The sequence below is a fragment of the Budorcas taxicolor genome, chromosome 15, assembly GCF_023091745.1.
Source record: "Budorcas taxicolor isolate Tak-1 chromosome 15, Takin1.1, whole genome shotgun sequence".
Lineage (NCBI taxonomy): Eukaryota > Metazoa > Chordata > Mammalia > Artiodactyla > Bovidae > Budorcas > Budorcas taxicolor.
Window position 1 is genome coordinate 78,094,956 of NC_068924.1, and position 144,179 is coordinate 78,239,134.

Here is a 144,179-nt window from a genome sequence, read left to right on the forward strand (position 1 = left end):
GAGAAAGCCTGACATCATACTTAAAGGACTAGAGAAAGAACAAGCAAAACTCAGAGGAAAACCTGCAGCGATACAGTCTCACCTCAGGAAGGAAGGAAGATCACAGACCTGGGAAAACCTGACATTATACTTAAAGGACTAGAGAAAGAACAAGCAAAACTCAAAGTAGCAGAAGGGAAGAAACCAAAAAGATCAGGACAAAAATAAATGAAATAGAAAGGAAGAAAATGATAGAAAAAAAACTCTGTGAACTAGAAGTGGTTCTTTCAGAAGATAAACAAAGTTGATAAACCTCTAGCCAGACTCATCAAGAAAAAAAGGAAGGGGGCCCAAACTGATGAAGAGATAAATGAAAAAGAAGTTATGAAAGACACCCTAGAAATAAAAAGAATCATAAGAGACTATTGCAAGCAACTACAAACAACATGCCAATAAAATGGACAACCTAGAATAACTGGACGAGTTCTTAGAAATGAACAATCTCCCAAGACTGAAGCACGATGAAACAGAAAATATAAACAGACTAATCACAAGTGCTGGCATTGAGACTATGATCATAAACCTCCCCGTATGCCACATTCTCATCTATTCATCTCCCTATGGATGGGCATATAGGGTGCTTCCATAGCTTGGCAACTATAAACAATGCTGCAGTGACCATTCCGGTGCACATATCGTTTTGGAATTCGCGGTTTTGTTTTCCTTGGGTATATACCCAGGAGTAAAATTAATGGTTAATGTGGTAGTTCTACTTTTACTTGTTTTTTTGTTTGTTTGTTTTGTTTTGTTTTGTTTCCCATAGGTGTCACAATTGAAGAAAGATTCCTTTCTGAAATATCTAATGGCTCTGCTCAAACTCAGGGGGAAAGTTGGAGGGTCATTAGGATGCAGGTTGACAATAAACTGCTATGTAATGGGGCGGTCCTAAGATGGCAGAGGAATAGGACGGGAAGACCACTTTCTCCCTCACAAATTCCTCAAAAGAACATTTCAACACTGAGCAAACTCCACAAAACAACTTCTGTCGGCTAGCAGAGGACATTAGGCAACCAGAAAAGCAGACCATTGTCTTCAAAAACAGGTAGGAAAAAATATAAAAGATGAAAAAAGAGACAAAGGAGGTGGGGAGGGAGCTCCATCCCGGGAAGGGAAGCCCGTCCCGGGAAGGGAATTTTAAGAAGAGAGGTTTCCAAACACCAGGAAACATTCTCCCTGCCGAGTCTGTGGCGAGCCTTGGAAACACAGAGGGCAACATAACAGGAAGGAAAAATAAATAAATAATTAAAACCAACAGATTACAAGCCCAACAGTAACTCCCCCAGTGGAAAAGCAGCACAGATGCCTGCATCCACCACTAGCAAGTGGGGGCAGGGCAGGGAAGCACGGGAGGTGGGGGCTGCAGTGCTTTGTAAGAATCAGGCAGGAACTCCCCACGGGTAACCAGAACGATCTAACTGGGGCTAGCAAACCAGACTGTGGGATAGCTACCATGCGAAAAGCTCGAACATAAGACACTGCCAGGACCGAGCACAGAACAAAGGATGGAACGGAAAAAGCCGTCTGCAGACCATCCCCTGCCGGGGACAAGCAGCCAGAGCCGTAAGGGCTGGAAAGGGGCAATTGCAGCCCCTGAGAGACTTTACCTACCAAACTGCAAGCAGGCTTCTTTGCTAAGACTTCTGGGGGTGCTAGACAGTCACCATCTGCCTCACAAGGGGCGCCAGCGGTCCACCCAGAAAACTGAGCGGCAGAGACAGAAAAGGCGACAAGTCGCAGTGATCGCGCTTGCCAAACTCCTGAGCTACTCTGACCTGGGAAGGGCACAAAATGCAGTCCCAACCGAATCTGAGCCTCTGAGGGCTACCTGAGTGCCAAACCTGAGTGGCTTAGACCAGGGAGGTGCACGCAGCCTAGGGCCAGCCTCAGACGGTTCCTGGCTGAGCATCGTAGAGCCGGAGCGGTTTGTGCGCCACGAAAGGGACAGGTCCAGTGGGGCTGAGACACTGTGTGCACACGACAGTGCTATTTGTTTGGAGCATCCCCTGCCTCCCCACAGCACAACTGAACTAGTGAGCCTAAAAAACCAGCAAACAGAAGAAGTTAAACAGAGGAAACTGCCTTGAAAGTGACCCCACACTGCCCACAACATCAGAGAAGGGCCAGATATATCTGTACTATTTTTACAATCATTCCTTTTTTTTTCTTTCTTTTTTTTTCCTTTTTTTTCTAACTTTTTTTTAAAATTGTTAAGTCTTCTATTTCTCCTCTAATTTTTATTTCTATAACCTACTATTACTTTTCAAAAGAAAGACTCTATTTTTTTAAGGCAAACACCATATATAGTCTTTGTGTGGTTGTTGTTGGTATTTTTTAATAATTCTTGTGGCTTTTTTTTTCTTTTTTCTTTTTTCTTTTTTCTTTTTCTTTTTTTTCTTTTCTCTTTTTTCCTTCTGCTTCTTTTCTTTAATATTGTATTTTTGAATATCCAACCTCTACTCTAGATTCTTAATCTTTGCTCTTTGGTTTTTGTTGTCAATTTTGTACATTTAAAAACCCAAACTTCACTACCCAATTTTACCTGAGAGCGAGATTACTGGCTTGACCACTCTCTCCTCCTTTGGACTCTCCTTTTTCCACCAGGTGGCCTCTGCCTCTTTCCTCCCCCATCTCTTCTCTATCCAACTCTGTGAATCTCTGTGTGTTTCAGATGGTGGAGAACACCTAAGGAACTGGTTACTGGCAGGATCTGTCTCTCTCCTTTTCATTCCTCTCTCTTATCCTCCTGGCCACCTCTGTCTACTTCCTCCCTCTCGTCTTCCCTGTATAAATCCGTAAATACCTCTGAGCGGTCCAGACTGTGGAGTGCACATAAGGAAGTGAATACTAGCTAGCTTGCTCTCTCCTCTTTTGATCTCACCGCATCTCATTCCAGTTACCTCTAACTAACCCCTCCATCTTCTCTTCTCCTTGTAACTCAGTGAACCTTTCTGGGTGTCCCTCAATGTGGAGAAACCTTTCATCTTTAACCTAGATGTTTTATCATCAGTGCTGTATAGATGGAGAAGTCTAGAGGCTACTGTAAAAATAAAACTGAAAACCAGAAGCAGGAGGCTTAAGTCCAAAGCCTGAAAACATCAGAGAACTCCTGAATTCAGGGAACATTAAGCAATAGGAGCTCATCAAATGCCTTCATACCTACACTGAAACCAAGCACCACCCAAGGGCCAACAAGTTCCAGAGCAAGACATACCACGCAAATTCTCCAGCAACACAGGAACACACCCCTGAGCTTCAATATACAGGCAGCTCAAAGTTACTCCAAAACCTTTGATGACATCTCATAACCCATTACTGGTCACTCCACTGCGCTTCGGAGAGAAGAAACCCAGCTCCACCCACCAGAACTCCAACACAAGCCTCCCTAACCAGGAAACCTAGACAAGCCACTGATACAACCCCATCCACAGTGAGGAAACTCCATAATAAAGAGAACTCCACAAATTACCAGAATATAAAGAGGCCACCCCAAACGCAGCAATATAACCAAGATGAACAAACAGAGGAATACTCAGCAGGTAAAGGAACAGGAGAGTTGCCCACCAAACCAAACAAAAGAGGAAGAGATAGGGAATCTACCTGAGAAAGAATTCCGAATATTGATAGTGAAAATGATCCAAAATCTTGAAATCAAAATGGAATCACAGATAAATAGCCTGGAGACAAGGATTGAGAAGATGCAAGAAAGGTTTAACAAGGACCTAGAAGAAATAAAAAAGAGTCAAAATATAATGAATATCACAATAAATGAGATCAGAAACACTCTGGAGGCAACAAATAGTAGAATAACAGAGGCAGAAGATAGGATTAGTGAAATAGAAGATAGAATGGTAGAAATAAATGAATCAGAGAGGAAACAAGAAAAATGAATTAAAAGAAATGAGGACAATCTCAGAGACCTCCAGGACGATATGAAATGCTCCAACATTCGAATTATAGGAGTCCCAGAAGAAGAAGACAAAAAGAAAGACCATGAGAAAATCCTTGAGGAGATAATAGTTGAAAACTTCCCTAAAATGGGGAAGGAAATAATCACCCAAGTCCAAGAAACCCAGAGAGTTCCAAATAGGATAAACCCAAGGTGAAACACCCCAAGACACATATTAATCAAATTAACAAAGATCAAACACAAAGAACAAATATTAAAAGCAGCAAGGGAAAAACAACAAATAACATACAAGGGGATTCCCATAAGGATAACAGCTGATCTTTCAATAGAAACTCTTCAGGCCAGGAGGGAATGGCAAGACATGCTTAAAGTGATGAAAGACAATAACCTACATCCCAGATTACTGTACCCAGCAAGGATCTCATTCAAATACGAAGGAGAAATCAAAAGCTTTACAGACAAGCAAAAGCTGAGAGAATTCAGCACCACCAAACCAGCTCTCCAACAAATTCTAAAGGATATTCTCTAGACAGGAAACACAAAAAGGGTGTATAAACCCTAACCCAAAACAATAAAGTAAATGGTAACGGGATCATAATTATCAATAATTACCTTAAACGTAATTGGGTTGAACGCCCCAAACAAAAGGCAAAGACTGGCCGAATGGATACAAAGACAAGACCCCTCTATATGCTGCTTACAAGAGACCCACCTCAAAACAAGGGACACATACAGACTGAAAGTGAAGGGCTGGAAAAAGATATTCCACACAAATAGAGACCAAAAGAAAGCAGGAGTGACAATACTCATATCCAATAAAATAGACTTTAAAACAAAGGCTGTGAAAAGAGACAAAGAAGGCCACTACATAATGATCAAAGGATCAATCCAAGATATAACAATTATAAATATATATGCACCCAACATAGGAGCACCACAATATGTAAGACAAATGCTAACAAGAATGAAAGGGGAAATTAACAATAACACAATAATAGTGGGAGACTTTAATACCCCACTCACACCTATGGACAGATCAACTAAACAGAAAATTAACAAAGAAACGCAAACTTTAAATGATATATTAGATCAGTTAGACCTAATTGATATCTATAGGACATTTCACCCCGAAACAATGAATTTCACCTTTTTCTCAAGTGCTCATGGAACCTTCTCCAGGGTAGATCACATTCTGGGCCATAAATCTAACCTTGATAAATTCAAAAAAATCGAAATCATTCCAAGCATCTTTTCTGACCATAATGCACTAAGATTAGATCTCAATTACAGGAGAAAAACTATTAAAAATCCCAACATATGGAGGTTGAACAACACACTTCTGAATAACCAACAAATCACAGAAGAAATCAAAACATGCATAGAAACTAATGAAAATGAAAACACAACAATCCAAAACCTGTGGGACACTATAAAAGCAGTGCTAAGAGGAAAATTCATAGCAATACAGGCATACCTCAAGAAACAAGAAAAAAGTCAAATAAATAACCTGACTCTACACCTAAAGCAACTAGAAAAGGAAGAAATGGAGAACCCCAGAGTAAGTAGAAGGAAAGAAATCTTAAAAATTAGGGCAGAAATAAATGCAAAAGAAACAAAAGAGACCATAGCAAAAATCAACAAAGCCAAAAGCTGGTTCTTTGAAAGGATAAATAAAATTGACAAACCATTAGCTAGACTCATCAAGAAGCAAAGAGAGAAAAATCAAATCAATAAAATTAGAAATGAAAATGGAGAGATCACAACAGACAACACAGAAATACAAAGGATTAAAAAGACTACTATCAGCAATTATATGCCAATAAAATGGACAACGTGGAAGAAATGGACAAATTCTCAGAAAAGTACAACTTTGCAAAACTGAACCAGGAAGAAATAGAAAACCTTAACAGACCCATCACAAGCACAGAAATTGAAACTGTAATCAGAAATCTTCCAGCAAATAAAAGCCCAGGTCCAGACGGCTTCACAGCTGAATTCTACCAAAAATTTCGACAAGAGCTAACACCTATCCTACTCAAACTCTTCCAGAAAATTACAGAGGAAGGTAAACTTCCAAACTCATTCTATGAGGCCACCATCACCCTAATACCAAAACCTGACAAAGGTGCCACACTAAAAGAAAACTATAGGCCAATATCACTGATGAACATAGATGCAAAAATCCTCAACAAAATTCTAGCAATCAGAATCCAACAACACATTAAAAAGATCATACACCATGACCAAGTGGACTTTATCCCAGCGGTGCAAGGATTCTTCAATATCCGCAAATCAATCAATGTAATTCACCACATTAACAAATTGAAAAATAAAAGCCATATGATTATCTCAATAGATGCAGAGAAGGCCTTTGACAAAATTCAACATCCATTTATGATAAAAACTCTCCAGAAACTAGGAATAGAAGGAACATACCTGAACATAATAAAAGGTATATATGACAAACTCACAGCAAACATTATCCTCAATGGTGAAAAATGGAAAGCATTTCCCCTAAAGTCAGGAACAAGACAAGGGTGCCCACTTTCACCGCTACTATTCAACATAGTTCTGGAAGTTTTGACCACAGCAATCAGAGCAGAAAAAGAAATAAAAGGAATCCAAATTGGAAAAGAAGAAGTAAAACTCTCAGTGTTTGCAGATGATATGATCCTCTACATAGAAAACTCTAAAGACTCCACCAGAAAACTACTAGAGCTAATCAATGAATATAGTAAAGTTACAGGATATAAAATCAACACTCAGAAATCCCTTGCATTCCTATACACTAATAATGAGAAAGTAGAAAAAGAAATTAAGGAAACAATTCCATTCACCATTGCAACGAAAAGAATAAAATACTTAGGAATATATCTACCTAAAGAAACTAAAGACATATATACAGAAAACTATAAAATACTGATGAAAGAAATCAAAGAGGACACTAATAGATGGAGAAATATACCATGTTCATGGATTGGAAGAATCAATATAGTGAAAATGAGTATACTACCCAAAGCAATCTACAGATTCAATGCAATCCCTATCAAGCTACCAGTAGTATTTTTCACAGAGCTAGAACAAATAATTTCAAGATTTGTATGGAAATACAAAAAACCTTGAATAGCCAAAGCAACCTTGAGAAAGAAGAATGGAACTGGAGCAATCAACCTGCCTGACTTCAGGCTCTACTACAAAGCCACAGTCATCAAGACAGTATGGTACTGGCACAAAGACAGAAATATAGATCAATGGAACAAAATAGAAAGCCCAGAGATAAATCCCCACACCTATGGACACCTTATCTTCGACAAAGGAGGCAATAACATACAATGGAGTAAAGACAATCTCTATAACAAGTGGTGCTGGGAAAACTCATCAACCATTGTAAAAGAATGAAACTAGATCACTTTCTAACACTGCACACGAAAATAAACTCAAAATGGATTAAAGATCTAAATGCAAGACCAGAAACTATAAAACTCCTAGAGGAGAACGTAGGCAAAACACTCTCCGACGTAAATCACAGCAGGATCCTCTATGACCCACCTCCCAGAATTCTGGAAATAAAAGCAAAAATAAACAAATGGGATCTAATTAAAATTAAAAGCTTCTGCACAACAAAGGAAAATATAAGTAAGGTGAAAAGACAGCCTTCTGAATGGGAGAAAATAATAGCAAATGAAGAAACTGACAAACAACTCATCTCAAAAATATACAAGCAACTTATGCAACTCCATTCCAGAAAAATAAACGACCCAATCAAAAAATGGGCCAAAGAACTAAATAGACATTTCTCCAAAGAAGACATACGGATGGCTAACAAACACATGAAAGATGCTCAACATCACTCATTATTAGAGAAATGCAAATCAAAATCACAATGAGCTACCACTTTACACCATTCAGAATGTCTGCGATCCAAAAATCTGCAAGCAATAAATGCTGGAGAGGGTGTGGAGAAAAGGGAACCCTCCTACACTGTTGGTGGGAATGCAAACTAGTACAGCCACTATGGAGAACAATCTGGAGATTCCTTTAAAAATTGCAAATAGAACTACCTTATGACCCAGCAATCCCACTGCTGGGCATACACACCAAGGGAACCAGAATTGAAAGAGTCACATGTACCCCAATGTTCATTGCAGCACTGTTTATAATAGCCAGGACATGGAAACAACCTAGATGTCCATCAGCAGATAAATGGATAAGAAAGCTGTGGTACATATACACAATGGAGTATTACTCAGCCATTAAAAAGAATACACTTAAATCAGTTCTGATGACATGGATGAAACTGGAACCCATTATACAGAGTGAAGTAAGCCAGAAAGAAAAACACCATACAGTATACTAACACATATATATGGAATTTAGAAAGATGGCAATGATGACCCTGTATGCAAGACAGCAAAAAAGACACAGATGTGTATAGCAGATTTTTGGACTCAGAGGGAGAGGGAGAGGGTGGGATGATATGGGAGAATGGCATTGAAACATGTATACTATCATGTAAGAAAAGAATCTCCAGTCTATGTCTGATGCAGGATACAGCATGCTTGGGGCTGGTGCACGGGGATGACCCGGAGAGATGTTATGGGGAGAGATGTGGGAGGGGGGTTCATGTTTGGGAACGCATGTACACCTGTGGTGGATTCATGTCAATGTATGGCAAAACCAATACAGTATTGTAAAGTAAAATAAAGTAAAAATTAAAATTAAAAAAGAAAGAAAGAAAAGATAAAACCTCAAATTGTAAATAGAAACAAGAACAAACTAACATATACACAAAAGAAACGAAAACAGACCAAAACGAAAACTAAACACAAGAGAACTAAAGAAACCAAAAAGGAAATCAAACAATTTTTTAAAAAGCTAAAATAAATAAATAAATAAAACCAAAGCAGAGTGCCAACTGAAGAATAAAGCAAAGAAAACAAAACAGACAAAAATTATTAGAAATCATTAAAAGATAATTAAAATGATTGAAAGATGAAATCTTCACACTTTTGGAAATAAGGATGGGCTTCCCTGGTGGCTCAGATGGCAAAACATCTGCCCACAACTCAGGGGAGACCCAGGTTCAGTCCCTGGATTGGGAAGATCCCGTGGAGAAGGAGACGGCAACCCACTCCAGTATTCTTGCCTGGAAAATCCCATGGACAGAGGACCCTGGTAGGCTACAGTCCATGGGGTTGCAAAGACTTGGGCACCACTGAGCAACTTCACCTTCTTGAGAATAATATACTAAGTGAAAAAAATCAAGCAGAGAAAGACAGCTACCATATGACTTCACTCCTTTCTGGATACAAACGTGAAATGTTAAAAACAAACATACAGTGCAGTGGCTTCTCGAGTGGGAGTGCTGGGAGGATGGTAGAATGGGTAAAGAAGGTCAACTGCATGGAGACTGATGGAAAATAAAACTTTTGGTGGTGAGCATGCTGTACTGCTTCAGAAGTTGAATTATAATTTCCCACACCTGAAATTTATATAATGTTGTAAACCAATGTAACCTTAATAGGGTGTTACAAACATTTTAAAGTCAAAAATGCTTTTTTCAGAAATTTAAAACCCTTAGGGAGAAACAACAGCTGTCAAAAAAACAATTTGCTGTATGACTGAGGGAATTCAAACAGGGGTTCTATGACAGTCTGAAAGGGTGGGATGGTGAGGGAGACGCAAAGGATATGGTCGTACCTGTGGCTGATTCTTGTTGATGTATGACAGAAAGCCACAAAATTCTGTAAAGCAATTATCCTTCAGTTCAGATTTTTTTTAAAAAAAATTTTTAAGTAATCTGAGAAAAGAAGAATAAAAGGAAAATTTCCAATCTTAACAACAACAAAGAAAGAACAGTTCCCAATTCCAGGAGGCGTTCATAGCCTCCTAGAGGTTTTGCAAGCTTCTGCTCATGTGTTGAATTAAAACAACTCTTCCTTTCAATGGGGGAGAGCTAATGAGCCTGACCCAGCATGATGCCAGTGCAGACAGTCAGCAAAGAAGGAGCCAGCCCCTCCTCCCAGGGGTCAGGCCACACCATCCTCTGGGCTGTGATTGGCTCCAGCTCTTGACTAAGGGACACTTAATGATGGATAAGAACTCTGCTAAAAGATCAGCCAGCAGAGAGATACAAGAGAGAAAGGTAGACCAACATTCTGGAGTGCGGGGAAAGTCTTCATCAGGACAAAAAAGACACAGGACAGAGAAGTGAGAGGCTGGGAAGGAGCTCACCATCAGGTTTGCCAAGAGTCAAGTAGGCTAAACAGTTTTCTGTGTAGGCTTACTTCACAGGAGAGGGAAAAGGTCATTCTGTAGTTCAGTCAGGTGAGAATTAGAAATTCCAGGTGTCAAGCCAGAAATTCTAAAAGTACAAAGACAGTGACATTTGAAGAAAAGCCTGAGGGCAATGGGAGCTTCATAGATGAGAACCAGCTGGACCTAGGTGCGAAGCATCAGCCAAATGGGAAACCAGGAGCAAGTGGGAAAGCCAAGCTCTCTGCAAGGCAGGAGGCAAATGCAAAGTGCGACTTGCCCAGAAAAAGCCTCAACACGTACCCCTGGCAGGAGATCCAGAGACACAATCAGAAGACTGATCAGTGGCTGGTGATCAGTCGCAAGGTCTACGATGTTACTGGCTGGGCAGACAGGCATCCCGGTGGGCGGAAGGTCCTCAACTACTATGCTGGGGAAGATGCCATGGTAAGGTGCTCAAAGCCTGCCCTCTATCTTTCTGTTCCAGCTGCTGGGTGGCTGGGACCTTGGCTGTCTTTCCAAAACCATTTCAAGTGTTCAAGCTCCATGATCACTCATCTTCTCCCAAACCAATTTTCTAGGATTCCTATCCAGCAAAAACTTGAAAGCTAATTAAGCCTCAAGGTCTAGCTATTATTTGCACTGGGTTTGGGGTGGGCTCAGATGCTGACAGTAGATACTATGTGTATTGCAGGTTTTGGTTTTTGTTCTTGGCATTATGTTTTTTGTTTTATTTGTTTGGTTTTGAAATGTAGTTATTGTCTTATAAGAAGAAAATTACAAATAGGTGAGCAAAATCTGGAGAAAATGTCTACACCCAAGTAGAAATTTCTCAGACTCCTACAACTGGAGTGCGTGAAGTAGACAGCAGTCCATCTGGCGAGCATCAGAATGTTGAGTGGTGTTTGAAGCGTACAGTGACACAGGCTTTTAGACTTTGTAGAGCTCTTTTTATTCGTCCAGTTCATTCAGTGGGATACAGGTGATACAGCCCACTTTTATGGAAGAAGTAACTGAAATCAGAGTGGTTAAGTGACTGACTCAAGTTCACCAAGCCAGCAGATCTCAGATTCAAAACACTTATCTTTCTTAACTTTCAGTCTTAACCACTTTCCTTCACTGGTTTTCCTCATAACTCTCCTCCACCAAAATAGCTGAAAAAAAATAGACTTTCAGTGGATGCCTAACATACCATGCATCATGCATGTTAAGTAGCCTTCAGTTCAGTTCAGCCGCTCAGTCATGTCTGACTCTTTGCGACCCCATGAATTGCAGCATGCCAGGCCTCCTTGTCCATCACCAACTCCCGGAGTTCACTCAAACTCATGTCCATCGAGTCAGTGATGCCATCCAGCCATCCCATCCTCTGTCGTCCCCTTCTCCTCCTGACCCCAATCCCTCCCAGCATCAGAGTCTTTTCCAATGAGTCAACTCTTCTCATGAGGTGCCCAAAGTATTGGAGTTTTAGCTTTAGCATCAGTCCTTCCAAAGAACACCCAGGACTGATCTCCTTTAGAATGGACTGGTTGGATCTCCTTGCAGTCCAAGGGACTCTCAAGAGTCTTCTCCAGCACCACAGTTCAAAAGCATCAATTCTTTGGCCCTCAGCTTTCTTCACAGTCCAACTCTCACATCCATACAGCCACATTCAACTCTTTGCGACCCTATGGACCATATCCTGCCTGGCACCTCTGTCCTTGGGATTCTCCAGGCATGAATACTGAAGTGCGTTGCCATGTTCTTTTCCAGGGGATCTTCCTGACCCAGGGATCAAACCTGTATCTCTTACCTCTCCAGCAATGGAAGGAGTGTTCTTTACCATCAGCACCACTTGGGAAGCCCTAAGATACCATAGACACATTCAAAGGCATGACCTCACTTAAACCTCACCATAAGGAAAGTGAATGGCATTCCCATATTAAAGATGAAAAAACTGATGCTAACAGATGAAAATAATGTATCTCACAGTCCACAAATAACAGCGACAAATTTTAAAATCAGATAGGTTTTTTACCATAAAGCCCTTTATAGCTGATCTTAAAAATAAAATTTCCATTTAATATTGAAGAAGGAGGTTTCTCAATCCTTAAATATATTTAGGAATCCCTTCTAAAATATTCTATAAGAAAGTTGGTTTTAGCCCAATTAGGAACTTTTTCTCCATATTATACACATGAAGAAATGGGGAATAAAAGGTGTTAAATAAACTAATTCAAGATCAGAAAATTAGCATATTATCAAGTAGAAATTTAAACAGATTATTTTTACGTTACCCTTATTGTTTTCATGTTAGTATATAATTTTTCCAACTGGTTTCAAAGCATTGGACTAAAAATATTGATTCATGAAGCTCTGCTCTGTGAATGTTACCTGACTGATAAAAACAGAATACACAAACATACGGCAAGTTTGCAAAGTAAGAAAGATTTTGGGTTTTGACACTAGCAACATCTTCTTTCCCCAATTCTCATTTTCTCCAAATTTCTCAACTTCTCTGTCTAATCAGGGTCTTCTACCATCTTCTTGTCTTGATTCTGTAGTCAGAGGAATGCCTTTATGAACACACCCTTCCACATCTCCACCACTCCAATCTGATCTGATATTTTTAAAGCAAAGCTCAACCTTTTCCTGGGAAAGTGTGCATGAGCTTGTAGTTCATGATGGGAGTTTTACATCTGTCAGGAAGGCCCTAGGAAGCCAGAGAGCTGAGGATAGAAGAAGCCAAGTGACAGGCATTTGTGTAAGAATTGAGAGAAAAATTAACAAAAATAAAGGGAAAAAATACTTGTTGATGAATAACAGAAAACCAAAAAATTCTGTAAAGCAATTCTACTTCAATTTAAAAAAATTAAGTGGCAAAAATAGAGGGAAAAATTACCACAGATCTCATCTCCACAACACAAAGAAAATATGGACGATGCTTTTCTAACACAAGTCACAGAATCAGCTCAGAGGATGTGTTAGAAAAATATGTACCTTCAACCACCTTGAATATAACTGGTAGATGTAGCTTGCAGAAAGCAGGTCAGCTGATGAATTTGCAATTTGCTGGTGAGTTTTTTAATCTCCCAGAAGTTAGAGAAAGACCACGATTCTGCATCCAATTCTAGTCAACAAGGAAGAATTGATTAATAAAATAGAAACAATCAGAACCTGTGGGAAAATACCCATGACACCTCAGGATTAGTGCCTTAAGGATGAACACCCTGAGCATGGTCAGTCATGTACCCTAGACTTTTAGAAGGCAGATCCAGAATGTTCAGAGGAAAGTCCCCAGTGGATGATGGCTAGAGAAGATGGAAGGGTGCCAGGAGAATTCTGACAACTGTGGTATTCCATGGCCACTCAGAGTCCATGGAGCCTGAGGTGTGGTATACTAGTTAGATAAGCCTGGGAAAGTCTCTGAAATGCTCTGGAACTCAGCTTCATCATCTGCATAATGGGAATGACCTTACCCATCTAATTAGAAAATGAGACTAAAGCTTGTAAAATGTTTAGCATAATGCCAGACACACTTTTCATTAAACCATAGATATTGTTATTTGTATCACACGTCCATAGACTCAGAGGTATGCTTAACATTTCCTGTTTACCACCTGCTTAGAAATCCTGATTGTTTGCTGCCAACTCTTTGGGAACAGAGGAGTATGTGGTGGAGAAATGGCGAGACTAGGGAAGGAGGGAAGAACATGAAGTCAGAGAACCTGAGGTCAGATGCTGTCTCTCTACAGCCTAAAAAGTGTTTGCAGGTGGTGCCCTGAAAGGCAAATGTGCACCAAATATGATCTCTGTGCACAAGCCCTGGACCATAGCTGCACCTGCCCAGAGCGGGGCATCTTTCCTTATTTGCATAGAAACTCTTCTCCAAGCGTCCATCCTTCTCATGAAAAGTACATAATGATACCAAGGTAGCTTGTTTCATACCAAGGGTCACTCATTCATTCATTCACTCATTCATTCATGTGGTCAGTCATTCTAAAACTTTTTGAGGTGTCCAGTCTAATGATTAAGAGTACAAATTTGAAAATGAAACAGCTGTGGTTTGCATCTGGGCTCCACCACTTACTAGGAATGTCCTGAGGGGCTTGCTGAAGCACTTGGAGCCTCAGCTCCTTTATCTAGAAAGTGGGATAATGATAACTCTATCTTAGTATGGTTGTCAAAGTCAGCAGAGATAAAATAAACGTTTCCTTATACCTGGCACAGATTAAATATTCAAAAAATGGTGTTTAGTATTACTTAGATAAGTAATTACTGAGTTAAGTTGTCATTTTGTCCAAGGAATTTTACTAATAAAAATGTCTATTATACAAAACACAGGCACATCAATTCCTGTTATTGCACATATTATTTATCTGATTTTTTCAAATTATATGGTTTAAAACTAATGCACAAATGCTAATAACTAAAGTCGAGGCTCAGATCTTCTCACCTAGAAAAGCTTACCTAGGAAAAGCCAGAAACAATCTATAAGCCCAGCAAGAATCACATAGATTACAACATGTCCGTATGAAGCATCCTGCATGCTAAGTTGGACTAAGTTACTTCAGTCATCTCTGACTCTGGGCAACCCTATGGACTATAGCCCACTAGGCTCCTCTGTCCTTGGGGATCCTCCAGGCAAGAATACTGGAGTGGGTTGTCCTGCTCTCCTCCAGGGGAATCTTCCCTACCCAGGGCCTGAACCTGCATCTCTTATGTCTCCTGCATTGGCAGGTGGATTCTTTACAACTAGCACCACCTGGGAAGTCCCAAGTTTCATATAAGTAAGTCAACAATATTTCCAGGCTCCACAAAAGAAGTAAACACAATCTTGTGAGGTGTGCACAAGAGCAACATGTTCAGAACAAAGAAGTCAGGGTTATAATCCAATTGCATAGTCAGCCACCTCCTTGTGTCTGAACATCAGGGTCTGAGAGGGACACTCAGAAACTCAAGCTCTTCATCAGAGTAAAAATCCAATATGACAGGAAAAAGATGACAAAAGCCTAGAGGAAATATAGCAAAATTTGTTTCAACTGCTTGGAAGACTGCAAGGCAGAAGAGGATAGAGCTGTGTGCAGGTCCAAAAGACTCATGTGGAATCAGCAGAGGCAAGGCTGGGGTGGGGCAAGAGAGGAGGTGTACAGAGGTGGCATACAGATCAGGTTCACATCACGAGGAAGCACCAGCAGAATAGGTCTCCCGGCTTGGCCACATCCTTTGCTCAGCACAATCCTGGTCGATGTGATGGCTTGAGGATGAGAAGAGGGGAAGGAGGAAGAGAGGATGAAGGGTGTGCGAGGTAAAGAAAGAGACAAGAGAAGGAGGAGGGGGAGAAAGGGTCTTGAGTTCTGAGCGAAGGACTCTGGATTTTACCATCGCTGTATGTCTTCCTCTCCTCCCACTGCAGGTAATGACACTTCTCTAGCCCAGCATCCTTCCCTACACCCAATCCTACAAGGAAACCAACCAGGATTCTAGCTGTTTGTAAAAGGAAAGTTGTCATCAGTCATAACTGCATCTTTTGTGGGCTGTCAGCTTTTTTTACTTTAAAATTAAATTTTAATTTGATTTTCATTTGAATGATGGTTCAAGTTGAAAACAAGGTACAAGAGTAAAGAGACAAGTGCAGTTAAAGGGCTAATGGGTGGCAAAGGCCATAAACAGGGACTTTTTTTCAAACGTCAGCCTGGTGGTTAAGTAAAGGCTGAAGATCAAGAAGAGTTAGTCAAGGCAGAATGGATACAGGCATCTGTATGGCTGAGTCCCTTTGCTGTCCGCCTGGAGCTATCACAACATTGTTAATAGGCTACGGCCCCATATACATTTTTTTTAAAAGAATCAAAACGAAGGAAGGAGTCCAGGGAACATGCTGAAGTCCTGAGAAAGGCACTGACAACAGAAATGAGGAAGAGGGGTGGATAACCAGGAGACATAATTTATAATAGGGGATAAGTGGCTGGGTAAGTAAGCAGGGGTAAGGAGTCTAAACTGTCTGATGGATGCCTTATGTATGTAGGTGGGTGGCAGTTGCCATTACGAGATAATGAAGCCAGAAAGATGAACAGCTTTGGTGGGGGCAGTGGAGATAGAGAGAGAGTCTGGCCTGGAGCTTAGTTAAGTATATCACAGGAAAAAATCTCAAATAATGAAAATTCTCAAATAATAGAGTGAGTTATGGCAAAAATAAATAGATAAATAAATACCACTCTGTTTATCCGTGTGGGTGGAGAGGAATCTTGGTGACTTCATGCAAACATTCTCCACTCCAAAGTGGCTCTTTTCCCAAATGAAGGCAAAGACTATACTCTCCAGATAAATCAGCCTACTCAAAACTTGTGATCTCCCAGAAATATGAGGGACCTTGATTTAGCATTTGCCTTGAAACAGGTGAGATCTGAGAAGGAACCAGAAGAGGAACCACCCAAAGGTGTAGGAATGGGTGTCCGCAGTTGGGTATTGAATATTCTGGTGAGGTGTTTTTTGGTTTTTGTTTTTGGTTTTTTTTTTTTTCGGCTGTGCTGAAAGGCGTGTGGGACCTTAGTTGCCCAACAGGGATGGAACCCACACCCTCCATTGGAAGCATGGAGTCTTAACCACCAGACCTACAGGGAAGTCCCCTGTGAGCTTTTTGAGATAAGTAAATCAAAATCTATGTTCTAGTTATATTGTTTTGTGACTATATACATAAATTCACCATGGGTGGGTGTTTTGTGTTTTTTTTTTTCTGAATTTTGGGAAATTTCAACCCACTTCAGAGGAACCAAATAATAATAATATAAAAATATCATCAATTAATAGCATCTGATTCCAAAGCTTAAGCTCTTTTATGCTTGGCTAAGTCTTCAGCAAGGTTTTGTAATGACAGAATAAATGAATGAAGGAATAAATGAATGCAGGGATAAATGAATGAAGGGATAAATGAGCCCATGGAGCAGACTAAGTAGTATCCACAGTTAGAAAACAAATCGAAGCCTCAGAGATTAAGCAAATTTCCCGACATAAACAACATACTGCTCTTCACCCTGTACTGTATTTTGGTGTAAGTTTAATAGGCACACACTGATTGATTGCAGAACAAGATTTGGCAAATGGAGTGTGTCCTGAATTTTAACCCACACATGCTCTCTAGGCCAAGTGCCTTGATGCGGGGCACAGCCTGTATACAGTAGTTAAGCTGTAAGGACATGATCCTTCTCAGGCCTTCTCACTTTACATACTTGTCTCTCCCACTAGGGATCATACTGCTTTTCCAATAAAGGACATCTTTCCAGCCCCCATTTAATAACAGCAAAAAATCAGCAGGATTTCCAAAGTCATTTGTGAAAACACAGATATCACATCTTTCCTCTGTGTTGATACTGTTTGGGAAATAATCAGTGTTAAGAAGAGCTACAGTATAAATTTATGAATAGGTTAGGAAATAGAGATGATGGTTGAGAAGTGAATCAAAAGATAGCAGATGAAAATGAGAGATGATAAAGTAGTTAAAAGGTCAGAAAATTGAGATGCTGAGAGTAGGGAAGAGACAGCAATGCTTAAGACCCATATGCTTTGAACTCAATACTTCTCAACTTTCTCCTTTTTAGAGAAGTCATATACTGCTCTATTCATTCACCCTTCCCCTTATTCATCCACCGTCTCTTGATCACATGTCATATTCCAGGCACAGCGAAAAATATCAGGTATAATTTAATCAATAATGCATTGTCTCAGTCTTCAAAAAAGTCAAAAGCCACTAGAGAAGGCCTTTGTGAATACACAGGTTCACTGCAACATCATTTGAAAAGCTTTAGGAACAAAGTGTCATGGGAGCCCAGAAGAGATCGTAAATAACTTTCCTGACTGTGTTAGGAAGGCATATTTCATCTGGATGTTCAAGACTGAGAAGGAACTTTTAAGTAGGAAAAAAAAAAAATGGAGGAAAGCAGTCAAGGCAGAGGGAGCAGCATGTATTAAAAGCTTCAGAACTATACAGGGTCCTGGAGTGTTTACCGAATAGGGAGAGTTCCACTGGACAGGATGAGGCATGAAGCGTATGGTGAGAGGTCAACCTGGAGAAGTAGGTTGGGGCCACAGAGTGATGTACATCATTAAAACCTAAGGTGGGGAAATACTTTACTAACTGCCTAGCATGCATATACTGATCTTAACATCCTCCCCAAACAATCTTGTGTCACCCTTCTTTCAGGAAAAGAACTGTACATGTTAAGGCTGGAATGGACCTTTATGGCTTCCTGGCTTTAAAGCCACATAGCCTTGAGTTCAAATCCCGGCTCTCCCACTTACTGTGGCAATGTTCTGAGATTTGGAGTCTTTATACGTATAACAAAGATGATGGAACCTCACAGAAGTAAGTTGATGATGATGAGCTGGCCCACAGAGCGCCTTGTACACAGGATACACTAAGAACATGGTGTTACTCCCTCTCCCCTTCATTTACCCCTGGACTTTCTCCAGGAGGAGCATACTTGTCAAATAAAGTTAATTAAAAAAAACAACAACTCATTTTTGAGAAATCTTTTGAGAAGATTTCACAACTTACTCAGTATCTAGACTCTAATAGTGAATTCCTTCAAACTGAATATTCTAAGACTGCCTGAGCCATATTTGTACTGCCCATTAATGCAATGAAAAGAGTTCCACACAGCAGGGCAATTCTTACTCTTCTGGAAAACTCTGTAGGTCTTCAGGCTCTGTTGTCACAGTATTGACCTGTGAATCTTGCTGAAGATCAGAAGAAACAGTGAACCCAGAGGAATATTAGCTTCAGCACACTGTTCCAGGGCTCTGGGCGACTTCTCAGAGTAAGATGTAAGTCCAGGGCCTCACCCCTGCTCTACACCCTGACCTTGATCCCTCAGAGCGTTTCTCACTCTCCTCTGTTCCTTAACAGCAGGCAGAACATGATTTTTCAGTATGGGCCACCCTGAAATGTTTTAGTCACATTGCTAATCACCGAATGACTCTCATCCTGGTTAGGTAAACTAACTTTAGGGTCGTTGAATGTGACAACGAAAACACATTTTTGAAAGCAGCATTTCCCAAGGGGGTCAGAGCAAGTGTACAAAGGCAGAAGGAGCAGCAGGTCCTGGACTGGTTCTCACAGATACAAATCCCTTCTTACATCACTGAATCTAGAAAAGTGAGTCTAAAGAGTTGATATTGCACCCTTCTGAATAACCTCATTCATGTTATATATATACATACAAGCCTATGCATATGAAAATGCTCTATGTGTAGGTTTGTATGTAGTTCTAGATGTATCTAAAGTTGCTTTAGATTTTGAAGATGGAGGGTTCATTGTCTTCACTAAAACAATTCAGAGCTCACTCCGAGTGGAGTATGGAAAGAAACTCTCTGAACTGTTATATTTTACTGAAGAGAAGAAAGGCAGGTAGCCCTTATCCGGGTGCGTCTTAGTCACTCAGTCGTGTACAACTCTGTGCAATGCCATGGACTGTAGCCCACTAGACTCCTCTGTCCATGGAATTCTGCAGGCAAGAATACTGGAGTGGGTGCCATTCCCTTCTCCAGGGGATCTTCCCAACCCAGGGATCTAACCGGGGTCTCCCGCATTGCAGGCGGATTCTTTACCATCTGAGCCCCCAGGGAAGCCCAGAGGCACACGTATAGGAAAGAGAGCTAATATGTTTGAGAATTTACTATAAACCACTCAGATTCTAATCAGCTCACTTAATTTTTATAATAACTTTATAAATTGAGTAGCTATTACCATCACTCCTGTGTTAGGGAAGAGAAAACAGGAGCATGGACTGGTCAAGAGACTTGTCCACAATTACACAGCAAGCATAGACCTACATGTAGGAAGGCTGCTCGGGGATCCGGTTTCTTAATCAGCACTCTGCAACACCACCACTCCAGGCTATTGTGTGTGGATTCCACATATTCAAATTAATAAACCTTGGTTATTTTTCTTCATATTGACCATTCCTATTCTCAAAACCATAATAGCATGAAGTCCAGTGTCTTACTCTTGGAGAAACCTCCTTCCCCCAAAGCAGTTTAAATCCCTCGAGAAAAAAAAAAAGTCTATCTCTTATTTCCAAACTTAAGCAGGACATGGGAACCAACACTGCTTCTCATAGCCACTTGGAGTTACTACTGAACATGGGAATGGAGTTGGAAAAATATAGTGGGTCAGCTCTGTTTTGTGCCTGTCTCCAGCCCCTACAGAGAATGCTGTGGTGTTTTTTGTTCTTGTTGTTGTTGTTGTTTTAGAAAGAGTGCTAAGGCTTCTTCAGTGATAAACTTAGCCAAGAAAGTGCCACTTTAGACAATTAAGGGTTCAAGGGCTTTGCTCCCATGCTCTTTTAGACATTTGTTATCATCAACTTTAACTTGTCTTTCCTTGGAAATAACTCAATGCAAGAGCCTCTGTCCCCTGGTCCTTGACCAAGAACTAAAAGGGAAACTGATAGATGTGGTTTGCATAGGCAGTCTTGGTTGCTGCACGCTCCAAACAGTGTGGGCAACTTCCACACCAAGCCTGAGGTTTGTCTCTAAAGATTCACCGTGGCCCACAGTCTCAAAGCCAACTACTTCTTCTCGTGCTCAATAAAATAAACAACGATCTCTTCCAATGCTTGGGGATCAACTTTCCACCCAGGACTTGCCTAGTAAGCCATGCACTCAGTGGGTGGGTCTCCAGTGTGAGGCTCTCATAGAAGAATTTCAAGGGTAACTCTGATCAATGAACTTGAAGTGTCAACCTAGAGTTAGAAGTAAATGCTCTATAACATAGTCTGTGCTGATTCCTAAGGTCGGTGCAGAATGAGGTAAGAAAGGGGAGATATCTGTGTGTAAGCATGTCATTTTTAAGCCTCTAACAGTTCTCTCTGATTCACAGGACGTCTTCAGAGCCATGCATCCGGACCCTGACATTGTGCGGTTGTACCTTAAACCACTGCTCATCGGAGAGCTTGCTCCAGAAGAGCCCAATCAGGAGAGAAACAAAAACGTGAGTGAGGTCTCGGGACTCAGGAGTATGTGGAGGGATGGGGACAAGGTATATTTCAGGGCCAACTTATCATTTTCTGTGGGAAACCAGCCATCCTGCCTGGGAGGACCTGCAATAGCATACATGAGAGGATTCAAAGTATTTCAAAGCAATGTCATCCTCCTGAGATCCTCAGAATTCTTAAACCTCTGAGAAACAAAGGAATGGGAGGCTTGGCCCTGTGCCAAACAGTAATTCCATGTTTCTAACTACCTACTTCTTGCCACGCAACTTACACATAACTTTTCTTTTTCCATGACTGCTTACAATTGTTTGATGTTCCCTGTTAAAGCAGTTTCCATGAGAGCAGAGACTATGTCCATTTTGCTCATCCCTGAGTTCTCAGTACCTACTGGCACAAGATTGGACCTGCAGTAGGAATTCCATAAATAGCTGTTAAATCAATGATGTGGCTATATCCTAACTATAGTTCTTTTTACAGTTGGAGAAATTACAGTTCCAGGAGAATAAACTACCTTCTGAAAAGCAAAGAACAGAAACTCCAGTTCACTCTTCCTGGCTCCAAACCTTTGGGTATTCCCCACGAAAAGCACCACTTTTCTTTCACCAAGACTTTGGTTGACTGAAAAACTATCTTCAGAAGACAGGGCCTCCATAAGACTAGACTTCACTAGAATGATTGCACATAAAGCTTAAAGGGATTTTAGCTAATATTAAGTACTGCGATTTTTGGTGTGTGTGTGTGTGGTTTGTTTTTGTTTTTGTTTTTGTTTTTGTTTTTTCACTTCATATTTTAAAACAGCTTACAATTGTACCATTCTTTTGAAATACTTTGTACAAAGTGGTGATCCAGATATCACTGTGAAGCAGAAAGAATAAGAATTACATTTCCACTTAAAGAAATGAAGAAACAAACTCACAAGGGGATAGGAGGAATCTGAGGAAAGAGGACTGGTTATGTGCAGGCCCAAGACGAATACTTAGGCTCACTCCTGAGGCCCATGTGCACCCCTCAAGCCTGTGTGTCAGGAAGCAATGCACTGTACTGAGATGAGTGGGCCATCAGGCAGACAGCCTGGACACAGCCTGGTTCCTATGACAAGGTGTAGGAGCTGAGATGCCGTTGTTAGGTCAGTAAGTCATGTCTGACTCTTTGTGACCCCATGAACTGCAGCACACCAGGCTTCCATGTTCCTTCACTATCTCCCAGTTTGCTCGAACTCATGTCCATTGAGTCCATGATGCCATCCAACAATCTCATCCTCTGTCGCCCTCTGCTCTGCCCACCCTCAACCTTTCCAGGCACCAGGGTCTTTTCCAATGAATTGGTTCTTCCCATCAGGTGGCCAATGTATTGGAGCTTCAGCTTAATCATCAGTCATTTCAATGAATATTCAGGGTTGATCAAACTGACAGGTTTGATCTCCATGCTGTCCAAGGGACTCTTAAGAGTTTTCTCCAACACCACAGTTCAAAAGCAACAATTCTTGGTGCACAACCTTCTTTCTGGTCCAACTCTCATATCCACACATGACTTCTGAAAAACCCATAACTTGGACTATATGGACCTTTGTTGGCAAAGTAACATCTCTGCTTTTTAATATGCTGTCTAGGTTTGTCACTGCTTTTCTTCCAAGGAGCAAGCATCTTTCAATTTCATGGCTGCAGTCACCAGCTGCAATGATTTTTGGAGCCCAAGAAAATAAACTCTATCACTGTTTCTATTTTTTCGCCATCTATTTGCCATGAAGTGATTGGACTGAATGCCATGATCTTCATTTTTTGAATGTTGAGCTTGAAGCCAGCTTTTTTACCCTCCTCTTTCACCTTCATCAACAGACTCTTTAGTTCCTCTTCACTTTCTGCCATTAGAGTAGTATGCTCTTCTTATCTGAAGTTGTTCATATTTCTCCCAGCAATTTTGATTCCAGCTTCTGCTTCATCCAGCACAGCATTTCACATGAAGTACTCTGCATATAAATTAAATAAGCAGGGTGACAATATACGGCCTTGACGTACTCCTTTCCCAATTTGGAACCAGTCCATTGTTCCAAGTCCGGTTCCAACTGTTGCTTCTTGACCTGCATGCCAGTTGCTCAGGAGGCAGGTCTAGTACTCCCATCTCGTTAAGAATTTTCCACAGCTTGTTGTGATCCACAAAGGGTCAGAAGAAACAGTAAACCCAGAGGGATATTAGAGTAGTCAGTGAAGAAGTTTTTTTTGTTTTGTTTTGTTTTAGAACTCTCTTGCTTGTTCCATGATCCAACAGATGTTGGCAATTTGATTTTTGGTTCCTTTGCCTTTTCTAAATCCAACTTGCATATCTAGAAGTTCTCAGTTCATGTACTGTTGAAGCCTAGTTTGAAAGGATTTTGAGCATTACCTTGCTAGCATGTGACATGAGAGCAATTATGTGGTACTTTGAATGTTCTTTGGCATTGCCTTTCTTTGGGAATAAAAATTGATTTTTCAAGTCCTGTGGCCACTGCTGAGTTTTCCAAATTTGCATATCGAGTGTAGCACTATAATAGCATTATCTTTTGGGGATTTGAAATAGCTCAGCTGGAATTTCATCACCTCTATTAGCATTAAATCACCTCCATTAGCATTGTTCATATCAATGCTTTCTAAGGCCCACTTGACTTCACACTCCAAAATGTCTCGCTCTTGGTGAGTGATCATAACATCCTGGTTATCTGGGTCATTAGAGCTTTTTTGTATAATTCTGTTTACTCTTGCCACGTCTTCTTAATTTCTTCTTTTCTGTGAGGTCTCTACCATTTCTGTCCTTTATTGTGCCCATCTTTGCATGAAATGTTCCCTTGACATCTCCAATTTTCTTGAAGAGATCTCTAGTTTTTTCCGTCCTATCATTTTCCTCTACTTCTTGCTTTGTTCGCATAAGATGCTTTCTTATCTCTACTTGCTATTCTCTGGAACTCTGCATTCAGTTGGGTGTATCTTTCCTTCTCTCCTTTGCCTTTCACTTCTTTTCTTTTCTCAGCTATTTGTAAGGCCTCCTCAGACATCATTTTGCCTTTTTGCATTTCTTTTCCTTGAGGATGTTTTGGATCACCACCTCCAGTACAATGTTACTGCAATTTGTCATGAAATCATGAGACCAGATGCAATGATCTTCATTTTTTGAATGTTGAATTTTAAACCAGCTTTTTCACTCTCTTCTTTCACCTTCAACAAGAGGCTGTTTAGGTTCTCTTCACTTTCTGCCATAAGGGTGGTGTCATCTGCATATCTGAGGTTATTGAGATTTCTCCCAGAAATCCTGACTCCAGCTTCTGCTTCATCCAGCCTGACATTTCACATTATATACTCTGCATAGAAGTTAAATAAGCAGGGTGACAACATGCAGCCTTGATGTACTCCTTTCCTAATTTGGAACCACTCCATTGTTCCATGTCTAGTTCTAACTGTAGCTTCTTGACCTGCATACAGGTTGCTCAGGAGGCAGGTAAGGCAGTCTGGTATTCCCACCTATTGAAGAATTTTCCACAGTTTGTTTTGATCCACATGGTCAAAGGCTTTAGCATAGTCAGTGAAGCAGATGTCTTTTGGAATTCCCTTGCTTTCTCTATGATCCAACAGATGTTAGCAATTTGATTGCTGGTTCCTCTGTCTTTTCTAAATCGAGCTTGAACATCTGGAAGTTCTCAGTTCACGTACTATTGAAGCCTAGCTTGGAGAATTTTAAGCATTACTTTTTTAGTGTGTGAAATGAGTGCAACTGTATAGAAGTCTGAACATCATTTGGCATTGCATTTCTTTGGGATTGGAATGAGAACTGATTTTTCAAGTCCTGTGGCCATTGCTGTTTCCCAAATTTGATGGTATATTGAGTGCAGCACTTTCACAGCATCATCTTTTAGGATTTGAAATATCTCAGCTGGAATTCCATCACCTCCACTAGCCTTGTTGGTAGTGATGCTTTCTAAGGCCCACTTGACTTCACAGTCCAGCATGTCTGGCTCTAGGTGAGTGATCACAACACCATTGTGATTATCTGGGTCATTAAGATCTTTTTTGTACAGTTCTTCTGTGTATTCTGGCCACCTCTTCCTAATATCTTCTGCTTCTGTTAGGTCCATATGGTCTCTATCCTTTATTGTGCCAATCTTTGTATGAAATTTTCCCTTGGTATCTCTACTTTTCATGAAGAGATCTCTAGTCTTTCCCATTCTATTGTTTTCCTCTATTTATTTGCATTGATCACTGAAGAAGGCTTTCTTATCTCTCCTTGCTATTCTTTGGAACTCTGCATTCAGAGAGGTATATCTTTCCTTTTCTCCTTTCCCGTTCACTTCTCTTCTCTTCTCAGCTATTTGTAAGGGCTCCTCTGACAGCACTTTGCCATTTTACATTTCTTTTCCTTGGGGATGGTTTTGATCACCACCTCCAGTACAATGTCATGAACCTCCGTCCATAGTTCTTCAGGCACTCTGTCTCTCAGATCTTATCCCTTGAATCTAGTTCTCACTTCCACTGTATAACTTCAAGGGATTTACTTCAGGTAATACCTGAATGGCCTAGTGGTTTTACCTACTTTCTTCAATTTAAGTCTGAATTTTGCAATAAGGAATTCGTGATCTGAACCACAATCAGCTCCTGGTCTTGTTTTTGCTGCCTGTATAGAGCTTCTCCATCTTTGGCTGCAAAGAATATAATCAATCTGATTTTGGTATTGACCATCTGGTGATGTCCATGTGTAGAGTCATCTATTATGTTGTTCAAAGAGGGTGTTTGTTATGACCAGTGTGTTCTCTTTGCAAAACTCTGTTAGCCTCTGCCCAGCTTCCTTTTGTACTCCAAGGCAAAGCTTGCCTACTACTCCAGCTTTGTCTTAACTTCCTACTTTTGCATTCCAATCCCCTATGATGAAAGAAAGCTAAAGCGCTGAAAAATTGATGCTTTTGAGCTGTGGTATTGGAGAAGATTCTTGAGAGTCCCTTGGACTGCAAGGAGATCCAGCCAGTCAATCCTAAAGGAGCTCAGTCCTGGGTGTTCACTGGAAGGACCGATGCTGAAAGTACAATACTTTGGCCACCTGATGCAAAGAACTGACTCATTTGAAAAGTTCCTGATGCTGGGATAAATTGAAAGCAGGAGGAGAAGGGGACAACAGAGAATGAGATGGTTGGATGGCATCATTGACTAAATGAACATGAGTTTGAGTAAGCTCCAGGAGTTGGTAATGGATAGGGAAGCAGCGTGCAGCAGTCCATTGGGTCTCAAAGAATCTGAGTGACTGAACTGAACTGATGATGAAAAGGACATCTTTTTTGGTAATAGTTCTAGAAGGCCTTGTAGGTCTTCAGAGAACCATCCAACTTCAGCTTCTTCAGCATTAGTGGTCAGGGCACAGACTTGGATTACTCTGATATTGAATGGTTTCCCTTGGAAATGAACAGAGATCATCTTTCTTTTTTGATTTTGCACCCAAGAAGTGTATTTCAGACTCTTTTGTTGACTAGCACACTTGTGTGATCTATTAAAGTTATCTATGACCACCAGAATTCTGATGTTCATGAGGCCTTTTGAGATGAGCCCATCCAGACTTTCCCCAAGCATTGGATCATTTAAAAGAATCAGTGAATTTTGAAATGAATTTTCTTGCTTCTAGGATTACGTTCGTAGCTCTTTCATTATTATTTCAAAATTCTCTTCTCTTTTACATCTGAACAATCCAGTTTTCACTCTCATACCCTGGTGACTTTCTCAACAGTCTGAGTTTCAAATCCATTATAGTCATTAAGCTAAGGAGGAGATTTCTTCCCAGGCCTTTCACTGACTCTTGAGTATGATGTGCAATTTTGTAAATTGGTGCTAGCAGTTGACCTACATACATGAGCACAGTACATGCACACAGAATCAGGACCCCTCCAACCAATGGAAAGTGAAAGTGAAGTTGCTCAGTCCTGTCTGACTCTTTGTAACCCCATGGGCTGCAGCCCACCAGGTTCCTCTTTCCATGGGATTCTCCAGGCAAGAATACTGGGGTGAGTTACCATTTCCTCCTCCAGGGGATATTCCCGACCCAGGGATGGAACCTGGGTCTCCCACATTGCAGGCAGATGCTTAACCCTCTGAGCCACCAGGGAAGACACACACACTAATACCACAGAAGACCCCGTCTTATTCCTGTTGAGCTTCTGAGCATCTCACAAGAAAGTCATCCTTTGAGCTAATCTAAGTGAACACTATCTTTCATAAAGGAGTCTTTTGCACACGCTAAAGACTGGCATATTGATATGCCAGTCATATAAAGCCACTGCCTGGGCTTAGGATATCTACTTACCTGAGCAACTGTGAGAAGAAAAGGAATGAATATTGTGATAAGCCAGCCATTTATCTATGTTATCAGCTGATAACATAGAAAGTAACACAGATCCATGTAGATAGCAAAGTTCCCCAAAGTATAATCAGAGAGCAAATAACACATTAATTTAAAAAGGCAACTAATATTAATAGATACACACTTCTACATATAAAACAAACAAACGACAAGGACCTACTGTTTGGCAAGGATCTATATTCAATATCTCATAATGATCTACAATGGAATAGAATCTTTATACAATATTATATAAACAATATGTATATATATGTATATTTGCTGTACACCTGAAACCAATACAACATTGTTAATCAACTAAACTTCAATACAATTTTTTGTTTTGAAAAGTAGAATATTAATTTTGGGGATTTTCCCTGGCAGCCTAGTCATTAAGACTTCTCTTTTCAATGCAGCGGGTGCTGGTTTGATCCCTCATCAGGGAGCCAAGATCTCATATGCTTCACAGCCAAAAAAAATAAAATAAAATAAAATAAATATTGTCACAAATCAATAAAGATTTCAAAAGAAATGATCTGCATCAAAAAATTTTTTAATTAATCACTTTTAAAAAGAGAATTGTTAGAGATATGTATCTCTTCATTGAACCCTCCACCCCCCAAAAGAGAAGTAAATTATAAGTCCCATAACAATTTGAGGACAGTTTACAAATCACTGCTCATCTGTCTCTTCACCAGAAAAATAAATTTTCATAACTTGTTTTAAGCATTTTGCTTTTATGTTAATTTTTTAAGATTTGGGTTTCTTGTTTAAATTATGCCTGATAGATAGAGTGCCTGATGAACTATGGAATGAGGTTCATGACATTGTACAGAAGACAGGGATCAAGACCATCCCCGTGGAAAAGAAATGCCAAAAGGCAAAATGTCTGTCTGAGGAGGCCTTACAAATAGCTGTGAAAAGAAGAGAGGTGAAAAGCAAAGGAGAAAAGGAAAGATATAAGCATCTGAATGCAGAGTTCCAGAGAATAGCAAGAAGAGATAAGAAAGCCTTCTTCAGTGATCAATGCAAAGAAATAGAGGAAAACAACAGAATGGGAAAGACGAGAGATCTCTTCAAGAAAATTAGAGATACCAAGGGAACATTTCATGCAAAGATGGGCTTGATGAAGGACAGAAATGGTCTGGACCTAACAGAAGCAGAAGATATTAAGAAGAGGTGACAAGAATACATGGAAGAACTGTACAAAAAAGATCTTCATGACCCAGATAATCATGATGATGTGATCACTAATCTCGAGCCAGACAACTTAGAATGTGAAGTCAAGTGGGCCTTAGAAAGCATCACTACAAACAAAGCTAGTGGAGGTGATGGAATTCCAGTTGAGCTGTTTCAAATCCTGAAAGATGATGCTGTGAAAGTGCTGCACTCAATATGCCAGCAAGTTTGGAAAACTCAGCAGTGGCCACAGGACTAGAAGAGGTCAGTTTTCATTCCAATCCCAAAGAAAGGCAATGCCAAAGAATGCTCAAACTACCACACAATTGCACTCATCTCACATGCTAGTAAACTAATGCTCAAAATTCTCCAAGCCAGGCTTCAGCAATATGTGAACCGTGAATTCCCTGATGTTCAAGCTGGTTTTAGAAAAGGGAGAGGAACCAGAGATCAAATTGCCAACATCCGCTGGATCATGGAAAAAGCAAGAGAGTTGCAGAAAAACATCTATTTCTGCTTGATTGACTATGCCAAAGCCTTTGACTGTGTGGATCACAACAAACTGGAAAATTCTGAAAGAGATGGGAATACCAGACCACCTGACCTGCCTCTTGAGAAATCTGTATGCAGGTCAGGAACAACAGTTAGAACTGGACATGGAACAACAGAGTGGTTCAAATAGGAAAAGGAGTGCATCAAGGCTGTATATTGTCATCCTGCTTATTTAACTTATATGCAGAGTACATGATAAGAAACGCTGGACTGGAAGAAACACAAGCTGGAATCAAGATTGCCAGGAGAAATATCAATAACCTCAGATATGCAGAGGACACCACCCTTATGGCAGAAAGTGAAGAGGAGCTAAAAAGCCTCTTGAAAGTGAAAGAGGAGAGCGAAAAAGTTGGCTTAAAGCTCAACATTCAGAAAATGAAGATCATGGCATCCGGTCCCATCACTTCATGGGAAATAGATGGGGAAACAGTGGAAACAGTGTCAGTCTTTATTTTTTGGGGCTCCAAAATCACTGCAGATGGTGACTGCAGCCATGAAATTAAAAGAAGCTTACTCCTTGGAAGAAAAGTTATGACCTGGGATTTCTTTGGAAAGAATGATGCTAAAGCTGAAACTCCAGTACTTTGGCCACCTCATGCAAAGAGTTGACTCATTGGAAAAGACTCTGATGCTGGGAGGGATTGGGGGCAGGAGGAGAAGGGGATGACCGAGGATGAGATGACTGGATGGCATCACGGACTCGATGGACGTGAGTCTGAGTGAACTCTGGGAGATGGTGATGGACAAGGAGGCCTGGCGTGCTGCAATTCATGGGGTCACAAAGGACCAGACACGACTGAGTGACTGAACTGAACTGAACTGATACTTAATAAATAAATGTCTATTCATAAAATTAATGTATCATAGATTAAATTATTAAATTATTAAAATAGATTAATAATTATGTTGATCTGTACTCCCTCTCAACTGAAGGAACTAATTCTTTTCTTGCATATTCATCTCACAGACCCAGTTGGTAGAAGATTTCCAAGAACTGTGGAGGACATTAGAGACCATGAATATGTTCAATGCCAACCTGGGGTTCTTCTTCCTTCACCTCGCCCAGATCTTGATTTTGGAGGCCCTGGCTTTGGTAATAGTGTGGCATTTTGGCAGTGGCTGGCTTATCACAATATTCATTTCTTTTCTTCTCACGGTTGCTCAGGTAAGTAGGTATCTTAAGCCCAGGCAGTGGCTCTATGGGAAGCCTCAGAATTTTTCTTCTCTCTTTACACTGGTATCAGTGGCTGCCTGGCACTTCCTGTCAAGCTAAGTTATCAAAACCCACAGGGCCCCAGTTCTCTTATCTGTAACATGGGGTAACAATTTTTTATGGAAATATTCTGAGGAGAACTAAGCAAGTTACTCTGTAGAGTACTTAGCACAGAGACTGGCATGTGGTAAATATCCTTGACAGTTGCTGCTATTTGCCCGACGTTATCCGCACAATGTCAGTAACTGCAGTTCCATTCTAGGCCACATAACCTTCACCTTTGTCTTTCGTTCATTAACCAACCAACATTTCTCATGGTTGTTCGATGATTTTGTTAAGACTATAGGCGCACACGTGAGCTTATTTTGTTCTCTTTTTAATCTCTCAGTTGTTTCCAACCTTTTTGAACCCATGGACTGTAACTGGCTCCTCTGTCCATGGATTTCCTCAGGCAAGAATACTGGAGTAGGTTGCCATTCCCTTTACCAGGGAATCTTCCTGACCCAGGGATCAAATCCGAGTCTCCCACATTGCAGGCAGATTCTTTACTGTCTTAGCCACCATGAAGAAAGGAAGCCCCACATTAATTTATACCTATATGTGTGTGTGTGTGTGTGTGTGTATCACTATTTATACATGCTGTTTCATAATAAAAGATTCTACTAAAAATATTATATATCTGTATTTTTTTAATTCCCTGAGACCCTAGCCAAAAGCCTCATTTCACCAATACTTATCAACACATCAGTCTATGAAGAGAGTCTATTTATTATTATATGATAATAGGATCATGTATTCTGCCAGAAATAGCAATCAGCAACTGGCATGTAGCAGGGCAATTGATAAATCCTTTGAATGAATCACAGATCTCTGAAGGTGGCATTCTATGACCACAACACTGTATTGTGGACACAAAGGGAAACACACCTGACCCTGCACTTGGGAAATGGTCTTCCAGGGGAGGAGCTGGTCGTTGAAATGTCTAGACATGATACAAGGCAGAAGGAAAAGAAACAAGCATGTGCTGTGGGAGCAGAAAGAGGCATTTAATTCTAATGAGGGAATTGGGGATGATTTCATGGAGAATTAACATCAGTGTTAATTACCAAATTTTATCTGCTCATTTTTTTCTTGAAAAGTCAACTTGCTTTATTCTTTGAAGCAACTTTTAGAATTAAGAAAGGAAACAATATCTGTTTGACTGCTTAGCATTATCAGGAATTTTCCATGTATTTTGGCTGCACGACAGCTGAATGAGCAAGGTATATTATAATGCCTGCTTCTCAAACAAAGAACTGAGTTCAGAGCTACAGACTAGCTTGCCAAGAGTTGCAAAACTTTTAAAGTGGTGAAGGACAGTTTAGAGCCCTAGTCAGCCTGACTCCAAAGGCATCCTCCTTCCATTCCACACTGGAAGACTTTGACAGTGGAGAGAAGAGCATTCTAGGCTGAGAGAACCACCTGTGCAAAGACACAGAGATGGGAAAGAACTCAGCAAGTGTGACAGATACACACTTGGCTTGAAGTCAGACAAGATCTCCCACTGTTCTCATGGGTTCCTGAACCTACCAGCGGGCTCACTTACTACTTTCTTCTTACCTTGTCAACTTCTCTGACAGTAACCCTGTCTCTTCTAGGCTCAGGGTTCATTTCTGCAACATGACATGGGACACCTTTCCATATTTAAGAAGTCCAAGTGGAACCACTGGATGCAAATATTTCTGATCGGTCATCTCAAGGTACAGAATGTTCCAGGAGTATGATGGGATTCTGAAAGTCATTTCACTAAGCAGTGGTTTCTTCATACACTTATCAGCAAAAAATGTTACTACACACCCCACAAGTAAATGTAAATATACCAACAATGTAGTGACTATATATATATATATATACATATATACACACACATAACATTATAACATATATGCTAAGACTAGAATTTTAAATATTTAGGAGAAAGGGTTTATTTTTATTAAGAAGTTCTGTTTTTTTCTTAGCCAGAAGCTAATTATCCCAATCCCTGGTACACCATTAAAGAACCACATCTCAGGAGATATACTCTATAAAGTCATGAGTAGGGATATTCTTAGAAGGGATCTGGACATGCACTTCTGGGAAGTTAGGGGAATCCAGCAAACTATTTAATCCTGGGAGGACTATGTATTAATAAAAGAAAAGATGCAAAACAGATAAAGGTTTAACAAAAGAGAGAACCAAGGAAAGATAGATTGCTCTGTTTAAGAGTAGAGGGTTGCAAAACGCAGACTGCTGGAAAAAGCAGGGGCAGTTGGTCTTATCCCCCTCAGATATGCTCCAGAAAGACAGGAACACTATCCTATGCACCCCTGAAATGCAGTGCCTAACAGAGTGCCTAACACACAGTAGGCCTTCAATAAGCATTTGTTGAATGCATGAAGGAATGGATAGATGGATGGAATGATGGATGGATAGATGGACAGATGCTAGATAACAGGACATGGATTGATGAAAGTAGGTTTTAGCCCTGGCTCTGATAATGCTCACTGGACCCTGAACAAGTCAGATTCTATCTCTGGCTCTCAGTGTTCTCATCTCGAAAACCAGGACTTCAACTGGATATCAGCTTTTCTATGATGTTCTAGGATTTGGTGAGAAACCAAATGACAGAATGATCTCTGTTCGTTTCCAAGGCAAACCATTTAGAATCACAGTAATCCAAGTCGAGCTAACTCTGCTAGCCTTTGCCCTGCTTCATTTTGTACTCCTTTTCAGTATTCTTGCCTTGATAACCCCATGAACAGGATGAAGTGGCAAAAAGATATGACATTGAAAGATGAAGTCCCAGGTCGGTAGGTACCCAATGTGCTACTGGAGAAGAGCGGGGAGATAACTCCAGCAAGAATGAAGAGATGGAGCCAACGTGAAAACAGTGGTGAGCTGTGGATGTGACTGGTGGTGGAAGTAAAGTCCAGCGCTGTAAAGAGCGATATTGCATAGGAACCTGGAATGTTAGGCCCAAGAATCAAGGCAGATTGGAAGTGGTCAAACAGAAGATGGCAAGAGTGAGCATCGACATTTTAGGAATCAGTGAACTAAAATGGACCCGAATGGGCGAATGTAATTCAGATGAACATTATATCTACTACTGTGGGCAAAAATTCCTTAGAAGAAATGGAGTAACCCTCATAATCAACAAGAGTCCTAAATGCAGTACTTGGATGCAGTCTCAAAAATTAAAGAATGATCTCTGTTCATTTCCAAGGCAAACCATTCAATATTACAGTAATCGAAGTCTATGCCCCGAACACTAATGCCGAAGAAGCTGAGGTTAATGGTTCTATGAAGACTTACAAGACCTTCTAGAACCAACACCAAAAAAAAGATGTCCTTTTCATTATAGGGTACTGGAATGCCAAAGTAGGAAGTCAAGAGATACTTGGAGTAATAGGCAAGTTTGGCCTTGGAGTACAGAATGAAGCAGGGCAAAGGCCAACAGAATCTTGCCAAGAGAACACACTGGTCACAGCAAACACCCTCTTCCAACTTTATTACTCCTGTATATATTCCAAACATTTTCATTTTACCATGAAAGAAATATAAAAATTCTTTTTTCATTCTGAGGCTTTGAATCTAGTATGTATTATATCCTTACACAGACCGCCTCAATTTGACTGGTCACTTATTAAGTGCTCAGCGGCCACACATAGATAAGGGCTACTCTATTGAGCACTGCAGATCTAAAATACACATTAATCAGTTTTTGAGAGATGTCATATATTCAGTAAAAACTATGACTATTGCTTATTCTTCTATAAATAATTAACATAATAGGGGAAGGGAAGAGAAATTTAATATCTCAATATGCCAGTATTCTACATACAGCAATTCATGTCTCCTTAAACAACCCATGCAGGTAAATGTCATTGTATTATACTATATTTACTGAAGATGAAATTGAACATCAAAGGGTAGATAATTTTCCCAAACCACACAGATGCATTTATACATCCAGCGGATGCAAGTAAGTTGATGTGCTTCCAAATCCTTTTCTCTGTTAAAACATTCAGATTTTCATTGAAAGAGAGAAAATCCCAAACAAATTAATCAGAGATGACATGAGCCCAGCATCAACTAAAATACTTTTATTCTCATTTATATTTAATGAGATCATTGAAGCTTGAACATGTGATGATCAGAGGCAAGCCCCCATAGGAGATGACTTCAGATCCATGACTGTAAAATATTCATTGAAGTAGAAAGCTTGGGGCCATTTTCCCCCCCAGAACTAATTAGTTTTAGAGCTGAAGTTTCTTTATTTATAAAATAAGAAGTGTTCTATCTGCTCTATCTATTTCATATTTCTTTTTAAAATGAGGACAATAGAAAGAAAGACGGAAAAACATTTCATTTCAATGGTTTTTATTCTTCTTCATTATCAGGAGTTGTTTTAGCCTGGAATTTATATTCCTGGATAAGATAATTATTTGCTGGTAGGCTTTTAGAGCCTCTAGCCAATGAATCATTCTGTGACCCAGGAATGGGGGGCAGCATGTTCCAGGAATCCATATCCTAATTAAACTTTGGAGATGTAGGCAGAAAACTCTGATTGTTACTATTCAAGTGCTGCTGCTGCTGCTGCTAATTTGCTTCAGTCATGTCCAACTCTGTACGACCCCATAGACGGCAGCCCACCAGGCTCCCCCATCCCTGGGATTCTCCAGGCAAGAACACTGGAGTGGGTTGCCATTTCCTTCTCCAATGCATGAAAGTGAAAAGTGAAAGTGAAGTCGCTCAGTCGTGTCCGACTCTTAGTGACCCCATGGACTGCAGCCCACCAGGCTCCTCCGTCCATGGGCTTTTCCAGGCAAGAGTACTGGAGTGGGTTGCCATTGCCTTCTCTAACTCAAGCGCTAGTCATGTCCAACTCATTGTGACCCCATGAACACAGCACACCAGGCTTCCCTGTCCTTCACCAGTTCATAAAGTTTGCTCAGACTCATGTCCATTGAATCAGTGATACCATCCAACCATCTCATCCTCTGTCATCCCCTTTCCCTCCTGCCCTCCATCTTTCCCAGCATGACGGTCTTTTCCAGTGAGCTGGCTCTTCACATCAGGTGGTCAGGATTGGACATTCAGCTTCAGCATCAGTCCTTCCAATGAATATTCAGGGTTGATTTTGTTTAGTTTTGGAAAACTCTAATAACGAAAGATATTTCAGGAGAGAAATCTTGCAGCTAATGAATGTTCTCTTCTCCTCAGGGCTTACTGCAAAATGGTGGAATAACTGGCACTCCCAACACCATGTAAAAACAAACATCTACCCCAAAGACCCAGATATTAAAGTAGGCCCATTTTTTGTTATTGGAGATTTACAACCTGTCAAGGTATGTTTACAAATTCTAAGCACTAGAGAAATGTTTCAGGAAGTGGTTTCTTGGAAAGGCCTACTACACCTTTGTCTTGAGGAGATCAGGCTGGAGAGTGTGCCTTCAAGCATGTTTTCAGAGCATCTCTTCTTTTAACTCCATGATAAAAATTTTAAACAAGTGAATCTGGTGTTGTAAGAAAAGAAGAAAATGTGGAATGAATAACTCTGTGATCTTAAAAGTCATTCAGGCTAAATCATTCATAGAAGGCATGGCAGTACATTCAACAAGTGCTAAATCATGAACCATCTACATATCTAGTTATGTCAACTAATTTTAGCTGTTGGAAGAAACAAAGCTGTATTTTTAATTTAGGTCCATTTTGGCTCATTTATACATGAAACTCAGCTCAAATGCCTCATAATACACTTAGGACCTCACCTCTAGTTGAGACTTCTTAAGGAAAAGAAAAAGGAAGGCAAACTCCAGGATGTCTCAGCTGTTGACTTTCTTAAACCTCAGCTTAAAAACCAGCATGTAAAGATTATTACCAAGATTTTTAGAGTCTGCTTTCAAGATAGAAGGAATAAGGATAACCACAGAAAGGTATCTTTCCTGGAGAATAAATGATGGATCCTGAGAATTAAGTGCTTAGGAAGAGGCTCCATCTCCTTCTGGAAGAATTTAGAAGCTTTCTAAAAACAAAGGAGTATAACTTGGTCAGTTGCTGCAGGGACTTTGTGGTAACCAGAATTGTGAAACTTTCTCAAAATAGGTTTTCCCAGTTTGGGAAGACAGCCTTCTTCGAATTAGGAGAAAAAATCTCCTGCCTATATTTAAAGAAAAAGAAAGAAAGAAACCTTGACTGTATTCTTCAGTCAGTTGTTCTTCACAATGACTCCACAAACAAGTCAGAGCTCTCTGAAGTTGGCCAACTCCTAAAGTGAAGTCTCTCAGTGGTGCCTGACTCATTGCAACCCTATGGACTGTATCCCCCCAGGCTCCTCCACCCATGGGATTTTCCAGGCAAGAATACAGGAGTGGGTTATCATTTTCTTCTCCAGGGATCGAACCTGGGTCTCCCACATTGCAGGCAGACTCTTTACAGGCTGAAGCCACCAGGGAATCCCTGTGAACTCCTTGGCTGATCACTAAACTTATGACACTTTGACTTCTCTCCTCAGTCCCTGACAGCAATGGAGATCTGTCTCACTGGAGTTCATGAGGCAGCCTGGCCCCTCCAGAAGTCCCTCCTGTAGAACTGTATCCAGTTCACATGCTGCCTCTTCACAGAGGATGGAGACATCATCACTCCTCCATCATTCGAGAGGCATATCCCTCGAGCAATTGGTTTCTGTTTACGATAATTTCAAAGACAATGCTCAACACATTACATAAAATCATTTAATCTCTAAATTCACTTGTTTTGCAACAAAACAAATTCTGATAAGCCCTAAATTGTTTCTGTTCTTCCCATTTTACTGTCAGTCTTTCTACCACTTTCTTAAAACATCCATTCCTTTCAGTTCAATTCAGTTCAGTTCAGTTCATTTCAGTCGCTCAGTCATGTCCGACTCTTTGCGACCCCATGAATTGCACCACGCCAGGTCTCCCTGTCCATCACCAACTCCTGGAGTTCACTCAGACTCACGTCCAACGAGTCAGTGATGCCATCCAGCCATCTCATCCTCTGTCGTCCCCTTCTCCTCCTGCCCCCAATTCCTCCCAGCATCACAGTCTTTTCCAATGAGTCAACTCTTCACATGAGGTGGCCAAAGTACTGGAGTTTCAGCTTTAGCATCATTCCTTCCAAGGAAATCCCAGGGCTGAACTCCTTCAGAATGGACTGGTTGGATCTCCTTGCAGTCCAAGGCACTCTCAAGAGTCTTCTCCAACACCACAGTTCAAAAGCATCAATTCTTCGGTGCTCAGCCTTCTTCACAGTCCAAGTCTCACATCCATACATGACCACTGGAAAAAACATAGCCTTGACTAGACGGACCTTAGTCAGCAAAGTAATGTCTCTGCTTTTGAATATGCTATCTAGGTAGGTCATAACTTTTCTTCCAAGGAGTAAGCGTCTTTTAATTTCATGGCTGCAGTCACCATCTGCAGTGATTTTGGAGCCCAGAAAAATAAAGTCTGACACTGTTTCCACTGTTTCCCCATCTATTTCCCATGAAGTGATGGGACCGGATGTCATGGTCTTTTTTTTCTGAATGTTGAGCTTTAGGCCAACTTTTTCGCTCTCCTCTTTCACTTTCATCAAGAGGCTTTTTAGCTCCTCTTCACTTTCTGCCATAAGGGTGGTGTCATCTGCATATCTGAGGTTATTGATATTTCTCCCAGCAATCTTGATTCCAGCTTGTGTTTCTTCCAGTCCAGCGTTTCTCATGATGTACTCTGAATATAAGTTAAATAAGCAGGGTGACAATATACAGCCTTGACGCACTCCTTTTCCTATTTGGAACCAGTTTTGTTTTTCCATGTCCAGTTCTAACTGTTGCTTCCTGACCTGCATACACATTTCTGAAGAGGCAGGTCAGGTGGTCTGGTATTCCCATCTCTTTCAGAATTTTCCACAGTTTATTGTGATCCACACAGTCAAAGGGTTTGGAATCGTCAATAAAGCAGAAATAGATGTTTTTCTGGAACTCTCTTGCTTTTTCGATGATCCAGCAAATGTTGACAATTTGATCTCTGGTTCCTCTGCCTTTTCTAAAACCAGCTTGAACATCAGGAAGTTCACAGTTCATGTATTGCTGAAGCCTGGCTTGGAGAATTTTGAGCATTACTCTACGAGCATGTGAGATGAGTGCAATTGTGCAGTAGTCATTCCTTTAACAAGTATTAATTTAATCCTCTAGGGCCAGGTCCTATGTTCATACTCTGGAAAAGTTAGTCTTCTCCTTTGGAGCAATACTCAAAAATCAGTCCTTCACCTACATTTGCCAACTCTCCAAAATTCTCCACCAACTCCCTCTTTCAAGTTTCCTACCACTTAAATGTCCAGAAGCTTGGGAGTAACGCAAATAACTATCCTTACTTTATCACCATGACATTTATTTTTATTTATGATAATAAGAGAAACAAGGGTCAAGTTTAATATCCAAATAACAGAAGAAATAAGTAGAAGGGAAGGTATCAAAAGAATGGGAAAAGCAAAAATCAAGCATGGCTCACAGTGTTTTAACTGACTGAACATAAGGTAAAATTATACAGGAGATCTGCATTATCATTCATTCATTAATTCCTTCAACTAAACATTTATTAAATGTCTCTTAGGAAATAGAGATAAACCATTACTTCTTTGCCCCCTGTCAATATATTTGCTGCCTTTGTACATTTGGGCTCTGATTAAATTAACTAAGAAGACCCCTAGAAAATGACTCAAATTCCCAGTGGTAAGATTATATGTTCAGTTCAGTTGCTCAGTCGTGTCTGACTCTTTGCAACGCCATGAACTGCAGTACACCAGGCCTCCCTATCTATTACCAACTCCTGGAGTCCATCCAAACCCATGTCGATCGAGTCGATGATGCCATCCAATCATCTCATCCTCTGTCATCCCCTTCTCCTCCTGCCCCCAATCTTTCCTAGCATCAGAGTCTTTTCCAGTGAGTCACCACTTTGCATCAGGTGGCCAGAGTATTGGAGTTTTAGCTTCAACATCAGTCCTTCCAATGAACACCCAGGACTGATCTCCTTTAGGATGGACTGGTTGGATCTCTTTGCAGTCCAAGGGACTCTCAAGAGTCTTCTCCAACACCACAGTTCAAAAGCATCAATTCTTTGGTGCTCAGCTTTCTTCACAGTCCAAGTCTTACACCCATACATGACCACTGGAAAAACCATAGCCTTGACTAGACAGACTTTTGTTGGCAAAGCAATGTCACTGCTTTTTAATATGCTGTCTAGGTTGGTCATAACTTTCCTTCCAAGGAGTAAGCGTCTTTTAACTTCATGGCTGCAATCACCATCTGCAGTGATTTTGGAGCCCAGAAAAATAAAGTCAGCCACTGTATCCACTGTTTCCCCGTCTATCTGCCATGAAGTGATGGGACTGGATGCCATGATCTTCGTTTTCTGAATGTTGAGCTTTAAGCCAGCTTTTTCACTCTCCTCTTTCACTTTCATCAAAAGGCTCTTTAGTTCTTCTTCACTTTCTGCCATAAGGGTGGTGTCATCTGCATATCTGAGGTTTGGATATTTCTCCCAGCAATCTTGATTCCAGCTTATTTTCCTCCAGCCCAGAGTTTCTCATGATGTACTCTGCATATAAGTTAAATAAGCAGGGTGACAATATATAGCCTTGATGTACTCCTTTTCCTTTTTGGAACCAGTCTGTTGTTCCATGTCCAATTCTAACTGTTGCTTCCTGACCTGCATGCAGGTTTCTCAAGAGGCAGGTTAGGTGGTCTGGTGTTCCCATCTCTTTCAGAATTTTCCACAGTTTATTGTGATTCACACAAAGGCTTTGGCATAGTCAATAAAGCAGAAATAGATGTTTTTCTGGAACTCTCTTGCTTTTTCAATGATCCAGCAGATGTTGACAATTTGATCTCTGGTTCCTCTGCCTTTTCTAAAACCAGCTTGAACATCAGGAATTTCACAGTTCATGTATTGCTGAAGCCTGGCTTGGAGAATTTTGAGCATTACTTTACTAGCATGTGAGATGAGTGCAATTAATGTTATCATGCCTTAAAATGAGTAAACCACAGCATGAGATCCACTGATGGAAATAAAGGAGGAAAGATGAAGTAGATACTAGAGGTTATGACTATGTGTTTTATAATGTAACCATTCAACAAATATCTGTTAAATGGATGAATGGATACAAGCAGACTGAGCTTCAAGCAGAATTCTAAGCACATAGGTTGAAGAAGGCCTTGAAAACTTATCAGAAATATTTCTCCTCCATCGCTATTCCATTTACACCAGGACAAAAATTTTAAAATGGCTCCCATGGGAATAATAATAAACAATCACAATCCCTGAATTCAAATGGAATAAACCATCCCTGCAAGAATTGCCCACATTTAAATAAAGAAAAAGGCACCACAATATTTCCTTCCCCTTCAGTTCTGGTTCCTCAGTGCCTTCAGTTTGACAGTAAATGAACTCTGACCAGATGGCTCTTTCCATAGAGATTCTACACACACACACACACACATGCACACACACACACACATGCACATGCACACAGTCACACACACACACAGACGCACACACGCACACAGACACAGACACACACAGAGACACACACACATACGCATATCCACACGTGCACGTGCACACACACACACACAACCTTGAGTATAACAGAAGTCTAGATTGTTCTTACTTTCGTTCTATCCTTTCGCCATTCAGTATGGCAAGAACAAAATCAAATTCATCGACTACGAGAAGCAGCACCTGATCTTCTGCCTGGGTGAGTCACCAGAGAGCCACAATCCTTATCACCCCGTTTCCTTGAAGCAAACAGCTGTCGAGCCAGAAGGCGTGACTGAAATGCTTCCACAGAGAGACGATCCCAGGCCTTGTTGTGCCTCGAAAAAGCAGCCTGCTTTATTTCAGACTTACTGGGGTGGAATCTGAAGAGGAAAACAGAAGAGTGATTAAGCATTCTTAATGGGCATCTCATCACTCTGGCTACTGTACAGGGAAGGTGATAGTCCAAGAAGGATGGGAGGCAGGATGCCAATCAAGGGGTCTGGTGTCTGCGACTCTCGTCCTGGATAAACTAAAGGCAACACTTACCAAGGAGAAAAGGACAGTGGTATATGGATAGGGAGGAAAAACAGGAAAAGAACGCTCAAGCACTGACAGTAGGTGCCAGGAAAAGCAGAGTCTCATGAATAAAAGTCACCTGTAGAGCTTCTGTGTGGAAGACAGTTCTACATACAGCTGTAGAAGGTATTCGAGTGGACAGATACACACACACACACACACGAAGCAAAAATATTTGCTCTTAACCAAGTCAAACTCATGATAGCCCACAAAAAAAAGTTTAAGACCCCAAAATATGCTCTACAAAACATGCTTACTCATTTGGAAAAGAAGCCCAAATCAGGGAAGACTGCAAACATTTCCTGTAGATCAGTGGTTCTCACCTAAGAGCACTGTGGCCCCCAGTGGGACATTTGACACCATATAGATACTTTTTTGATTATCACAACAAAGAGGGAGAAATGGTTTTGACACCCATGGGGCAGAAGCCAGGGATATTAAGAAATGTCTTATAGTACACAGAACAGCCCTGAACAATAAAGAATTATCTGACCCTAAAATGCCAACAGTGTTAAGATTCAGAAACTGTTACAGATGATCTCGCTTGCCCAAACATTGGCCACCAAGGGTCATCTGTCTCGTGCCTGACCGGGATAGCCTGTAAGTCCATTTTCTGAGACACGAGGCTCAACCACCACTGCAGCCTCTTCCAGGGCTAGAATTCTGAGGATTTCTCCTAATGCAGTTATTCCCTTTCATGACCAAAAAGGGTGTGGAGGACATTGGTGCCCCAGTTTGAAAGGGAACTCTTCCAGCCCAGACAGATGTATATTCACATAAGAAAAAACTGTTGGAGTCTCTTGTCTGAACTCTCCTCCTGTGTGTAGTAAAACAATACAGCCTTAGCTTATGAGGAATGGATGAATACTGTAGCTTCACTGCAGAATGCCCAGCTTACAAACCACATCATCCTCAGGAGCTGTTTCATTTTGTCATTTTCTTTCAAATGTCTTCAACGTAGTATGACAGGTACAAATGAGTCATACGCAACCTGTCAGAGAGAGATGAGGCTTGACATTTCATAAAGGTGGCGAGACAGCTTTCATGCAGATTCCTGTAGTAGGAAAAGGCTGAGCTCAACTCTCCAGAAATGAAAGGTGGGAGACTTTTAAAACACAGGGACATGCTAAAGGAAATTAGTGAAAGAGGATAAAGGGAGGGGAAGCTGGTCATGTGGTAAGCCACATGTGTCTTCTCACTGGTGCTTAACAAAGTCAAACTGCTTACCCTCCCAGAGGCTGCAGGACAGAGCCCGATCCTCAAGGATTGTACTTCAAAGAGATGACTTCCCAAGTAGTTGAGAAAGAAACTCTGGATCAGGGACAATCCATCCCAGAGGGACACAGTAAGAATTTTATAATTGTAAGTTTTCTAACAAATGATTGAAAAAAGGAGGTCAGAAGCCTACTGAACAAGCAGTAAGTTCTTTGGACAGTCTTGAACTTTCTCAAGAATTTTAAGGGAGCTGGAGTCATCCCAGGAGCACAACCTTGAACTGTTCTTAGAAACTATTTCTAGCATTTTTGCGAGTCTCTTAGTGTGTAGGGTGGCCAAAATCCTTTATGCTGACAGTTCGCAGACTTTGAAAGTTTACAGGTCAAGTTTGAAGCCTCATCAGGAAGGGGGCTCCAGAACATCTGACTCAAGTTTGATCAAGAAGAGAGTTGTCAAAATCTGAAGGGTCTCCATGAGACTCCTACCTGCTCCAGGCAACTTCACTGGTCCTGGGGGAGACGCAGGTAAATAACTATCTGGCCAGACTCAGTATGCCTGCTCTGTATCTGCCACCTCAACATATTGTGATAGGGCCCAACGCAAGGGATCGTGAAGGATTGTAGCATTCCAGGGACCTTGAGAAAACTTGAAAGCTCACAGCAGAAGCCCTTCCAGGATGCCTTCATCAGGAATGACTCAGATCTTCAAAGCTTCCCTAGTCTCCTTAAGGGAGCTTGAACCGAAGGCCCAGTTCACCCTCAGAGACTCTGAAAGCCCAGCAGCATCCAGGATGTGGTTGTGGATCTCCACCCTGCATCCTTCTCAGGGGCAATAGTCCAGGGGCAGCATGCTAGGAGATCACCTCCCACTAGCTTCCACAGGAATCATATCTGCTCATTTGTTCACCATCTTATTGGTTTTTTTTCAGCTGGGGCCACCCTTCTCATGCCAGTATATTTCAACATGGATTCTATTCAAGTAATGTACCGCAGAAGGCACTGGGAGGTGAGCAACTCGATTGTCTCTCTAGAGCTAGATCAGGCTGGTATAAAAGGGGAAAGGTAAATGCTTGGTCCTTTCCAGATGCAGCTTCCTTGAGTATCAGGATATAAGATTTAGCCAGTTTTATTTCCACTAGCTTAACTTTCAAGCACTTCTTTCCACAGGACTTTGCCTGGGTCAGCAGCTTTTATATCTGCTATTTCATCACATTTGGCCCTTTCTATGGAATCTTTGGAACCCTGATGCTCATCTACTTAGTCAAGTAAGAAAACAATAATATCTCCTACTCTTATTACCTGGATGTTCCTCTTACCTTTCTTACTTGATCTATTTATGATTGGCAATGATTAGCATATTATGATACCAGACTGCATCCTTATAGCTGAGACATTTCCAGGAAAATGTGGGATAAAATAGCTGAAATAGTTGAATGAGTTTCTTGGAAACTGCATTTGCCCAATTTTGCCTTTTTTCCCACGTGATTAATTCCCAATTACATAGTAGTAGTCCCTTAGCGTCTGAGGAGGATTAGTCCCTGGACCCACCTCAGTTACCAAAATCCAAAGATATTCAAGCCCCATAGTCATCTATCCATATATGTGGTTCCACAACTGTGGATTCAAGCAACGACTAATCTTGTAGTACTGTGTGTTTACTTAAAAATATCCACATTTAAGTGGACCTGCGTGTTTCTCAAAGGTCAACTGTATTCTGCCTGGTCACCAATCCAGCTGGACATCATAATTCTTACCAAAGATAATAGGAGGCCAGTTTTTTTAAAAAGTTATTTTATGACTAGAGATTTTCCCCAAATCAAAATGGCTTTAAACTGAATAACCCTCTTCAACTTCCCAATTTATTCCTTCCTCATTCATTTGCATTACTATTCATAACAATAACGGTAGCTACTATGCATCAGGCAATTTGCTAAAGGCTTTACATGCGTTGTCTTATTTGATGTAATAAAAAATGCACAACCAGGTAACGTAGATAGTATCAATTTCATTTTTCTGATAAGAGAACTAAAGTTCAGAGAAATTAAATCACTTACTCAAGAGCAAATAAGGGCCAGTGGCAGTGCCAAATCAGAGCTTGTACTCAGTTCTATCTGATGACAACAGCCAAGCTGTTAATCACTTTGTGTATATCCTTAATTTGTTGTTGCTTTAGTCGCTAAATCATGTCTGACTCTTTTGTGACCCCATGGATTGTAGCCTGCCAGGCTCCTCTGCTCTGGGGATTTCACAGGCAAGAATACTGGAGTTGGTTGCCATTTCTTTGTCCAGGGGATCTTCCCAACCCAGGAATCAAACCTGGATCTCCTGCACTGGCAGATGGAATCTTGACCACTGAGCCACCAGGGGAGCCTGACCTTCAGTTATCTAGGTATCTTCTGAGCCTGGCACCAATGCCGACAGAAAATACTGGGGACACTGCTCTGGTCCAGTAGGCTGCAAGACAGGTAGTGTGACTGAATACCTAGTGTGCCATCTTTAGATATGAAAGGTCTGCAAAGATGAAGAACAAACAACCACCACATGATGGAACCTCTGAGTCACTGCCATTTCCTCTACTGCTCAGCCAGATCTGCCAGTGGTTACGCAAGCCCAGTGACTGGAACTTAGACTCCCCAAGGAGTGATCATATCTTCTTATTCTCTTAAAGGTTTTTGGAAAGTGTCTGGGCTGCGTATGTTACCCAGATGAGCCACACATCAATGAAAATCAGCAAAGAGGAGAACCAGGACTGGTTCAGCTCTCAGGTAATAATGCTGTTCCTGGGAGAGCATCCACCAAAGCACTCTGATTACTGTCTGCTTACCTCAAATAATGTTTATTGGAGGCTCACCAGGGGCCAGGCACTCTCAACTGTTTTGCATGTAGCTACATGAGATGTAGTTACATGTACCTACATACTCGGAATATTGCCACTTTGCAAATGATAACATTGAGGTATGATGAAGCTGCACAGCTTGTGCAAGATCACACAGCTAAGTGGCAGAAGCAGGTTTTGTTTATTTATTTGGCCACACTGTATGGCAGGCAGGGTCTTAGTTCTCCTACCAGGGATCAAACCTGTGTTGAGCACACAGTCTTAACCAGTGGACCAGTGGAAGTTCCCCAGAAGCAGGTTTTAAACCTGCTTTTTAAACCTTGGCAGTTTGATTTCAGAAGCTTTGCTCTTAACTAAGGCTTAATAAACTACAGTCCAGGGGCCAGTCTAGCCCAGTCTGTGTTTTTGTAGTTTTATTGAAACACAGCCACACTCATACATTACGTATTCTCTATGATAGCTTTCATTCTAAAACAGCAGAACTGCGTAGCTGTGATGCAGTATTGAAACATTTACTGTGCGGCACTTTACAGGCAAGGTTTACTAAACCTACCTCAATATGGTACAGTCTTTCAACGAATCTCACAGTACTAGAATAACAGAAGGGAGAACCCTGGAATCCCCCTCATTTCATTGTACAGATAGTGGGGCCCAGAGAGGAGACTCAGTATTCTCAGCAAACCTGCTGTTAACGATTAAAAGATTCATGACCCATGCAGAATACCACTGCCTCCTAAGCCTGACACTGGCTATGCCGTGATTAACTGGAGAATCCAGTCATCATACTGCTTCCTTCTCCGTGCTCATTTGCAAATTCAGTGAACATTCCACACAGTAGTGATTCTCAATCTTTTTGGTCAAGAAACCACTCTTAAAACTTATTGAGAACATCAAAGAGCTTTCGTTTGTGGTGGTTATATCCACTGATACTTACTGTATTTGAAATTGAAACTGAGAGTTTTAAAATATCTATTAATTAATTTTAAAATAATAAGATAAAGCCAATAAAGGTTAACAACAGAGTGATGACATCATCCCATGCTTAATAGCCCCTGGAAAAACCCATGCTATAAGCATGCATGAATGAGAATGAAAAAGACGAATACTGTCTCAGAAGTATTATGGGAATCATTTTGACCTTGAAGATCCCCTGAAAGTGTCCTAGGGAACCCCAAGGTGCTCTAAAGCACACTTCGAGGAACCCTAACATAGAGCAACTGCAAAAATACCATTCAAAATGGCAACAACCCTAACAAGAATTAAATCTTAGAAAGGCACTGAATAAAAGTCACATTCATAAGCATTCTAAGTAATCTGGAGAATCCTATGAACTTCTTCTCAGTCTGTCTTTGTACAAAATAAAATATATTAGATTAAAAAGGAAGCTACTTGTATATATTAATAAATGTATTTCTATGCACAAAACCCTTGATTAAAGCCTTTGCATGCTTTATTCCCCATTTAGAAGTCCTTTACGTCTATTCTGTGGTAATAATATTCAAACTCCTATAATTTCTACCAGAGTCCTACAATCCCGCTTCCATCTGCCAAAGTCCTTACTCATGACACCTTAGTCTTCTGATTTTGAGGGCTGATAGTGACTTAGTCCTCTCAAATCCTATTTACTTCTTCATATCTATTGCCTTATCTATACTTCTTAGCAAAATGCCTTATTTACTTCATAATTGTAAGGTCCTTAAGACCTGGGACTTATTTTTATCCCTCATGGTTTGTTACACAAAATATGTACTCAATCAGCACTTGTTGAATGCTGGATAAATAAAAGAGTAACAATCTCTTGTTTAACATGGGTTGATTTACATCTAATGTAAGCTTTTTCTCTGCAGGTCTTGGCCACCTGTAATGTTGAACAGTCCTTTTTCGATGAATGGTTCACTGGGCACTTGAACTTCCAAATTGAGCACCAGTGAGTAAGAGAAATAGTTCATGATAAAGGGCAAGGACTATCACTAACAACTGTCCTCCATATAGTCCAGAGCACTAGACTTGTGATCTTAAGGGGAAAAAAATGAACCAGGATTCTCTAAAAGATGCTATTTTTCAATTAACAACAATGATAAAGAGAGGAAGAAAGAAATGAAGGAAGTGTCACAATTGCAAGTTCAGTTCAGTTCAGTCGCTCAGTCGTGTCCGACTCTGTGACCCCATGAATTGCAGCACGCCAGGCCTCCCTGTCCATTACCAACTCCTGGAGTTCACTCAAACTCATGTCCATCGAGTTGGTGATGCCATCCAGCCATCTCATCCTCTGTCATCCCCTTTTCCTCCTGCCCCCAATCCCTCCCAGCATCAGAGTCTTTTCCAATGACTCAACTCTTCGCATGAGGTGGCCAAAGTACCGGAGTTTCAGCTTTAGCATCATTCCTTCCAAAGAACATCCAAGACCAATCTCCTTTAGAATGGACTGGTTGGATCTCTTTGCAGTCCAAGGGACTCTCAAGAGTCTTCTCCAACACCACAGTTCAAATGCATCAATTCTTCGGCGCTCAGCTTTCTTCACAGTCCAACTCTCACATCCATACATGACCACTGAAAAACCATAGCCTTGACTAGACAGACCTTTATTGGCAAAGTAATGTCTCTGTTTTTGAATATGCTGTCTAGGTTGGTCATAACTCCCCCTCCAAGAAGTAAGCATCTTCTAATTTCATGGCTGCAATCACCATCTGCAGTGATTTTGGAGCCCAAATACATAAAGTCTCAAGTAAATGGAGTGAAATCTTGGAAAAGTATCAGTGACTCAGTTTCCAGATTTCTATGGGCTTAGGAATTGATGATTTCCTTGCATTTGCTTTGTTGGCAAAACCTAAGAAAAATCAAGACACTAGAGTAACCAATTTGTGTTCAAACTTAACAACGCTATAATTCAAATATTTACTTATCTGTGTCTTTAGAGCCAAGTTTACAAAATAACTAATGAAGTGGAGTCCCTGCTGCAATTTATACATGGTATCTGGAAATACTTTGCCAATGGGTCAGTTACAGAGAGGAAATGGGTTGTTCACACCTTGATGCAAGTTAAAACATTGAGAGTCAATTTCTCCAAAGTGTCAGGGGAAAGGCTTTCCACATTCTCTTTGTCTAAGCCATCTGAGTCTATGATAGTCAAAGAAGGAACAATACCTTTATTTGTTCAAGGAATTTTTTTCATTCTATTTATCATATTAGGGCTTGAAAACTTCAGCAAAAAAAAAGGATTATTACTCATAGTTTCATTAAAGGAGAGGTTTACACCCAAGACAGTCATCTGGCTGACTAATGAAAACTTGGGATTAAAAATCCATCTCTCCTCACTTCTTATTCCTTTCCTAGGACTTTTAGCTATTTACCATTACTTAATATACATTCATCTATTCTTGCTAGGAAGGTAGAAAGAGAGACTAAGACAGAGATTAGCAGGGGCAGGGTGGGCGGTTCAGTATCTCTAGTTCTCTGGGTAGTTCTAAAGAGTGGGTAGTTCTAAATGGTAGAAAGTTCTAAATGATTTACTTTCATTGGATCAGGCCAAAAATAAACAGTTGATGGAGCTAAAACATGTTCTCTTAGTTCTTCCTAAACATCTGCCACCTACAAGGCTTGCGGAGGGTTAAGGGATGAGATGAATCTGCCAGCAAGTTTTTTAACTTCCCAAAACAAAAGTATTGTGGAAGGTCAAGGCTGGGTCTGCGTGGCTGATACCATTTTATTTTGTAAAAAGGGAAAGGTAACTTTGGGTTTCTCCTTAGGTCTGAGAAGTTTTATATCTCCTTTCTCTGTTTCCCTAGTCTATTTCCCACGATGCCACGCCATAATTATCACAAGGTGGCAGCTCTGGTGAAGTCACTGTGTGCCAAGCATGGACTACCATATGTGAAAAAGCCCATCTTGAAGGCATTTGGAGATATTCTCAGGTAATAACAGTCCCTCAACCCACAGCTCTCATTTCCCTTCACTCTTGGTCCCCAGACTCTTCACTGCTTTATGAATCATTCAGCCAATAGCTATTTATTAAGGAGCATCCACGTGCCCAGAATGGACATGAGGCTCTGTACGGAACAACACTAACACAGAAATGATAACAGTCATTCCTACCATTTACCTGCTGCCTTCTGGGTACTTCTTAGCGAAAATACCTTGATGCCCTACTAAATTTCAAGCTTCTTATAAACTAGGGTTCTGTGTTATTTGTCTGTATCACCCACAGAGCCTTGACATGCTTTAGAACTTAACCAATGGGAGGGACTCTCAAATCATCTGGTCCAGGGTTGCAAACTAACATGCTTGCAGGGTCTGGTGGGACAGGCAGGCGTGACTCTTCCTATAGGAACTGAGAATCTGTACTCATCCTGAAGCATTCACAGTTCCCTGGAGGATCCTTTGCTCATCAAATTAACAGCCAAAACCTTGGTTGTATAATTTATCTTAAAATTAGGAAAAAGAAAAGCAAGAGTATCTTTTTAATATGAATAAACAAACCAGCAAGCCTAGAGCTGGTCAGATCTGATCCCTGAACAGTGACCCATCTTCACTCTCTATCACTGCCTTCCTTCTTTCCTACCCTCCCGATATCTGGCCTCCCTTCGGCCACTACGTAACTCCCTGCCCCTTGCCATGACACATCCTTGGTCATCTTTTCTCCTACCTAGAATAATCTCCCAACTTGCCGCCCTCCTCCTGACACCTTCTCAAGTTCTGTTCACTCTCCAAAGCTCACCTGAAAGGTCTTTTCTTCATCTTGGTCCTCCCTTGCCTCCAAGACTAAACCTGTCATGTGCCCTCACAGCACCTGTTTCTCTTCATTTCTGATCCTCATTACAATCATGATTTAATAGCATATTGGGTAATAAATTATGTAAAATGTGCCTCCCAATGTAGACCACAGCTCCAGGTGGAAAGACTCTCACCACTCCTACTCATAGCTATATCACCAGAACCTAGAAAAGTCTTTAACTTTATAAAGTAGGAGAGGTAGGTAGATACAGGTTAGGTTGGTATAGGTATATGGTTTATCTTGTAGAGATTCAGCAGAGATTTTTCTTTTAATATGGAGAAAAGAATAACTGATGCTTTGGAGTAGAGAAGAAAATAATTGAAAGAAAAACTCAGTCTCTTCCATATAGAAATGCTGATGGACTGTGGACTGCCAGGCTCCTCTGTCCATGGGATTTCCTAGGCAAGAATATTGGACCCTGAATTAAGTAAAACAGCAAATGTTCCATGAAGTAGCTCCTTTGACCTGAGTCTTGCCTACTCACAATTTTGTCTGCTCCTCTCGCAGGGCCCTGAAGAAGTCCGCAGCCCTCTGGATGGATGCTTACTACAGCCATCCAGAAACATAATGTGGATGTGCATGAGTCTGTGTTAAAAGAGAAAGCCACAGGCCCGAAAGTGTCTCTTGTGCTAAAGCTCGTGATACCAAACCTCCTTAATGCCTGACCTACTTGCAGTTTCAACCTTCCCCAAAGTGTAATTTTAATCAACTGTCTGTTATTTTCTGATCAACTATCTGTAATTTTTTTGGATCAGCCATCTAGGAGGTAATCTGTTGTTCTCCATCCCTGCCCCCAGCCCAGAGGAAGAAAAGGATAAAACCCTTGTCATCCCTTCCCCATCACCAAAAAAGATGTCTGCCCTAAATATACTTTGCTGAGAGCTTCCTTGCCCCTCTCTTCTTCTGATAAAAGCCTTCCATTTGCCCAACCCTTCAGAGCCCCATTTGATTAACTTTGTTCATAAATCACTGAATAAAGCCAATTAAATCACCAAATATACTCAGTTGAATTTTTGTTTTCTAACAGCTTGTTCAATAATCTTCCCAGAGGAGAAGACGCAAGGCCTGCTAATTTCACAACTCCCCAGATCACTGAGCACTGGGTTAGAATTCAGATGATCCATCCTGCAGATCATTTCTGCCCTCTGCTCTTTGGCCACAGGAATAAAGATGGCTTGATTGGCCAGACCTCTGTAACCAAGCAGGACCCAATGGGGCCTCCTGGCAACAGCTCCCCACAAAAGGCAATCTTGGCACATCCTCTGCTTTATTTCCTCTCTGAGGCACCAGAAAATAGTACTTGATGCAAATTTCCTGAACTGTTTTGCATATAGGAACCCATCCCCCCACCACCACCAAAAGGAAGAACTACTTTTTGACCATGAACACATAGCCCAACGCCACCTAGAGTCTAAGAAATGAAGATGGGAACCCCTGTGCCTCACCATCAGCCAGTCAGAGAACTGTACACAAGCTGATCCCAAACCCCGGGACCTCCCCCTCACATGCCCTTACAAACTGCTTTGCCAAAACCCTTCTGGGAGTCTAGATTTTTCAGAGCATGAGCCACCTCCTCTCCTTGCACAGCCCTGCAATAATCTTTCTCTGCCCCAAACTCCATTTGAGTTTCTTTGGCCTCACTAGGCATCAGGTACAGGAACTTGTGTTAACATCCCTGTACACTAAGCGGCTCATGAAAGTTATGTTACAGCCCTACCGGCAGCTCTTCAATGGACTCCCATGGCTACTCTTGGAATGAAGATGAAACCTGGTTACTGCCAACAGACTATACATGTCGGTTCTCCCCCACGGACCCTGCCCCACCTTAGACTATTTGCCTCTTCTTCAGCCCAGGTGGTTTCCTTCCAGGCTCACACACTCTTCTGCTAAAGGGTCTTGGCTTCTGAATCCAGTGTCTGAACTGCTCTGTTACCATCCCTGCCCTTACTCCTCACCTGGTTAGTTGCAACTTCCCTGCAATCCTGGAACCACAGAACCACCCCTAACTGGTTCTGTTTCCAACGAGTTACTGAGACTTTTTCAAAGACAAGAGAACCAAATGCAAGCCAAGCAGCCAAGGTGAGCGCAGAGGAGAGAATTGTTGACCTCAAATAATACCCAGAACCAAAGGACCCACCACAACCCCCAGGAAACCAAAGGATCAGGGCATGGCTGGAACTTGAATGCCAGAATCTTTTTAGAAGTGAAGGGCCCATGGTCCTTGAGGATCCCATGTTGAAGCCTGAACCATATTTTACCATAGATGACCATGTTCCAAAGCTCACTAATGGCAACCTGCCCCACCAACATTTGTGCAGACCAACCCAGGTACCATTAATTCATAAAAGTTTAACCAGACCCCAGATCAAAGACACAGATTTGAGCCCTGCCCCCATCTCCTTGCCAGTGAGCCTCAAAATAAAACTTCTGAAAAGCTGGTACCAAAATGGCAACCCACTCCAGTACTCTTGCTTGGAAAATCCCATGGACAGAGAAGCCTGGTGGGCTACAGTCCATGGGATCACAAAGAGTTGGACATGACTGAACAACTGAGTATATATAGTATTGTCTTTTATGCACATCAAGCAGTGAGCCCTTTGCTTGGTAACAATTTCAGGGAAGCTTCCCTATTAAGTCAAGGCCTCCTGTGATATACTCTGTAGCTCTGTAGTAATTACTAGAGATATAATCTTACATCCATCTGTGTAATTACTTAAATAATTTGTCTTCTACGGTAGCCTGCAGCAGCCATGAGAGTAGGGACTGCCTCACATGATAGAGACGCTCAGTAAAGATGTGAATAAGGAAAGAAGGAAGGAAGGGGGTGGGTGAGGATACGAAGGAGGGGAAAAATGAAGTGTCAACTTCTGGCACTTGCCTGCTACCTCTACAAGGAACAAATCATGAGCCATTGCAGCCGCTGACCTTCAACACCCCCTGAAATGAGTTCAGGGAGGAGATAAGGAATGAGGCACTGTGTTCTGGGGAAAATTGGCAGAAGAGTTACTCAGATAGTTAGATATTTCCAGAATATTTTATGAGCCCAAATCTTGCATCTCCTCACATCTGAGAAAAACACTAAGATCGTTAATGATGACATCTGCTCCCTGGACTAGCAGCAAGCTTCTGCCAAAATGTGTGCTTGACTGCATGTACCCTTCTTTACTCAAATCACGTACATACTGACTCCCCTGCTATCTCTTTGGCGCAGTTTCTCAGAGCTACCTGAAATCCTGTTTCCAGGGCAACAGTCCTCATTTTGCCCCCAGTAAAACTTAACTCTCAGCTCTCATGTTGTGCCTTTTTTTCAGTCTACAGGACAGAAGGAAAGAGGGAAGTCCTGGGAGGAGAAGAGAAGGAGGGAGGGAGGGAAGAAATGAAGGACAGAAGAGAGAGAGAAGGGGGAGGGAGAAAGGGAGGGAAGGAAGGAGGAAGAAAAAGCTGTGCGTAAATGTTATTCCTTCTAATTAGGCAGTAAGATTTCTTTCTCCAGGGGATTTTCCCCACCAGAGATTGAACCGGTATCTCCTGCATTAGCAGGAGGGTTCTTTACCAATAAGCCACTGGAGAAGCGCAGATAGTAAGATGAATTTTATCAAGTATATGAAGAGTACTTTTATAATTTAACTCTGAATTATTAAAATTCTTACCAATACTTATGAGCATCTACCAAGGAGGAAGTACTGAGTTGCACCCTTCATGTGTGGAATGGGTGTTATTCCATTTAACCCTCACAACAGCTCCACAGGGCAAGTCCTATAATTAATCTCATTTTATAGATTAAAACAAGCAACTTGCCTGATGGCACAGGTAGGAAAGGGTGAGTAGAGTTTCAGACCCAGGGATGTCTGATTCCATAGTCAATACTCATTAATATTCATACCAAGAAACCAAAAATAAAGGGGAATTAAGTGGTATTACAAGTCTTTTGGGTTCCAAAATCACTGCAGATGGTGACTGCAGCCATGAAATTAAAAGATGCTTACTCCTTGGAAGAAAAGTTATGACCAACCTAGACAGCATATTCAAAAGCAGAGATATTACTTTGTCGACTAAGGTCTGTCTAGTCAAGGCTATGGTTTTTCCTGTGGTCATGTATGGATGTGAGAGTTGGACTGTGAAGAAGGCTGAGTGCCGAAGAATCGATGCTTTTGAACTGTGGTGTTGGAAAAGACTCTTGAGAGTCCCTTGGACTGCAAGGAGATCCAACCAGTCCATTCTGAAGGAGATCAACCCTGGGATTTCTTTGGAAGGTATGATGCTAAAGCTGAAACTCCAGTCCTTTGGCCATCTCATGCGAAGAGTTGACTCATTGGAAAAGACTCTGATGCTGGGAGGGATTGGGAGTAGGAGGAGAAGGGGACGACAGAGGATGAGATGGCTGGATGGCATCACGGACTCAATGGATGTGAGTCTGAGTGAACTCCGGGAGTTGGTGATGGACAGGGAGGCCTGGCATGCTGCGATTCATGGGGTCGCGAGTCAGACACGACTGAGCGACTGAACTGAACTGAACTGAACAAGTCGTGAGCAGTGGACACACTTGGACTCTAATAGCTTCCTGGGAGCTACTGGAATAAGCACAAAGGTAGTTATCTTTCCACCTCGGCAAGAACAGGCACGTGGGGAGCGGGAGACTGGAGTAGCATGCGACAAGCATAGAAACAGTCCCCATCGACTGACTACTCCTCATCCTAAAAGAGTAGTAACCAGCTCAGAGAAATTCACTGCGGGAGAATCAAGCAGAGATTTAACTTTTCAAGGGAGAGACGCTGCATTAAACTTGGAAGAATGGGATGGAGAAATGGATCGGAGCTTTGGTGGTGACATGGCATGAATTCAACCTGGGGAGAGTTCACCTTACCTGTGGTACCTTCACATGGCTTTTCCCTGATATCCTATTTCCTCCAAAGCTTCACTCTTTTCCAAATGTGAAACATTCTGGCAGTGAGAAATTGTATTTTCAGTTGGGCATGAAGTAAGAATGACTGATCGGATTACAAGGCGGGAACCTCAGTCCTAATTTCAGCTCCTCAATGCCCTACCGTGAAATTGGCCATGTCTCTCACACATTGCCTCGATCTGTAAAATAGGTGGGGTGCATAATATTACCTGGCCTATTTGCATCATAGCTTTGTTGGGACAACTGAATAAGCAAATAGAAATACTTTAATAAGCCAGTAACACCCATTCAGATGATGGTTGTTTTGATTAATGTAACGGGTTTCTTCCATCCTGGCCCCATCAACAGCAAGAGCAGCTACAAAGTCAAATAGACTTAAGGGACAGAAAGATACTGAACCACTTTAATGATGACAAGGGCACATTTCCTTAGATGAGAGGACTGTGAGTCACAAGTGAGAAAATTATTTCTCCTGTTACAACAGATAACACCTGGGCATCAGCTTCCACTTCTGACTTTACTCAGTCCCCTGGAACCAGCAGCCAGACCTCAGGCTGGAAGAATAGTAGAGAGCCATGGGCTCTAGTTTTCCAAACTTCCAGTCAATCATGTAAGCACATAATTCTCTACTGGAAATCATACCAAATAGAAGTATATCACTTGTTACTTAATCAGTATATTGTAAAGGATTTTCTTGACTATTTCCCTGCTAATCATCTACCCTAAAGATACAGAAAGTACTAAATTAAATATAAAAAATTTAATGTACTTTATTAACATCAATAAAGATTAAACATAAATTCTGTTGGGAGGAGGAACACTCAGATACCCTTTCTTTCTAAACTTCATTTATGAAAATGTGCAGTATTGAAAGGGTTTTACAATGAACATCTGTCTGACCATAATCGAAATTTTGAAGTTACATTTTTAGTGAACTTGTTTTATTTTATATCCATCTACCTCTCTATCCATTACTCGATCCTTTTTATGTGCTTCAAAGTAAATTTCCAGAGGCTTTTTAAAACTAAACCGCTGCTGCTGCTGCTAAGTCGCTTCAGTCGTGTCCGACTCTGTGCGACCCCATAGACGGCAGCCCACCAGGCTCTTCCGTCCCTGGGATTCTCCAGGCAAGAACACTGGAGTGGGGTGCCATTGCCTTCCCCAATGCATGAAAGTGAAAGGTGAAAGTGAAGTCGCTCAGTCGTGTCTGATAACGACCCCATGAACTGCAGCCCACCAGGCTCCTCGGTCCATGGGATTTTCCAGGCAAGAGTACTGGAGTGGGGTGCCACTGCCTTCTCCGAATCCTCAGATTATGCAAACAACAAAGTTCATTTCTCATCTTCAATAAAGAATTGTGTAACAGTTTCATCTTTGAGGGAGTTTGATGGGAATTTTGCTATGTGAAGGGAATATAACAAGGTTAACATTGTGCAAAAGAAATTATTAACTCAAAACAGAATAAACCTTCTTATGCATGCATTTATCCTTCTCTATTTTTTGATTATTGATATATATGTAACTCCTTCATTCTGTCTCACTTGGCAGTATATATTGATCACTTTCCATGTGTCAGACTCAGGCCAGGTGATATCAACAAGAGTTGCAGCGGCCTGGGCTCTTGGAGCATACAATCTAGTGGAGGGTAAATGTCATTAAGAAAACTGGAACAAAAACCAAGATCATCACAAATGAAGAAAACAAAAGGCTGTGTGAGAGAGTGATAAGCAGGGACTAGTTTCAATAAGGGGCTTATGAAAAGGGGACTGTGAGAATGTGAAGAAGACTGCCACGAGGTCTTGATGAGCAGCATCATTAGAGGCAAGTGCAAAGGCCCTGAGATGGTAACAAACTTCTGTTCAAAGAACACAGCTGCCTGTATGACTATGAAATAGTGTCCCAGGTTGTTCCCTCACTGTCACTTCAACTTCATTTCTTCAGTGTATTTTGCCTTGGCTCTTCAGAGGCACTTACACTTTTCACTTTCATGCATTCAAAAACAATTTTCCAGATAAAGGACAAAGAAACTGCATAGCACGTGAAATCATAGCCATTATCTTGTAATAACTTTTAATGGAGTATAAACTGTAAAAGAGCTTCCCTGGTGATTCAGCAGTAAAGAATCCGCCTCCCAGTGAAGGAGTTGCAGATTTGATCCATGGGTTGGGAAGATCCCCTGGAGAATGAAATGTCAGCCCACTCAAGTATTCTTGCCAGAGAAATATCATGGACAAAGGAGCCTGGCAAGCTAAGACCCGTGGGGTCACAAAGAGCCAGATACACTTAACAACTAAACAACAGCAACAACAACAACAAAAAAAACTATAAAAATTCTTAAGCACTGTGATGTTCACCTGAAACTAACAGAATATTATGAATAAACTATACCTCAATAAAAAATAATAAAAGTAAATTTCTATTACTTTATTAATATAAGCATAGATTGCTCTTTGGAAATCCTCCCAGATTTAACTGACCAGGTTAAATTTCCTTTTACAAGCCCTTGTTTCCTGTGCACCTGACTAACACAACTTGTTTTCTGCCTATGTGTTCACTGAACACTGAAAACTCCATGAGGGCAGTCGCCACCCTGTATGCTCCACTCACCGGTTTATCACCAGCCCCTGTCCAATGTTTAGCACTGACCAGGTATTCAATAAATGTTTTAATGATGATTAATCTATCTTCTCATGACAAGCATTCCAAAAATTGCTTGTAATTGCTCCCTAGACTCCAGCTGTCATTCTGATGCTTTCTGTTCCATATGGCGTCTAACCCTAACAAAAAAATAATAAAAATAAAAAACATGCCTTGTTTCTGTTGGTCGCTCAGTTCAGTTCAGTTCAGTCACTCAGTCGTGTCCGACTCTTTGTGACCCCATGAATCGCAGCACGCCAGGCCTCCCTGTCCATCACCAGCTCCCGGAGTTCACGCAGACTCATGTCCATCGAGTCAGTGATGCCATCCAGCCATCTCATCCTCTGTCATCCCCTTCTCCTCCTGCCCCCAATCTCTCCCAGCATCAGAGTCTTTTCCAATGAGTCAACTCTTCGCATGAGATGGCCAAAGGACTGGAGTTTCAGCTTTAGCATCATTCCTTCCAAAGAAATCCCAGGGCTGATCTCCTTCAGAATGGACTGGTTGGATCTCCTTGCAGACCAAGGGACTCTCAAGAGTCTTCTCCAACACCACACTTCAAAAGCATCAATTCTTTGGCACTCAGCCTTCTTTATGGTCCAACTCTTACATCCATACATGACTACTCAATAAACCATACCTTTGACTATGTGGACCTTTGTTGGCGAAGTGATGTCTGCTTTTTAATATGCTATCTAGGTTTGTCATAGCTTTTTGCCCAAGGAGCAAGTGTCTTTTCATTTCATGGTTGCAGTCACCACCCTCAGTGATTTTGGAGCCCAAGAAAACAAAGTCTGTCACCGTTTCTATTTTTTCCCCATCTATTTGCCATAAAGTGATATACTGGATGCCATGATCTTAGTTTTTAGAATGTTGAGTTTTAAGCCTGTAATTAGGAACCCTCTGCTCAGTCAACTGAAAAAGGCTACAAAGAGTGACTTAGGTCTACTTCTCACTGGTACAAATATTGGCTTACACTAAAAGAATTTGCATTCTGCCAGATGATTTGCTGGAGAAGGACTAGGCAGAGCTGAAGAGATGAGAGAGTACGGCTGCCCTAAACCACAATGTGAAGTTTCCAGCCCTAGACTTGGGCTCTCTTTATAGTTACACATCTATTTCTCACTTTCTCTCTGATTATGAGCTTGCGCCTTCCTTTCTAGAGAGTACCTCCTTTGTTCATAGGTAATCTAATGAAATACAAGGAATTATTTGGGGTTATAAAGAGTCAATATGTTAGAGTGTCAGTACCTTGCCTACCCTGATCAGCTTTCATAGACTACTGCATCAGCTTCCTAACTGTTCTCATTATTTACCCTCTTCTTCCATCATCAGCACATTTGAACTCAGTATCCTAGCTACCTGGGATCTCCCAGATATCTGCATGAGGGGTATCTACTTATTCCCATGGTCACCTTCCATCCAATCCAATTTATGCACAGAATCCCTGTTCCTCCCTCACCAGGAGAACCTATCATTCCCTAAGCACTAATCCGTTTTTGGTTCCTTCACAGTTTTCAACACCATCCGAAATTATTTATGTTATCTTATTTCATTGGAATATAAGCTTTAACATAGAAATCTGGTAAGTGAATGAATGTAAACATATCCTTGTCATTTATAAAGTGTAAAGAGTGGGAAAATATTTGTTATACCTCCAGCACCAAACCTGCCCTGAGTGCCTGTTCAATAATTACCTGTTCTTCAAGGACTGCTGTTTTTCTACTCAAGTACTGAACACATCTCAGAGTAGTCCTGCAGAGGATACAAGGTCCAGACCTGCTGGAATTTCTGTGGTAAAAAGCTACCAGCCCTATCCCACGGAGTAGAATTTGGAGGATTTCAGACAATCCAACATGCAACCATGGAAAACCTTGTATTGTGCTTAAGGTGCACTGCAGGCACATGGAATATGAACCCGCTAGTGTTTCACTCTCAAAGAGCTGACAGTTTTATTAAGAAGACTAATAATTAAGAAGACATATTAAGAAGACTAAGAATAATATACATTTAAGGGGAAAACAGAAACTATAATTAGCCTCCAATTAAAATAAATAAATTTTTTTAAAAGAACAAAAAAAAAAAAGAAGAAATTAAGATGGCTAGGGCCATGTCCAACACAGAAAGAGCAGTAGGAGGCATGAGCGGGAGAGAGGAGCGGTTGTGGGAGGGAAGGGGGCTGCTGGGAGCCTGCACCAGCTGCCAGCATCCACAGCTGCAGGTCCAGTGCTCCAACAGCAGGATACGTGGGGCAACAAGAAGCTCCCTGAGGAGCCACAGGCCGGGCCAGGCCTGAGGCCAGGCTATGAAGCCAGGGTAAGAGGCCTGCTTGGGTCCTACTAGTCCTGGAGAAGCTACTGGAGAACCAGCACCCTCCTCCCCTGCCACTACCACCGCCGTGAGGCACGCCCCAATAAAGATGAGTGGAAGGAAAAACTGGAGGAACAATGAGCTGAGACAGCCAGCACTGGGCCATCTCAGTCTCCCTAATGTGGCGTGCCTGTGACCAGACCTCGCCAGGTGACCGCGAGATATTTTACCTGCAGTATGTGGCCCCGGACGGGCTCCTGCTGGAGAAGGGCCTCTCCCAGGCCCCAGCCACCTCGCTGAGAACCTGCCACTGCCAGTGGCCGAGTGGGCGTCCCTGCTGCTCCTCCATCACCCTCTTCAGCCCTCAGAAACCTGTCCAGCGGAGGTTGGTGCTGGGTCCTTGAGCAGGACCACCTCCTGTTACCAAATTGCAAGTCCATGTGCCCAATGCACAGTGAGGTCAAACAATACTAAAACTTTGGAGTTTGGAACAGAGCAAGACTGATTCCAGTTTTATGTAAGGAGGTGAGTGGTTTATGCCCAAGAACCCCATAGTCACTGAGAGCTTTCAGCACTGTCCTTTGATAGGAAAGGTGAGGGAGGGGCGTGGCTAGTTGTTGCAAACTTCTTGGTGTCAAATCCTTGTTCCTGAAGTCAGTTTACGGTCAGGCAATGATGTCATTGTAAATCTCTACGACATGAATGCTATTCTCTCTTCTGACAAGGAAGGGCCCAACTTGCACCCTCCAATGCCCTGGTCCTGCGAAGAGGAGGCAGATCTCAGCTGACAGTTCCTTCAGGGCCAGGTTCCCAGACCCCACCCAGCTGTCATCGCTGAGGGACCCGGGGGCCCAACCAGACTGGCCCTCTGGCTCCTCAGGCCGCCCACAGCAGGGGAGGTGGGCTCGCGCAGACCGTGACACAGGCAGGATGCCTTGCTATTAGGTCACAGAGACAGGGCTGGAGGAGAGGGTTCACCGCTTCCTCAGCCCTGGGACTGGCTAGTGAGTGGCCTGGGTGAGGGCTCTGGAGCCACACTGTAACAGAGGGCAGGGAGCGCAGCCCTCAGCAAGGCAGCCATCGCAGTGGTCATTACCTTCAGCCTGTTCCTAAGCAGCGGGTCTTGCTCGGCCACTGACAGCGCAGCGGAGGGCCCCTCCCACAACCAGCCTACAGTTTGGAAAGGACAGTGAAGGGACTGAGACGACGGTGGAGTGGAAGTAGCCAGGAGGGCAGTGAGCGGAGGGATGGAGCCTGGCTTTCTCCCCAGAGAGGCTGTGAGTGAGGTGAGGGGTGGAGCCTGGAGTTTTCCCCCAGCAAGCCGGGCAGTGAGTGGAGGGGCGGGGCCTGGCGTTCTACCCCAGTGAGGCTGTGAGTGAGGTGGGGGGCGGAGCCCGGCGGTCCCCCCAGCGAGGCGGGCAGTGGGGTGAGGGGCAGGGCCTGGCATTCTGCCCAAGGCCCTCCAGCTCAAACGGTCCTGGGCCCGCCGGACCAGAGGACAGGGCGGGAGCTGTGTTCTGTAGGGTGTCAGAGGCCTCACCAAGGCCACTGGCCAGCCTTGAACCAGGCCTCAAGGAAGCGGTGAACCTCTCCCCTGTCATGGCCGTGGCTAGCTGATTAGCAGTGGCAGTCTGCCTAGGTCCCGTCTGTGTCCTCTCCTCTGTGGTAGCCTGAGGAACCTGAGGACCAGTTGGGTTGGGCACCTGGCTCCCTCAGCAATGACAGCTGGGCAGACTCCGGAGACCTGGCCCTGAGGGAACTGCCAACAGAGATCTGCCTCCTCTCCTCCTGGACCAGGACATTGGAGGGTGAATTATGCCTTGGGATCTTACCCTTTCTGGGCAGGACAAAGCATAACATTCATTTGGTAGAGATTTATAGAAACATCATTTCTTGATCATGACCTGCCTTTGAGAACAAAGGATCTGACACCAACAAGTTTGCAACAACTAACGGCAACCCTTCCTCCCCTCTTGCTTCAAAAAGGGTTTGCTGAAAGCTTTAGTAACTTTGGGGGTCTTAGGGCATGAGCCACCCAACTCTTTGCATGGTCCTGTAATCAATCTTTGTCTGTTCCAAATGCCAGTGGTTTAGCGTTTGACCTCACTGTGCATCAGGCACATGAACTTGTGTTTTCAGTAACTATTTATGGCGACTGCAGTAGATCACTTGCGCCTGTGGCAGGCTGACCCTGGCTGGAGGCCACCCTTTCCCAACTGCCCAGCAGCTGCTGGAGTGCATTTTGCTCTCCGGAACTGGGAAGGACTCTCCAGGACAGGTGCCAGCTCTCCCAAAGCATGAGGCTGTTTGGAGCAGACGAATGCCCAGAACTATAGTCCACATCTGATGTCACCTGGGGTTTAAGTCACTCCAGCTAGTGCAGGCCGGGGACCTTCTCCACTCCATCTGGGCTCCTTCCATTGCAGGAAGTGAGCCCCTTTGCGTCTGTTCTCCTTTCAGAGCTGACCCACTATGTTAGAGACCTCCATCTGGGAGCGGAAGTGGAATTTTAGACTACAGAGTTCTGATTTTCTGTCTGTGCAACTGTAGCTTATTTGTTGTTTGTGTGTGTGTGTGTGTGTGTGTGTGTTTCCGTTGAGCCACTCACTTTGTCCTTTTGTCTGTGGGACCATGCTTGTTATGTGTATGCTGCATGAGTGTGAATCAGTACTGGCATTGGCTAGTTGAGACATCTCTGAATAATAGAGCTTGCGTGTGACAACACCAGATATTGATAGCTTATGGTGAACGATCTTGGATATGTGATCTCTGCAGAAGATTTACCTTTAGGACCAGAGACCAGTCTTGTTCACTCAGAGCTTTTGTGTGGCAGAAGTTTTATTAAAGTGAAAAAGGGACAGAGAAAGCTTCTGACATAGACATCAGAAGGGGGAACAGAGAGTGCCCTCCTCACTAGTCTTTAGCAAGGGAATTCTATACTTTTTAATTGGCTATTACAATAAATCAAAAGAATGTCTCAACTTTGTGAAAATTTTTCCAGACCCACTCCCACAATTTACATTTTAAGATAACATGATTAGAACTTAACAATAGAAAGATCCTACCAGACCCACTCCCATAATTTACATTCTAAATATCAGGATTAATCACAAGGTTTTCAGGAAGGAGAAACTGTCCTCAAGCAGGATACATTGTGGTTATACAATCCGTCAGTTCAGTACATTCCCTCAGTCGTGTCCGACTCTGTAACCCCCTGAATCACAGCACACCAGGCCTCCCTGTCCATCACCAACACCCAGAGTTCATTCAGACTCATGTCCATAGAGTCAGTGATGCCATCCAGCCATCTCATCCTCTGTCGTCCCCTTCTCCTCCTGCCCCCAATCCCTCCCAGCATCAGAGTCTTTTCCAATGAGTCAGCTCTTCGCATAAGGTGGCCAAAGTACTGGAGTTTCAGCTTTAGCATCACTCCTTCCAAAGAACACCCAGGACTGATCTCCTTTAGGATGGACTGGTTGGATCTCCTTGCAGTCCAAGGGACTCTCAAGAGTCTTCTCCAACACCACGGTTCAAAAGCATCAATTTTTTGGTGCTTAGCCTTCTTCACAGTCCAACTCTCAGATTCATACATGACCACAGGAAAAACCATGGCCTTGACTAGACGGACCTTTGTTGGCAAAGTAATGTCTCTGCTTTTGAATATACTATCTAGGTTGGTCATAACTTTTCTTCCAAGGAGTAAGCGTCTTTTAATTTCATGGCTGCAGTCACTATCTACAGTGATTTTGGAGCCCCCAAAATAAAGTCTGACACTGTTTCCAGTGTTTCCCCATCTATTTCCCATGAAGTGATGGGACCAGATGCCATGATCTTCGTTTTCTGAATGTTGAGCTTTAAGCCAACTTTCTCACTCTCCTCCTTCACTTTCATGAAGAGACTCTTTAGTTCTTCTTCACTTTCTGCCATAAGGGTGGTGTCATCTGCATATGTGAGGTTATTGATATTTCTCCTGGCGATCTTGATTCCAGCTTGTATTTCTTCCAGTCCAGCGTTTCTCATGATGTACTCTGCATAGAAGTTAAATAAGCAGGGGGACAATATACAGCCTTGACGCACTCCTTTTCCTGTTTGGAACCAGTCTGTTGTTCCATGTCCAGTTCTAACTGTTGCTTCCTGACCTGCATACAGGTTTCTCAAGAGGCAGGTCATGTGGTCTGGTATTCCCATCTCTTTCAGAATTTTCCACAGTTGATTGTGATCCACACAGTCAAAGGCCTTGGCATAGTCAATAAACCAGAAATAGATGTTTTTCTCGAACTCTCTTGCTTTTTCCATGATCCAGCAGATGTTGGCAATTTGATCTCTGGTTCCTCTGCCTTTTCTAAAGCCAGCTTGAACATCAGGAAGTTCCCGGTTCACGTATTGTTGAAGCCTGGCTTGGAGAATTTTCAGCTTACATTACTAGCATGTGAGATGAGTGCAATTGTGTGGTAGTTTGAGCATTCTTTGGCATTGCCTTTCTTTGGAATTGGAATGAAAACTGACCATTTCCAGTCCTGTGGCCACTGCTGAGTTTTCCAAATTTGCCGGCATATTGAGTGCAGCACTTTCACAGCATCATCCCTCAGGACTTGAAACAGCTCTACTGGAATTCCATCACCTCCACTAGCTTTGTTCATAGTGATGCTTTCTAAGGCCCACTTGACTTCACATTCCAGGATGTCTGGCTCTAGATGAGTGATCACACCATCGTTATTATCTGGGTCGTGAAGATCTTTTTTGTACAGTTCTTATGTGTATTCTTTCCACCTCTTCTTAATATCTTCTGCTTCTGTTAGGTCCATACCATTTCTGTCCTTTATCAAGCCCATCTTTGCATGAAATATTCCCTTGGTATCCCTAATTTTCTTGAAGAGATCTCTGGTCTTTCCCATTCTGTTCTTTTCCTCTATTTCTTTGCATTGATCGCTGAAGAAGGCTTTCTTATCTCTCCTTGCTATTCTTTGGAACTCTGCATTCAGATGCTTATATCTTTCCTTTTCTTCTTGGCTTTTCACTTCCCTTCTTTTCACAGCTATTTGTAAGGCCTCCCCAGACAGCCATTTTGCTTTTTTGCATTTCTTTTCCATGGGGATGGTCTTGATCCCTGTCTCCTGTACAATGTCACGAACCTCATTCCATAGTTCATCAGGCACTCTATCAGATCTAGGCCCTTAAGTCTATTTCTCACTTCCACTGTATAATCATAAGGGATTTGATTTAGGCCCTACCTAAATGGTCTAGTGGTTTTCCCTACTTTCTTCAATTTCAGTCTGAATTTGGTAATAAGGAGTTCATGATCTGAACCACAGTCAGCTCCCGGTCTTGTTTCTGTTGACTGTATAGAGCTTCTCCATCTTTGGCTGCAAAGAATATAATCAATCTGATTTTGGTGTTGACCATCTGGTGATGTCCATGAAACATTAGGTCTATCTAAAATAACCTCTCCAGATTTTGGTAACTTGAAACTGAACTGAGTTAAATGGCAATAATTAATTGACTGTCTGTGTCATTTCAAGTAGGATAAAATATTGGAACATTGGTTGCTAGACAAAACTAAGTTTACCACTTGGATTTACCACAAATCTAAGTTTTTAATCACAGCAACCTTTGCCTTCTTAGGAGAGGAAAACTAAAGCCTAAGTTTCCAATCAGAAAATGCTGGTATGAAAAACAGTTCACAATTACTTTCCTCTAGGCTTTCAATAAAGTTGAGGATTCTAATCTAAATATGTAATTAAACCTACTAAGAATAAAGGAAGAAGTTATCAGTATATAATAGGGAAGTAGTATATATGTTTTGAGTAAAAAATGAGTTTTATGGATGGTCAGGATGAAATTAAACTTAGGTAACAGGATTTTGCTAATATATATGGATAACTTGCAAAAAAAAAAAAAAGAAATGTGGAGAAATGGTGTATTATCATGTTAAGATGGAAAAATATCAAAATGTAAAATCTTTACATATAATACAGAAATATAATTATTCTGAAATATACATATAAAAAATGACAAGAGGGAAATTCTCCATTTTTTAATGCTGACTCTCTTTGAGTCGCTAATGATTTTATTTTCTTCCTTAAAATTTTCTTCATTTATAAAATTTATAATAGAAAAAAGACAAACATTCGACCAGGAATCAATCTTGCACTGACTAACAGCATGGGATGTTTAGACTTACAAACGATGTCAGATGCTGGTCTTTTTGCTTTAAAAGAGCAGTCATTCCTAAGGTTGAGACTGATTTCCTAAGGAGATCACCATCAGCTTCAGTATTACAGTTCAGTAAACTACCTCACAATTGCACTCATCTCACACGCTAGTAAAGTAATGCTCAAAATTCTCCAAGGCAGGCTTCAGCAATACATGAAACGGGAACTTCCAGATGTTCAAGCTGGTTTTAGAAAAGGCAGAAGAACCAGAGACCAAATTGCCAACATCCGCTGGATCATGGAAAAAGCAAGAGAGTTCCAGAAAAATATCCATTTCTTCTTTATTGACTATGCCAAAGTCTTTGACTGTGTGGATCACAATAAACTGTGGAAAATTCTTCATGAAATGGGAATACCAGACCACCTGACCTGCCTCTTGAGAAATTTGTATGCAGGTCAGGAAGCAACAGTTAGAACTGGACATGGAACAACAGACTGGTTCCAAATAGGAAAAGGAATATGTCAGGGTGTATATTGTCACCTGCTTATTTAGCTTATATGCCGAGTACATCCTGAGAAACGCTGGGCTGGAAGAAACCCAAGGTGGAATCAAGATTGCTGGGAGAAATATCAATAACCTCAGATATGCAGATGACACCACCCTTATGGCAGAAAGTGAAGGGGAACTAAAAAGCCTCTTAATGAAAGTGAAAGAGGAGAGTGAAAAGTTGAATTAAAGCTCAGCATTCAGAAAACTAAGATCATGGCATCTGGTTCCATCACTTCATGGCAAATAGATGGGGAAACAGTAGAAAAAGTATCAGACTTAATTTTTGGGGGCTCCAAAACCACTGCAGATGGTGGTAGCAGCCATGAAATTAAAAGATGCTTACTCGTTGGAAGAAAAGTTATGACCAACCTAGATAGCATATTCAAAAGCAGAGACATTACTTTGCCAACAAAGGTCCGTCTAGTCAAGGCTATGATTTTTCCAGTGGTCATGTATGGATGTGAGAGTTGGACTGTGAAGAACGCTGAGCACCAAAGAATTGTGGTGTTGGAGAAGACTCTTGAGAGTCCCTTGGACTGCAAGGAGATCCAACCAGTCCATTCTGAAGGAGATGAGCCCTGGGATTTCTTTGGAAGTTATGATGCTAAAGCTGAAACTCCAGTACTTTGGCCACCTCACGTGAAGAGTTGACTCATTGGAAAAGACTCTGATGCTGGGTGAGATTGGGGGCAGGAGGAGAAGGGGACGACCGAGGACGAGATGGCTGGATGGCATCATTGACTCGGTGGACGTGAGTCTGAATGAACTCCAGGAGTTGGTGATGGACAGGGAGGCCTGGTGTGCTGTGATTCATGGGGTCGCAAAGAGTCGGACACGACTGAGCGACTGAACTGAACTGAATGCTGTACTGACATACAATTTTGAGATGTTCCTCCTTGTCAGAAGATAGTTGCCTATATTCTACTAATTAAGGCTTTCTCTTTTGTTTCCAGAATGAGCAGTGCTTCAGAAACTTATATTTCTGGGAAGTTTCCATGCAGCCAGCACTAAATAAAAATGCTGTATCTTAAAAGAGATTTAATCGCCCAAGATGAGATAACACCGGTATGTATTTTCAGAGGAAGCTCCTTTCAGCCTAAAGTTATGAGTATTTCAGGTTTCCTACAAAGCCTTCAACCACTAAACAAAGATTCACATTGGAAGGAGCAACTTGGAGGAATTTGGGCTCAATTATTTTACAAGATTTCTAGTGAGGACATAGGTGATGGCAGTATTAACTAATCTCACTGCATTTATCCTTTAGTCATCCATTTATTAAGTACTTACTGAGTACCAGATTTTGTGCCATAATTTACTTAACCTTTAGACTGTATTTTTAATGTCTTACAGTGATCAATGATCTTATTTGACCAAGTGTTTTGAAACTTTTTGACAAACTTCCCAAATATCAAATGCTAATTAAACTTCTTTTGACCTCCAGCTAACTTTGAGGTTTGCTAGGGTGCCCTTCAGTGACTTTCACTTTTTTTTAAGGCATTTCAAGGAGGAATATTTAATCAATTTTATTTGGTATGTTGAATTACATTTAAAATATTGTCAAAGGAGTGATAACCTTTCTAAGATTATACTGTATGGGTAAATGTTATTACTATAGAAGTTCTAGAAATTATTTGAAGTTTCTGAATTGTAGATATGTTCTGGTATAATCTATCAGCCATAATTCTGGTTTTATCACAGCAAATTTATAAAAGTTCTTTGTCAACACATTGTGGTCAAATCTTTAAACTTACCTTTTAAAGTTTTAATAATCAGTTAAGGTGATGTTTTGCAAAAATGCTTAATCTTCAGGAAGAGTCATAGGAAGGATTTTAAAACAAACATAGGTCAGATATATCACTGAATTTGTTAAGAAATGTATTTCAAACTGGTAGAGGAAAAAAACCTTCCTTCTCTCTGGCAGCCATGATGGTCTCTAAGGCTGTCTGCAATAGAGTTAGCAGAGCAAAAAGACAATCTTATAGTGACACCCTTGAAGGAAAAGGGGATTTTGACCTGTGCTATGTGCTACTATTAAGAAGAGGTGGCAAGAATACACAGAAGAACTGTACAAAAAAGATCTTCAAGACCAAGATAATCATGATGATGTGATCACTCACACTCACCTAGAGCCAGATATCCTGGAACGTGAAGTCAAGTGGGCCTTAGGAAGCATCACTATGAACAAAGCTAGTGGAGGTGATGGAATTCCAGTTGAGCTATTTCAAATCCTGAAAGATAATGCTGTGAAAGTGCTGCACTCAATATGCCGGCAAATTTGGAAAACTCAGCAGTGGCCACAGGACTGGAAAAGGTCAGTTTTCATTCCAATCCCTAAAAAAGGCAATGCCAAAGAAAACTCAAACTACTGCACAATTGCACTCATCTCACAGACTAGTAAAGTAATGATCAAAATTCTCCAAGCCAGGTTTCAGCTACATGTGAACCATGAACTTCCAGATCAAGCTGGTTTTAGAAAAGGCAGAGTAACCAGAAATCAAATTGCCAACATCCACTGTATCATGGAAAAAGCAAGAGAGTCCAGAAAAACATAGATTTCTGCTTTATTGACTATGCCAAAGCCTTTGACTGTGTGGATCACAATAAACTATGGAAAATTCTGAAAGAGATGGGAATACCAGACCACCTGACCTGCCTCTTGAGAAACCTGCATGCAGGTCAGGAAGAAATAGTTAGAACTGGACATGAAACAACAGACTGGTTCCAAATAGGAAAAGGAGTACGTCAAGGCTGCTGTATATTGTCACTCTGCTTATTTAACTTATATGCAGAGTACATCATGAGAAACGCTGGGCTGGAGGAAGAACAAGCTGGAATCAAGATTGCCGGGAGAAATAGCAATAACCTCAGATATGCAGATGACACCACCCTTATGGCAGAAAGTGAAGAAGAACTAAAGAGTCTCTTCATGAAAGTGAAAGAGGAGAGTGAGAAAGTTGGCTTAAAGCTCAACATTCAGAAAACGAAGATCATGGCATCCGGTCTGGTCACTTCATGGCAAATATATGGGGAAACAGTGGAAACAGTGGCTGAGTTTATTTTTCTGATCTCCAAAATCACTGCAGATGGTGACTGCAGCCATGAACTTAAAAGACGCTTACTCCTTGAAAGGAAAGTTATGACCAACCTAGACAGCATATTAAAAAGAAGAGACATTACTTTGCCAACACAGGTCCGTCTAGTCAAGGCTATGGTTTTTTCCTGTGGTCATGTATAGGTGTGAGAGTTGGACTATAAAGCAAACTGAGTGTGAAGAATTGATGCTTTTGAACCGTGGTGTTGGAGAAGACTCCTGAGAGTCCCCTGGACTGCAAGGAGAGCCAACCAGTCCATCCTAAAGGAGATCAATCCTGGGTGTTCATTGGAGGGACTGATGTTGAAGCTGAAACTCCAATACTTTGGCCATGTGATGCAAAGAGCTGACTCATTTGAAAAGACCCTGATACTGGGAAAGATTGAGGGCAGGAGGAGAAGGAGATGACAGAGGGTGAGATGGTTGGATGGCATCACCAACTCAATGGACATGGATCTGGGTGAACTCTGGGAGTTGGTGATGGACAGGGAGGCCTGGCGTGCTGTGGTTCATGGGGTCGCGAAGAGTCGGACACGACTGAGTGACTGAACTGAACTGATGTGCTAGTATTCGTTTAGAAGCAGTGAAAGAGTGACTGCTGGCTGCTTAATTCAGAGAGCTATGGAGTGCTGGCTTTGGAAAGGCCTGGTTTTCATAAAGCATGATGAAAATCTAAAGCTCAGTATTGCTTACTTTGGCCCCTGAAATAACACAGCTCTATTGAGAAAAATTTGTTGGTAATGAAGTTCAAGGGATGAGCTGTGGCTCCTTTAGAGTAAGGAGGACAGCCATCCATCACCGAATACACAGGGCCTTTGTGACATGTGTTGTTCTTACCCCAGCACTGGCACTTTATCACTTTGATAAGGATGACAAAAGGATTGGTTACTGAGTAAACTGTTGTATACCATTATAATGTTTATGGATTCTATCTGCAATATTTCTAATTTTGATCTGTGTTCTACAGACATGGGGGAGCCCTTCCTCTCAAGTTACTTATGACCCACATTAGTTTGGTAAATTATACTTCCACCAGGCTGGCTATCTGGCAACAAGTCTCTCCAAGAATGCCAGGTCCAGACTGGTTTTCAGGCTTATTCTCCTGAATTCTTTATTCAAGCTCTTTCTTATATGACTCGAACCAAGGACTTGGAACTCGGGAGTATTTACAACTTGGTATCCATTCCCCATATAAAGGTAGGACTACACCCTATTTCAGCAGGAAGCAGCTAGAGCAGTCCTCACCTGATTCCCTTAAAGACCTGGGGAAGGATGAAATGGAATTGGAGGTTGAAACCCAGTCACCCTGTCAAGTATAAACATACCCACATATTCTCCTCAAGACTGAAGAGCATCAGAGAAAAAGGGGAACCTGTAACAGGGGAGTGAGCTCAGCCCTTAGGACAGAGGCCATTGCTAGCATCGTTCCTCTGTACCCTGTTCCAGGCAGTGAGTCCTGATTAGTCTCACGATAGTGCAGCAGTGGGCCGTGCCACTGACAACCAACCATTCAGAAATGACAGTGAGGGGATTAGGACAAGAGTGGAGCGGTGGCCATGAGGCGGAGAGTGGGGTAAGAGGTGGATCCTGGCCTTTTCCCCGAGTCCCTCCAGCTCATCCAGCCTTGGGCCAGCAGCTGAGCCAGGGTGCCCAAAGAATAGGCTTGGGGTGTGTTCTGCAGGGCCTCAGCACTCTCACCAAGGCCACCCACTAGCCTTGGCCCAGGACTTGAGGAGATGGTGGACATCCACCATCCTTATCTCTGGGGCCTGACAGCAGTGTCAGCCACCCTGCGGTGCAGTCTGTAGGATCTGGCCTCCCTTTGGGTGGCCTGAGCAGCCTGAAGGCCAGTTGTGTTGGGTACCTGGCTCTTTCAGCAATGACAGCTGGGAGAGTCTGAGGACCCGGATCTGAGGGAGTTGCCAGCTGAGATCTGCCTCCTCTTAGCCAAGGAAGGGTACCTTGGAGGGTGAGAGCTGTGCCTTGGGACCTTGTCCTTTCTTGTCAGGACAGAGAACAGCATTCGTTTGGTACAGATTTACTGAAATATCATTATCTGACCATGACCTGACTTCAAGAACAAAGGATCTGACATCAAAAGGTTTGCAACAACTAACCGCACCTCTCCTTCACCTCTTGCTCTTAAAGGTCTTTGCTGAAAGCTTTCAGTAGTTTTGGAGTTCTTAGGGCATGAGCCACCCATCTCTTTGCATGGTCCTGTAATCAACCTTTCTTTGTTCCAAATTCCAATGGTTTAGTATTGTCTGGCCTCACTGTGCCTTGAGCACATGAACTTGTGTTTTTGGTAACACTACAGGACAGAGCCCATAGTCTGTTCTCTGGACACCTCAACTCACCTGCTGGCTCAAGGCCAGGTGAGCTGTGAGGCCTTGTGGAGAAGGCCAGGATCAGCCTCTTCCCTCACTTGATACCTCATTACCATGATTCCACTGTTGTCTGAATCCTCTCACTGTCATTTCTTGGCCCTTGGTTGCTTGTGGGCAGGACCCACTATGGCACCAACTAATGGGTCAGCAGAACCAAGAAACCCATTCATTCGAGGCTGGCACCTGGTTTTTGGGCACAACCACCTCCCTTATGAGAAAGTCCATTGCTCAAGGTGGGCTGCTAGTGACCACACACCCAGGGAGCCCCATCTCCCAGGGGAGGTCCTAGTGGGCCTGCAGTGGAGAGAAACCTGGCCCAAACCCCTCAGCACAGCATTCCCCTCCAACGTATGTCAGGGAAGCAGCAGAGACTTTATGTTGGTTACTGTGCTGCAGGTGGTCAGGACAGTACAGTGAACTGTGATTTCCTCGGGGCCTCTTTACCTCCAAGTGTACTTTGACTCTAATTACTGGGAAGCTCAGGCAACAACAATAATAATAATGCCAGTTGACATTAATTCTGTGCCAGGCATAGACACATAATCCTCACAGAATTCAATACTCTTGTCCCTGTTTTATAGGCGAGGAAACAGAGGCGCAGAGAAGTTAAGTAGCTTGTCCAAGGTTACACAGCTGGTAGGCAATGGAGGCAGTACTAAAACCAGGATGTCTGTCCCCATAGCCAAGTACTACTTGGTGTCTACTAAAAAATTCCACAAGACGAGAGTTGTGAGTTAAGTATTAGGGCACAATGAGGACTATAGCCCAGAAGATAGCATTTCATATAGCTCTGGGAAACTGCTCCAAGGAGGTGGGGGTAGGGGAAGGTCAGCATATATGTGATTTTGATGAAGGGAGAAGACATGAAATCAAGAACATACTTTTTGCAGAAGTTTGCCGCCAGTTACCAGAAGCAGATAGCTAAGTAAGAGGAAATGTAAGAATTGGGGTCATAAAATACTCTTCTGAAAATATTGGAGTCCTGTTTTGTCGGTTTTTCGCAGAGCACAGAGTACCTCATTCCTGATATCAATGCTGAACTCCTTCCAGGTTTGCTGAAGGTCAGCAACTCCAGTGGCTCATAATTAGATACTTGCAGAGTAGATGGCAAGTGCTAATTTGTAGGTGACATTTGCCACTGGCATGAAGAAAAACTTTCTGTAGCCCAGCCAGGACAGGTATCATATTTAGATTTCCTCCACCACACTCTAGTCCTTTCTCTGTTTTACCTTAGAATGGATGAGGTGTTCCTTTATTGGCGTGTTCATTTATTTGTTTTCATACCTCTTAGACACAAACCAGAAGCACTACCAGAAGCATGGCCCACTTTTCAGAGGGGTCTGCAAAGCTTTCTACAGGTTAGTTAGAGACATACAGGCTGATGCTTTTTTGAAGGACCCCGGGAGCTGGTGCGGAATGCAGGAATCCTTTGGGAACCTGTACCAAAGGACTGTCCGGCTCTGCTTTTTTTTAATCTTATTCTAGAAAATTTTACAAATGCAAAATGTCTTCTACAATGAACCTCCATATAACTATTACTCAGCTTTCATAATTCTTAACTGATAACCAATCTTGTTTTCTGTTACACCTTCCATTCCCCACATCTGATTATTTTCAATCAGTTCTTAGGTATTATATAATTTCATCCAGAAATATTTCAATATGAATATAAAATATATGGATTATTATTTAAAACATAACAAAAATATCATTTCACATATTTGAAATTGACATCAACATTCAAATGTTAAAAAGCAGAAAAAAAAATAAGAGACAGCAATAATTAAGGCTGATTCTAGAGAGTCAGTATGGTCTTTCAGAATAAGAAACCCTGGCAACAATGCCTGCCGGACTTTGGCCACTGTGCCTTGAACTTCTCATGTGGTAAACTAAAAGCATTAGAAAGATAAGTTTTCACCTACCTCTGATGTTGTAGAAGTTTTCATAGTGAGATGGGTTATCTTGTACCTATGAGCCTGAGTACCATTTAATGTACCCTCAAAATTTCTATTAATGTCTTTGATAGCATTTCATCTATCTCCTCTACCAGAATGTACACTTATTGACCATCAAGAACTTATCTCTTATTCACTGTCAGATCCTCAGTTCCTAGTGGAAAAATTATAAAGGATCTTGTGTGCTGAGCCAAGGAGTTTTAATTTTATCCTGAAAGAATGAGGAGTCATGGACGGAATTCAATGAGAGAAGATGGATCACCAGAAGTGTCTTTAAGAAAGATGGGATTTGTGGAAGGTGAGAGTAGCAAATGGGAGGACAGTTAGGAAGTTACTTTTATGATCCTGAGCCTAGGTAGCAAAGATATGAACTAAGGAAATAAATGGTCTTCCCAGGTGGCTCAGTGGTAAAGAATCCACCTGCCAAACAGCAGGGGCAGATTCAGTCCCTAGGTTGAGATCCAGTCCCTGGAGAAGGAAATTGCAACCCACTCCAGTATCCTTACCTGGGAAATCCCATGTACAGAGGAACCTGGCGGGCTATAGTCCATGGGGTCACAAAGTCAAAAACGACTGAGCAACTAAATAACAACAGCATCCTTCAACCCACGAAACCTAAACTCTGAAGTCTCCAAGAGGTTCAGTAATGCCCATATTCACTAGGTTAATGGGAGATACCACCAAGCTTTAGACACAGGCAGAATGACTCAGAGTTCATGCTTCAAAAACTACTGTGCCACACAGCCTATTACCTTGCTCACCCTCCTAGGGAAAAAAAAAATGAAAGAAGACAGTAATTTAATACTGGGAAATCACCAAATGTAAAAGGAGGCAATAAAATATAAATTTATAACAGCATTTTGTTTTTTAGCCAGGGATAGCCAGAGTCGGACACGACTGAGCGACTTCACTTGCACTTTTCACTTTCATGCATTGGAGAAGAAAATGGCAACCCGCTCCAGTGTTCTTGGCTGGAGAATCCCAGGGCCTGGTGGGCTGCCGTCTATGGGGTCACACAGAGTCGGACACGACTGAAACAACTTAGCAGCAGCAGTTAATGTTACAGCAAAAGTAGAAATGAATAAATGGCCTTAAGCACAAACCAGTCAAACAGGTTTTCAAAAATTAAACAACCTTGGTTATTCTTTAGTTGTTACTACTGACAAACACTTGTAGCTACTTGTCTTTCACAAATCCGATTATTCTGACTCCATATGAATTTTGCTCAGCACCTGGCATTCTTCTCCCCTACACTCCCTCGTGGTTCAAAAAGGAATTCATGAGCTGACAACCTCAGAGACACCAGACTCAGTTACTCAGCTGCCTGACTCCAGCTTTGACCATAAATGTAGCAGAAGAAAAGAAGAATGTAAGACCTTCACCACTCTGATCCTTTTCAGCTACCCCAAGCCCCAAATCCTAACTATAAAACCTCTCCCTATTTCCCAGGGAGGAGGGCACAGTTCCTGAGTCCCTACCCTGCTGTGTTCCTTCTTTGCCTGACAAAGTCTTTCTCTTTTCTCCAAAACTCTGTCTCGTACTTCTATTCAGCATCAGTGTATAGAAAGCCAAAACTTTGTCAGCACTAATAAAGTATGGCAGGAAGTTAATCATGTTAATCAATTGAGGCTTGTGAATGTCTCTGATAATGATAAGGACAGACCTCAAGTCAGGAACCTGGCTGTATAAAGCCCCGAGAGTCCTTTAGGTATATGGTATCGAGGAAAACTGCATCAGGGGGAAAAGAAAGAGGGGCACCAGATTTGGAGAAGTCTTCCAAAGAGAACAATTCTGATAACCCTTTTCATAGCAACACCCCTAGGGTTCAAAAGGCATATGCATGTAGATTCCTCACTCGCTCTTCCAACTCTATGGAGGCAGCCGTGTCTGGTGTCATTACCTCCACGGTTCAAACGACTTAAAGTGAAAAATCCAGGATGCAAAGACAGATTTTCAAAATCCAAGATTAGCTCCTGGTTGGAACAGATGGTTCCCAAACTTATGGTAAACAAATGCAAAGTCCCTAAAGGACAGAAACTTGAAAAAAAAATATTTTTTAATGGCCTCAGCTGGGAAGTTCAATTCTGTACACTTAACTCAGTCCCCAGTAACTGAGATTCTCATAAGAATGGCTCTTAATCCCACAGCCCTCAAAAATACCCTCCCCCCATTTGCAGCAGAAGCAAAATATCACCTTGCCACAAGTGTAGAAAGGGATATTCTAACATTAAATAAGATTTTCTAAAAAAAAAAAAAAAATTACTCCTGTCACATTTTTTTCTAAGCAGACACTTGCTTTAGTGTCTGGAAGGAAAATCCAAACCTATATGTCAGAAAAACTCACCCAGAATTTTATCTCTGATTCTTTGCAGGTTCTAGAAGAATCCTCTTCCAGAAAAATCAGGAGTTAAAATTAGTAGCACGATTTGCTGACGGGGTAAGTTGGGAAGACTTGGAGCATGGATATTTAAAACAATGCCTCGGATATCGTCAATGCTCCTTGAAAGTTTTGAGACTGAGATAATCCATCTTAGTTAACACTTTGGGAAAGGGGAAAGTCAGGTCTAGAATCAAAATTTACTTGAGAATATCTTTGAGTAGAACGGTGGTTGCCAGGGGCCAGAGGGTGGAGGAAATGTTGGTCACAAGGCACAAAGTTCCAGTTGTAAGAGGAATGGGTTCTGAGGATCTAATGTACAGCATAGTGACTGCAGTTACCACTTCTGTGCCCTGTGCTTGACAGTTGCCGTAAAAATAGATTTTAAACGTTCTCACTAGAATAGCAGCAACAACATGGCAGTTATATAAGGCGAAGGATGTCTTAATTAACCTACTGTAAATAATTAGCAATATATGTTTATACATATATATTGCTAACCATATACGTTGGGCTTCCCTGGTGGCGATAGCAAAGAATCTGCCTGCCAATGCAAGAGACCCAGATTCAATCCCTGAGCCAGGAAGAGTCCCTTGAGAAGGAAATGGCAACCCACTCCAGTATTCTTCCCTAGAGAATTCCATGGACAGAGGAACCTGGCAAGCTACAGTTCATGCAGTCACAAAGAGTCAGACATGACTGAGCAAATGAACTGAACTGAACTGAACTGAACTGTTCAGTCACTATGTCATGTCTGACTCTTTGCAACCCCATGGACTGCAGCATGCCAGGCCTCCCTGTCCATCACCAACTCCCAGAGTCCACCCAAACCCGTGTCCATTGAGTCGGTGATGCCATCCAACCATCTCACCCTCTGTCATCTCCTTCTCCTCCTGCCCTCAGTCTTTCCCAGTATCAGGGTCTTTTCAAATGAGTCAGCTCTTTGCATCACATGGCCAAAGTATTGGAGTTTCAGCTTCAACATCAGTCCTTCCAATGAACACCCAGGACTGATCTCCTTTAGGATGGACTGGTTGGCTCTCCTTGCAGTCCAAGGGAATCTCAAGAGTCTTCTCCAACACCACAGTTCAACAGCATCAATTCTTCGGCACTCAGCTTTCTTTATAGTCCAACTCGCACATCCGTACGTGACCACTGGTAAAACCATAGCCTTGACTAGACGGACCTTTGTTGGCAAGGTAATGTCTCTTCTTTTTAATATGCTGTCTAGGTTGGTCATAACTTTCCTTCCAAGGAGTCAGCGTCTTTTAAGTTGATGGCTGCAGTCACCATCTGCAGCGATTTTGGAGCCCAGAGAAATAAAGTCAGCCACTGTTTCCCCATCTATTTGCCATTAAGTGATGGGACTGGATGCCACGTTCTTAGTTTTCTGAATGTTGAGCTTCAAGCCAAATTTTTCACTGTCCTCTTTCACTTTCATGAAGAGACTCTTTAGTTTTTCTTCGCTTTCTGCCATAAGGATGGAGTCATCTGCATATCTGAGGTTACTGATGTTTCTCCCGGCAACCTTGATTCCAGCTTTTGCTTCCTCCAGCCCAGCATTTCTCATGATGTACTCTGCATAAAAGTTAAATAAGCAGGGTGGCAATATACAGCTGCTGCTGCTACTGCTAAGTCGCTTCAGTCGTGTCCGACTCTGTGCGACCCCATAGACGGCAGCCCACCAGGCTCCCCGGTCCCTGAGATTCTCCAGGCAAGAACACTGGAGTGAGTTGCCATTTCCTTCTTCAATGCATGAAAGTGAAAAGTGAAAGTGAAATCACTCAGTCGTGTCTGACTTCTCGACCCCATGGACTGCAGCCTACCAGGCTCCTCCATCCATGGGATATTCCAGGCAAGAGTACTGGAGTAGGTTGCCATTGCCTTCTCCAACAGCCTTATAGAAAGATAAAATTAACACTCCAGAGCGTCGCTGGATACACCGAAGGGAGGGTCGGGAGGCCGCGCCTGCGCAGTACCTGCCAACAGTGGAGGGTCCGGGGTTCCGTCCCCAGGAGGCGGCACAAAGAGAAGCCGCCTGAGGCCACAGGTGCGCAGCCAGGGCCAGAGGCCGACCTGGCTCCCTCTCACTGGTCCTGGAGAAGCTGCTGGAGAAGCCCCCGCCTGAGGTGCGCCGCGATAAAGAGAAGGAAAAGCTGGCGGAAGAACAGGCTGAGAAAGCCAAGGGCAAGTCTGTAAGCAGACCTTGCCAGGTGACTGTCCTCTGTCAGTTTCACCCTCTGTCCATGGACCCGGACGGGCTCCTGCTGGAGAAGGGCCTCCCCCAGACCCCAGCCACCTGGCTGAGAACCTTCTGCTGCCTGTGGCTGAGCTGGAAGGGAAGGAGTCTCTTCCAGGGCATCCCTGCTGCTCCTCCATCACCCTCTTCAGCCCTCAGAAACCTGTCCAGCCGAGGTTGGTGCTGGGTCTTTGGGAGGACCACCTCCCATACGAGGAAGCCCACTGCCTATGGTGGGCTGCTGGTGACCACACACCCAGTGAGGCCTGGCCCCCGGGGGGTTGTGGGGGAGGTCCTGGTGGGCCCGCAGTGGGGGAAACCGTCTGCTCCCCACCCTGCAGCACAGCCCTCCCCTCCAACCTGGGGACTCCAGCTTATGTCACGGCCGTGGCAGCAGCAGTGGAGCCTCTGTGTTGGTTACTGTGCTGAGGTGCTCAGGACAGGGCGGTGGGCTGCATTTTCATGGTTGCTCTTGCTCCCACTCCGATTATTGGTAAGCTCAGGCAATAATGTTAATGTCAGCTGACATTTGTTTAGCATTTACTTTATGCCAGGCATAAACACATAATCCTCACCAAAGAAATGATATTCGTATTCCCATTTTATAATTGAGAAAACAGAGGCACAGAGACGTTCAGTAACTTGCTCAAGGTCACACAGATAGTAGGCAACAGAGGTAGTACTAGAACCAGAATGCCTGCTGGAGAAGGGCCTCCCCACCGGCCCACAGGTACTGACTAGCCACGCACTGCTTAGGCGCTGGCACTAAGAAGATAGTCCGGCAGCAAGTGAGGACCAACATCATTTTGGGGATTCCTCCATCATCCTCTGGTTCTGCCAGGAGCCAGCGTGAGGAACTCCGCTCGTGGCAAAGGTCATGAGGAAGGAAGCTTGGCATATGCAAAGGCGTGATCAAGCCTCAGGAAACCCCCTGTTCCAGAGCATCTACCCCCAAACCAGAGTCTATCTACTTTACTGTTTCATGCTCTCGCCTACACCTCTGACTTTATGGGGGGGCTGTTCCCCACCAGTTCTCTCAGAGAAGGAGTAAACGTGCAGCTCCAAGTCAATAAAAATTATTGGGCATGACAAGAGTGTTTCAACTTAGGAACTCCTCTGAAGGTTATCTAGCCCGCCTGTATAGGTTCGTCCGACCACATGTGATTGTTTACAGCCTCCCAACCGTGAGAGGCACGAGATGTTTTAGACTTACTAAAGGCAAATTCTTTTGGGAAGTTAGAAATTATTAGTATAGTGGGTTGGTTAGGAATTATATTGGTGAAGGGTTTTTCATTTTTTGTGCCATTGCTGCTAATTCCCTGCCCTGGGTGGGACAAGGGTGTCTCAGGTCAAACTAGTTTGTGTGACAGGATTATCCATACTCCTGCCACTATGCACATGATTGTTTACTACCTCTCAACCACAAACAGCACAGAGAGCTTGGAGTATTTTGAAAATCTTAATTAGCATAGGGCTTTTCTCATTGTTGAGTCAATGATTGCCAGGCCTCCATATCCTTAGGCACCTGGGAATATATTAATCAATGTATTTGGAATATAGAAAAGGAAATATAGTAGTTTTTAATGTTAGCAATACTAGACTTTTTGAGCTAATGAATTTTCTCTTTTGTAATAGATCACTGTACTTTGTTATAAATCACTGTGTCCTTGCTATGTAAAAATGTAACTTTATCACTAGCTTAAGATAGATCTTAAGGGGAACATCGGTGAAGGGTTTTCATTTGTTGGGCTGATGTTTGCTGCTAAATCTCCATATTCCCTGCCCTTATAATGAATATAACTAGCATATAGGAGAAAGAAGTTTTAACCTTTAAGATTAATCATGTTAACATTGGGTTAAATAAATTCCTTTCTTGATTGTAACTCACTACACCCTCACCCTATAGGAATGCAACTTTATTTGGAGGGTGGTGCCTAGTTTAAGAAAAAACACCCTTGGAAAAAAATAAGTTTTTTGATTATCAGAAAGAAAGGGTCATAAAATGTCAGCAGGCCTCATGGCCACAAGATGATGTAAAACCCCTAAGATCGTTTTTTATGTAAAGCACCTGATTTTGATAAAGGTCAGGACTGCTGACCCCTGCATGACTCTGTATTCATCCCTATGTGTAACAAAAGGTATATAAGCAAACCTGAAAATAAAGAAATCGGATCAGTTTCAGGAAAGACTGATTCCTCCGTGTCGTTTTCTTCCCTTCCGGCTGAATTCCCATCTGGTACGTGGGTACTCACCAAGCCTACTAATTCTGCCTGGGCTTCTAAGATCGGACCGGGGAGGCCTCAGTGCCTCCTCTCCTTTGGGAGAATGGAAAGACGCCCGCGGCCTACATAAGTGGTGATTGGTGTTCCACGTAAACCAAGTTATTCAGCCTCCTTTTCTCCACTAATTTTCCTACTACACTATCCGTTTCTAATCTCTCTATATATCTGTAATTAAATAAGTTTTTTCCTAGGACGCCAGTTCTGTCCCCACCTTTGAATTACCCTGGATCCACCAGGGCTGGACCCCGGCATTGTTCTTTTTCAGTTTTACCTCCAGAGGTTGGTTGTTTTGATTTTTCCCAAGCCTCTTGGACATGAATCCAGCAAAGCAGACATGGCTTCCTTTTCAAGGGAGTCTGTAGAGTTTTCTGTAGACTCATTGAAAGACATACAGGGTGATGTCTCCTGGGAAGAATTCTGGGAACTGGTATGAAACCCCGAGAACTTTTACCAAAGGATTCCCATACTTTTTTTTTAACTTTTCATTGTGGAAAACTTTCCACAGGCAAAAGCAAAAGGCTTTCATAATGAACCTCCATGTAACTGTCACTCAGCTTCTTTAATGCTTAACTCATAACCAGTCTTGTTTTCTGTAGCCCTTTCCATTCCCCATCCTTGATTATTTTCAATCAGTTCCTAGATATTATATCATTTCATCCATAAATATTTCAAAATATATAAGAATTCTTTTTAAAAATATAGCAAAAATACCAATTTCACATCTGAAATAACATTCAAATGTTAAGGAAAAAGAAAAATAGAAATAGCAATAATTAAGACTCTAAGAAGGAGTCAGTGTATGCTATGCTATGCTAAGTCGCTTCAGTCGTGTCCGACTCTGTGCGACCCCATGGACAGCAGCAGCCCTCCAGGCTCCTCTGTCTACGGGATTCTCCAGGCAAGAATACTGGAGTGGGTTGCCATTTCCTTCTCCATTTCCTTCTCCAGAAAAATAAAGCACTGGCAATTTCCTTCTCCAGAAAAATAAAGCACTGGCAATAATGTCTACTGGGCTTTGGCCTCTGTGCCTTGAACCTCTCATGTGGTAAATTAAATGAGGGAGATAAGATGATATTTAAGTTTTCACCTAGCTCTGATATTCTAATAGGTTTCATAACTAGGTGGATTATCCTGTACCTATGGGTCTGGGTACTTTTTAACATACTCTCCAAGTTGTTATTAATAATTTCAGTAGTATTTGATCTGTCTCCTCTACCAGAATGTCCACTTGTTATGGGCCAAGAACTTGTCTTCTTATTCACTGCTAGAGCCTCACGGTCTAGTGGGCAAATTGTGAAGAGTCTTGTGTGCTGAGCCAAGGAGTTTGAACTTTATCCTGAAAGAATGAAGGGTCATGGAAGGAACTCAGTGAGAGAAAATGCATCACCAGAAGTGTCTTTAAGAAAGATAGGATTTGTGGAAGATGAGAGTAGCTAATGGGAGGTCAATTAGGAAGTTATTCTTGTGATCCTGAGCTAATGGAGCAAAGGCATGAACTAAGGCAATAGATATGAAGATGGAAAGTTTGGAGCTTATGGAAGAGAAGCAGAATTAACTGGGCTTTAAAAGAGACATTCAAACAAAAGACCACTTTGAGGGACCCAAATACGGCCAATGGAAGGGAACTGTGGACCTCATTCCTGTTCAGACTGAGAGCATCAGTTCCCTCCTGGCAAGCTCTGACTCTTGGTGCGACCTCAGCCAGTGATCAAGATGCGGGGGGACAGCTGACGAGGGTGAAGCATGGTGAGTGATGCTGGTCGCCACTCGCAGGTTCAGTGCAGCTTACTCATTATGTACAGTGAGGATCTGGCCAATCAAATCGCAACTACTACAGTGTCTGCCGACTTGGTAGTTATTCAGGTAACAGATTCAAATATCTTGAGTGCTTCAGTAAACATGGATTATATCATTTAATGTATGATAGAATCCTTAAGCCCACAAACCCCAAAGTCCAAAGTCTCTAAGGGGTTCAGTAACTTGCCCACATTCACCAGGTTAGTGGGTAACAGAGCCAGGCTTTGGGCACAGGCAGAATGTCTCTGAGAGTTCATGCTTTAAAAATTCATGTGACGTACAGTCTACCACCTTGCCCATCCACATAGGTAAGAGATGAATACAGCCAGTTGATACTGGAGATTACCAAATATAAGAAGAGGAGGCAATAAAATATGAATTTATAACAACCTTTCATTGTTCAGCCAGAGTCCCTGCCAGGGAATCTAATGCCTGGAGGAGAAAGGATTTGACTTCTGTAGAATCACTCAGTAGTTGAGCTCAAGAACTTGAAAAGAACTCGCTAAAATGAGTTTGAATTTTATCCCTAAAGAATGAGGAGTCACGGAAGGAATTCAGTGAGAGAGGGTGAAGCTGTTGCCTGAATATCTACCAAGTAGGCAGACACAGTAGTAGTTGTAATTTGATTGGCCAAATCCTCACTGTACTTAACAAATAATCTACACTGAACCAGTGAGTGGTGGCCAGCATTACTTACCATGCTTCACCCTCTTCAGTGAATCTAGAACCATAGGGTAATGCTTGTGAGCTTTCTCCTAAAGACCACCACACGAATAATGTTGCAGCAAAAATAGAAATGAATAAACGGCCTTAAGCACAAACCAGCCAAACAGGGATGCAAGAGTTAAACAATCTGGGTTGTTATTTGGCTGTTGCTACTAACAAACACTTGTAGGTAGACAAGTCTTTCACAAAGCTCTGACTCCATATAAATTATACTCTGCACCTGGCAGTCTTCTCCCCCTACACTCCCTTGTAGCCATCTTGTGTTTCAAAACAAAAAAGTCACAGGCAGATAACCTCAGAGACACCAAACTGTTGCTGAGCCACCTGACATGGCTTTGACCATAGATTTCGCAGAAGAAAGGAAGAATGCAAGAGTTCCACCACTCTGATCCTTTTCACCTACCCCAGACCATAAGCCCTGACTATAAAACCTCTCCCTACTTCCCTGAGAGGAAGGCACAGTTCTTGAGGTGCTAGCCTTCTATGTTCCTTCTTGCCTGGCAAAGAAAGAAAGTTACTCTCTGTCTTTTCTCCAAACGCTGTCTCCATATTTCTATTCAGCAGCAGTGCCAAGATTTTTGCAACATTAATAAAGTGAGGCAGGGAGTTAATCATGTTAATAAACTGAGGCATGTGAATATCTCTCATGATGGGAACAGAGTTCAAGTTGAGGATCCTGGCTGTGCAAGGCCCCAAGAGTCATTCAGGTAGATAACAGTGAGAACAGATTCAGGGAAAGAAGAAAGAGGGGCACCCAGATTTGGAGATGTCTTCTAACAGGAATAATTCTGATAATCTTTTCATGGCAATACCCTCCACAGTTCAAAAGGCATATACATGTAAGTGCATTCCACACTCGCCCTTTCAGCAACAGCGAGGCAGCGATGTCTGGTCTCATTAGTTCTATTGCATAAGGGGAGAAACTGAGATTTAGAGTAAGTGGAAAATCCAAGATGCAGAGCCAAGTTTTCAAAATCCAAGATCAGCTACATGTTGGAACAGATGGCCCCCAAACTCTTGGAGTAAAGAAGTGTGAAGTGCCTAAAGGACAGACCTGAACAAAAAAATTTTAATGGTCTCAGCTGGGAAGCTCAATACCTGTATATTCAACTTAGTCCCCTGTGTTTAACATTCTCATGAGAATGGCCCTTAATCCAACAGCCCTTAAAATTAAATCCCCCATTTGTAACAGAAGGAAAATACCACTTTGCCACATACATAGAAAAGGATATTCTAACATAAATGGGAATTTCTAAAAAAAATAACTCTCGTCTGTAGTGTCTTGGAAGGAAAATCCAAGCTTAGACGTCAGAAAAATAGACCAAGAATTTTATCTGTGATTCTTTGCAGACTCCAGAAGAATCCTCTTCCAGAAAATCAGGAGTGGAAATGAGTAGCAGGATCTGCTGACCAGGATAGTTGGGAACACTTTGAACATCAGTGTTTAAAACAATGCCTTGGATATTGTCAATGCTCCATGAAAGTTTTGCAACTGAAATAATTCACCTTAGTTACCATTTAACACTTTGGGGAAAGGGGAAGTCAGGTCTAGAACCATAATTTACCTTACTTGAGAATATCTTTGAGTAGAACGGTGGTTGCCAGAGGCCAGAGGGTGGAGGAAATGTTGGTCACAGGGCACAAACTTCCAGTTGTAAGAGGAATGAGTTCTGAGGATCTAATGTATAGCATAGTGACTGCAGTTACCACTTCTGTGCCCTGTGCTTGACAGTTGCTGTACAAGTTGATTTTGCATGTTCTCACCATAACAAAGATAACATGGCGGTTATGTGAGGGGGAGGATGTGTCAGCTAATCTTAGTACAAATATGTGACAATGTATTTGGGTATCAAATCATCACATTATGCACCTTAGACTTACATGTTATGTGTCAGTTATCTATCAGTAAACCTGGGGGGAAAAAGAATATCACTGAAAGAGATACAAGAAAAATCTGTTATATACTAATATAGAAATTACTGCCAATTAGAGCAACACCCTACAATTGTGTATGTGAGTGCCTGCGCCTCTTGCCCTTACTTTGTGGGACAGCAGTCCTGTGCGTCCTGTTTGGAGTTACCATCACTGGTTGTTCACATCTCTAGTGTATATAATCCCAAATATGTTTTCATACCAGCTTGTCTTTTAATCTTGAAAATGGTGATGCCTTCTAATGTCTAGCAAAGGGGATGTGGCTTTGATTTCGTAAAACTGGCAGCATTTTGACTTGCTGAGAGAGGTGGTATATCTGTAATCTGTGCTTTAAAGGCAATTTGGGGGTGTAAATAATATTTTATATTACAAAAGACATGCAGAATATACAACCAACACATATAACCACCAAATATAAAGCATCACCAGCACCAGTAAAGCCTCAGTATTATACTCTGCTAGAATTAATCTATAAGCTCTTTCCCTCAATATTGTTTATTTTTTTAATTTGGGTTGAGAAGTGTAGCTCTTGTGAATTAATTCATTTTCATTAATGCATGATATTCTTCTCTACGCCCTTATTTATTTAATTATTACTTGTTTCATTCCTTTCCCATCTTTTTCTATTATATCAAATGGCTTCATTTATGTTTATAAAATCCACATTCACAATCTTTGAATTTAAATGATGAGTTCAGTCCATTTTTATTTTCCTTACTAATTCATTTAGACTTAGTTATCCCTTCTCAGGGGATTTCTATTTGTCTTGATTTTTCCTATTATTCTTTTTACCTTCTTTATTTTTATTTAGATTGATTGATTTTAAAAGTCCACTTGTTTCCCTAAACTTTAAAAAAACTTCATTGTTATCTTTTGCAATTTTTGAAAATACATACATAGAAGTAATAAAGTATAAGAATTTTAGAGCGCTCTAAATGTAGTGAATACTCCAATATAATATGTTAGTGTTAGCTGATATTTTTAATTTCTCACTTCCGCATAGACATAGGGCTTCCCAGGTGGTACTAGTGGTAAACAACCTGCCTGCCACGCAGGAGACATAACAGACGTGGGTTCTATCCCTGGGTCGGGAAGATCCCCTGGAGGAGGACACGACAAGCCACCCAGGAATCTTGCCTGGAGAATCCCATGGACAGAGGAGCTTGGTGGGCTTCAGTCCACGGGCTCGTAAAGAGTCAGACACCACTGAGCGACTAGCGCAAGCACAACATGGACAATACTATTGGTATTTTAAACTGCCTCTGTTTATGCCAATATGTTATTGACCACATTTGCCAGTTTCCAAGCTCACTACTTCTTTCTTCTAAGACTTTGCTCAGAAATCCTATTCCTCTCTTCTGGACAAGTCTTTAGAAGCATCTTTAGTGTACAACTATTGATGGTAAACTCTCTGCCTTTGTTCTTGCATGAAAGTGTTTTATTTTATCCATTTTTATTAATTTCTTATTTTAAAAAATAAAACCTTCATAAAAGTTAAAATGATAGCACAAGAAACACTGGTATGAACTTCACTTTGATTAACCCATTCTTTTCCTTTCCATTTAGCTTTATCTGTACACTGACAAATAGATAAGGGCTATTCAGCATTTATCTCCTACAAAGAAAATCTCTGTTATACCCAAGCTTTCTTGTCAAAGGAATTTAATATTGCTTCCCAGGTGGTTCAGTGGTAAAAAAAAAAATCTGCCTGCCAATGCAAGAGACACAGAAAATGTGGGTTCAATTCCTGGGTCAGGAAGATCCCCTGAAGAAGGAAATGGCCACCCACTCCAGTATTCTAGCCTGGAGAATCCCATGGACAGTGGGCTACAGCCCATGGAGTCGCAAAGAGCTGGACATGACTGAAAGACCGCGCACAAACAGAATAACATGGCCTCTTGTGGACTCATTATTCAAAATTCCCTACTTGTCCCAGCAATATCTCTTGTAGGTATTTTATTCTCAGATAATGGATTCAGTCAACAATTGTTTATGATAGTTATAATATCTTTCTAGTCTTTTTAAAATCTAAAAGTTCTTAGTTTTGTTTCTTGTTTTATGAAATTGACTTGTTTTTAGGTCCCCCCCCCCCCATCCCCCGCCAAAAAAAAAAAAAAAACTTTGACAAAGTTCCCACATCTGGATTGTTTTCAGGTTCCTTAATCATGACTCAGTTCAGTTCAGTTCAGTCTCTCAGTTGTGTCCAACTCTTTGAGACCCCATGAATTGCAGCATGCCAGGCCTTCCTGTCCATCACCAACTCCCAGAGTTCACTCAGACTCACGCCCATCGAGTCAGTGATGCCATCCAGCCATCTCATCCTTGGTCGTCCCCTTCTCCTCCTGCCCCCAATCCCTCCCAGCATCAGAGGCTTTTCCAATGAGTCAACTCTTTGCATGAGGTGGCCAAAGTACTGGAGTTTCAGCTTTAGCATCATTCCTTCCAAAGAAATCCTAGGGCTGATCTCCTTCAGAATGGACTGGTTGGATCTCCTTGCAGTCCAAGGGACTCTCAAGACTCTTCTCCAACACCACAGTTCAAAAGCATCAATTCTTCAGCACTCAGCTTTCTTCACAGTCCAACTCTCACATCTGTACATGACCACAGGGAAAACCGTAGCCTTGACTAGATGGACCTTTGTTGGCAAAGTAATGTCTCTGCTTTTGAATATACTATCTAGGTTGGTCATAACTTTTCTTCCAAGGAGTAAGCGTCTTTTAATTTCATGGCTGCAATCACCATCTGCAGTGATTATGGAGCCCCCCCCCCAAAAAAAACTCTGACACTGTTTCCACTGTTTCTCCATCTATTTCCAATGGAGTGATGGGATCATCTGCATATCTGAGGTTATTGATATTTCTCCCGGCAATCTTGATTCCAGCTTGTGCTTCTTCCAGTCCAGCGCTTCTCATGATGTACTCTGCATAGAATTTAAATAAGCAGGGTGACAATATACAGCCTGGATGTACTCCCTTCCTATTTGGAACCAGTCTGTTGTTCCATGTCCAGTGCTAACTGTTGCTTCCTGACCTGCATACAGATTTCTCAAGAGGCAGGTCAGGTGGTCTGGTACTCCCATCTCTTTCAGAATTTTCCACAGTTGATTGTGATCCACACAGTCAAAGGCTTTGGCTTAGTCAATAAAGCAGAAATAGATGTTTTTCTGGAACTCTCTTGCTTTTTCCATGATCCAGCAGATGTTGGCAATTTGATCTCTGGTTCCTCTGCCTTTTCTAAAACCACCTTGAACATCAGGGAGTTCATGATTCACATATTGCTGAAGCCTGCCTTGGAGAATTTTGAGCATTACTTTACTAGCATGTGAGATGAGTACAATTGTGTGGTAGTTTGAACATTCTTTGGCATTGCCTTTCTTTGGAATTGGAATGAAAACTGACCTTTTCCAGTCCTGTGGCCACTGCTGAGTTTTCCAAATTTGCTGGCGTATTGAGTGCAGCACTTTCACAGCATCATCTTTCAGGATTTGAAACAGCTCCACTGGAATTCCATCACCTCCACTAGCTTTGTTCGTAGTGATGCTTTCTAAGGCCCGCTTGACTTCACATTCCAGGATGTCTGGCTCTAGACAAGTGATCACACCATTGTGATTATCTTGGTCGTGAAGATCTTTTTTGAACAGTTCTTCTGTGTATTCTTGCCACCTCTTCTTAATCTCTTCTGCTTCTGTTAGGTCCATACCATTCCTGTCCTTCATTGAGCCCATCTTTGCATGAAATGTGCCCTTGGTATCTCTAATTTTCTTGAAGAGATCTCTCGTCTTTCCCATTCTGTTCTTTTCCTCTGTTTCTTCGCATTGATCGCTGAGGAAGGCTTTCTTATCTCTCCTTGCTATTCTTTGGAACTCTGCATTCAGATGCTTATATCTTTCCTTTTCTCCTTGGCTTTTCACTTCCCTTCTTTTCACAGCTATTTGTAAGGCCTCCCCAGACAGCCATTGTGCTTTTTTGCATTTCTTTTCCATGGGGATGGTCTTGATCTCTGTCTCCTGTACAATGTCACGAACCTCATTCCATAGTTCATCAGGCAGTCTATCTATCAAATCTAGCCCCTTAAATCTATTTCTCACTTCCACTGTATAATCATAAGGGATTTGATTTAGGTCATACCTGAATGGTCTAGCAGTTTTCCCTTCTTTCTTCAATTTCAGTCTGAATTTGGCAATAAGGAGTTCATGATCTGAGCCACAGGCAGCTCCCTGTCTTGTTTTTGTTGACTGTATAGAGCTTCATGACTAGATTCAGGATAAATATTTCTGGCATTAAAGCAATGTAGATGATGCTTTTGCCCCCCTTTGTATAATTGATCCATGGATGTGCAATTCTAGACTGTAATTATTTTCTCTCAACACTTTGAGGATTTTGCTCTACTCACTTCTGTGTTTTATTATTACTGGCAGGTTGCAGTCCATAGTGTCTCCCAGTCAGCACTGAAGAAACTTAGCACAGCACTAAGTGTCTTTGGTAATGTAAGACAGTCTTATTTTAATTTTTTAAATTTCCTTAAATAATAAAAAAATCTATTATTTCCTATTCTGTACTTGGTAATTCCAATATTCCAAACCCCATGTTATTAATTATCTGTTGTTTCTGCTTAGCTTTGTTCAGGATAACTTTTTTTTAATATTTGTATATATTAATTATAATTTCTTTTTACTGATTTTACCTGCAGAAATCTTAAGGTAATCTGGAATATTGTTATAGTACTCCTCATAGTTTGACTTTGTTTCTGCCAGATAGGTAAGGTATTCACAACCCAGCCCAAGGTTCTGTTAATTTATTACCTAATAATGCAAATTTCAATTCCAAACTCATGTGAATTCAGAGTGGTAGTTAGAAATGCTCATGGGGACTCTTTTTTAAACCAAACAGAGGTCTTTTCCCATCAAGTTGATTTACAAGAAACCTTGTGGTAGAGCCTCATTGAAAGTGTTCAGTATCTTGACTGTAGCGGTGAACAAAGGAAGCTAGAGAGGTGATAAAATGTTAACAGAACTTACTACAAACACTCAGATTGAAGAAATCTGAGTAAATCAGTGGACTGCATCAAGGTCAATATCCTACTTGTAATATTAATAATATAGTTTTTTTAAATGCTACCATTAGGGGTGTATTAGTTTTCTATTGCTGCTGTAACAAATTACCACAAATTTAATGACTTAAAACAACACAAATACATTATCTTAGAGTTCTGGAAGTTAGCAAGTAAAAATGGGTCTCTAGATAAAGGTGTCAGCAGGGCTGTGTTCATTTGAGGGACTCTAGAAAAATCTACTTTCTTGATTATTTCAGTTTCTAGAAAGCACCTGTATTCCTTGACGCTAACCATTTTCTTCATCTTCAATACAAACAGCGCACAGCATCTTCAAATCTCTGTCTGACCGTCAATGTTCTGCCTCCCTCTTCCAATTTTAAAGACTCTTGGAAAATCCAAACTAATATCTCCAGCTCTAGGTCAGCCTATCTGCTACCTTACTTCCTGTTTGCCATGCCTAACAGATTTATGGATTCCAGGTATTAGGATATGAAGATCTTTGGGAACTGTTACTCTGCCTGTCCCAAGAGGAATCTGGGAAAACTGAACAAAGGATCTCACTGTATTATTCCTTACAGCTGCAAGTAAATCTATAATCATTTCAATGAGTCATTAAAAATACACAGTGAAATGTTAATCTATTCTATATATTAACTTCATTTTGAGCTGTGTTGGTGCTTGCTTTCTCATATACACATATCTTTCACCATCCTGAGCTTTCCCTTTGCTATGGGGAAAGAAGAAGTCCTCTGCCACAGGCATCTTTCTCCTTACAGCTCTCATCATTCTTTGCAGCTCCCTCTCTCACGTACTTACAGCCTAAATCTATCAACTCTGAAGACTAGGGAAAAGTATCCTTATCTTGTGGCATTATGACCCCATATTAAACCTCCTTATCTACTGCCTATGAAATGAGGAAGCAAAAGAAGCTCTACAGTCAATAAGGAATAAGTCCTTCTTGCTTGGGCATAAACTACTGACGCTGAGTGCCAAGCATTTCCAAGTCATGAGTGTTCTGCTGCCTTTGCTGATACGACATTGGTCATAGCAAGTCACACGGCCAGCTCAGATTTAAGGAGTCAGAGGAACTGACTCCACCATTTAGTGAAAGGATCGGACACATCACCTTGAAATGCTGAGACTGCACTGAAGGAAAGAATTTGTGGTCATTTTTATAACCTACTCAATTTGTTATTGCCTGGAGTAATTACTTTTTATACCATATGATATCACTTGCATGTGGAATGTAAAATACAACAGGAATGAACATATCTACGAAAGAAAAACAGACTCACAGACATAGAGAACAGACATGACTGCCAAGGGGAAGGAATTGTAGAGAGGGGTGGATTGGGAGTTTGGGGTTAGGAGATGCAAATTATTAATATATAGAGAATGGATGAACAACATGGTCCCACTGTATAGCACACAGAATTATATTCACTATCCAGTGATTAAATCATAATGGAAAAGAATATGAATATATATAATTTAATCACTTCTGCTGTATACTAGAAACTAATAGAACATTCAGTTCAGTTCAGTTGCTCAGTCATGTCTAACTGTTTGCAACCCCATGGACTGTAGCATGCCAGGCTTCCCTGGCCTTCACCAACTCCTGGAGCTTGCTCAAACTCATGTCCATGAGTCAATGATGCCATCCAGCCATCTCATCCTTGTCATCCCCTTCTCCTCCTGCCTTCAATCTTTCCCAGCATCAGGGTCTTTTCCAATGAGTTAGTTCTTCACATCAGGTAGCCAAAGTATTGCAATTTCAGCTTCAGCATCATTCCTTCCAATGAAGGACTGATTCCAATGAAGTCCTTCCAATACAACATTATAAACCAACTACACTTTAATAACATTTTAAAAATATATGTATATTTTAGCTGATCAATTCTTTCATACTGCCATAGGTATATATATATGAGAAGAGCTTAAATTTAATCTCTGTAAATCAATGATAATTTGCAGTTTGATCATTATTGTAACACCAGTATCTAATAATGCAGGAATATATTAGGTGCCTATAAAATGTTTACTAAAAGAATGAACAGACAATGCAGAAAAAAATCCTAACTATGGTCAGTGCAATGAGAAAGAATGCTAGCTACAGTGCAGAACAGCTAATTGTTCTTGTAACATCCTGTATCATAAGGGCTTCAGGGATCCAGGAACTCTCTCTAAGACATTGTGATCAAGGCTCAACCAAAATTGGAAGTCAAGAATTGGCAAACATGCCTAACTTTATAGAAAAATTAGTCTAGACCAAGATGGAATAATACACAGTATCACACATAAAGGTTTTGATCAAGAATGACCTGGAGAAAATACCTAAGAACTTAAAGAATCTATGCACCATTCCTTACATGTATTCAGTATCTGGGGCAAAATATACTTGTTCTCCTATCCACTGTCCATTTTCCTCTTATTCCTACCTAAAAAGAACCCATACAGAAAGTAATGCATCCAATAAATAGATATTCTACTTTCCAGTTTCTGCTGTAGCTAGAATGGTATGTGTTTTAGTTAGCATTCCTGAGATAGGGCCTTGGGTAAAGGTAATGTATGTGGGGGTGTGTAGTGAAGAATTAACCTTACCTGCAGAAAGGTCTGACCTTAGCATTCACCTTACAGGAGGGCAACTCAAAGTCCCTGAAATGCCTTCCCTAGAAGAAGCATCTTTGTTTGCCTGGAGGTTTTGAACACTGGACAGTCTTAATAATGTGATATATGATGGGAGCTTGAGATGCGCCCTATCAGTTTCGACATCCAGAGGAACTGGAGACTAAAGGTATTATCCTGAAACTCCAAGAGTGATGGAGAAATAGAGGTCAGCCGCATGAGCAATGGCACACAGCCCAGAAAGGAGCTGTGCACACCAGAGGCTCAGGTGAGCTGCCGGGCTGGCCACACTCCATGTGTATTGCCCCACATTGACATCCAGAGGGGTGATGCATCCCTAAGAATAATGGGAGCTACAAGTTTGAAACTCTGACAGACTTTGCCCTCTATGTATCTTCCTTTGGCTGGTTACTATTTGTATCCTTTTGCTGTAGTAATACTGTAATTATACGTACAGTGCATTCCAGATGTATTAGTTCAGGCAATTTACATAGACCTAGTGGCTCCTAAACAACAGAAACTTACTTGTAGCAGTTCTGGAGATTAGAAGTCTGAGATAGAGTGCCAGCAAGGTTGGAGTCTGGTGAGAGCCCTCTCCTGGGTTGCAGAAAGCCGACCTTGTGTCCTCATAGAGTGGGAAAAGAACTGGAGAACTCAGCAGGGTCTCCTTTAAGGGCGATAGACCTCTTCATTTGGGCCACATCCTCATGAGTTACCTACATCCAAAAGGCTCAACCTCCTAAACCCATCACCCTGGGGTTAAGGTTTCAAAAGAGAATTTGGCAGCTGAGAATGAAAATTCAGTCCATGACATTGAGTCATTTTAGTGAATTAGCAAAACGGAGGATGACTGTGGAGACCCCTAATGTGTAGTCAGCTACAAACGCAGATTTTAGTTTCCTGGGCTCCAAAATCAGTGGATGGTGACTGCAGCCATGAAATTAAAAGATACTTGCCACTTGAAAGAAAAGCTATGACAAACCTAAACAGCATATTAAAAAGCAGAGACATCACTTGCCAACAAAGGTCTATCTCGTCAAAGCTAACATTTGTCCAGTAGTCGTGTACAGATGTGAGAGTTGGGCTATCAAGAAGACTGAGGGCTTAAGAATTGATGCTTTCAAACTGTGGTGTTGGAGAAGACCCTCGAGAACCCCTTGGACTGCAAGGAAATCAGACTAGTCAGTCCTAAAGGAAATCAGCCCATAATATCATTGGAAAGACTGATGCTGAAGCTGAAGCTCCCTACTTTGCCCCCCTGATGGGAAGAGCCAGCTCACTGGAAAGGACCCTGATGCTGGGAAAGATTGAGGGGAGGAGAAGAAGGGGGTGACAGAGGATGAGAATGCTTGGATGGCATCACTGACTCAAAGGACACGAGTTTGAGGAAAATCTGGGAGATAGTGAAGGACAGAGATGTCTGGTGTGCTGCAGTCCATGGGGTCACAAAGGATCAGACATGACTTAGTGACTAAACAACAACCATGAGTAAGAGTGGCTCTGAGGACCCTCGACCTTTTGGCTGTTGTCTGAACTGACGGCCGTCCTACAAGGACAGTTCCCTCCTACTATGCAGTGTACTAAACTTTTGGGAGAGAACTGTCCAAGCAGCACAGGAGAGAGCAAGCAGAATGATATACAGAAGGAGCAAAGCACGGAAAGGATGAATATATCAGCTGTCTGACACCCAGGAGACTGCAACTCAGTGACACGAGGGATTTCACTGAACTGTGTAACATGTCCCAGACACCTGACCCCTGGAGAACCAGAGCATGAGACAGCTACTCCCTTCTCCTCCCCCACTGCTTAGTCTCGATGTCTTCCGCAGCATATGAGACATTCCTGAAGCAGAGAAGTTTCCCACACACACCGTGGGAAACCTGCCGCTAGTAACGCCGGCAGAGCTGTAGACCGCAGGTGCACTGAAAGCGAGTAACGGAGGACGTGTGGGGCAGGACAGAGGCAGAGCTCTGTGCGGTGTTAGCAGAAGTCTGCTGGGCTTGGGGAAAGCTTTTGTCTTCCTGACCAAGAGTGTGGATACAGTGGTCACCCTACCCTCCGGGATCCTTTTTCCTGATTTGAGAAGTGTAGTGTCTAGCACTAGAGCAAACAGGTTAGACTGTGAGGCAACCAGCATGTGGAAGGGACTGAGAAAATCACAAAATGTGAACCTTGACTCCCAAACTGTTACTATGAAGGAAAAATGAGTCTTTTTTTGCAAAAGTAAGCCAAAACTAAGTTGGATTTTGGTCTATTCAAAATGAGGAATATTGAATGTCAGTTCACCAGCCTTTGCCAATCACTTTCCTTCAACAAGAATTTACAGACTCATTGAATCTAACTTTCTCCTTTCACTGATTAAAGATTTAACCCTAGCAGCCTGATAGCCAAGGACTACTCGAAATCTCTTATTCCACAGATTGTTAACTGAAGTATTCTCATGGTGCAAAGTGTAACCAAAAGAAAGTGTCTTTATCCAGGGCTCGTTTTAAAATGTAAACATTATTAGAAAGAAAGAGATTAGAGTCAGTTTTTCCTTCAAATTAAAAAAAAAAATGGTCAAAGTGGCAATATAAAAAATGTACTCAAATAGTAGTAACTCTGTCTGATTATAAATTTATATCAATTTGGGCTTTCTTTTTTCCAGATAGCTCTATTTTTTTTCTGATTTTGGTGATGAGACCAGTTTTCTAGACGTGAACGCATATTCTTAGGCATAATAAAAATTGTTCAACCTGACTCATAACAAAAAAATTTTTAAGAAATTGTTCTGTAACAAGAAAACACACAAAGAAAAGTCCCCAATGACAGTAACATGATTAAATGTATGTTCTCTAGAGAAAGCTTAAATGTTCTTCAGCAGAAATAACTACTGAACATTGTTTATTCTGATTCCATTACAGCCCCTGGAAGCTCAGGCTCTCAAGGGAGCAAGTATTGATCCCTTAGGCTTCAGCTTTAAACTCCCCAGTTAGAAGGAAGCACACAGAGACCTCGGTGGGCAATCAGCCTGTACCAGGTGCAGAACGAGAATCTGGATGAAACTCTCATGTAAGTAGACCAGAGCACGGCCCATTTTTCAAACAGTCATGTATCATCCCAGTGTGTGCTGGAAATGGTGGAACAAAAGGGTCAAAGTTCTAGTAAGTTTCACCCTGAGACCTAGAATAAAGGCTTCATCCCTGATGACACAGTGGAAATGGAGAAAGGGAACTTTGAACTGGGCTGAGTGATGTCTGAGGATAGGAATGAACATTGACTGAAAGATTTAATGAATGAATGAATGATTAGTAGTCAGCAATACAAGACTTCAGTGTGTTATTTGCATGTGTTATGACCAGTTTTGAGTGTTCATTCAATGGCTGGCCCTGTGCTGGAGAGTTTGTATAAACCACATCACTTTAAGTCACATTCATCATGTAAAACAAAGTTATTTTAAAATGAAAAAGTGCTGAACTTTAAAGACCTCCTCTATCTACTCCCATGCCCAAGGATAACAATTTAAAGTTTGGCATGAATCCTTCCAGAGCTTTTTCATGGGTAAATAAAGAAAATTAGCTAAAGGAGGGTGAGTTCAAAACAAAAAAGTATTATTTTAAGAGAGTCCAGATTTACATACTATTATGCAACCTGGTTTGTTCATTTGGCAATCTGATGTGAACACCTTTCCATAAGAGTATGTATTTATCTCATGCTTCTTGGACTATATATTGATTCATGAAAGAAAAAGTGAAAGTGTTCATCATTCTGTCGTGTCTGACTCTTTGTGACCCGATGGACTGTGGCCTGCCTGGCTCTTTGTTCATGCAATTCTGCAGGCAAGAATACTGGAGTGGGTTGCCAAACCCCTCTCCAGGCGATCTTCCCAACCCAAGGAATGAACCTGGGTCTCCTGCATTGCAGACAGATTCTTTACTGTCTGCGCCACAAGGGAAACCCATGATTCATAGCATGAATCTATTCTGATTTATTTAACTCTGTTTCCAAACTTTTGCTGCTGTACATGATGTTGCAATGAGCCTCATACCTTATAAGTAATTCTGTGATCCCAATTTTATATGAGGTAAAACTGAGGCTGGGGGGTAGAGTTACATCACTTTTCTCTGTGAGGCTGTAGGACTGGAGTTCAAACTCAGGTCCTTTCTACTGCATAGTCCTGAATGCAAATGAAGCTGCAAAGCAGCAGGTCTCAGAACAGGTGAAGCAAGTTCAAAGACTTAGGTTCTTATGTGTTTGTGTGTGTGTGTGTGTGTGTGTGCCTTTGTACTGATTTTTACATAACTTGAAAAATGTCATGGCATACTTTTTATTTGAATTCAAAATGATTAACACAGCAAGTGTCATTATCTCATCAAGATTCTAGTTAAGTGGACTTATGATCAATGTTAGCTTCCTCTGACAAGTGCTTTCACCTACCAGATGGAAGCCTCCTTGACAGTGCTGCATTTAGTTTATGTCACAGTAAATTTACCTGAGGAGACAACTCACATACTTATTGGCCTTTAGCTCTCACTCAGCGTTGAAAGGAGAGAGTTGTTTCTTGTTCCTTCACTGCAGAGTTATCCCACTGTGTTCATTTCTCAAGATGTTTGAAAGAGCCAGATTGTTGACATCAGGCACAGGGTTTGGTTAGCTACACTCCATCCCTGCCACTAAAGGCCCCTTCTTATCCCAAACTGACCACCGCATCTGTGGAGGCACAGCTCTGTCTGGAGTTACTGACTCCACAGGAAGGAGCCCTCTACTGATGTATGGGGATGTGGGGTTTTTGTGAGGAACTTCTGTCATTGCACAATATTTAAGGTGCATAAAAACATATTTAAAATAATATAACAAGCATTCATATAGTTCGGTTCAGTTCAGTCACTCAGTTGTGTCCAGCTCTTTGCGGCCCCATGGACTGCAGCACGCCAGGCCTCCCTGTCTATCACCAACTCCCGTAACTTGCTCAAACTCATGTCCATTGAGTCAGTGATGCCATCCAACCATCCCATCCTCTGTCATCCCCTTCTCCTCCTGCCTTCAATCTTTCCCAGCATCAGGGTTTTTTCAAATGAGTTATTCATGTAGCCACCATCTAACTTCGGCAACTTGCTTTTTATTACTCAGAAATAAAAAGCTGAAGCTAAAAACCCTCTTGATGAAAGTGAAAGAGGAGAGTGAAAAAGTTGGCTTAAAGCTCAACATTCAGAAAATGAAGATCATGGCATCCGGTCCCATCCTGGATTTATTTTATTTTTCCCGAATTCAAGAAAGCTGCTATGAACATTCTTCTGTGTATGCATTCATATGTACACATATTTACAGGTCTGAAGTGAAGTGAAGTGAAGTGAAGTGAAGTCGCTCAGTCATGTCTGATTCTTTGTGGCTCCATAGACTGTAGCTACCAGGCTCCTCTGTCCATGGGATTTTCCAGGCAAGAGTACAGGAGTGGGTTACCATTTCCTTCTCCAGAGGATCTTCCCAACCCAGGGATCAAACCCTGGTCTCCCGCATTGTAGGCAGATGCTTTACCATCTGAGCCACCAGGGAAGCCTTATTTACAGGTCTCAGTTCAGTTCAGTTCAGTTCAGTCGCTCAGTCATGTCCGACTCTTTGCGACCCCATGAAAAGCAACACGCCAGGCCTCCCTGTCCATCACCATCTCCTGGAGTTCACTCAGACTCACATCCATCGAGTCAGTGATGCCATCCAACCATCTCATCCTCGGTCGTCCCCTTCTTCTCCTGCCCCCAATCCCTCCCAGCATCACAGTCTTTTCCAATGAGTCAACTCTTCACATGAGGTGGCCAAAGTACTGGAGCTTCAGCTTTAGCATCATTCCTTCCAAAGAAATCCCAGGGTTGATCTCCTTCAGAATGGACTGGTTGGATCTCCTTGCAGTCCAAGGGACTCCCAAGAGTCTTCTCCAACGCCACATTTCAAAAGCATCAATTCTTCGGCACTCAGCCTTCTTCACAGTCCAACTCTCACATCCATACATGACCACTGGAAAAAACATAGCCTTGACTAGAAGGAACTTAGTCAGCAAAGTAATGCCTCTGCTTTTGAATATAATATCCAGGTTGGTCATAACTTTTCTTCCAAGGAGTAAGCATCTTTTAATTTCATGGCTGCAATCACCATCTGCAGTGATTTTGGAACCCAAGAATTTAAAGTCTGAGACTGTTTCCCCATCTATTTCCCATGAAGTGATGGGACCGGATGCCATGATCTTTGTTTTCTGAATGTTGAGCTTTAAGCCAACTTTTTCACTCTCCTCTTTTACTTTCATCAAGAGGCTTTTTAGCTCCTCTTCACTTTCTGCCATAAGGGTGGTGTCATCTGCATATCTGAGGTTATTGATATTTCTCCCAGCAATCTTGATTCCAGCTTGTGTTTCTTCCAGTCCAGCATTTCTCATGATGTACTCTGCATAGAAGTTAAATAAGCAGGGTGACAATATACAGCCTTGATGTACTCCTTTTCCTATTTGGAACCAGTCTGTTGTTCCATGTCCAGTTCTAACTGTTGTTTTCTGACCTGCATACAGATTTCTCAAGAGGCACGTTTAGGTGGTCTTGTATTCCCATCTCTTTCAGAATTTTCCACAGTTTATTGTGATCCACACAGTCAAAGGCTTTGGCATCATCAATGAAGCAGAAATCAATGTTTTTCTGGAGCTCTCTTGCTTTTTCCATGATCCAGCGGATGTTGGCAATTTGATCGCTGGTTCCTCTGCCTTTTCTAAAACCAGCTTGAACATCAGGGTGTTCACGGTTCATGTATTGCTGAAGCCTGGCTTGGAGAATTTTGAGCATTACTTTACTAGCATGTGAGATGAGTGCAATTGTGCGGTAGTTTGAGCATTCTTTGGCATTGCCTTTCTTTGGAATTGGAATGAAAACTGACCTTTTCCAGTCTGTGGCTACTGCTGAGTTTTCCAAATTTGCTGGCATATTGAGTGCAGCACTTTCACAGCATCATCTTTCAGGATTTGAAACAGCTCAACTGGAATTCCATCACCTCCACTAGCTTTGTTCTTAGTGATGCTTTCTAAGGCCCACTTATGTGCCTATATATCTTTGTTTTTGTAGTCATTAATTCATCTAGAATATGTACTTTGTGTGTGTGTGTGAGTTAAGTTTTATTTGAGGCAAAATAAGGGCTGTAGTCCTGGAGACAGCACCTTAGATAGTTCTGAGAAGCTGCTCCGAAAAGGTAGTGGGGGAAGCTCAACTTTATAAGAGGTTTTCTGCTTGTCACAAGGAGCTGATGTCATCACAAAGGGATTTAGTGCTTTCCTAGATATGAGGAGATGCAAGGATTCAGATCATGAAATCAGTTTCTTAAAATATCTCTCTACCTGAAGACCTGTTCTACCTGTTTTCCTGGAGCACAAAATGCCTGTGCCTCCACCCTGAACTCCCTTCCGGGCACGTCCAAGGTCAACAGCTGCAGGAGCACAGGATTCAATCTGCGGAAATTGTGGAGGCAGATGGCAAATGCCCTTGGCATTGTTGTTCAGTCACTGGCAAATGCCCTTGGCAGTGCCAGTTTGTAGTTGACGGGTTCCCCAAATGGCCATAAACTCAACTGTACTTTGGGAGGCATTCCATGACCATTCACCCACATTGCTAAGGCTCTCTCCTAGTTCCGGAGCAGAGTTTGCTGGTAGACCACTGAGTGCGCTGTTACTGGGCTCAGCCTCACAGTTAAAGTTCTCTGGACACATGTCTGCTGTGGTCCAGGAAGGCTTCCCTCTTATTGCGTCTTCCCATAACTAGAGTGACACCATCACAGTCATTGATCACATACAGAACTATATTCATCAACTGCTGCAAGCTGCCTAGTCATCATTACTTTCATTGGAGGCTCAGTTACATATTTGGTGTAAAGTATGTACTTATAATGGAAATTATGGACCAAAGGGAGGTATGTGTTTAATTTTATTAATATTTCCAAACTTGTCTCCAATGTGACTATCCTAATTTACCTTCACATCAGAAATATGTGAGTCTACATTCTCACCTCAACTTTGCATTTTAGACTGAGAAGTGTAAAATTCTACTTCAAGGCAGTACTAATATACACATACCTGATTACTGGTGAGTTGTTATATGTGATATTTTCCTATTGGCCATATAAGTTTCCCTTTTACAATTGTCCTGATTATATCATTTGTGAATTTTTCCCATGGGACAATTTATAGAAATTACTTACACTGGATACCAATTCTTTGATATTTGTATGTGTTTCAAACAAATTTACATAAATAAATATTAGAATTAATCATTTCAAAAATGTTTGGTAGAAGTTACCTATAATATACTGGATCTATTGTCTATAAACTTTTAATAAAAGTCAAATCTCATAGTGGTTTTAAAATATTTAAATATTTTGCACATACACACAGAGTGAGACACACAGTGACCACTATTACTCTATCCTGTTTTCCTGCTTCCTCTTTAAAAAAATAAATACTGAATAAGATTTATCAAATTATACATAGGATATAAAATGTGATGTGCCATAAACACCATACACCAGCAACCTAAAATGAAAAAAGTTTTATTATTGCATTTTACTATCCTGGGGAAATGAACTGGGAAATTAAGTTTATTTTTCAAACGAACAAGCATAAGGCAAATAAATGAAGACTTGTTATTTTACATTTAAGAATTTCTATTTTCTAAAGGATAAGCAAAATTAATAGATGATGGAACGTGAGAAAAATTTTCAGGCAACAACTGACAAGATATTCAAATCTTAGATAAACAAAGAACATATAAAATCATTCAATAGAAGGATTTATAAATAATATAAATAAGCAATTTACAAAACAATAGAACCCCCAAAGTCTAAGAAGAATATTAGACAATAATCAAATTTTTGTAATTAACGGGGACAAATGAATAAAAATGAGACAACACTTTGTACCTATTTTCCTGGCAGAAAAACATTAGGAAAATAACAAATTTTCACTAGGAAGTGAGGACATGGGAATCCCCATGCATGGATAGTATGACTGTATATTGGGACATCCATTATAGAAAGTGATCTGGAAAACCTTGACTAATTTAAATATGAGTATACCTCCAGATCAAAAAATTTTTCTCTAGGAATACATCCTACAAAAATTTCACACTGGGTTATTTGGAGTGGAGACAAGTTGTAGGCAGTCTGCTATCCATCACTAGGAAAGCACACTGGTAAATTAGGATGGATGGACACCACAGAGCAGTGCCACTCAATGTGTGGTCCACGGACCAGCACTCATCCTTGGACATTCTGTTTCTAGTCTGTGATGGGGCAACTACTGAAAGTGAGATCGGGCACTTAAATGATCACAAAATGTTCACAATGCTGAGAATTTTTCATTGTTTTTTACAAAAGTAAAGGATCACAACAGATTGGAACTTTTATAAAGAAATAAATCCTTTACCAACCATAAATACTGTGATAAACACTTCCATAAGGAACTCTACAATTTCACTGAGACCATCATAGCAGGGAAGATCTGTTAAGGAAGGGAAAAGGATAAAAGGAAAAATACGAAGATGAGTGTAAACAAGATCTTATAGAATTCTATGGATTTCAAATACAATGATTAGTAATTAAACCAATTAGAATTTCTAATTAAAATATGTGAGCATGCTTGCATGCTCAGTTGATTCAGTCACATCTGACTCTTTGTGACCCATGGACTGTAGCCCACTGAGCATCTCTGTCCATGGGATTCCCCAGAAAAAACTGGAGTGGGTTGCTATGCCTTCCTCCAGGGGAGTTGAACCCACGTCTCCTGTGTTTCCTGCATTGCAGGCTGATTCTTTACCCACTGAGCAAGCTGGGAATCCCAATTAAAGTATAGGGAGCATAAAAGAAAGAATGATTAGAGTATTTCTTTATGTATATCTCATTTGTTCCTGGATTGATATACTTATGAAATGCCCATCACTCTGCACTTTGAGAACACAGATGCTCCTTGGTCCACAACAACATCCCCAAACTAAAACTATCTCAGTCAAATATCAAGGTTCAACCTTTAAATATCTAAGTCAATTATGTCATGGAAATTATTCTCTGACCCTACTGTGAAGTTATATATTGTACTATTTCCAGTTCTAGAATTTAAGAATCACAATAGTCAGCTTTCTCTGCTGTTTCTTTGCAACTTTTCAGCTGATAATCGTTACAAGCCATGGGACAAAAAAAATGGCACTGAAGTAACTGAATTCATTCTCCTGGGATTCGCTGGTCAGCACAAGTCTTGGCACATCCTCTTCACAGTATTTCTGGTGATCTATGCGGCCACCCTGGTGGGTAACATTGGCATGATCCTGCTCATCAAGACTGACTCTTCCCTTCACACCCCCATGTACTTTTTCCTCCAAAACTTGGCTTTTGTTGATCTCTGTTATGCCACTGCTATCACTCCGAAGATGTTGCATAATTTGATGAGCACCAAAAATTCCATCTCATTCTTTGGATGTATGGTGCAACTGCTAGTCTATGGTACCTTTGTAACAAGTGACTGCTATATTCTGGCGGCTATGGCAGTAGACCGTTATGTGGCCATCTGTAACCCACTTTGCTATGCAACTGTCATGTCCCAGAGAGTCTGCAGTCAACTCTTAACTGGTTCATACTTCATGGGTTTCCTGAACGCTTCTGTCAATGTAGGTTTTACTTTCTCACTGACGTTTTGCAAATCCAATAAAATTAACCACTTTTTCTGTGATGAGCCCCCAATTCTGGCCCTCTCATGCTCTGATATTTACTTCAGCATCATGGTACTAGCAGCCTTTGTGGGGTTTAACTTGACATTCACTATATTGGTCATCATCTTTTCCTACATGTTTATCTTGTCTGCCATCCTGAAGATCTCTTCTGCTGCAGGAAGGAAAAAAGCCTTCTCCACCTGTGCCTCCCACCTGACAGCTGTCACCATTTTCTATGGAACACTCTCTTGTATGTATCTGCACCGTGGTACCATAGAGTCTCAAGAGCAAGAGAAAATGGCTTCCATTTTTTATGGGGTTGTGATTCCCATGTTAAACCCTCTCATCTACAGTCTGAGAAACCAAGATGTAAGAGAAGCCCTAAAAGAGGTTGGAAAAAAGTGTTCCTAGACTGAACATCAATTACGAACTCAGCCAGTCCAGGTTTGATGCAGGATACAGGATGCTTGGGGATGGTGCACTGGGATGACCCAAAGGGATGGTAGGGGGAGGGAGGTGGGAGGGAGGTTCAGGATGGGGAACACATGTACACCCGTGGCAGATTCATGTTGATGTATGGCAAAACCAATACAATATTGTAAAGTAATTATCCTCCAATTAAAATAAATAAATTTAAATTTTTTAAAAAAGCAAGGAACAATTCTCTCTTATTTTTCAACAGCAGAAGGTGTTTCAAATATTTGTGAATTCCAAGTGAAGTGAAAGTTACTCAGTCGTGCTGACTCTTTGTGATCCCATGGACTATACAGTCCATAGAATTCTCCAGGTCAGAATACTGGAGTGGGTGCCACTCCTTTTCCAGGGGATCTTCCCAACCCAGGGATCCAACTGAGGTCTCCCACATTGCAGGTGCTTTCTTTACCATCTGAGCCCATCAGGGAAGCCCAAAAATACTGGAGTAGGTAGCTTGTCCCTTCTCCAGTGGATCTTCCCAACCCAGAAATAGAACCGGGGTCTTCTGCATTGCAGGAGGATTCTTTACCAGCTGAGCTACCAGGAAAGGCAATGAGTTCCAAAGGCATTCTTTAATTATATCAATAGATCTGAACTTTAATGAAAACATCTTAAGTGATTAAATAATTTTCTGTCAAGAGCTGCATTAGGCATTACCGACAAAGTGGAAGCATGGCCCCAACCCCCCTCTCTTTGTCCCTCAGGCATGGACCTGGGATGAAGGGGTTAGGCCTTGTGATTCTGACTTGTTTTTTCCTCTCCTCTACTGAGTTGATTGAAAAGGAATATTAAGGTGCTCATTGTTCTTGAGAGGAGCATGAGAAGGCACAAAGCCTTCTGCAGCTGTGCTCAAAGAATAATTCATAAAGTTAATCATTGACATTTGTTTAAGGACGTTTACAAAAGAGTGTTCCAGGATGAGCACATAGGCTAAAGCTTGAAGACATGGGAGGGATTGCTATCTGAAGCCTATTTGTGAGGAAAATGTTTATGGCAAAGGAGTTTATTGAATTTAGGGCTTAGAAATAATTTAAATAGTTAGAAGTAAAAGATTTAAGGAATGTTGTAATGTTAGCATGTTTTACTATAGCTTATAGACGTTAGGAATTTTAGAGATACTGGTCCCATCACTTCATGGGAAATAGATGGGGAAACAGTGGAAACAGTGTCAGACTTTATTTTGGGGGGGCTCCAAAATCACTGCAGATGGTGACTGCAACCATGAAATTAAAAGACACTTACTCCTTGGAAGAAAAGTTCTGATCAACCTAGATAGCATATTCAAAAGCAGAGACATTACTTTGCTGACTAAGTTCCTTCTAGTCAAGGCTATGGTTTTTCCTGTGGTCATGTATGGATGTGAGAGTTGGACTGTGAAGAAAGCTGAGCACTGAAGAATTGATGCTTTTGAACTGTGATGTTGGAGAAGACTCTTGAGAGTCCCTTGGACTGCAAGGAGATTCAACCAGTCCATTCTGAAGGAGATCAGCCCTGGGATTTCTTTGGAGGGAATGATGCTAAAGCTGAAACTCCAGTACTTTGGCCACCTCATGCAAAGAGTTGACTCATTGGAAAAGACTGTGATGCTGGGAGGGATTGGGGGCAGGAGGAGAAGAGGACGATGGAGGATGAGATGGCTGGATGGCATCACTGACTCGATGGACGTGAGTCTGAGTGAACTCCGGGAGTTGGTGATGGACAGGGAGGCTTGGCCTGCTGTGATTCATAGGGTCACAAAGAGTCAGACACGACTGAGCAACTGAACTGAACTGAACTGAACTGAATAGCTAGAAGCGTTGTTAAGAGATAGTGAGCTCAAGATGTTAGGGGCAAACAGGATTTAGAAAGATAAGAAATAAACTGAGGAATGTAGCATGAGTTAAAATGTAATCACAAGCTAACTATAGGACACATAAGAGGAAGTACATAATAGATGGTAGAGCTGATTCCAAGAGAATCGATGAAGCAGGAACTCTGAAGGGCAACAATGATTTATGGAGATGATAAATCTGGGTGAGGGGGAACTGAAAATGTCAAACCTCTGACCTAATGCTTTTGTAAAAGTATAAAAGAAAATCTTAAACTTGAAATAAATGCGCAGTCCAAGAAAATTGAGAGGCTGCATCATTGCTCACCGACACCATCCCTCCCTTCAGGTTGAATCCCTGGCTGCTGGAGTTGGACTCCGGCAATGTTCTAATTCATATGTTTCTTAAAAAGGAAGTGTCTGAAAACATCTTTGCTACTCCTTTTGAACCTTTTGATGAGCCCTTTTTTCAAACACCTGCCCTTAAAAAACAATAAGAAAGTAGAGTGTATAAAATTTTTTAAATACCTTCTATATGTATAATATAAAAAGTCCCAGGATAAAAATCTTTTTTGGTGTCTGGTACTATTACTCTTGCTGTGAGTCTATAGCTAAGCTATTTTACTTTTATAAAGAATAATTGAAAGTGCCATTTTTGGAGAAAACATGCAGAAAGGAAAGGGGGAAAACCACTTCAGTGAGGCTGCATACATATGCAGACGTTATGGAGTAGTATCTGTCCTTTCTGTGTTTGTTCTCTAACCAGCTAGAAAGCTGACACAGGCGTCAGACAAATGCAGATTATATAAGTTCATTTTGGTAAAATTGTATTTTAAATATAATATGAATCTCCAGCAATACCATCTTGCACATGTGTAAACTGCAGTGCAGAATTTGGTGCTACGGAATGGACTCATTTACCCAAAAGTGAGGCCTTGAGGTTGGAGAAGTTGAGGTTGAACAGAGAAAGTTATACCTGAGCTTGAACTTGAGGGGGAAAAAAAATTAATTACACACCCATCCTGTTGACAAGCATGTTTTAAAAAAAAAAAAGACTGAGATCACATATTATACTTCTTTGAATCTCATTTGTCAGTTAAACCATAGGATGTTGTAATTGAGAGGATTGGCAGGATGAGAGTTCACTGCATTCTTCAATGTTTCCAGAAGTTCCAAATTGTGGACTGAATTATGAGTATAGAAGCATAGAGATATGGATCCAATTGTAACACAAACAGTATCAAAAGAAACCAGATGACACCAGCCCATGCAACAGGGTGCATTTTTCTGCACTCTGGGAGAGAAAGCCAAAAATTATGAAACTCTGAAACTCCGAAACTCCAAAACTTTGGCCACCTGCTGTGAAGAGCTGACTCATTTGAAAAGACCCTGATGCTTGGAAAGATTGAAGGCAGGAGAAGGGGACAACAGAGGATGAGATGGTTAGATGGCATCACCGACTCAATGGACATGGGTTTGGGTAGACTCCAGAAATTGGTGATGGACAGGGAGGCCTGGCGTGCTGCGGTTCATGGGGTCGCAAAAAGTCGGACAGGACTGAGCGACTGAACTGAACTGATATTACTTAAGGTTGCTGGTGACCTGCTCATATTTGCAGAGAGAAACCTTATCTTCACTTGAAGTGTAAGCAAATCCTCTTCTGAGAAGAAAGGAGAGATGTTTATATGTACCACCCTGAATCATCTTTGAAGACAGAGGCACTTCTAAGTCTTACTATTTTGATAAGTCTCCTTATACAAACATTCTTTAATGTAATATCTTTAAATACCTTGCATTGAGAACTTTGATTGTGTAGCTATATTCATGAAAAAAATCTGTATATTAAATAATATCACCTTAATATTTACAAAGTGAAAGATCACAAAATGCATGGGTGAAAAAAGCATAATGGTACTGTAATAGTAAATGTTAAACTTACCTCTCCCAGTTCATGAAAGATCAAGTTGAGAAAAAAAAAATTTAAATAAAGTTACAGAAAAACTATTTGATATAATTAATGAGACTAAATACATACAGAAACTCTATATTGTGGAAGCCTACCAATCAAACATGCCTAAAATCAAAATTTAGGTGTATTTTGCTTCTTTAGCTCACTCCACAGAAGCTGTAGACATCTCAATAAGTGGGAATGGGCTTTTTATAGAATACATGCTTTGCTGAACGAATCCAAGTATGAATTAAGGAAGCAGATACTCTCTCTAGATTTAGTTACTGGCAAAAAGAAGATCAGCAACTGGGCATCTCAGCAGTCAGTGCTCAAGAGGTGCAAGGAATAAAGCAGGAAAAGTTATAGTGAGAAAGTAGCAGATACTTAGAGAGTCCTTAGTCTTTTTACAGTTTCCCTGTAGACTTGGGGAGTTCAGTTGGAAATGCTGTTTCTTATTGGTTTTTTGTGGCTATTGATACTGTGTTAGACACATCACAGTCTGGTTTATTGGAAGAACTGATTTTCCCCTTCAAAATAACTTGAAATCAGACAAATATCTTTCTTTGTTCCTTCTTTCTCTTTCTCTCTTTCTTTCTTTCCTTCCTCTTTCCCTCCCTTTCTTCTTTCTTTCCTTTTTTTTTTTTAAATTCTTTCCTATGTCCTTTTTAAGTGTCCCAGGAAGAATTACAGAAATACAATGGACTCCAAAAATCAGAAATAGTGTAGAAAATATTCTCTGATCTAAAGCAGTAGATCGGGGGAAGGGATAAAGATGGCAGAGGAATAGGACGGGAAGACCACTTTCTCCCTCACAAATTCCTCAAAAGAACATTTCAACGCCGAGCAAACTCCACAAAACAACTTCTGTAGGCTGGCAGAGGTCATCAGGCAACCAGAAAAGCAGACCACTGTCTTCAAAAACAGTCTTCTATTTCTCCTCTAATTTTTATTTCTATAACCTACTATTACTATTTAAAAAAAAAAAAAAAGACTTTTTTTTTAATTTTTTTTTTTTTTAAGGCAAACACCATATATAGCCTTTGGATGGTTGTTGGTGGTTTTTTGTTTTTTTTTGTTTGTTTGTTTTGTTTTGTTTTTTTGTTTGTTTGTTTTTTTAATAATTCTTGTTTTTTTTCTTTCTTCCTTTTTCCTTCTGCTTCTTTTCTTTAATATTGTATTTTTTAAAATCCAACCTCTACTCTAGATTTTTAATCTTTGCTCTTAGGTTTCTGTTGTCAATTTTGTACATTTAAAAACCCAAACTTCACTACCCAAGTTTACCTGAGAGCGAGATTACTGGCTTGACCACTCTCTCCTCCTTTGGACTCTCCTTTTTCTCCACCAGGTGGCCTCTGTCTCTTTTCTCCTCCATCTCTTCTCTATCCAACTCTGTGAATCTCTGTGTGTTCCAGACGGTGGAGAACACCTAAGGAACTGGTTACTGGCAGGATTTGTCTCTCTCCTTCTCATTCCTCTCTCTTATCCTCCTGGTCACCTCTGTCTACTTCCTACCTCTCCTCTTCCCCGTATAACTCCGTAAATACCTCTGAGCGGTCCAGACTATAGAGCACACATAAGGAAGTGACTACTGGCTAGCTTGCTCTCTCCTCTTTTGATCTCACTGCATCTCATTCCAGTTACCTCTAACTACCCCCTCCATCTTCTCTTCTCCTTGTAACTCAGTGAACCTCTCTGAGTGTCCCTCAATGTGGAGAAACTTTTCATCTTTAACCTAGATGTTTTATCATCAGTGCTGGATAGATGGAGAAGTCTAGAGGCTACTGTAAAAATAAAACTGAAAACCAGAAGCAGGAGGCTTAAATCCAAAGCCTGAAAACATTAGAGAACTCTTGAATTCAGGGAACATTAAGCAATAGGAGCTCATCAAATGCCTTCATACCTACACTGAAACCAAGCTCCACCCAAGGGCCAACAAGTTCCAAAACAAGACATACCACTCAAATTCTCCAGCAACACAGGAACACTCCCCTGAGCTTCAATATACAGGCAGCTCAAAATTATTCCAAAACCCTTGATGTCTCATAACCCATTACTGGTCACTCCACTGCACTCCAGAGAGAAGAAACCCAGCTCCACCCACCAGAACTCCAACACAAGCCTCCCTAACCAGGAAACCTTGACAAGCCACTGACAGAACCCCACCCTCAGTGAGGAAGCTCCATAATAAAGAGAACTCCACAAATTACCAGAATGTAAAAAGGCCACCCCAAACGCAGCAATATAACCAAGATGAAGAGACAGAGGAATACTCAGCAGGTAAAGGAACAGGAGAGTTGCCCACCAAACCAAACAAAAGAGGAAGAAGTAGGGAATCTACCTGAGAAGGAATTCCGAATATTGATAGTGAAAATGATCCAAAATCTTGAAATCAAAATAGAATCACAGATAAATAGTCTAGAGACAAGGATTGAGAATATGCAAGAAAGGTTTAACAAGGACCTAGAAGAAATAAAAAAGAGTCAAAATATAATGAATAACGCAATAAATGAGATCAGAAACACTCTGGAGGCAACAAATAGTAGAATAACGGAGGCAGAAGATAGGATTAGTGAAATAGAAGATAGAATGGTAGAAATAAATGAATCAGAGAGGAAACAAGAAAAACGAATTAAAAGAAACGAGGACAATCTCAGAGACCTCCAGGACAATATGAAACGCTCCAACATTCGAATTATAGGAGTCCCAGAAGAAGAAGACAGAAAGAAAGACCATGAGAAAATCCTTGAGGAGATAATAGTTGAAAACTTCCCTAAAATGGGGAAGGAAATAATCACCCAAGTCCAAGAAACACGGAGAGTTCCAAATAGGATAAACCCAAGGCAAAACACCCCAAGACACATGTTAATCAAATTAACAAAGATCAAACACAAAGAACAAATATTAAAAGCAGCAAGGGAAAAACAACCAATAACACACATGGGGATTCCCATAAGGATAACAGCTGATCTTTCAATAGAAACTCTTCAGGCCAGGAGGGAATGGCAAGATATACTTAAAGTGATGAAAGACAATAACCTACAGCCCAGATTACTGTACCCAGCAAGGATCTCATTCAAATATGAAGGAGAAATCAAAAGCTTTACAGACAAGCAAAAGCTGAGAGAATTCAGCACCACCAAACCAGCTCTCCAACAAATTCTAAAGGATATTCTCTAGACAGGAAACACGAAAAGGGTGTATAAACCCGAACCCGAAACAATAAAGTAAATGATAACGGGATCATACTTATCAATAATTACCTTAAACGTAAATGGGTTGAACGCCCCAACCAAAAGGCAAAGACTGGCCGAATGGATACAAAAACAAGACCCCTCTATATGCTGCTTACAAGAGACCCACTTCAAAACAAGGGACACATACAGACTGAAAGTGAAGGGCTGGAAAAAGATATACCATGCAAATAGAGACCAAAAGAAAGCAGGAGTGGCAATACTCATATCCGATAAAATAGACTTTAAAACAAAGGCTGTGAAAAGAGACAAAGAAGGCCACTACATAATGATCAAAGGATCAATCCAGGAAGAAGATATAACAATTATAAATATATATGCACCCAATATAGGAGCACCGCAATATGTAAGACAAATGCTAACAAGCATGAAAGGGGAAATTAACAATAACACAATAGTAGTGGGAGACTTTAATACCCCACTCACACCTATGGACAGATCAACTAAACAGAAAATTAACAAAGAAATGCAAACTTTAAATGATACATTAGATCAATTAGACCTAATTGATATCTATAGGACATTTCACCCCAAAACAATGAATTTCACCTTTTTTTCAAGTGCTCATGGAACCTTCTCCAGAATAGATCACATCCTGGGCCATAAACCTAAACTTGATAAATTCAAAAAAATCGAAATCATTCCAAGCATCTTTTCTGACCATAATGCATTAAGATTAGATCTCAATTACAGGAGAAAAACTACTAAAAATTCCAACATATGGAGGTTGAACAACACACTTCTGAATAACCAACAAATCACAGAAGAAATCAAAATATGCATAGAAACTAATGAAAATGAAAACACAACAACCCAAAACCTGTGGGACACTATAAAAGCAGTGCTAAGAGGAAAGTTCATAGCAATACAGGCATACCTCAAGAAACAAGAAAAAAGTCAAATAAATAACCTAACTCTACAACTAAAGCAACTAGAAAAGGAAGAATTGGAGAACCCCAGAGTTAGTAGAAGGAAAGAAATCTTAAAAATTAGGGCAGAAATAAATGCAAAAGAAACAAAAGAGACCATAGCAAAAATCAACAAAGCCAAAAGCTGGTTCTTTGAAAGGATAAATAAAATTGACAAACCACTAGCCAGACTCATCAAGAAGCAAAGAGAGAAAAATCAAATCAATAAAATTAGAAATGAAAATGGAGAGATCACAACAGACAACACAGAAATACAAAGGATCATAAGAGACTACTATCAGCAATTATATGCCAATAAAATGGACAACGTGGAAGAAATGGACAAATTCTTAGAAAAGTATAATTTTCCAAAACTGAACCAGGAAGAAATAGAAAATCTTAACAGACCCATCACAAGCACGGAAATTGAAACTGTAATCAGAAATCTTCCAGGAAACAAAAGCCCAGGTCCAGACGGCTTCACAGCTGAATTCTACCAAAAATTTAGAGAAGAGCTAACACCTATCCTACTCAAACTCTTCCAGAAAATTGCAGAGGAAGGTAAACTTCCAAACTCATTCTAGGAGGCCACCATCACCCTAATACCAAAACCTGACAAAGATGTCACAAAAAAAGAAAACTACAGGCCAATATCACTGATGAACATAGATGCAAAAATCCTCAACAAAATTCTAGCAATCAGAATCCAACAGCACATTAAAAAGATCATACACCATGACCAAGTGGGCTTTATCCCAGGGATGCAAGGATTCTTCAATATCCACAAATCAATCAATGTAATTCACCACATTAACAAATTGAAAAATAAAAACCATATGATTATCTCAATAGATGCAGAGAAGGCCTTTGACAAAATTCAACATCCATTTATGATAAAAACTCTCCAGAAAGCAGGAATAGAAGGAACATACCTCAACATAATAAAAGCTATATATGACAAACCCACAGCAAACATTATCCTCAATGGTGAAAAATTGAAAGCATTTCCCCTAAAGTCAGGAACAAGACAAGGGTGTCCACTTTCACCGCTACTATTCAACATAGTTCTGGAAGTTTTGGCCACAGCAATCAGAGCAGAAAAAGAAATTAAAGGAATCCAAATTGGAAAAGAAGAAGTAAAACTCTCACTGTTTGCAGATGACATGATCCTCTACATAGAAAACCCTAAAGACTCCACCAGAAAATTACTAGAGCTAATCAATGAATATAGTAAAGTTGCAGGATATAAAATCAACACACAGAAATCCCTTGCATTCCTATACACCAATAATGAGAAAGTAGAAAAAGAAATTAAGGAAACAATTCCATTCACCATTGCAACGAAAAGAATAAAATACTTAGGAATAGATCTACCCAAAGAAACTAAAGACCTATATATAGAAAACTATAAAACACTGATGAAAGAAATCAAAGAGGACACTAATAGATGGAGAAATATACCATGTTCATGGATCGGAAGAATCAATATAGTGAAAATGAGTATACTACCCAAAGCAATTTACAAATTCAATGCAATCCCTATCAAGCTACCAGCCATATTTTTCACAGAACTAGAACAAATCATTTCAAGATTTGTATGGAAATACAAAAAACCTCGAATTGCCAAAGCAATCTTGAGAAAGAAGAATGGAACTGGAGGAATCAACTTGCCTGACTTCAGGCTCTACTACAAAGCCACAGTCATCAAAACAGTATGGTACTGGCACAAAGACAGACATATAGATCAATGGAACAAAATAGAAAGCCCAGAGATAAATCCACACACATATGGACACCTTATCTTTGACAAAGGAGGCAAGAATATACAATGGAGTAAAGACAATCTCTTTAACAAGTGGTGCTGGGAAAACTGGTCAACCACTTGTAAAAGAATGAAACTAGATCACTTTTAACACCACACACAAAAATAAACTCAAAATGGATTAAAGATCTAAATGTAAGACCAGAAACTATAAAACTCCTAGAGGAGAACATAGGCAAAACACTCTCCGACATAAATCACAGCAGGATCCTCTATGATCCACCTCCCAGAATTCTGGAAATAAAAGCAAAAATAAACAAATGGGATCTAATTAAAATTAAAAGCTTCTGCATAACAAAGGAAAATATCAGCAAGGTGAAAAGACAGCCTTCTGAATGGGAGAAAATAATAGCAAATGAAGCAACTGACAAACAACTAATCTCAAAAATATACAAGCAACTTATGCAGCTCAATTCCAGAAAAATAAACGACCCAATCAAAAAATGGGCCAAAGAACTAAATAGACATTTCTCCAAAGAAGACATACGGATGGCTAACAAACACATGAAAAGATGCTCAACATCCCTCATTATCAGAGAAATGCAAATCAAAACCACAATGAGGTACCACTTCACACCAGTCAGAATGGCTGTGATCCAAAAATCTGCAAGCAATAAATGCTGGAGAGGGTGTGGAGAAAAGGGAACCCTCCTACACTGTTGGTGGGAATGCAAACTAGTACAGCCACTATGGAGAACAGTGTGGAGATTCCTTAAAAAATTGCAAATAGAACTCCCTTATGACCCAGCAATCCCACTGCTGGGCATACCCACCAAGGAAACCAGAATTGAAAGAGACACATGTACCCCAATGTTCATCGCAGCACTGTTTATAATAGCCAGGACATGGAAACAACCTAGATGTCCATCAGCAGATGAATGGATAAGAACGCTGTGGTACATATACACAATGGAGTATTACTCAGCCGTTAAAAAGAATTCATTTGAATCAGTTCTGATGAGATGGACGAAACTGGAGCCGATTATACAGAGTGAAGTAAGCCAGAAAGAAAACCACCAATACAGTATACTAACACATATATATGGAATTTAGAAAGATGGCAATGACGACCCTGTATGCAAGACAGGAAAAAAGACGCAGCTGTCTATAATGGACTTTTGGACTCAGAGGGAGAGGGAGAGGGTGGGATGATATGGGAGAATGGCATTCTATCATGTATACTATCATGTAAGAATTGAATCGCTAGTCTATGTCTGACGCAGGATACAGCATGCTTGGGGCTGGTGCATGGGGATGACCCGCAGAGATGTTATGGGGAGGGAGGTGGGAGGGGGGTTCATGTTTGGGAACACATGTAAGAATTAAAGATTTTAAAATTAAAAAAAATAAAAATAAAAATAAAAAAGAAAAAAAAATAAAGCAGTAGATCTAGAATTTAACAGTAAAGCTTGAAGTTAAAAACACCTAAAATTCTACCACTTAAAACTGAAATTCTCATTTAAACAACTCTTTGGTTGGTTAAAACAAAATTGACAAATATTTATAAAATAATATTTTACAAACCATTACATTACAAACTATAAGGGGTGTTCAAATAAATTTTTATAACTTTATAAATACTTGAGTTAGTGAATAGGAAATAATGATAAATTAAGTAAGTATACATTTCAAGGTATCAGAAAATAATATTAAAGAAAAGAGAGGAGAGGAGCGATTTTTTTAATTGATGTTGAAAACCCCATAAATGACAGAAATAATAAATGAAAGAACTCATTCTCCAAGGAGAAGGAAATGGCAGCCTGCTCCAGTGTTCTTGCCTGGAGAATCCCAGGGATGGGGGAGCCTGGTGGGCTGCCATCTATGGGGTCACTAAGAGTCGGACATGACTGATCAACTTCACATTCACTTTCATGCATTGGAGAAGGAAATGGCAACCCACTCCAGTGTTCTTGCCTGGAGAATCCCGGGGTTGGGAGAGCCTGGTGGGCTGCCATCTATGTCCGCCATCAGACATGACTCAAGCAACTTAGCAGCAGCAGTAGCACCATTCTCCAAAGCTAAAAATAACAATAAAGTGGATAAATAGTTTGCCGGCTTATCAATAAAATAATACTGGTGAACAAAGAAAATTTAAAATAAGAGAAGAACACTGAAATCAACAATATCCAATTGTATTTGCGAACCTAATGAAATTAGATTTTCTTTTTTTACTAGGAGAATGTTGGTTGCTAAAAAGGTAACAGAGAGGAGATTAAAGAGCATTTAACATAGAAGAAAGTCATGATAGTGCAGCCTTCCCCTAAAAAAAAAGCACCACATCCATTTGGAAAGAGAAAAAAAAAAGTCTAAAATGATCACACACAAAAAATCTCTAATGAAGACCAAAGTTGCCGGGCTTTAGCTGCCTGTTATCACGTCTAATTTAAAGACATGGTAAACATATCTTGCAACAATATAATGAATATATATTGACCAATCTGAAAGGTTGTTGCTTAACCACAAGAGATGCAAGGATTCTTGGCCTACAGAGGAGAAGAATTCAATCAAGGGCCAGAAACGAGGCTTGATCACTCAGAGCTTTTCTGTAATAAAGTTTTATTAAAGTATGAGAGAGATACAGAAAGCTTCTGACACAAACATCAGAAGAGGGATGGAAAGTGCCCCCTCACTACGTTTAGTTCAGTTCAGTCGCTCAGTCACATCTGGCTCTTTGCAACCCCATGGACTGCAGCATGCCAGGGCTCCCTGTCCATCACCAACTCCTGGAGTTTACTCAAACTCACGGCCATTGACTCCGAGATGTCATCCAACCATCTCATCCTCTGTCGTCCCATTTTCCTCCTGTCTTCAATCTTTCCCCGTATTAGGGTTTTTTCAAATGAGTCAGCTCTTCTCATCAGGTGGCCAAAGTATGGCAGTTTCAGCTTCAGCATCATTCCTTCCAATGAACACCCAGGACTGATCTCCTTTAGGATGGACTGGTTGGATCCTGTTGCAGTCCAAGGGACTCTCAAGACTCTTCTCCAACACCACAGTTCAAAACCATCAATTCTTCAGTGCTCAGCTTTCTTTATAGTCCAACTCTCATGTCCACACATGACCACTGGTAAAACCATAGCCTTGACTAGACAGACCTTTGTTGGCAAAGTAATGGCTCTGTTTTTTAACATGCTGTTTATGTTGGTCATAACTATTCTTCCAAGGAGTAAGTGTCTTTTAATTTCATGGCTAAAGTCACCATCTGTAGTGATTTTGAGCCCAGAAAAATAAAGGTTGCCACTGTTTCCACATCCATTTGCCATTAAGTGATGGGACCGGATGCCAAAACAGTTTTCTGAATGTTGAGCTTTAAGCCAAATTTTTCACTCTCCTCTTTCACTTTCATTAAGAGGCTCTTTAGTTCTTCTTCGCTTTCTGACATAAGGGTGGTGTCATCTGCATATCTGAGGTTGTTGATATTTCTCCTGGCAATCTTCATTCCAGCTTGTGCTTCATCCAGCCTGGCGTTTTTCGTGATGTACTCTGCATATAAGTTAAATAAGCAGGATGACAATATACAGCCTTGATGTACTCCTTTTCCTATTTGGAACCAGACTGTTGTTCCGTGTCCAGTTCTAACTGTGGCCTCTTGACCTGCATACAGATTTCTCAAGAGGCAGGTCGGGTGGTCTGGTATTCCCATCTCTTTCAGAATTTTCCACAGTTGATTGTGATCCACACAGTCAAAGGCTTTGGCATAGTCAATCAAGCAGAAATCGATGTTTTTCTGGAACTCTCTTGCTTTTTCCATGATCCAGCGGATGTTGGCAATTTGATCTCTGGTTCCTCTGCCTTTTCTAAAACCACCTTGAACATCACGAAGTTCATGGTTCACATATTGCTGAAGCCTGGCTTGGAGAATTTTGAGCATTACTTTACTAGCATGTGAGATGAGTGCAATTGTTCGATAGTTTGAGCATTCTTTGGCATTCCCTTTCTTTGGAATTGGAATGAAAACTGACCTTTTCCAGTCCTGTGGCCACTGCTGAGTTTTCCCAATTGCTGGCATATTGAGGGCAGCACTTTCACAGCATCATCTTTCAGGATTTGAAACAGCTCAACTGGAATTCCATTACCTCCACTAGCTTTGTTCGTAGTGATGCTTTCCAAGGCCCACTTGACTTCACATTCCAAGATGTCTGGCTCTAGATTAGAGATCACATCATCATGATTATCTGGGTCATGAAGATCTTTTTTGTACAGTTCTTCTGTGTATTCTTGCCACCTCTTCTTAATATCTTCAGCTTCTGTTAGGTCCAGACCATTTCTGTCCTTTATCAAGCCCATGTTTGCATGAAATGTTCCCTTGGTATCTCTAATTTTCTTGAAGAGATCTCTAGTCTTTCCCATTCTGTTCTTTTCCTCTATTTCTTTGCATTGATTGCCAAAGAATGCTTTCTTATCTCTTCTTGCTATTCTCTGCAACTCTGCATTCAGATGCTTATATCTTTCCTTTTCTCCTTTGCTTTTTGCCTCTCTTCTTTTCACAGCTATTTGTAAGGCCTCCCAAGACAGCCATTGTGCTTTTTTATATTTCTTTTCCATGGGGATGGTCTTGATCCCTGTCTCCTGTACAATGTCATGAACCTCATTCCATAGTTCATCAGGCACTCTATACAGTGAATTAAAAGAATGTCTGGCTCTTACTAGACCCATTCCTGTAATTTACATTTTCTTATAACAGGATTAACCAGAAGGTTTTTCAGGAAAGAAACTGTCCTCAAACAGTATACATTGTTATGTAATCTTTAATACAGAGTTTAAACTGTATTGTTTGTTGTGTAATTATCAGTTGGAGGCTTAAAGATACAAACGTTTTATATGACTAAGACTAAGGAAGGTAGGGGGGAAAAATGTTTGTCCTTTCCACCTCCTTAGAATTCCAGACCCCTCTCTTCTTGGAGACCTCTGGACTTCTTATCAACTTGCCTAGGAATTGACTCTCTTAAGTCAAAAAGATATAGAGTGGAAAAAATAAATCAACAAATATATGATCAGCAGATTTTTCAACAATAATATTTAACCAATCTCATGATGAAATTATTCTTTTCAAAAAAAACTGTGTTGAAAACTACTCTGTGGTCTCCCCTCCATGTCTGCAGTTTCTAAATTAGTGGATTCAACCAACTATGGATTGCTGCTGCTGCTGCTGCTAAGTCGCTTCAGTCGTGTCCGACTCTGTGCGACCCCATAGATGGTAACCTACCAGGCTCCCCTCTCCCTGGGATTCTCCAGGCAAGAACACTGGAGTGGATTGCCATTTCCTTCTCCAGAGCATGAAAGTGAAAAATCAAAGTGAAGTCGCTCAGTTGTGTCCGACTCTTCACGACCCCATGGACTGCAGCCTACCAGGCTCCTCCATCCAAGGGATTTTCCAGGCAAGAGTACTGGAGTGGGGTGCCATTGCCTTCTCCAACTATGGATTAATAATAATGATATTTTACCGGTAGGGTTGCTCCCTGGAAGACCTCCCTAGCAAAGCTGTCATTATTTGACCTAACTGAAAGTTCATTCAATGTAAAGAGACTTTTTCCCCAAGGGCATTTGCTTAAAGAAATATGAAGTCGTGCTTTAACACTGCAGCTGTTTACAGATGTAGGTAAGTATTGAGCCAAACAATAAGAAAACCAAAAAGCCTAAAAATAAAAGCTAGAGAATGAAATTTTCACAACGGTATTAAAAACTTCCAATATATTCCTGAGAATTACAAGACTGTGAACATCTGCAGGACTGTGAGCTGTCCCAGGGGTACATTCATTTTCCAGAAAGACTTAGGAAAATCTTAGACATGAACTCTAGCTAATCCTAAAGCCAAACTCAAGCAGGAAGTCAAGGCTAAAATGACATTATAAATTACTTTTACTGAGGGTTGGTTGCATAATCCAAGATACTCTCAGAGCTGGTTGGTAAGGACTGGGGCGATTTTTCCAGGAATTTCAATAAATTCTTTTCCAATTACAAGCCGACCACTAAAGTAACGGAGCAGAGACACTTCAATGACCACACATGAAAAGGAATATAATTTTTACAGGATTCATTCAGATAAGTCACTAAACACAAACATTAACAACAACAAACAGCACCAGTAACAAAGCTAGAGAGAAAGAATAATCTGATTTCCAGGGTTGTCATATGTTATTATTACAAAATAATTATCTTGTAATTATTTGTAGTAATAACAATCTCCTCAGAATGAGGAGAGAAGCACTGCATGTGGAAGGTTAACCTTCCTCCAATTCCAGGAATAACGGAAAGCATTTTGCTGATGTCATGGCAAGAAGGGCCCCACTTGGGAATGGGTGCCATCTGGCCAAGAAGACGCTGCTCAGTGTCTGTACACTAGGCAGGGGTTACGTTACCACCAGTCTTCCCACAAGTCAGTTCAGTTCAGTTCAGTTCAGTCACTTAGTAGTGTCCGACTCTTTGCGACCCCATGAATCGCAGCACTCAAGGCCTCTCTGTCCATCACCAACTCCTGGAGTCCACCCAAACTCATGTCCATCGAGTCAGTGATGCCATCTAGCCATCTCATCCTCTGTCGTCCCCTTCTCCTCCTGCCCTCAGTCTTTCCCAGCATCAGGGTCTTTTCCAATGAGTCAGCTCTTTGCATCAGTTGGCCAAAGTATTGGAGTTTCAGCTTCAGCATCAGTCCTTCCAATGACTATTCAGAACTAATTTCCTTTAGGATAGACTGGTTGGATCTCCTTGCAGTCCAAGGGACCCTCAAGAGTCCTCCAACACCACAGTCCAAAAGCATCGATTCTTCAGCACTCCGCTTTCTTTATAGTCCAACTCTCACATCCATACATGACTACTGGAAAAACCATAGCCTTGACTAGACAGACCTTTATTGACAAAGTAATGTCTCTGCTTTTTCATGTCTGAAAAATTATTGCAGTTGCTTTTCTGACCAGGGAAGAGAGGGTGGGGACAGGATTCCTCACTTGGTAAAACAGAACTGAGACATGGCAATGAAACCCACCCACTAAGCAGCCCCAAGAAGTACAATTGGGGTTTGATAAAAAGGCAGAACATTTCAGCTTCCCTGGCCACCCAAGTTTTAATCAGAGCCCATGAGCACTTTCTAGGACTGTGAGGCTCTTGCCAACACAGGCTGTGTCTCCCCTGTGAGATTCTCACTGGACCTCCCAGAGTTGGCACAACAACCCCCCGTCTCCTGGACCACTTAGCAGTTCTTCCTACCTGCTGGGCAGTCTGAACTCCTCTCTGTCCAAAAAGCACACCCATCTGATTCCCACCTCCAAGTCCCCTTAAGTTGTCCCATTTGCTTTCCCAACCTTCCCACGTGCTCCGCACACACCTCACTCTTACAGGAAATCCTCCTGGATTGCCCCCTGCTCTTCCAGTTGGTGATGGACAAGGAGGCCTGGTGTGCTGTGGTTCATGGGATCACAAAGAGTCGGACATGACTGAGCGACTAAACTGAACTGACTTCCTGTTCACAGTATTTGCCTCTCAATGCTGGTCTCTAAAGTTAGTCTCATTTCCATGGTCTCAAACTATAAATTGTCTGAAGGCAAGGGTTTAAAGACTAGCTAATGAGTGTTAAGAGCTTTGCAAGCTTGATTTTATTTAAACCTTCACAACCCTTCTGAAGTAGGCACTTTCATTGTCCTCATTTTACAAGTGAGGAAGTTAAGACTCAAGACATAAATAACACACCCAAGATCACAGAGCTAGTGGCAGAATCAGACAAAGACCCATTGGGAAAGACCCTGATGCTGGGAAAGATTGAAGGCAAAAGGAGAAGAGGGCAACAGAGGATGAGATGGTTGGATGGCATCACTGATTCAGAGGACATGGACTTCAGTGAGTTCTGGGAGATGGTGAGGGACAGGGAGGCCTGGCATGTGGCAGTCTATGGGGTCACAAAGTCAGATATGACTCTGCAACTGAACAACAACAGTATTAAATGTTAATATTGAGAAATAAATATTTGAAGATTATACAAGGGAGAGTTCTTGACTCCAAACATCATTGTAAAATCAAAAATTTTTAACAGGGCAACATATATAAACAGATAACTCACAGAAGAGGAGATACTAATCTTTCTTGGACATTGAAAAAGTTGCTCAGTCTGGTTTGTAGTAGAAAACTGTAAACAAAACTAAATTCTACTGCTCTTTACTTATCACAGTGACAAAGTTTAATAACATATCTTAGCATTTTGTTAGAGAAGATATACAGAAATAGTCACTTTAGATTTGCTAGACTTGATTTAAATGGACAGAACCTTATTCTGAAGGGCAGTTGGGCAATATCTATCAACATTTACACTGTTCATCCCCTTTGACTTGGAGGTTCTTCTCCTAAATATCTTTCAATCCTAGAGACATAGTTCACACTTATGCACACTAATATATGTATTGTATATTTTTTTAGGGAAGATTGAAAACCATCTAAATATCTACTAATAGGGGAGAGAGTTTGGTTAAACATATTAAGCAATGCAGCTGTTCCATGAAATACTATGCAATAAGGTAAAAGTGAGATTTCCCTTTCCATGTAGATCACCCAGAAATATTATGTGAACTGCAGGCCACTGAAAAATGTGAGTGATACACTGTCATTTGTATGGCTGAGGAATAAAGAATATACTATTGGTATGTTTGCAAATGCAATACAAGGCTAATCTGGAAGAATAAAGAAGTTGGGACAGTGATGTTCTCCAGGGAGGGAAACTAGAGATTAGGAATCAAGGGATAGAGGGGAGTTGTGTCTTATTCTATCCACTTTGGTACATCTGCATTTCTAACCATGTGGATGGCTTGTTTTACACCTCATCACCACCACCACCCCCCAAAAAAGGAAGGCAAGGAGACAGGCAGGAGAAAGGAAGAAAGGAAAGGAAACAAGGGACGGGAGGAGAAGGAAGACAAGGAGGAAGAGAAATACAGAGAGAGGAAAAGGAAGGGAGGTGTAGTAATTTGTCAACAATGGGGCTTCCCTCATAGGTCAGTGGGTAAAGAATCTGCCTGCAGTGCAGGAGACCCAGGTTCTATCCCTGGGTTGGGAAGATCCCCTGGAGAAGGAAATGGCAACCCACTCCATTATCCTTGCCTGGAAAATCCCATGGAGAGAGGAGCCTGGTGGACTGCAGTCCATGGGGTCGCAAAGAGCCAGGCACGACTGAGCAACTAACACTCAGGGCTCTTAACAAAGAAACCAAGTCCCAAAAGGCAGTAACACAAAGTTATATTTTCTCCCGTCTGGAAATATGAACTTTTATCCAGCAGAGAATAACTAATCAATGTTGTTTATTTCAATTCTGTCACAGCCCTGGAAGTGCAGGTTCCCAAGGGACCCAGTAGAGATCCCTCAGGCCCCAGCTATAAGCTCCCAGATTGGAGGGAACCACATGGAGAGACGTGGTGAGCAGTCAGTCTCCACCAGTTGCAGAAAGAGAATCTGGAAGCAGCATCGGTGTAAGTTAAACAAAGTAATCCCATTTTTCAACACCAGCCATGTGTCATCCTAGTGTGTGCAGGAAGTGGCAGAATTAAAGGGGCCAGAACTTCACTGTGCTTTACCCCAGGACCAGAAGGATTCCCCTCACTTCCACTGATGTAATGGAAGTGGACTGCGAGAACTCAGTTGGACTGAGCATTGCCAGGGAAAGCATATAAATGAACAAATAATTGAATGACATATATATTCTTCTGGAGCTGGAAAAAAAATGTATATTCTCTTTTAGGTGGAGTGTTTGGTAAATGTCTATTACGTTCAGTTGGTTAATTGGGGTCGTTATTGAGTTTTTCTGTATCCTTGTTGCTTTCTGACTAGTTTTATCAAGCATTGGAAGAAAAATGTTGAAGTACCCAACTATAATTATGTACCTGTCTATTTCTCCCTTCATTTCTATCAGTTTTTACATCATGTATATGGTAGCTCTCTTGTTTGGAGCCCATACTCAGGATGGCTTCCCTGGTGGCTCAGTGGTACAGAATCCACCCACAATGCAGGAGGCATATGTTCAATCCCAGGATCTGGAAGAAAATGGCCATATTCACTCCAGTATTCTTGCCTGGGAAATCTCATGAACAGAGGAGTCTGGTGGGCTATCGTCCATGGGGTTGCAAAAGAGTTGGACATGTCTTAGCAACTAAAGAACAACAAAACCCTTAGGATTGCTACTTCCTCTTGACAGGTTAACCCATTTATCATTACACGATGTCTCTCACTGTTCTTGGTAGCTTTCTCTGCCACAAAGTCTGCTTTATCTGCTATTAACAGATGAAGATGAGCCAACCTGTCATTTGTTTGATGTTTTCACAAGTATATAATTTTTCTTTTCCTGAAAATGTACATATGTCATTTCATTTGAAGCAGGTTTGAGGACGCAGCAGTTAATTGTGTCATGCTTTTCCATCCACCCTGTCAAATTATTTCTTTAATTTCATGTTCAAATAGTAAATCTTGTAAAAACGAAAAAGAAGAAAGAGCCAGCAAAGAGCACAAATATGGCTAAATACAATTTGCTTTCTATTGTGGTTTCTAAATTATGTTTGCTTTTGCTAAAAAGCAAGAAGTTTAACACTGACTAATATAGTTCTCAGTGTACTCCACATTTCACTCAAACTGGTAAAATGTAACTGCAGCTATGTGTACACGCAATAGAATCTCTAGAGTGGCCACTAAAAAAGTTATGCAGTGATATGTGATTTTTTTTTAAAAAAAAAGCTATAGATAAGTCAAAATCGAATTCTCAAAAAAATTCAAGTGGCCCAGAGATATGGAAATTAACAAAACCAGAAATGAAAAATGAAATATAAAATGCCAGACTTCAGCATTAGCAAATCAGTAAATCCATAGCATGTAAACAGTCATTTTATTTATGAAACAATTAACGTCATGAATTTCCCCTTTAAAATGAAAGCAAAGTGCCGAGTTTACAAGTTTAAGTGAGATTTTCTTTCATTCGATGCCCCAACTACGGATAAATTAAAGAGCTTTTCTTTCTGGCTTACTTCACTGAAACTTCTTATTCAGTGCTTGCTGTGTACTCTTCCTGAGCTTTCTGCCTAAAGAAATAAAGAGAATGAGGGCGTGAGAGGAAGGTTGGCTTTTAAAAGGCTGTAAACTCTGCCTGTGACTCTACACTTCGCTTTCCTCACTTGATGATACGAAGGGATGCTTTTTTATGAGTGTATATTTATCTCTGAGATAAATATAAAGGCCTTTTTGGACTGAGTATTGATCCATCATATGAATCTGAGGTGAGCTAGTTAACCTGATTTCCAAATTTTTGCTCTTGTAAATGGTGGTTCAGTGGATATCATTAACTTCTAAGTAGTTCTGGGATTACCCATGTTGCAGAGGACCTGAGACTGAAGGGGGATACATCCTTTGTCTCTATTAACTGGTAGGATAAAAATTCAAGTTCAAATCTGTCAGTTTCCTTTCCACAGCCCAATGCTGAGCAAAAATGAATCCTCAGAAGCACTGAGATCCAGCAGAGGTTAAGCACACCCAATTGCTCAAGCAGTTGGCCTTTCTTCATAGTAGTTATTTGATTAGCAAAGACCTTCATCATAAATGAAACAAAAAATTTCATCCTGAGACAACTCAAACTTAGCATACACATCCTGTGTCAGATGAGAATGGTTGGACTTCCACTAGTTTCATTAGCTTCTAAAAGGGTCTTCCTAATGTCATATCTATACTTCACTTGAATTCAGAGTGATGAAAGTCAAGTTGATATAGTAAATGCAATAATAATTATCTTATCAAGATTCTAGATTAAGTGGACACCTGCTCTATTCTAGCTTCCTCTAATAAGTACTTGTATCTATGGTTGGGTGCTTCTTAAAAGGGCTGCATTTCATCTATTTTACACCAGATTAACCTGAGGGAGGAACTTGCACTAACTTATCTCTTCTCAGCCTGCACTAAAAATTGAAGAGAATAGTTTCTTGTCCTTACAACAAAGTTATCCCACTGGGCTGACTTCTCAAAAGATTTCAGCAAACCCATATGGGAGTTTCAGAGGAGCCCATGTCAACAGGAGGCTTAGTCTGTAATATTCCTAACACTAAAGAAAATGAAGTTGCTCAGTCGTGTCTGACTCTTTGCAACCCCATGGACTGTACCCCACCAGGCTCTTCATCCATGGGATTTTTCAGGCAAGAATATTGGAGTGGGTTGCCATTTCCTTCTCCAGGAGATCTTCCCAACCCCGGAATTGAACCCCGGTCTCCCACATTGTAGGCAGACACTTTACCATCTGAGCCACCAGAAAAGTCCCTAACACTAAAAGCACACCCTTACTAGCCACCTCAACTATGGAGGTATATAGGTGACTTAGAGTTATTTAAAGTGAGATTTCTTTACCCTGATATATATACGAAATGAGAGGACTGTCCAGCCTGTGAAGAATATCACGTATAGGGAAGTTCATGGTAAGAATAGTGGTACAGATTTTCTGAGGCCTTCAAACATATATGGTCATGAATAAATTTCAAAAATTTCTTTGTCTAATTAAGATTCTACTAATTTCAAGATCTAAAACTAAGTTTAAATAATAAATGGCTGAGGAAAACTATAGGTTGCTTAAAATGTATGTAATTATGTTTGACTATTGATTTATGAAACTTTAGATATCCGAAATGTATGTTAATCTATGTTTCCTAGAATCACAGATTTTAGAAGTGAAACTGCTTCTGTGAAAACTTCTTTGTTTCAAAATGGAATCCAAGGCTTGCACATTACTTTTATGTGGTGGTTTCTTATCAAGAAAATAGAAAGAAATATTTGGAAAGAAATAAACCTTGTTATGAGTGATTGCCATAAAAATCTATTTTTTACAAAGTGACATGAAGAGTTAAGACCTTTTGCTACTCAACAAATCACAAAGATTTCCTGTCTGTTCTTGGTCCTCACCTTGGTCCTTTCTAGACTTTTTTACTCATGACAGAAGGAAATAGCACTGAAGTGACTGAATTCTTTCTTCTGGGATTTGGTGCACAATATAAGTTTCAGTATTTCCTCTTCACTGTATTTCTGGTCATCTATGTGACTTCCATGGTGGGTAATATTGGAATGATCCTACTCGTCAAGACAGATTTCAGACTCAAAACACCGATGTACTTCTTCCTACAACATTTAGCTTTTGTTGATATCTGTTATACCTCCACTATCACTCCCAAGATGCTGCAAAACTTCATAGTAGGAAGCAAATTAATATCATTCAAGGGCTGTGTCATGCAGTTATTGATTTATGCAACATTTGCAACCAGTGACTGCTACCTCCTTGCTACTATGGCGGTGGACCGGTATGTGGCCATCTGTAATCCGCTTCACTATCCCATAGTCATGTCCCGAAGAGTCTGCATCCCGTTGGTAGCTGGTTCATACATCATGGGCTTCATAAATGCATCTGTGCACACAGGTTTTACATTTTCACTGGTCTTTTGCAAGGGTAATACTATCAATCACTTTTTCTGCGATGTCCCTCCAATTCTTGCCCTTTCATGCTCCAGCATTGACATCAACGTCATGCTACTTGCTGTCTTTGTGGGATTTAATTTAATATTTACTGAGTTGGTTATCATCTTTTCCTATGGAAATGTCATCACTACCATCCTGAAGATGTCTTCTACTACAGGGAGGAAAAAAGCCTTCTCCACCTGTGCCTCCCACCTGGCTGCAGTCACCATTTTCTATGGAACCCTCTCTTACATGTACTTACAACCTCATTCTAATAATTCCCAGGAGAATATGAAAGTGGCCTCCATGTTTTATGGCATTGTGATTCCCATGTTGAACCCCCTGATCTACAGTTTGAGAAATAAGGAGGTTAAAGAAGCTCTAAAAGTCATATGGAAAAAAATTCTTCTAGGTTGGACCAAATTGTAAAATTCAGCACATCAAGTCACCCACTAGAGATGTTTAAACACTATTTAATATTTTGAAATAGAGAAAATGCTCACATCTTAAACTAATGCTTCTTTCTTCAACAGATAATTTCTTTGAATGAAAGTAATATAGTAACTGGAGAAGGAAATGGCCACCCATTCCAGTATTCTTGCTTGGAGAATTCCATGGACAGAGGAGTCTGGCAGGCTACATACCACCCAAGGGGTCACAAAGAGTTGACCATGACTGAGCGACTGAGCATACAACATAGTAACGTCTCATAGAAACATCTCATTGTCACATCTCATCTCATCTCATCTCTGCTTTTCCCTTGGACTCAGTTTGAGAAACATGTTCCACACTACCCATGAAAAGGGACTTTATTGAGATTATTTAACATGTAAGTATGAATAGACATCACAAAGTATATAGTTATTTCAAATATATTTCAGATATATTCTTAAAGATGAGAAAACCCCAATTTTGGATATAATCAATATTAAAATTGTAGTTCATGGTTTTCAATTCATTTAAACAAGTTCCCTAAATTGTCTACAAAGAGGCTCCTCATATGTTCGGTTTCAATTATTGCATAAACCTGAAATGTAAAATAAGTGTACTGCATTGTAAAGGAACGTGATAAATGCCCACCAAACCAAACGAAAGAGGAGGAAATAGGGAGTCTACCTGAAAAAGAATTCAGAATAATGATAGTAAAAATGATTGAAAATCTTGAAAAAAAAATGGAGTTACAGATAAATAAACTGGAGATAAGGATTGAGAAGATGCAAGAAAGGTATAACAAGGACCCAGAAGAAATAAAAAAGAGTCAATACATAATGAATAATGTAATAACTGAGATCAAAAGCACTCTGGAGGGAACCAACAGTAGAATAACGGAGGCAGAAGATAGGATAAGTGAGGTAAAAGATAGAATGGTAGAAATAAAAGAATCAGAGAGGAAAAAAGGAAAAAGAATTAAAATAAATGAAGATAACCTCAGAGACCTCTGGGACAATGTTAAACACCCCAACAGTCAAATCATAGGAGTCCCAGAAGAGGAAGACAAAAAGAAAGGCCATGAGAAAATACTTGAGGAGATAATAGTTGAAAACTTCCCTAAAATGGGGAAGGAAATAGCCCCCCAAGTCCAAGAAAACTAGAGAGTCCCAAACAGGATAAATCCAAGATGAAACACCTCAAGACACATATTAATCAAATTAATGAAGATCAAACACAAAGAGCAAATATTAACAGCAGCAAGGGAAAAGCAGCAAATAACACACAAGGGGATTCCCATAGGATAACAGCTGATCGTTCAATAGAAACTCTTCAGGCCAGAAGGGAATGGCAGGACATACTTAAAGTGATGAAAGAGAAAAGCCTACAGCCCAGATTACTGTACCCAGCAAGGAGCTCATTCAAATATGAAGGAGAAACTGAAAGCTTTACAGACAAGCAAAAGCTGAGAGAATTCACCACCACCAAACCAGCTCTCCAACAAATGCTAAAGGATCTTCTCTAGACAGGAAACACAGAAAAGATTTATTAACTTGAATCCAAAACAACAAAGTAAATGGCAATGGGATCATACTCATCAACAATTACCTTAAATGTAAATGGGTTGAATGCCCCAACCAAAAGAGAAAGACTGGCTGAATGGATACAAAAACAAGACCCCTATATATGTTGTCTACAAGAGACCCACCTCAAAACAAGGGACACATACAGACTGAAAGTGAAGGGTGGAAAAAGATAATTCACACAAATGGAGACCAAAAGAAAGCAGGAGTAGTAACACTCATATCAGATAAAATAGACTTTGAAGTAAAGGCTGTGAAAAGAGACAAGGAAGGCCACTACATAATGATCAAGGGATCAATCCGAGAAGAAGATATAACAATTATAAATACATATGCACCCAACATATGAGCACCACAATACATAAGACAAGTGCTAACAAGTATGAAAGGGGAAATGAACAATAACACAATGATAGTGGGAGGCTTTAATACCCCACTCGCACCTATGGACAGATCAACTAAACAGAAAATTAACAAGAAAACACAAACTTTAAATGATACAATAGACCAGTTAGACCTAATTGATACCTATAGGACATCTCACCCCCAAACAATGATTTTCACCTTTTTCTCAAGTGCACACGAAACCTTCTCCAGGATAAATCACATCCTGGGCCACAAATCTAGCCTTGGTAAATTCAAAAAAAATTGAAATCACTTCAAGCATCTTTTCTGATCACAGTGTGGAAAGATTCGATGTCAACTAAAAAAACTATTAAAAATACAAACATATGGAGGCTAAACAACGCCGGGAGAGAAAGGCAGAGGGAAGAGGAAAGAAAGAAAACAGGGAAGAAAGACAAAACAGCAGGAGAAAGCAAGAGAGAAGCAGGAAGGTAATTTGCTACTAACAGGGAACTCTTTCAACAGTGAAACCAATAACTCCCTAAAGGCAATAACACAAAATTACATTTTCTCCCCTCTGGAAATATGAACTTTTATTCAGCAGAGAATAATTAATGAGTGTTGTTTTTTCTGGTTCTTCCGCAGCCTCTAGAAGCTGGGCTAAGTAGTGATCCTTCAAACCCCAGCTATAAACTCCCAGTCAGGAAGGAACCCCACAGAGAGCCTTGGCAGTCAGCCTCCACCAGTTGCAGAAAGAGCCACGTCCCACTGCACTGCACGCGGGGAGTGGCAGGTGGAATGGTCAGAGTCAAAGTTCATCATGTTTTGCTCTAAGGCCAGGAGGAACCCCATCATCACTGGTGATGCAATGGAAATGGTGTGAGGGAAGTCAGTTGCACTGAGTGTTGCCTGAGAAAGCTCGTAAATGAACAAATAATTGGATGAATCAATTCATTGATCAATCACTGCATCCATACTCTATGCCCATAGTGTATTTTTGCATGGGTTATGATGGCCATTTGATGTACACTAATTCAATACTCGTCCTCGTGCTGATGAATTTACATAAATTTTCTCACTTGAACCTCACATCATTGTAAAGCAGGCTTTACATTTTTTTCTCCTTCTTTTTTATACTGTCATTCTGAATAAAAATGCATTCACTGAAAGTTGCAAAGATAGTAGATAAAGCTACCATGTTTGATACCATCACGTTCAGGGAAGATACACTATGATTTCAATTCTTTTAAATCTTTAAAGGATTTTTTTATAGCTCAGGATATGGTCTACCTTGACATATATTCTGCTGGTGCTATAAAAAATTTATATTCTCTTTAGATGGCATGTTTGGTAAATGTCTATTAAATCCAGTTGTTTGATGGTGCTGTTGGGTTTTTTCATATTCTTATTGTTTTCTGTCCAGTTTGTTCCACCAAGTGTTGAGAAGAGTGCTAATGTATCCAACTATAACTGTGCTTGTCTGTTTTTCCCATCAGTTCTATCAGTTTTTGCATCACGTATGGTGCATCTCTCTTCTTTGATACTCATACCCTTAGGATTTCTGCTGCTTTTTGGTAGGTTAACCCTTTTATCATTACACACTATCGCACTATCTTTGGTAATTTTCTCTGCTGTGAAGTCTATTTATCTGCTATTAATATAGCCAGTCTTTCATTTTTTGACTGATGTTGGAACAAGTATATATTTTTTGTTCTCTTTGAAACATACATATATCAGTCTATGTGAAGTAGGTTTCTGGCACCAAGTGTTTGTGTCATTCTTATCTATGCACCTAATCAAGTTATTTCTTTTAGTTGGGGTTTAGATAGTATATCTTATAACAATAAGAAAGAAGAAAGCCAAGGAAATAGAAAAGTATGAATAAATAAAATTGACTTTTTCTTGAGAAGCCTAAACTATGTTTGACAGTAGAACTAAAAAGCTTAACTTTGGCTAATGTGATTCTCAATATATACAGCATTTCACTCAAGCTGGTAAAATGTAAGACCAGCTATGCATACACATGATAGAATCTCTCGAGTAGCCACAAAAATGTTATATAAATGTCTGTGATAAAAAAACACTATAAATAAATGTGACATTCTTTAAAAAATTCAAGTGACCCACAGAAATGCAAAAAAAAAAAAAAACCAGAAATAAGACACATAAAAAAGTATAAAATGGTAGACTTAAGGCTTAGCAAATCAGTTAATCCATAAAATATAAATGGTCATCTTTGTTTTAAAACAAAAAAATTTTGGATTCATGTCAATGTATGGCAAAACCAATACAGTATTGTAAAGTAAAATAAAGTAAAAATAAAAATTAAAAAAATAATAAAAATAAAAAGCATTTTTTAAATTAAAAAACAGTGCAGAGATTTATAAGTTTATAAAGTGATGCTTTCTCTCACTCAGTTTCCCACCGTTTCATACGTTAGTTTGCAACGTTCCTGACACTAAACGTACATTTTTACTAATCACCTCACGTAGAGAGGTACATAGCTTGGCTTAGAGCTATAGATACGATGAGGGTACTTTCCCCTGATACGTATATGAAGTAAGAGGACCATCTGGCTTGTGAAGAATTCAGGTTCACGGTAAGGATAAGGGCTTCCCTGGTGGCTCAAACTGTAAAGAATCCACCTGCGATGCAAGAGACCCGAGTTCGACCCCTGGTTCGGGACGATCCCGTGGAGAAGGGAATAGGCTGCCCACTCCAGTATTCTTGCCTGGAGAATTCCATGGACAGAGGAGCCTGGTGGGCTACAATCCACGGGGTCACTAAGAGTCAGACACTTCTGAGCAATTAACACACAAATATTAAACATGTATCCACAGTTTCATAGAGCAATAATCAAACACAATTTATGTACATTTTCAGCAACCTATAGTTTTTCTCAGCCATTTATCATTTTAATCCCAGCTCATTTTCCTGAAATTAGTATCTTTTTAACTAGAGAAATTTTTGTGATATTCATGACCGTATATGTTTGGTCCATTATCTTTGTACCATTTTCCTTACCATGCACTTCCCTTTAACTGATATTCTTTAAAAGCCAGATAGTCCTCTTACTTCATATATATACTGCGTAAAATAACCTCATCTTATAAATAGCTCTAAGTCAAGCAACGTACCTCCATAATGAGATGGTGAGTAAGAAGATGCTTTCAGTGTTAAAAATGTTGCCGACTAAGCCTCTTGTTGATATGGGCTCTTCTGATTCTCTGAAACCATTTGAGAAATAACCACAGTTGGATAACTTCATTGTAAGGATAAGAAATCATTATCTTTAATTCAGTGTTTAACGAGGGCCAAGAAGAAATAAGTTAGTGCAAGTTCCTTCCTCAGGATAATTTTGTGTAAAAGAATAGAAATGCAACACTTTTAAGGAAGCAGCCACCCATGGATACAAGAGGCAATCAGGGGTCCACTTGATCAGAATCTTGATAGGATAATTATTATTGCATTTACTATATCAACTTGACTTTCATCACTCTGAATTCAAGTATAGATATGACATTGGGAAGACTTTTCAAGGGCTAATGAAACTAGTACAAGTCCTACCACCCACATCTGACACAGGTGTATGTTTTAAGCTTGGGTTGTCTCCGTATGAAATTCTTTGTTTCATTTGTGATGAAGGTCTTTGCTGATTAAATGCTTACTATGAAGAACGGCCATAAGCCTTTCTGCTATGAAGAAACTGCCTAAGCAAAATAAATGTGCTTAACCTCTGCTGACTCTCAGTGCTTCTGAGGCTTCATCTATGTTCAGCACTGGGCTATAGAAAATAAACTGGCTGGTTTGGCAAAATGTATGTCAATCTATGTTTCTTAGAGTCCAAATATTAAAAGTGAATCTTCTTCTGTGAAAACTTCTTTGTTTTAAAAATGAATCTATGGCTAATATACTGTTTTTATGTGGTGATTTCTTATTTTAAAACATTGAAAGAAATTTTGGAAATAAATAAACCCTGTTGTGAGTGACTACCATGAAAATATGATTTTTACAAAGTGACATAAAGTGTTAAGGGCCTTTTCTATTCAACAAGTCATTTCTTTCCCTGGTCTTCCTCTTGATCCTTTCTAGACTTTTTGTGCTCATAACACTGAGAAATAGCACTGAAGTGACTGAATTCTTCCTTCGGGGATTTGGTGTCCAACATGAGTTTCAGTATTTCCTCTTCACTGTGTTTCTGGTCATCTATGGGGCCTCCATGGTGGGTAATATTGGAATGATCCTACTTGTCAAGACAGATTCCAGACTCCAAACGCCCATGTACTTTCTCCTACAGCATTTGGCTTTTGTTGATATCTGTTTTACCTCTTCTGTCCCTCCTGAGATGATGCAAAACTTCATAATAGAAAATAAATCAATCTCTTTCAAGGGCTGTGTTGTACAATTATTGGTTTATACAACATGTGTAACCGGTGACTGTCACCTCCTTGCTGCTATGGCAGTGGACCGTTATTTGGCCATCTACAACCCGCTTCACTATCCCACCGTCATGTCCTGAAGAGTCTGCATCCAGCTGGTAGCTGTTTCATACATCATGGGCTCCAGAAATGCATCTGTGCACACAGGTTTTACATTTTCACTGGTCTTCTGCAAGGCTAATACCATCAATCACTTTTTCTGTGACATTCCTCCAGTTCTTGCCCTCTCCTGCTCCAACACTGACATCAACATCATGCTGATTCTTGTCTTTGTGGGATTTAATCTGACATCCATTTTGTTGGCCATCATCATTTCCTACACATTTATCCTGGATGCCATCCTGAAGATCTCTTCCAATGCAGGAAAGGAAAAAGGCTTCTCCACCTGTGCCTCCCGCCTGACAGCAGTCACCATTTTCCACGGAACCTTCTCTTACATGTACTTACAGTCTTATTTGCATAATTCCCATGAAAAGAGGAAAGTGGCGTCTGTATTTTATGGCATTGTGATTCCCATGTTGAATCCCCTGAGAAATAGGAGGTAAAAGACTCTCTAAAAGTCATATGGAAAAAATTCTTTTTCAGATTGGATCCAAACTGTTGAAATTCAGTACATCAAAGCATCCAGTATAGCTGTTTGACTACTATTTAATATTTCTGAACTAGACAACTTCTTCACATCTTGGTTGTGGTTGTGGTTTAGTTGCTAAGTCATGTCCAACTCTTGCGGCCCCATGGACTGTATCCCACCAGGTTCCTTCTGTCCATAGGATTTTCTAGTCAAGAATACTGGAGTGGGTTGCCATTTCCTTTACCAGGGGATCTTCTCGACCCAGGGATTGAACCCGGGCGTCCTACATTGCAAGCAGATTCTTTGCTGACTGAGAGACCAGGGAAGCCCAAATGCTACCTCCAGGAGACAATTTCTTTGAATGCAGGAAATTCAGCAGCATATTATAGGGCTTATTTTCCCTTGGTTTTAGTTTGAGGACCATATCCCATACTACCCATGAAAAGGAGCTTTTTATAATATAATCTCTTATTTTGAGATTACAAGATATAAAGTGTGTAGACTTGACAAAGTACATAGTTATTTCAAATATAGTGCAGATATAGTCTTAAAGAGTAGAAAACCCCAGCTTTGCATTTGTGCTGCTGAGTGCTTAGTTGTGCCCAATTCTTTGAGGGCCCATGGACTGCATCCTGCCAGACTCCTCTGTCCATGAAACTTTCCAGACAGGAATACTGGATGAGGTTGCCTTTTCCTATTCTAGGGGGTCTTCACAACCCAGGGATCAAACCTGTGTCTGTTGTGTCTCCTGCACTAGCCGGCAGATTCTTTACCACTGTGCTACCTGGGAAGCTCAATCAATATTAAAATTGAGGTTCATAATTTCCTATTCATTTAAACACACTCCCTAAATTGTCTACATAGAGACTTCTCATTGGTTCTATTCCAATTATTGCATAACCTGAAATGCAAAATAAACGTACTCCTTTGAAAAGTGCCTTATCACTCAGACTATTACTGTGGTTTTTCTTCAGTTGCTTAGTTGTGTCTGACTCTTTGCCACCACATGGACTGCAGCACACCATGCTTCCTTGTCCTTTACCTTCTCCTCCTGCCCTCAATCGCTCCCAGCATCAGGATCTCTTCCAATGAGTCGGCTCCTCCCATCAGGTGGCCAAAGTATTGGAGCCTCAGTTTCAGTTTCAGCATCAGTCCTTCCAATACTCAGGGTTGATTTTCTAAAGGATTGATTGATTTGATCTCCTTGCAGTCCAAGGGACTTTCAAGACTCTTCTGCAGCATGACAGTTCTAAAGCATCAATTCTTCAGTGCTCAGCCTTCTTTATAGTCCAGCTCTCACATCCATACCTGACTACTAGAAAAACCATAGCTTTGAACGTATGGAACTTTGTCAGCAAAGTGATGTCTCTGCTTTTTGATATGCTATCTAGCTTTCTCATAGCTTTCTTTTCAAAGAGCAAATGTCTTTTTATATCTTACTCCATAGCAATAGAAAACCTGGAATGTAGATAGATCTAAAATGACAGTAATCATTCATTTATTTAAATGAGAAAAATGAAAAGGCCAAGAGTGCTCTGAATCAGGAAGACAGACTCTTGGCAAAAAAAAAAGAGCTTTAGTAGATATATTCAGGTTAAGTGATCAAAACCCTCAGTTGACTCTAAAGATGCCATGTTAGCTAGATAAAAGAGCAGGTTTCACACAAAATAATACCAGCCAGTCTAATGAACTGGCCAGAAAAATGTACTTACTATTAAATAACACAAGAATTATTGGGCAAAAAAGAAAAAGAAAATATATCTTTTCAAATACACTCTCCTTCCTAAATTCTAAGAAAAGAGTAATGGTAACATGAAGTCAGGGGAGCAGAACCAGAATCTGCCCAGCAAAGAGTTTGTCTATCAAGGAAGCAACCTTCTCTCCACTGCAGGCCCATGTATCTTCAAAGGCCAGAGACAGCAACTGAGAATCATGGAACGCAGACAGAGGGTGTGCTGAGATCTTGGAGGGAAAATTGGAGATTAATGTACAGAGTTTTGACTATAGATAAAATACAGTACCATATACTTGAACGTTGCTTAGAGAAAAGATTTTAAGCATTGTCACCACAGGAAGGAAAGAGGGAAAGAAGGAGTGAGGGAAGAAGGGAGAAACAGGAAGGAATGAAAGAAAAAAAAAGAAAAGAAATATGTGAGTGATAAATCTATTAATGAGCTTAATTATTGTGATCATGTCACAACCTATATCCAAATGCAAATTATATACCTTAAATGTATACAAATTTTGTCAGTTATATCTCAATGAAGCTGGTAGGAGGGAGATGATAAAGCAAAGAAAAATTTAGTGCACCTGTTCAAGTTTATGTGGCCAAATATGAAGTAACACTCAAAATACAGAGTCACACAGTGCTCTGCTCTCAATAGAGGTGAAAGAAATCCCAAAAGGAAATAAACTCCATGACAAATAAACAAAAGCAGCAAAATCTCTGAAGTTGATGTCAGTTCTGACATACGAACAGTTAGCAGCCATTAGCCCTTGTCCAAGAGAGAGCCTTCCTTTCTGACATTACATAGACCAGTAATGGTCTGATGTTGCATAACCATGTATTTTTCATAAACATGAGCTTTATACTTTAGGCTGGGTGGTTCGAGACTAGACTGAAGGAAGTAGAAAATATAAACCCTACTCTTAAATAAATCAGTATTTTGTGCATTCATTTATATATTTTCATACAATTTTAAACATTTACATTTAAACATTTACTAGTATAGAATCATGGGACACCCATAACTGAATCAGATAGTCTCTAGCAAGAGATTTAGGAGCACCAAGATCGTTCAAAAGAAAGAAAGAAAATAATACTATAATTAACCTGTTCACCTTCTTTCCAAAGCAGTTGGAGGAATGGAACCAGGACTTATTCCCAGCCTAGCATAGAAGCCTGGGAACTTGAGAGAACCACCTGGAAGGGTAGCTAGAGGTCAAAACAGGATGAAGACTAAGCACGTGTTCATGAAGCAGAAGCCTAAAGCTCCGTCATCAAGGGGATGCCCTCCTAAAAAGTGAAATCACTCAAAAATAAAAGTGAATGAAAGCTTGGTACACACAACTTTGATTAATTTCCAGGGAATTATACTGAGTGAAAAAGCCAAACCACAGAGTTGTACGCTGTGTAGTTCCAGTTATATAGCATATTTGAAATGACAAAAATGTAGTAATCAAGGACAGATTAATGGGTTACCAGGGTTAGGAATGAGTGAAGAAGGGGTAGGGTGAGGTTAGGTCGTGCTGTAAAGGAACACATGGGATTCTTGTTTGTGCTGTTTGGTGTCTTGACTGTGATGGAGAGTACAGGATCACTATGGATCATAAAATTTTTTAGAAATTATTACAAACACATACACACAAATAGGTATGGGGCAGATTGGGGATATCTGGATAAAATCAGTGGAATGCATCAATGTCGATAATCTGGTTGTGATATTTTATTACAGTTTTGCAAAATATTACCATTAGGGGTATATTATTTTTCTGTCACTGCTACAACAAATTACCATAATTTTAGTGGCTTAAACACAACACAAAGTCTAAGCTATGGTTTTTCCAATAGTCATGTACGGATGTGAGAGTTGGACCATAAGGAAAGCTGAACGCCGAAGAATTGATGCTTTTGAACTGTGGTGTTGGAAAAGACTCTTGAGAGTCCCTTGGACTGCAAGGAGATCCAACCAGTCCATCCTAAAGGAAATCAATCCTGAACATTCATTGCAAGGACTGATGCTGAAGCTGAAACTCCAGTACTTTGGCCACCTGATGCGAAGAACTGACTCATTGGAAAAGACCCTGATGCTGGGAAGGATTGAAGGTGGGAGGAGAAGGAGACAACAGAGGGTGAGATGGTTGGATGGCATCACCGACTTGATGGACATGAGCTTGAGCAAGCTCCAGGAGTTGGTAATGGACAGGGAGGCCTGGCATGCTGCAGTCCATGGGGTCGCAAAGAGCTGGACATGACTGAGCGACTGAACTAAAAACAACACAAATGTATTAGAGTCCTGGAAGCCAGCAATTCAAGAGAAATCTCCAGATCAAGTGTCAGTGGGGCTATATTCTTTTCTAGATAAACTAGGGAACAAGGCATGTCCTTAATTTCTTCAACTTTTAGAAGCCGCGTCTTAATCAAGAAGCTATAGACTGACTAAATCGAGCTTTCTTCTTTCACTGATTAAAGGATTAACCTTAGCAACCTCATAACCAAACACCACTCAAAATCTCTTATTCCACGATTGTTAACTGAAATATTTTAATGGTGCAAAGTATAACTGGAAGAAAGGATGCTATTATCCAGGGCTGAGTTTTTTTTTTTTTAATATATCCGGTTTTTAGGGGGGAAAAATGGAAGAAGGGGTCAAGAGTCATTGTTTTCTCCAAATTTAAAAAAAAATGCTCAAAGTGGTAATATGAGAGTGAAAGTGAACTGAAAGTGTCAGTCGCTCAGGCATGTGGGACTCTTCGCAGCCCACTGACTAGCCCATGAGGCTGCTCTGTGCATGGGGTTCTCCAGGCAGGAATACTGGACTCGGTTGCCATTCCCTTCTCCAGGAGATTTTCCCAAACCAAGGACTGAACCCGTGTCTCCCGCATCGGCATGCGGTTTCTTAACCACCAAGCTAAATATTATTTGTCCCGTTAGATGTCGCACAGAGTCGGACACGACCGAAGAGACTGAGGAGCAGCAGCAGCCCTTAAGCTTATGTTAGCACTGGATTTCTTTTTTCATGTAGCCATGTTTTTTGCTGATTATGGTGACAAAACTGATTAAGGTCAGTTTTCTAGACCTGAATGCAATTTTTCAGAAATAGTGAAAACTGTTTAACCTGATTTATAATGAGAAAAAATTTTAAGGAGTTGTTCTATAACAAGACATCACACACAAAAAAGTCCACAGTGACAGTAACATGATTAAATGTATCTTCTCCAGAGAAAGCATAAATGTTCTTCAGCTGAACACTGTTTATTCTGAATCCATTACAGCCCCTGAAGGCTCAGATTCTCAAGGGAGCATGTACTGATCTTTTAGGCGCCGGCTTTAAACTCCCCAGTTAGCAGGAGGCACACAGAGGCCTTGGTGGGCAATCAGCCTGTACCAGTTGCAGAACGAGAATCTGGATGAAACTGTAAGTAAAACAGAACTCAGCCCATTTTTGAAAATCAGCCATGTGTCATCCCAGTGTGTGCTGGAAATTGTGGAGCAAAGGGTCAGAGCCAAAGTCCTGGTAAGTTTGACCCTGAAACCAGGAATAAAGGCTTCACTCCTGGTGACATGGTGGAAATGGAGGGAGGGGGCTGAACTTGGTTGAGTGTTGCCTGAGGATATGAATAAACCAATGACTGAAAAGTTAAACGAATGAATGAACGCACATTACAATATGCACTTAGCGTATTATTTGCATGTGTTATTCTGACCGGTTCTCAGTGCCCATTCAAAGCCCGGCCCTGTTCTGGGAACTTTACATCAGTCACTTTATACTTTAAAGTCACATCATCACAAAGCAGGCTTCTTTCTCGTACTCTTCTTTTTCAAAATAAATAAATCTATTCTAAAACAATAGATGGTAAAGAATCTGCCTGCAATGCGGGAGACCTGGGTTCGATCCCTGGGTTGAGAAGATCCCCTGGAGAAGGGCATGGCAACCCACTCCAGTATTCCCGCCTGGAGAATCCTCATGGACAGAGGAGCCAGGTGGGCTACAGACCATGGGGTCGCAGAATCAGACACGACTGAGCGACTAAGCACAGCACATTTTAAAATGAAAAGGTGGCATGGTGCGGGGAGGGAGGTGGGAGGGGGGTTCAGGATGGGGAACACATGTACACCCGTGGCGGATTCATGTTGATGTATGGCAAAACCAATACAATATTGTAAAGTAATTAGCCTCCAATTAAAATAAATAAACAAATTTAAAAAATAAATAAATAAAATGAAAAGGTGATGAAGTTCATAAGTTTAAAGACATTCTCTCTCTACTCTCACATTTAATGATGATCATTAGGAGTTTGGTATGAATTCTTCCTGTGCTTGCTCATAAGAAAAAGAAAGGAGTGAAAGAAAATTTTATTTTTACAAAGGTCCAGCTCTATGGAGAAGGCAATGGCACCCCACTCCAGTACTCTTGCCTGGAAGATCCCATGGACGGAGGAGCCTGGTAGGCTGCAGTCCATGGGGTCACTAAGAGTCGGACACGACTGAGCGACTTCACTTTCCCTTTTCACTTTCATGCACTGGAGAAGGCAATGGCAACCCACTCCAGTGTTCTTGCCTGGAGAATCCCAGGGACGGGGGAGCCTGCTGGGCTGCCATCTCTGGGGTCACACAGAGTCGGACACGACTGAAGCGACTTAGCAGCTGCAGCAGCTCTACCCACGATTCTGCAGCTCGCTCTGTTCAGTGGGCAGTGTGACATAGGCACCTTCCCAAGTCTCATACTTTCCGGACGATGTCCTGGTTCATCATACGAATTACTCATTCATTTTGCTCTGTTTCCAAACTGTGAGGCAGTGAGCATTATCACCTTGTAGGTCATCCTGTGCCCCCCATTTTCTAGAGCGCGGAACTGAGGCCAAGGGGAGCTGCCTGCTTTGTCTGTATGAAGCAGTGCACCCAGAACTCAAACCCAGATCGGCCTATTTCCTTTCCAGAGCACAGCACTGAATGTAAATGAAGCTTCAGAAGCACCAAGTTTCAACATAGGTTAAGCGTGTTCAAAACACTCAGGTACTTGGCATGAGCGCTCATGTGTGTCTGTGCGTGTGTGTGTCGTAAGTATGCCTGTGTGTTGTAACCCTTATATTAACATTCCACAGCTCTTAAAAACATCCTCATGTCATGAATTTTATTTGAATTCAAAATGATTACGTTAACAAAGCAAATGTCATTATCTCATCAAGACTCTAGTTAGGTCTACTTGTGATGAGTTAGCTGCCTCTGGTAAGTGCTGTCACCCACTGGATGGAAGCCTCCCTGAAAGTGTTGCATTTAATCCATTTTACAGTAAATTTTCCTGAGGACATAACTTATACTTATTGTTTTTTGTTCCTTCACTACAGAGTTATCCCATTCTGCTCATTTCTCAAGATATTTGAAAAAAACTAATTGTCCACATCAACCACAGGTGTGGTTTGCTACACTCCCCACCACTAAACTGTTAGTCGTTCAGTCGTGTCCAACTCTCTGCGACCCCAAGGACCGTAGCCCACCAGGCTCCTCTGTCCAGGGTGATTCTCCAGGCAAGAATACTGGAGTGGGTTGCCATGCCCTCCTCCAGGTGGTCTTCCCTACCCAGGGATTGAACCCAGGTCTCCCACATTGCAGGCAGATTCTTTACCATCTGAGCCACCAGGGAACCCCACCACTAAAGACCCCTTTGTATCCCAAACTAAGCATCGTGTCTGTGGAGCCACAGCTCTGCCTGGTTTTACTAACTCCAGAGCGAGGAGCCCTCTACTGATGTACGGGGATGTGGGGTTTTTTTGTGAGGAAATTCTGTCATTGCACAAAATTTAAGGAACATAACAATACATTTAACAAAATAAAACAGCCATTCATCCATCCACCACCTAAACTTTTGTAGCTTGCTTTTTATTATGCAACTTTCCATTTCAGAAATTTATCTACATAGCTGTTATAGCACCAATAGACTGAATTCTTGATGATTTACTTAATAGTTTACTTTTTCCAATGCTCAAAGATGCTGCTATGGACCTTCCCATGTGTATTAATTACATTTATATGTACCCATATTCATGCATAGACTCACATGTGCATGTATGTATATTCTTGTTTATATGGCCAATAATTTATCCAGGTATGTATCTATAATATAAATTTTGAACCTAAGGAAGGCATACATTTAATTTTATTAATATTTCCTAACTTGTCTCCAATATGACTATTCTAATTTATATTCCCACCTGGAATGTGAGTCCTCATTCTCACCTCTAATTTGCATTTTAGTCTAAATTTATATTTCAATGCAGTATTAATATATTGTACTACTAGGAGTTATATCCTTTTATGTCCTTATATCAATTGCCTAAGTTTTTCCATCTGTAAATATCCTGATTATATCTTTGGAGAATTTTTTCCTCAGCACAATTTATGGAAATTATTTAAGAATACTGGATACTAATTGTTTTTCTATTTATATGTGTGGCAAACAAATTTAACTGAACAAATTTCCAGTCAGTATCTGGTCTTTTCTTTTTTATAATGTTGATATGTTTAATTTCTTTACCATCTGAGCCACCAGCGAAGCTTTTTAATGTTTTGTGTTTTGTGCACTTATGTCTTATTTAAAACTTTTACTGCATAGCTGAGTCATAGATATTCGAATGTGATTTACCCTTACACCATTATAACTATAATATAAGGGTAAAAAGATATACCCTTATACCTTTAATTCAATGCCATTTGGAACTGGTAAAATTAAAAGTAGAAACACAACATAATTTTTTCATATGTATATGCATTTACATGCTCAGTTGATAAGTCGTCCAATTCTTTTTAACCCCAGGGATTGTACCCCACCAGGTTCCTCTGTCCATGGAATTTCCCAGGCAAGACTACTGGAGTCGGTTGCCATTTCCTCCTCCAAAGTACAAGCACTAACACACCACAGTTTCTTGGACCATTTTTCATTGATGGACATGCTACTGTTTTCATACATTGAGCTTTCAGAGACTTGTAGGTCTGTTTATGATCTCTTTTTCACAATTACATTGTTCTCTTTGTACCACTAGTACCACCTGTATTTATTATTATTATTTTATAGAAATTTCTGATATTTGCTAGGACAACTCCCCACTTTTTTTCCTTTAAAAGTCTCTTAGCTATTTTTAAGTTCTTTTCTCTTTCATATAAATTTTAAGAGTTTGTGAAAGTGGGCATAATATCCTCTCAAGCACTTCATTGAAATAAATACGAAGGAAATTTCATGTTGATACAACTTGGATTTGATTGCTGATAGAAAATGTTTTTCCCTGCTTCTGATGTTTCTTTCCTGCAATG

General features: G+C 41.0%; 3 protein-coding genes and 1 pseudogene across 3 annotated transcripts; all 4 read left to right on the forward strand.

Moving 5' to 3' along the window:
- Positions 1 to 10,037: 10,037 nt before the first annotated feature.
- Positions 10,038 to 50,981, forward strand: LOC128059983 (fatty acid desaturase 2-like protein FADS2B). The gene is made up of 11 exons (XM_052652206.1): positions 10,038 to 10,156; positions 10,294 to 10,648; positions 21,054 to 21,164; positions 30,209 to 30,406; positions 32,092 to 32,193; positions 41,173 to 41,233; positions 43,736 to 43,868; positions 45,475 to 45,571; positions 47,490 to 47,569; positions 49,428 to 49,553; positions 50,921 to 50,981. Exons 1-11 carry the CDS (start codon positions 10,038 to 10,040, stop codon positions 50,979 to 50,981), a joined length of 1,443 nt encoding a protein of 480 aa, XP_052508166.1.
- Positions 50,982 to 72,569: 21,588 nt separating this feature from the next.
- Positions 72,570 to 104,539, forward strand: LOC128059985 (olfactory receptor 5AK2-like). The gene is made up of 7 exons (XM_052652207.1): positions 72,570 to 72,676; positions 73,025 to 73,172; positions 73,448 to 73,504; positions 73,735 to 73,801; positions 76,771 to 76,835; positions 78,881 to 79,190; positions 103,590 to 104,539. The coding sequence occupies exons 1-7, from the start codon at positions 72,570 to 72,572 to the stop codon at positions 104,537 to 104,539; spliced, it is 1,704 nt and encodes a 567-aa protein (XP_052508167.1).
- Positions 104,540 to 127,265: 22,726 nt separating this feature from the next.
- LOC128060755 (putative olfactory receptor 5AK3) lies at positions 127,266 to 128,213 on the forward strand. Its single transcript, XM_052653136.1, has one exon. It carries the CDS (start codon positions 127,266 to 127,268, stop codon positions 128,211 to 128,213), a length of 948 nt encoding a protein of 315 aa, XP_052509096.1.
- A 4,455-nt stretch (positions 128,214 to 132,668) lies between these two features.
- On the forward strand, positions 132,669 to 135,184 carry LOC128059986 (putative olfactory receptor 5AK3; annotated as a pseudogene).
- The last annotated feature ends 8,995 nt before the right edge of the window (positions 135,185 to 144,179 follow it).

What these genes read in the sequence shown, in the direction of transcription:
- LOC128059983 (XM_052652206.1), top strand. Translation starts at nt 10,038, where the DNA reads ATGGATAAGAACTCTGCTAAAAGATCAGCCAGCAGAGAGATACAAGAG. An exon ending in ATCAGGAGAGAAACAAAAAC is followed by an intron (nt 21,165 to 30,208) that starts GTGAGTGAGGTC and finishes TTCATCTCACAG; the next exon opens with ACCCAGTTGGTAGAAGATTT. An exon ending in TTCTTCTCACGGTTGCTCAG is followed by an intron (nt 30,407 to 32,091) that starts GTAAGTAGGTAT and finishes TGTCTCTTCTAG; the next exon opens with GCTCAGGGTTCATTTCTGCA.
- LOC128059985 (XM_052652207.1), top strand. Translation starts at nt 72,570, where the DNA reads ATGGCACCAACTAATGGGTCAGCAGAACCAAGAAACCCATTCATTCGA. An exon ending in GAGAAAGTCCATTGCTCAAG is followed by an intron (nt 72,677 to 73,024) that starts GTGGGCTGCTAG and finishes CCTGTTTTATAG; the next exon opens with GCGAGGAAACAGAGGCGCAG. An exon ending in TAGCACGATTTGCTGACGGG is followed by an intron (nt 76,836 to 78,880) that starts GTAAGTTGGGAA and finishes GTCCTGGAGAAG; the next exon opens with CTGCTGGAGAAGCCCCCGCC.
- LOC128060755 (XM_052653136.1), top strand. Translation starts at nt 127,266, where the DNA reads ATGACAGAAGGAAATAGCACTGAAGTGACTGAATTCTTTCTTCTGGGA.